Source organism: Emys orbicularis, chromosome 9, assembly GCF_028017835.1.
Source record: "Emys orbicularis isolate rEmyOrb1 chromosome 9, rEmyOrb1.hap1, whole genome shotgun sequence".
In the NCBI taxonomy this organism is placed as follows: domain Eukaryota; kingdom Metazoa; phylum Chordata; order Testudines; family Emydidae; genus Emys; species Emys orbicularis.
Window position 1 is genome coordinate 62,528,297 of NC_088691.1, and position 144,179 is coordinate 62,672,475.

At 44.8% G+C, this 144,179-nt stretch overlaps 1 protein-coding gene and 1 pseudogene across 1 annotated transcript; one reads left to right on the forward strand and one right to left on the reverse strand.

Moving 5' to 3' along the window:
* The first annotated feature begins 1,850 nt into the window (after nucleotides 1–1,850).
* Nucleotides 1,851–102,663, forward strand: ST6GAL1 (ST6 beta-galactoside alpha-2,6-sialyltransferase 1). The gene is made up of 10 exons (XM_065410348.1): nucleotides 1,851–1,973; nucleotides 39,871–39,932; nucleotides 48,816–48,886; nucleotides 68,945–69,091; nucleotides 72,247–72,931; nucleotides 76,176–76,273; nucleotides 83,544–83,594; nucleotides 88,235–88,336; nucleotides 92,024–92,198; nucleotides 102,422–102,663. Exons 5-10 carry the CDS (start codon nucleotides 72,289–72,291, stop codon nucleotides 102,661–102,663), a joined length of 1,311 nt encoding a protein of 436 aa, XP_065266420.1. The 5' UTR covers nucleotides 1,851–1,973; nucleotides 39,871–39,932; nucleotides 48,816–48,886; nucleotides 68,945–69,091; nucleotides 72,247–72,288.
* Nucleotides 17,885–20,830, reverse strand: LOC135884109 (zinc finger MYM-type protein 6-like; annotated as a pseudogene).
* Nucleotides 102,664–144,179: the final 41,516 nt, after the last annotated feature.

Consider the following 144,179-nt stretch of genomic DNA (forward strand, 5'->3'; position numbering starts at 1 on the left):
CAATCCAGTTCATAGCAGGAGTACACTCCCTGCTCCGCAAGCAGGGAACAGAACAGTGGGTTTTCTGTTCCCTTTCTGTATCTATAGTTGATACAAAAGTCTGAGGGACAATATGAAGAGGGGGCAAAAGTATGAATTTTAAAAAATACACACGGAATTGCACTGAGAGACTATCTTGCCCCCCAACTGAGAACGGCGATTCATAAAAAGTAGTGCAAGTCTGCTATTTGTTTCAGTACTTTGTACTAAAAGTACTAATTTCAGTACTTTGCATATGATCAGAGGTGAAAGTAGAAATAGTGACTTACAGGTAGGGGGCTGGGTTGGGGCCGGCTCTGGCCCCAGGAAGGGGCGGGGCCTCGGGCAGAAGGGGCGGGGATTAGGGGGGAGCCCCAGGCCCTTTAAATTGCCGCCTGCGGAAGCCAGCCGCCCCGGTATGGTGCACCGGCTCTTGCTGGTACCCCGTAAAGGGGCGTACCGGCTTACTTTCACTTCTGCATATGATATAGCTTCTTTCAAGCAAGGCTTGGAAGGTACATTTGTAACAAAAGCATTATCAATCCTCCAATGTCGCCCCCTCCCCCTTGCACCTCGTGTAGTCATTACATTTCTGCAGAGTAAAATGCTGCCATTGTGACACCCACCTGGAGTAAAAGACTGCAAGGGCCAGGGCAGTGGAGAATCCGGAACAGCCAACCTGACCAGTCCAGGTGGAGGAGGAGGGGAATGAGGAGGCAGCGTAGATGGAGGGGTTTAAAAAAAATCTGGACAGGGTGGGGGGTAATAGGAACCTATATAAGAAAAAGACCCCAAAATCGGGACTGTCCCTATAAAATTGGGACATCTGGTCACCCTAGGTTTATGTTAGAGCTGAAAGGGAAGTTGAGGGAGATCTGTTTCATTCAAGGCTCCTCAGTACACGCTGAGCTCTTATTATCAGCTTTTAGTCTCCATCGTCGTCTTTCACGACCCTGGGCTTTCGGACACACACAAAGCCTCGCCTTGTTATTGGCACACAGGAGTATTGGCAGCCCCCCTCACCATTGTTTCCGCTATGCCGGGGGAGCGGATCCGCACCACGCTGCTGGCCTTGTCTTCCCAGCCCATAGGCACTGGCTGGGCAGTGTGGCGGGGAGAGCCCAGGGGCAGGGGATGGGGGAGGAGACGGAGCCCCACCGCACAGCACTGAGGAGGTAGGGCAGGTCTCAGGCTGCAACTGGGCGGTGGAATTCCGGCGGGGAAGGAGGTGTTGGGCTCCTGTGAGGGGGAGGGGGGGGTCGCCGGCGGGCGGGCTCCCTTCCTCCGCCCGTGCCCGGCTCACTAGGCGCGCTCTGTGCAGCGGCTCAGACAAAGGCTGCAGAGCCCCGCGGCCCGTCCCTCCGCGCGTGCATTGGCCGGAGAGGGTGAGGGGAATTCGGCCGGGGCTCCGCGGCCGGCTGGACGCTGGCTCCCCGGGGTCGTTTGGGAAAAACAGCTCTCTCTGATTTCTGCGGCAGGCCCACGGGGGGCGGGGAGGGAAACACGTGGGGGCTCTGCCGCCGCCAGCCCCCTGCTAGGGACCGTTGTGCCCCTCCCCGCGGGGAGGGGGAGCCGGGATTGCGGGGGCCGCAAGGAGGGGAGAGGCCGGGGAGCCGGGCCACCCCGGCTCGTGGGGAGGGGGCAGCGGTGGGGCACCTCTCCCCGCAGCAGATAGGCTCAGCGCCGGGCCCCCATCCCCGGGACTCGCGGGGCCGCTGTACAGCACCCTGTCCTCCGAGTTTTGCATAACATCCTCCTCCCCCCGGGACCGGGCTGTCGCTTGGGGATGATCTTACGGTATCTTCTCTCCCGGCCCCCCCACCCCTCGCTGGCGAGCAACCGGCGAGGACTGTGGCTTGTGAATAGCTGCGAAGTGGCCGGGCGGTAACAAAGGGACCCGGAGACCAGCGGCTGAGCTGCCCGGGCCGTGCTGAGCGCAGCAGCTGCAACCCCAAGTGAGTAGCACCAGCAACTTCTGGGTCTGCTGCAAGGCACCGGGCAGGCGTGTGATTGGCACAGCCGAGGGAACCCGACCTGGACTCGGGTATTGGGGCTGGGAAGAGAGTGGGCACTTCTCTGCGCACAATGGCATGAGTCTGATCCTGGGCTGTTTCCTCTCTGCAGAGGTGGAGGGAGGGCACTGAAATTGCTAGGGGATTTTTTTTTTTTTTAAGCAAAAATTTAATTGCACTTCAAGTTCAACTCTGGACACTGCATTGCCCCCCCTCCCAAAAAGCTCATGCAATTCCCTAGAGAGAAATCCTAGTTGTTATCAAGTACTTTTAAAATAAAATGTTGCTATAATTAAATTAAATAAATCCTTTCTGTCAGGAGTTTGGCTGCAACATAGTCTAAAAAAGAAATGATTAATCACCTGTTGCTTCTCCAAAAGACCAACAGTTATTTTTGGTGTAGATTTTCGTGGCAGAAGTCTGTGCTTTTTTAAAATAATGTAATTCTTTTATTTTTTAAAGATGAAGAATTAAAAGAAAACAAAAGAAACAGAAGATACCCTTTGTTGTATAGTTGCAAGTTTCCACTTGGAAACTAAAAAAGGGCTAACTGTAGATAATCTTCAGGAGTTGAGATAAACATTTCAACTTGCACATCCAAAGAAAGTGGTTTCTTATGAATTTTTGCTGTGAAAGTCTGATCTTTCTGGATATGTATGTTGTTTGATTTTTGAATCTTTAAACTTTGCTCAAAACACTTCCTAAATAAAGGGGTTTGGTATTAATCTATGGGTCCTTCCTTGTATGCTAACTCCTGTTCCTGTTGTAAAAACTCTCATGAAATTTGATGTGCTAAATAAGTTGGCAAATGTTGACCATCAGTTCAATATGTAGAAAGCGCAACCCACTGAGATAATGTAACAATCAATACTGCATTTCTATAAGCTCCATGTAGTTTCCCCCCTTTGAAATATAAATGTTAGTTCTCTCTATATCTATATATATAGAAACACTTTAATGGTTTATGTACCGCTGTTAGTACTCGAGTAATTTCCTTTCAAAAATATGCTGTGTGTGTTACTTTAAAGAAAACCAATAGAGATTCTAATTTTCATATTGCATGCATTGCTAGCAGGTCTCCGCAACGAAGCTTGTACGTAAAGATTTGGATTTTGTTTGCAGATTTCACATTAGTAGAATGCTATGTACAAATACTTCACTGCACAAGTATACTCCAGATATTTTGTTTTCAAACTGACAGATTGAACATTTGATGTTGCCAGACAGCAGGTGGACTGCATTTTTAAATTTGTTGAATTTGAGGGTTTAAATATGCTACTGCTTGTAGATTTTTGATAGTATTCACCTCTGGGCCAAATTCTGCCATCGTTGGTTAAGCAAAAGTCCCATGGGCTTTCTGCTCAAGTGAGGAGCACAAACTTTGGCCCTGGTTTAAATTGCTGCCATAACATTAATGAAAAGAAGGGTTGGGTTAAACTATACTCTATGATGTGAGGGTGACAATGCTGTTTTGATGGGAAAAATCACCAGAAGAACTTGTTGTTCTTAGTGGCTGTACTAGACAGAGGTGGTAGTCTGATCTTGAAGTGTTTTCTCTCAGTTTCAGAAAAGAATATTTTCAATTAATTTTATATACAGGTCTGTCGCGTCTTACGTGCATTTAACATGCGCGATTTCAACTTTACACGGTCGGCAAAAACAAAAAAAAAAACAACAAAAAAGAGAAAAATAACAATTTTAATACTATACCTGTAGTGCGGGCGATTCCGCCCGCCATTGAACTCAATGGAATTTTGGCTATATGCGGTTTTTGCTTTATGCGCTAACGGCGGAACGGAACCCCGCGTAAGACGAGACAGACCTGTATTAAATCCCCCCCACCCCTTTGTAAAAGCATAAGCATGAAGGGGCAGAATGTCAGCTTGTAAATGGAGCTATGCTTATGTATTCCTGTGGCTTTGCTACCTCTCTTTTTCCCTCCCCCTCTATCATCTTTATATGCCCATTTGTAATGTTCCTCACTTCGCATCACTACCACAACCTCTAACACTACCTTTTTTCTTTTTCTTTTTGTATTATTTTTGGGAGAGCAACAGAAGGGGAGGATTGGGGGCCTCTGGCAGTGCCATATGTTGAATGGAGCCCAAACTGGTAATTGCCACAACCTGCCAAAACATCTTTGCACGCAGGTCTCATCCACTGGTGTCAGTACTACTCTGGGAATAGGGTTTTAGTTAGGTGCTGCAGAACCAGTAGAGGAGGGATTAACCTGTGTGGCTCTTTATTGTGGCATTTAGCAAAGGAATAGATAATCTAGGATTTTTTCCATCCTCCAGAATTATAGTAGTATGAAAGAAGGTCAGATGAGGGGCGTAGAAGTTTCCTGGAAGTGTGTTTGGGTCTTTGTTCTCTTCCACACCTTCCTAGGAGCGTAATTTGTTTTCAGATGAAGCCACTCATTTGAGTTAATTATGTATTTGATTATTTAATTCCTAGCATAGTTCAATTTGCAGTAGCCTGTAGATACTTCATTGTTTAATTTTTTTATATTTTTATTTTAAAAATCAGACTAGAGTTAGGAAAAACATCAGTTTACCTATTTAACATTTTTTATCTTCTCCATTCTTTGTCACTTTTTTGGGGAGGGCCAAATCCAGTTCACATTACTCGCATACCTATTTTAAGGGAAGTCACAATAGAATACAAATTGAGAAAATGAAAGATGAATTACTGGAATTAGTGGTTTCATTAGAGGAAGTGTTTTTGATAATATCACATAACTGTTTACTGTAAACTGATATAATCACTGCTAGCATTAAAAACAAAACATCTGATAGGGACAAGTGTCAGAAAAATCCCATAGCTGCTGAACATAATGGAAGAAAGATTCTTTCTGAGCTCTGGGTGAAAAAGAGGATTTCAAAAGGTCTTATTGTTAAATGTTGTGAAAAGCCTTCCTGCCTGTTGAAATAAGATTTTCTAGCATAAGGTGCAAGCCCTCCATTTTATAAGTATCCTTTCATAAACTGTGTATTTTCATAATTTAAGACACATTTAAGCAGCAGCTTAAATCTTTGCTTGTTTAAATAATTCAGCACCATGTCATCTTGTCCAAAAATAGCAGTGGAGTTTCACCGGCATTACTCAAGGGTGGAAGATGCAGATTACAGAAAATGAGTTTGGATAGCTGAAAAATAGATAAAAGAACAGGAGTACTTGTGGCATCTTAGAGACTAACAAATTTATGTGAGCATAAGCTTTCATGGGCTACACACCACTTCATCGGATGCATGTAGTGGAAAATGCAGTACTGTATACAATACCTACTGTATTTTCCACTACGTGCATCCGATGAAGTGGGCTGTAGCTTATGCTCAAATAAATTTGTTAGTCTCTAAGGTGCCACAAGTACTCCTGTTCTTTTTGCGGATACAGACTAATACGGCTGCTACTCTGAAACCTGAAAAATAGATGCAACTTCTAGTGCACATACTCCTTTTCTGTCCTTCCACATTTGTTACACTCATGGCTAAAAGAGGGTTAAATAAGGTGAGTTACTCACTCTCTTATCTGTGCTGTAATGCGCACATCACAAGCTAGTTTACAAAAAGATTGCACCCAACTTTCCCATTTTGCTGGATCTGCACTAAATATTTGGGAGTATTATGTTCTACACCTGCTATACTCTCTAGTTTCCCCTCAAACATTTCCCTTTTGCTTAGCACAGTAGAAGTGGAGGTTAGTCAGAGGAGGCACGCACCACCTCTCTGGAGTGTAAACCCCAAATTATACCATCTTGCACTGCAAGTTTAAGTTTATTAACTACAAAAGATAGATTTTAAGTGATTATAAGAGATAGCAAATGCATCAAAGCAGATTACCTAGCAAATAAACAAAACACGCAAACTAAGCTTAATATTCTACATAGATCGGATATGAATAGCAAATTCTCACTCTAAATGTTGATGCAAGCAGGCTGCAGGCTCTTAAGGGGTAGGTTGCACTAACTTACTGCTTGGAATCCCCGGGTGTTTCATTCAAAGGCTAAAAAAATCCCTTTAACCTCGGTCCAGCACTTCCCCCCAGTTCAGTCTTTGTTCCTCAGTTGTTTCCAGGAGTCTCTTTGGGTGGGGCATCAGTGAAGAACCCTGATGATGTCACTCCCCTGCCTTATATACCTTTTGCATATGATGGGAACCCTTTGTATTAGCTGAGAAGCAGTATCGTTATTGGACTGCCTTGATACCACTTTTACCATGTTTAAATTCCCCCCCCAAATCATGTATGTTACACATTTTTAAAGGATTTACCATCAGCACCAAATTCTTCGTCATAACCTTATGATGAGTAAGGCTAAGATTTTGTCACATATATTTTTAGTAAAAATCATGGACCTGTCATGGGCAATAAAGAACAATTCATGGAAGCCCGTGACCTATCTGTGACTTTTACTAAAAATATGCATGACAAAATGAGGAGCTGCAGGCTCCCCACACTACCAGGGGGGCCTGGCTCGAAGCTGCAGTGTCCCTCCCGCTGCCCCTGGTGGGGGTCCATGCTCCGGGGCACCCTGGCCGGCAGCGGTGGCTCCAGGGTTCCCACGGTGGCTGGGGGGTCATGGGGGCCCTGCTGCTTGTGGTAGCCGGGAGCTCGGGGTCTCCCCACTGTCTGGGAGATCCAGGGCACCCCTGCCCACTGCTGCCTGGGAGGTCCGAGCCACGCCAGCTTCCCGCCCTGGCTGGGAGCTACGGGGCACCCTTGCTGCCCTCTGCGGCTGGGAGTTCAGCCCCCGTAGTTCCCAGCTGCCAGGAGTGGCGGGGGACCCTACAGCTCCCAGGCCCTGAGGGCTCAAGTCACGGGGGTCTCTGGAAGTCACGGATTCCGTGACCTCCATGACAAAATCGTAGCCCCAATTATGAGACTTATCTTATGAGTCTTTCTTCCCCTATAGTGTTTTGTCCAGTATCCCCTTTAGTAAAGGTTCTCAGTTTATCTATGACTTTGGGACTTTGAAGAGGTAAGAATGTAAGAGGATCTAGCACAGGCCTGCACAACATGCGGCCGGGGGCCGCATGCGGCCCGCGTGGGCTCATTGTGCGGCCCGCGGGGGTTGAGTAGATAGGCTCACTGTGCGGCCCGCGGGGGGGGGGGGGGGGGGTGAGTAGACAAGCGGCGGGTGAGGGAGGGGGGCTGAGTAGGTGAGCGAGCGGGCAGTGGCAGGGAATGAGTAGGCGAGCCGGGCGGGTGGAGGGCTGAGGAGGCGAGTGGGCGGGCAGTGGCGGGGGGGCAGGTGAGCCGGCGAGCCGGAGGGGTGGGGGGCTGAGGAGGCAAGCGAGCAGGCAGTGGCGGGAGGTGAGTAGGCGAGCCGGGGGAAGGGGGCTGAGGAGGCGAGTGGTGAGTCGGTGGCTGACCTGTTCTACTGATCTGGTCTGGCTCCCATCCCCTCTCCCAGGGCCGGCTCCAGGCACCAGCAAAACAAGCAGGTGCTTGGGGCGGCACATTTCTAGGGGCGGCATTCTGGCACTGGCCATCATAGGTGCCGACTCCGGGGCATGGGGAAAAAATGCCCTTGCTGCCCCAGCTCGCCTCCGCTCCGCCTCCGCCTGCTCCCCTGAGCGCGCCGCCACCGCTCCGCTTCTCCTCCCTCCCTCCCAGGCTTGCCGTGTGCAAAACAGCTGTTTCGCGCAGCAAGGCTGGGAGGGAGGAGAAGCCAAGCGGCGGGGCGCTCAGGGGAGGCGGTGGAGGTGAGCTGGAGCGGGGAGTGGTTCCTCTACCCGCCCGTTACTTCCTGCACCCCCCCACCTTAGCTCACCTCCGCTCCGCCTGCTCCCCTGAACGCGCCGCCGCTCCGCTTCTCCCCCCTCCCTCCCAGGCTTGCCACGTGCAAAACCGCTATTTCGCGCAGCAAGGCTGGGAGGGAGGAGAAGCTGAGCGGCGGGCGCTCTGGGGAGGCGGTGGTGGTGGAGCGGAGGTGAGCTGGAGCGGGGAGCGGTTCCTCTAACCCCCCCATTACTTCCTGCGCCCCCCCACCCTAGCTCACCTCTGCTCCACCTGCTCCCCTGAACATGCCGCTGGTCCACTTCTCCCCCCTCCCTCGCCTGAGAGGGAGAGGGGAGAAGCAGAGCGGCAGCACGCCCTGGGGAGCAGGCGGAGCGGAGGTGAGCTAGGGCGGGAGGTCACGGGGGGCCCGCAGGAAGCAATGGGGGGGGGAGAAATGCGGCACGCCGGGGGAGCAGGCGGTGCTGGGGATTTGGGGAAGGGATTCGGAAGGGGTGGAGTTGGGGTGGGGCCGGGGGCAGAGGGGCACGAAAAAGAAAGGGGAGGCGGCCAAAAATTTTTTTGCTTGGGGCGGCAAAAATCCTAGAGCTGGCCCTGCCCTCTCCAAGGGTTGCAGCTGTCTGGAGGTGCCTGCCTTCCACGCCTTCCTCATTCACACCTCATTCATTCAACAGGGCAATCGATTACAAAGTGTGGGGAAGATCTTATTCTACTTCTAGCAAAAAGACATTTTTCTTTTACCTTAATTATACTACCTTAGGGGCCGCTATAACATATTACCGAAGTTCAATACTGCTGTTTCAGTGGGGCGGCGCTGGGGAAGGAGGGTTTGTTTCCGCGGGGCAGATGGCGCGGGGAGGGGGGTTCGGTGGCGCTGGGGGGGTTGTTTCCGTGGGGCGGGTGGTGCTGGGGGGGTGTTGTGTTTCGGGGGGGCTGGGTGGGACTGGGGGGGGGTTGGCGGTGCTTGGGGGGTTTTGGCCCTCAGCTGTTTTCTTTGGAGTAATATGGCCCTCGCCGCTTTACGAGTTGTGCAGGCCTGATCTAGCATGTTACAGGCTGGCCCCTGTGGAGTTGCATTCCATCTCCAGGGTTATGCCCATGCAAAAAATCCCTCCCTCCCTACATGGTTTCTTTCTCATTCTCACTCCAAACATTGGGACTTTCCCCACCCCCTTCTTCTAGAGGGCTGTGATCTTTTAGCAGTTTTTCCTGAGCAGCTTGATGGATCTTTATACTCCTGAGGGCATTCTGTGCCAAAAATGTAAGAATTCTGCGCACAATATTTTAAAATTATGCATAATTCTGCAGATTTATTTGTCAATAAATAAATGCAGAGGCTCCAGCATGGCAGCAGGAAGCACAGGCCACTCGCTACACGAAGGTGGGAGATCACCTTGCAGGCTCCCACCCTTTGCACCTGACCCTGACACAATACAAGGGCTGGGCCTGCCCCAGAAACACCCTGGGGCCCTGCCCCTCTGCACCAGGAGCCCCAGGTGTCGGGCAGGCAGGTTCAACCAGGCAGGATCCAAGTGTGGGGGGATCCAGGTGTGGGGTGAGAGGATTCTGTGTGGGACAATATGTGTGCAGGCAGCTCAGTGGGTGTCTAAGTGTGGGGGGGATCTGGATGCGCAGAGGCTCATTGTGGGGGTTCCAGGTGCAGGGGCAATGGGACTCTGCAGGGGCTTCCAGGAGAAAGTGGTTGGGGCTCAGCGGAGGGTCTGGTGTGGGGTTTCAGCGGGGGTGGGGGGCTGGATGCTGGGGGAGTGGGGCTTGGAGGGGTGGGGGCCTGGGTGCAGCTAGTTGGGTGTCAGTGGCATGGGGGGGCTGGATGTGGGGGCTCAGGGCGGTGGAACTCCTCAGGGTGGGGGTTTGAGTGCAGGGAGCTCAGTGGGGGGTGATCTTGGTGCAGGGGTGGGGGTCTGGAGGCAGGGGCTCTGGATGCAGGGGGGTTGAGATTCAGTGGGGTGGGCTTTGGGTATGGAGGGCTAGGGGGTTCTGGGCGTACGGGGCGAGGTTTGGCAGGGGTGTCTAGGTATGGGAGGTTCGGATGCACAGGGGTTGGGCGGATGAGGGAGCAGCTCCCCATACAGTGACCCCTACCCCCACAGCTGAGGCACGATGGAGGCAGGAAGCAGGGAAGGATGCTGAGCTTCCTGCAGCTGGGGGAGGTTTCTGGGGGTGGGTCTGATGCAGCCCCAGCCACTCCTTGTAGGGGAAGAGGAAGTCCCATCCTCTCCTGCCTCCAGCATAGCCAGTACTAGCAGCTGATCCCGGCTCAGGGTAGAAGCCACTGGCTGGGGTGTCCCCAGCCCTGCGGTGATTTACCTCTCCGCCGGCTGCTCAGGGTGCCTGAAATGATGTACCTCACAGCTAGGGAGTGGTGTGTGACTGGTCTTGCAGCTTCCCTTTGCTTTCCTGTCAGAAAGTCATTTTTCTGCAGGGAAGCAAAGAAATCTTCGGGGTACATGAATTCTGTGCACGCACAGTGGTGCATAATTCTCTCAGGAGTAATCTTACCCACCTGGGAAATGGCTTCCTCCTCCCCTTTCTCCGGTGGGTCATTAGCATTTTCACTGACACTCAAGTCTTTAAGACAGGATAAGAATCCTACTAAAGAGACAGAGTTAGTTTTCACAAGTACATCAGGAATAGCAAAAGTGGGACCTGGATTGGGATACCCTCTGCCACCCCTCTGTCTGTCCCCAAGAGGTCAGTTGTATGACTGCTCCCCTCGGGAGGTCAGTTACACAGTTCCCTCTTAAAACCTGAGACACAGGTCGGGTGCCTGGGAGCACAGATGCTGGAACAACTGTTCTGTCCTGGGCAAACCCTCCCATGTAATCAGTGAGGAGATATTCCCATAATTCCCCAAATTTCTTCTCAACTTCCCCCTATGAACCCCCCTCTAAGACACACACCTCTGTGCTCTCTAGAGTGGGATGTATCCTCTGATCAGCTGTGAAGGGCTCACAGCTAACAGCCAGAACAGTCCTTTCACTGGCAGCCACTACAGAACCCTCAGCCACCTCAGTGATCTCGAGGATTCCATTACCCTCCTCCGGGTTTCCCTCTAGGACACATCTTCCTATGCCCTCTAGAGTGAGGTCTGTCTCTTGCTCAACTGCAACCTGCTAGCAGCCTGCAACCTGGACAGTTTTTTCACTGACTGGCAATACGCTCCCCGCCCCCCGGGACGAAATGCTGCCTTTAGCTATCAGGCAGGAGGAACTGGTCTCAACCACACTCACCCCTGGTAGCAGACTGTTTCCCATTGCTGCAGAGGAATTAAAGAGGCACTCTCCCGTCCCCCCCGCAGTTTCTGAGACTTCACCCTTTTCCTCTGGGGTTTCAGTATGGTATTCCTCCTTGCTGCTGGCAGACCCCTTTACAGCCCGAGCTACATTGAAAAGGTCGTTCCCCAGTAATAATAGTGACTGGTACAGCTGCCATAGTCAATTCAGCTTCCAAGTCCTCAGTTTCCATGTGCACTTTAGCCAAAGGCACAAGGATTTTGTGACCTTCTACTAACAAAAGCTGTGCCATCTTCCTTGGCAGTAAGTCTTTTTCCTGAACAAGTTTTCGCTTGACTTACAGAAATTTCTGCACCTGTATCCCTCCAACCAAGGAGTTCTTTGCCATTAATTTTGACAGCCTTTATGTGCTTCCTGCCTGGCTGTGCAGAGGCTACCTTTACAAACCCTGTATGATAAGTGGCAATTGCCTGAGGTGCCTCTGTGCTCTGGGTAGCAGCATTTCCATGAGCTGCTTGCTGCCTGTTTCCCCCCAGCACAGGGCATTTATTCCTCCGGAGCTCAGTGGAATTACAGTGATAGCACCTGCTGGGCTCTTCTGTTTTTACAGAGATTTGGGACGAGGACTAGAAGAATGGACGTGGGGAGGTAAACGCCCAGACTCCCATCCACCCTCCTTCTTCCCAGGGGCAAAACGGGAACCCTGCTTCCCACCAAACTTAAACCCCTCCGTCTGTGATTTATTTCTAATAGATGCTTGGGTTTGTTCAAATTCATCAGCTAGAATAGCAAGTTCTTCAACAGTTTTCACTTTTTTCCCCATAAACACTGTTTTACATCATCACTACATATACTCAGGAAATATTCCTGAGCAACAAGATCACACATTCCTTCAAAGCTTGTAATACCTTTTCCCCTTACCCACTTACCATCAAATCTCTCATATCGTTTACATATACTACATTACTCGTCCCAGCACCCCTCTTAACCCATCTAAATTTTACTCTATATGTTTCAGCTGTAATCTGAAACTGTTTTAAAACCATTTCCTTGAATTTACCATAATCTGAAGCATCTCTAATTGGCATCTTATTGAATATATACAGAGCTCTCCCAGACAACTTTGCAATCAAAATGGTCATGTTTTGGTCTTCAGGAATTTCATGGAGTACACACAACCTCTCAAAGGTGATGAAATATTCAGCAATTCATAGATTCTAGGACTGGGAGGGACCTCAAGAGGTCATCGAGTCCAGTCCCCTGCCCTCATGGCAGGACCAAATACTGTCTAGACCATCCCGGATAGACATTTATCTAACCTACTCTTAAATATCTCCAGAGATGGAGATTCCACAACCTCCCTAGGCAATCTATTCCAGTGTTTAACCACCCTGACAGTTAGAAACTTTTTCCTAATGTCCAACCTAAACCTCTCTTGCTGTAGTTTAAGCCTGTTGCTTCTTGTTCTATCCTTAGAGGCTAAGGTGAACAAGTTTTCTCCCTCCTCCTTATGACACCCTTTTAGATACCTGAAAACTGCTATCATGTCCCCTCTCAGTCTTCTCTTTTCCAAACTAAACAAAGCCAATTCTTTCAGCCTTCCTTCATAGGCCATGTTCTCAAGACCTTTAGTCATTCTTGTTGCTCTTCTCTGGACCCTCTCCAATTTCTGCACATCTTTCTTGAAATGTGGTGCCCAGAACTGGACACAATACTCCAGTTGAGGCCTAACCAGCACAGAGTAGAGCGGAAGAATGACTTCTCGTGTCTTGCTCACAACACACCTGTTAATGCATCCCAGAATCATGTTTGCTTTTTTTGCAACAGCATCACGCTGTTGACTCATGTTTAGCTTGTGGTCCACCCAGTTTTGCCAAAAAAGTCAGAACGGCTGGGACAGGGCTTACAAAAAGGACTGTCCTGGCCAAAATGGGATGTATGGTCACCCTACCTCTAAGGCTATGTTTACACTACAGCTTATGTCTGCAGAACTTATGTCGCTCAGGAGTATGAATAAACCAAGCTCCTGAGTGACATAAGTTACACTGACATAAGCGCTGGTGTGGACAGCGCTATGTCCCGCCGACATAACTTCTGCTGCTCGCAGAGGTGGTTTATTATGCCCATGGGAGAGCTCTCCCATTGGCATAGAGCTTCTTTATCAGATACGCTGAGCGCTGTATGTGTAGACATGCCTTAAATGTGGTGGGGGCTTAATTCTTTTAACTGCTACTGGGTCCCAATGGATTGGGATTCATCTGTTCTAGTCCAGGAAGAAATAAAACACCATACTTACAGTGGTACAGCAGTTCTTAATACAGTAGCCTTTTGCAGAAACTATAGTATTTCCAAGGTCTTAAATAACAGAGGTAAGGAATTCTTAAAGACATGGGGTCATTTTGTATCCTCCCAAGGAAATATTTGGGAGAAAGGCCCATGAAATTCTTGGGAGGTGAACTTCCTTTCCCCTCAGAAGCGGGAGGGTTTATGGGACTGTGGAGTGGGTTTTTATCTCCTTACCCTGCAGACTTTGGGAATAAACAGAAAAGGGAAGCTCCAGTCTTGGAGGAGCAGCCCTCTGCTATTCTCCTGGGTTCTCCCCCTCACTGGCAACACAGCTACTTGGCTCATCAGAAGCTGCTGCTTTGCGGGAGACACATGTGCTGAGCCTAAGTTAAATAACCTATTTCCTTTTATTTATGTAGCTCTCCCAAAGGAACATATCCTTGGCCTGTGGAGGCCAGCATGTTGCAGAGAATGGCAGTTTGCTGGCATCAGCCGCTCATAGCCCTGAAAATCTGGGGTGGACTAACCAAGAAGAGCTCCAACAAAGAGGCTTCTTGGGGGGTCCCAGAGGGAGGGACAGTGTCACAGAAATGGTGCTCCCCCATTTTGTGTCTCCCAAGCTAGATCTGTCCACTCTGACTCTTCTCCCCTTATGGAAGTGGAGGAGATAACCAGAGCCATATTTTTGTGTATCTTCACGGTACCTCCTTTTTAATAGACAAAATACCCCCAATCTTACTGAGGAAAGAATTCAGTTTCAGGCAGTGGACACAAGGGATTGAGGCTTTTATTTACAGGCCTTTATGACACATTGCTCCCACTGGGTACCTCTCTGGCTAAATAGGAAAGTGAGTTTAAAATTGTTCCTTTGACTAAGAAGAGCCATCCTCTCTTTGGACATGTACCAAATTCCCTGTAATGTCTGTTAGGAACTCTCAGACATCACCTAACATTTTCTTGAGTTGGCCTTATGTTCCTATAAGACAGAAAGTCCTGTGCAACCAAAGTTTGCGACAAGGCTGTGGCAACAAGGACGCTTTGTATAATAATGAGGTTACTGTTTCTTTGGAAACTTGTTTTAACTTGGTTAAGTCAAACCTTGGAACAGTGCATAGATTTAAACCTGGCCTTGTTTACTGAGACTTGAAGTTGTATCCGGACAAATGATAGAAATGCCTGAATTTTAGCAAAGTGCTTGTAGCTGTTACTGACTAAATCACATGATGTAATTTGGAAATGTGTGTGAGGAAAGTAGGGTTCCCAATGTGAGACAGAGATGAATTACGTCTAATCATTGACAAAGTGCAGACTTATGAGATCTGGTATTACTTAATCTCCATCCACATATAAGTTTTCATCACCAAGTGTGTATTTAAAAGTTGTGTCACTTGACTGGCATCATTTAGCTCCAATGCCAATAGTAAAGGGTATGTGATTGTTTTTGAACTTGCCTTTTACGTAAATTCAAATGTGCCAGTTTAAAAACTAGAATGTGAAAGGGATGCTGTGAAGATTGGTAGGTCCAAAATTTTCATAGACTTCAAGGCCAAAAGGGATCATTGATCAAATAGTCTGATCTCCTGCATAACACAGACTGTAGAATTCCCCAGTGATTCATGTGCATAGCCCATCAAATTTCAGGTGAACTAGAATGTCTTTTAGAAGGACATTGATTTAAAGACTCTAAGAAGTAATCGAGAGTCCACTACTTCCTATGATAATCTGTTCCAGTGGTTTATTGCCCTCACTGTTAAAAATACACATCTTATTTAGTTTGAAACTTGTTGACTTCAACTTCTAGTCTTTGGCTCTTGTAACATCTTTGTCTGCTAGATTAAAAAGCATCACATCTTCTACCCCTGTAGGTAATTATAGACTGTGATCAAGGCATCTATTAACTTTCTCTTTAGCACCTTTGGCTTTCATTGTAAGATGTGATTTCCAGACCTCAAGCCATTCTCATCGCCCTTCTCTGAACCTACTCCTCTCAATATTTCACTTTAGAAACTCTGTGATTCTGTGTCTCTTTAAACCAGTTATTTAAAGCTGTTTTTCTTAACACGAAACACTACACATTTCAACACTCAATAACAAACCATCAGTGTAAACAGCACCATCTTCCAGTGCCATGCAGAGGACAGCAGCTGGATGGAGAGAAGCAGGCCAAAGCTCAAGAGAGGCAAGATAGAGGGGATACTGATAGGAAGCACATTGAGGAACTCTCCTCTGTTGAGGGCATCTGCCCATTGGTTATAATGTTGCTGCAGGTTACTTTTGGATTTTTCAATGCTATTCAATATGCAGGTATCCATGGCTTTAAAAAATGCCCACTAATCCTGTGACTGGCTAGAAGACTGTTGCCCCATCCTATCAGTTATGGCCATGATGATCTTTCTGTCTGTGACTGCCAGGCTTAATTACTGCAATTCAGAATACCTGGGAATAAAACCACACCCCTTCTAACGACTCCCACTAGCACAAAATGCAGCAATCCATCTACTCGGCAACTCGGTTGCTGTGAATACACCACCACAGTGCTCCACTCTTTGTGCTGACTCCCCGTTGAAAACTGAGTGCCGTTCAAGGTCCCTTGCCTGATTTTTGTTGGATTGAGCACCCCATTGGGTTGGGTCAGCTGAGACATACAGGAATACATGTGAGCACTGGAGATAGTCAGAACTTCAGTGGGAGCTGGAATTCTTGTAGGAATTCACTCCTACAAGAAATAAAAATGCCACTGACTTCAGTGGAACTAATGCAATCCCAGTTTCTTCAGGTAGCTTTTCCTTGTTGGCCCGTCTGTGAATCTCATGTGCACAAGCTTGCATGTGAATGCACACTCACCCACCTGGGTGTGTGTGTGTGTGTGTGTGTATATCTATATCTATATAATACTGAAAAAAGTCCACTACCTATCCAAATTTTCCCCTACAGCTGGCAAAGCAAGAGTTTATTTTTGTATTTGTTTTTCTTAGCTACTTAGGCAGGGCTTTAGGATACCATGGCAAAGAAAGCCATATAAATACATAGATAGCTATACAGACAGCTGTCTCCACCTGTTTATAGCAGCAATAAATTTGTAGACACTCTCCTAATGTTACTAACCCCACAAGGTGTTAACTTCAGAGATGAGTTGGGACCATTTAAAAGCTAACTGTATGAGGATCTAAATATCTTAATACCATCTCCTTATGCTTTTATTGTCCTTCTTCCTCAGGATAGGCTGTTAGCCTAATTCAGAGCAGAATGGACTTTGTCATGCTGCCCCAGTGAAAGGAGATTAGGTGGTTTCTGCCCCTTCGTTCTTAGATTTTTTCCTTTTAATTTCTCACTCTCCTGTAGAAAGTGCAATGGAGAATGGGCTGTTTGCTACTAGGTACTATACTTATCACCTGGGAAAGTGGCTTCTGTGCAGGGGTGAAAGTAACATAGAAGACTTACCTGTACGGTTGCCCGGCACCTCGGGCGGAAGGGACGGGGCGGGACTGGGGGGGGGGGTCAGCCTCCCTGAGTCAGCCCATCCACGCTGCCTGGCCTGTGCTATCCAGAGCTCCGGCGGCGATTTAAAAGGGCTCGGGGCTCCAGCCGCTGCTGCAGTAGGGGCGTCGGCGTCTGGGAGCCCCGGGCCCTTTTAAATAACTGGCCCTCAGGGCAGCTGCCCCTTTTGCCCCCCCGTCGGCGGCCCTGCCGGTAGGGTCACCTGTGTGTGTGTGTGTGTGTGTAAAGGGACAGCGATGTTAAAGCGCTTAATGTCGGCTGCATATGGGCCGGTACCGGCAGCCACTTCTTACTGGTACACTGTACCGGCCCGTACCGGCCAACTTTCACCCCTGCTTCTGTGGATTCATGGCAAGGGCTGCATCTTACCCTGGGGAGCTCAGCAGATACTTGAATAATGCACAGTCTGTTTTAGATCATGGGAGAGGAAGGCTGATTATCAAGTGGAATTCTCTGTCTGCTCTAGTTAGGCAGAATCCCCTGGTTTTTTGTCTGAGCTCCTTGTGCTTACTTACAAGAACAGTGACTTTATTTTCAGGGGTTCTCACAGCAAATTTGTTGGTTGCCGCTCTGACAGTTTTTCCTGAAATACTTAATTAACTTTAGGGAAAACAAATAAATATGCACATTTACACATGCAAATCATGGTAATTTATTTATGTGGTTGTTTGTTTTTTTGCAGACTCAATAATAAAAATAATTTACAGTTGTCTCTATTCTTTACTGCCTCTAAACACAATAGAAACACAAATAAGGTGCTTTGTACATTCTTGTCTTTTTTGTTGTTTCTTTTGCTTTTTTGGTAAAAGGTGGATATCTGTACAACAATTCTGAACTAAATTTAAAAATGCTTCTACATAATAAAAGTCTAAATAATAATGAAAAAACATATCTGCAAATGTGTCCAAAATTTCTTTCTCGTTCACAGATAAAAAAAAATCAATCCAATCCAGTAATAAAAATGATAATACAGAAGTAACTAAAAACATATTCCATATATTATATTGTACTTTACTAATACAGTGTGATAATGAAATTAAAGTTCTGGGTTTTAACACATCCATTGTGTGGATCAGACTACTTGCAAAAGTTCAGGAGCTCTTTGAATGGAAAGTCTGCAGGATCTTGAGTCTCCTGTGAAACTAGAAGAGAAGCTTCCAGGTTAGCATCAGTGAGGCAATTTTGTATTTGTTCTTCAGAAAATGCAGTGCACACAGAACAGTAGTAGAAAAGAGGGACAAGAAAAGAAAAGCAACTTTAGCTAGGGGCTTGTAGATGTCCTCAAACAGATACACATTACTACAGAACTCCTGTACTACAATACCGGGCTGATTGAAATATATTTTCATTCTTGCATCACTGCCCATTTACAGAATGAGGTATTTGAGACTGCTCAAATCTGAAGAGTCAAAGGAAGCTAATCTGTTTTGTAAGGCAGTTAGTTTGTTTGCAGCCAAAAAGCCTCAACCAGAATTGCTGAATGGATCGGTCACGAAGGAGTACTGACTGAAAAAGTTTCCCTCACTTAAATGATTTTCAAGATCCTTCAAGAGGATACTCAAGTATTCAGTTACAGTGAAATAGACCTTTCGCTGCACATTCTCATCCTGACAGCTGAGAAACTGACTAAGCTCCTAAAAAACTGAAAAGTCTCTTTCCTCATGTAGGGGCTGGACGATGTCAATGATTGTCTTCCTGAATGTATTAATTACTTCAATGCTGTCAGATATAGTTAGCTGAGGTTTCTGAAGCTCCAGGTTTACGGAAGCAAGCGTGGGTAAACACTCTTTCAAAAAAAGCAAACAGCCATGTGCTTCTGGATCTTGTTGCTTTTGGGACAGTTCCGGCAAAACTGTGTTCAGAACCTCAACGAGCTCTTCTCGGAGCTCAAACAGCCTCTGTTCACTGTTGTTAAAACTAAGCCAGCGGACCAGGTTGTAATTCAGCACCGTATGTGTCTCGCAGCCCGTTTCACACAAAGTTGCAGATCTCCCTTCATTGACATCGCTGGCGTTGAGAGCAGTGATGCACTTTTTCACTATGGAATCAACCTCATCCATGCTTTTCATTGAAGCTTCGTGATGGGCAAAACAGTGAAACAAAAAAAGCTTCAGAGTGCAGCTTTCTTGGAAGCAGTTCAGCACCCACCTTGTGCACTTACATAGCCGCTATCCTGTCCACTGTCAAGCTGCACAGATTGTCAAAGCTAACGCGGCGGCATTCCGTTCTTGCCTGAACCCATTGAAAAATGTGTTTGCCAGTTGGCCTATCACTGAGGCTCACCTGACATAAAATACCTTCAGAAGAACAATGGTGATCACAGTCCAAAAAGTGAACACATATGATGACCTTGGGATTCCTCATGACATCAAGGCTCTCATCCAAACACAGGCTGTAGAAAGGGCTCACTGTGACTTTTTCAGCTGTTTTGTTTTGTAGAAAATTTGCCAGATCTCGTGTGCTCCTCTGTAACATGTCATTGCTCAGTGGTATATCTCTGAAAAGTGTATTTTCTGGTTGTACAGCCAGAACAGTTTTCTTCATGAATGCTCCCTTGCCGAATGGTTTTCTTGCTTTCCCCAAAAGTAGTGCAACTTTAAAAGTAGCCACCCATATCTGATCCATTTTATTTAAAAAACAAAACAAAACTCTGAGCTGTCACTGTTGTTTTTCAAGCTTGGTTTTTGCATTGTTTAACAGCTTGTGCCTCTGAAACTCACTGTGGTAATTCTGTTCAACTTCCCCTGCATGAATGCTATAGTGACATTGCATTGCAGACATTTTAATTTGATGCATTTCTTTCGTACAAACAGCGCACACTGCAACTTGCTCAGAAACGGAATCAGATGGCTTCAGAAACACAAAACTGCATTTCCCACTGGTCCTGAAATGTTCGTTTTTCTTCCTTCTGTGTTCTCTTTTTCTTAGCAGCAGGTGGCTCTGTGGGGACCGTCTCTGTATCACATTCAGGGTCATTTCCTGTAACTGATTTTTAAAAAAACTTTCCGATATCCATTGGCATTTTTAACTCTTCCACCTTCTGTCACGAACACTCTCAACCTACCCAAACACCACACAGCGATCTTCCTAACAGTGACGTTGGCCAATAGCCGTTTACAGAGCTACGGTAGCGCGAGATGTAAACATAGTGATTAGCCAGTGAATATGCTTTGTGACTTGAAAAAAACCCCATGCCTTTGTAGTTCAGCTCTGTCTGTACTGAACTGTAATATTTAGAAGGGAATCAGTGCGCATTATGATTTATTTTGTTTACAAAGCGACATTAATAGGTGACAGCTCAGTGATTGTTGCAGCACTTTGGAGGCTGTCATAAAAATCTGCTGGTGACCGGAAGCAGCCACAGTGCATTTAAGAAACACTGATATAGGTTACTGAGCAAGACCAACACAGCATGCCTCAAACCCTTCATCACAGCTTTCTCTCTGCTGCAGTTTGGAAAGCTGTGAACTGTTACAAGTGCTGCAGCTGTTAGTCTACAGTTTCGAGAAGACAGCACTGCTTTGATCTACACTCCTCTTTATTCTGAAGTTTAGCATTGCAACAAAAAAGGCTAGGACCGTAGCTTTTCAAAAAGCTCAGATTCTGCAGAAGCTTATAGGATTGGCTTCCCCACTCACTAGGGAAATGTTCGAGAGTAGGCAACTAGTTTTCTTTCAAGTCCTGCTGGATACATCTTTCAGTGCCCGTCAATATATTTTTTTGTGCCTGTAAAGTGCCATGCAAACCTATGGGACTATATCAGTGTATTGTTTTCAGACAGCAGATGAGTCCGTTCTTGTTTTTTATTATTATTAACAGTGCTTTCAGACACCTTCAGGATCCATCTGAAGGCTCTGCTCCACATACATGATAAAGGGACACCTTCCACCTCTTGTTTAAAGGTCAGATTTAAAAAAAAAGATGTTTGTGCTCACAGACAGGTCTGCAAATTTGCACAGTTACCACAGTTGCATCCATGACTTGTACATTTGTGTGTGCAAATAGGTACTTGGATACCTGCATGCTGGATATATGTGTGCAGTTGTGGTAGGTAGTTGCCCTTGCAAATGTAGGTGTGCAAACATATGCATTTTTGTCTGCAGATCTCAGACATTAAATATAATTTGGCTCTGGAAGCTCTAGGAAGCCCATTCTCAAAAGAAACAATTGAGTTTGCTGATTCATTTTCTTCATATAATTCAGTGACTTGTGGTTTGATTCTTTGTAGCGTCTAAATGGCTTGTTTTCTTTAATCAGGTTTGCCATCACCTCTCCAATATTTGCCTCTTGCATGGTAAGCTGCTGTAGAGGCCTGGATGTCTCCCAAGTTTATAACTCTGTCAGCAAGTTTATCAAGTTTTGAATTTAATTCTCTGCTGCAATTTATTCTTTTCTGTTTCATTAGTAAAGTCTGCCCAGAAACCAGTGAGGGTTCCAGGCAAGATGGTACCTTGTTTACTCATATTGCCCACTGGCTTTTCAAACATTCCTTTAGCTTTTTATCTAATAGAAATTGGCAGTGCAGGGTGGCACCACTGCTCCCCCACAGAGGCAGCGGGGGAAAAGGAGACGTAACCTCTCTCCTTCTCTCCTCCACAGGCAATGAGAACTTGTCTCGGTACAGTGGAAATATGCAAATACAGAAATAGATTGCTCTATGTTGTGCTCTGCCAATATTATGCTGGCAACATTTATTTCTTTTGGGAACCTGCAGCTGCCAAATAGTTAGTAACTAAAATATGCCTGTAAGCTACTGCGACAACCACAGGACACAAATCTAACTATAGAGCTGATGTTACCTCTGCAGTGTTTTTAAAAACCATCCTCTCCATCACCCCCATAGAGATAACTGTTCTTGTTATTTGAATGCAGTTATCCCGGTGAAAGTGTACTCTGGATCATGGGTATAAGAAGACATCGTAGGTGCTGATTCAGTGCTAGATTGTGGCTGGCATTGTGCTGGTGAACAAGAGGTCAGACGGCCTTGTCCACCTGCATAGGTGCCAACCAGAGTCATTCTTTGCGCTTCTTGAGCACCGGGGGGCTGATCCAATGGAAGGACTTCTCATTGACTTCAATGGGCTTTGGAGCAGACCCAGGGAAAGTGAGTCCGTAACAGTAGTGGTGCTGGACTTCTCAGAGTGGGTAGGGGTGAGCACCCCCTTCTGCATCAACCAGTGGTGTCAGGCCAGTGCTGTGTGAGGTACACTCAGTTATAGGGTGGTGTGGGTGCTGCTCTGTCATGCTCCCTTTTACCAAGGTACCCAGAGTTATTCTGAAGCCTTCCCATAACCCCCCACAGTATAGCCCTTAAGTATGCAGTGCCAAGAATACCTAGACAATGGGAAACTCTGCTTTTCTTTTATAATTTGACTTTTACCATTTTTTCTCCTTAGGAACAGAGAGAGGGAGTCTGATCTACAGATTTCATAACTGGGTGGATGCTTTGGTGACATCAGTCTTGTCTGTAATCTTTTGTCACTTAACAGAAAGGGTCTCCAGTCAGGAGGGAACAAGTGAATCTATATTCCACCATACTCTGCCCCACACAATGGGGCATTGAAGAGGGGAGGGAGGGTAAACAGTTTATTGGCTGAGGTACTGAGTTTGAGGTGAGCACTAGGTCTATATATATAATCTTTAGTTGGCAGTTTTCCTAGTATTAACCCAAGTTAACACTTATGTTGTAAATCCTTCATCGGTAGGGCTGAAATTCCCTCCCCCCAAATTAGTGAAGGAGCTATTATTTCTCAACTATACTCTAATACGTTACAGAAGAATAAAAGTAGCAGGCAGCCATGAATAAAATTTTAATACGCAGTACTGTATTTTAATGTTTGCCTTTTGTAACTATTACAGTATATTACTATACACTGAATGGAATGCAGAGGTAATTCTCGGAAGTCTGATTGGACAGCGTACAAGACATAAATTCTCTAGAAATGCACTGCACATTTCAGATTTGCTTTACATCTCTGAGTTTTGGAATGTATTATCCAGAAGGAGTAAATGTTTAGCCCCTTACTGATTGGGTTTTCGTTCTGAACGTAGAGCTGTCCTGTTTTGTGCTTTCTGTTGTCCAGTACAGTGGATGAAGGTTTTATGGTTGTTCCTTTTTATGGTTTTACAGAAGTGATCAGTCTCGTGTTATCCAACTTGGGACCTTATCCTCTTTCAGGAGGAAGTAAGTGTAGTTCCATATAATTTTAATGAAAACAGAAGTTGTTTTGTTCCTGACATGGGTAGTTGATGGGTTAATGCTTGACTCTCTTTTTATACCCAGTGGTGCAAGTAGAAATCATTTCTTGCCAGTACTGTACTCATGGGAGGGCCACAAGAGGGGCATGTGACCTCCCCACGTGACCCTCCATGTGACCCTGCCCCCAGCCCGGGGCCCCCATGCTCTCCCCATCCCCTCTGACACCCCCCTTTGTATAGACAAACATCAACATGCTTAACTACTCTCTTTCCCCCCACATATGTAGTATTCAGTCTGTTTATATGGAATATGGGAGTTGGGTGAGGAGCCATTTCAGCATATGTATGACTTATTAAAAGACAAATTTTAAGTAGCACTGTATTCTAAACTGCTTTATGGTATTGTACCCAAACATTGCATTTCAATGGGGGTTTCAACTTCCTTTATAGGAACAGACTCCTGAAACTCTTACCAGTCCACAAAAGTGGTCCATAGTCATGCAAATAGTCCCATGGTCTTCAATGGGATTGATCAAATGATTAAGGGTTTATAGGATTAGGTTCCAAGTTTGTAAATTGTTCTGGATGAAACTGACAATGCCTGAGCTATCAGCTCAGAAGGAGCTTCATTCGAATAAAGGTGGGCAGATGTGTGATAAGTCTTAGCTCTGTTGCTAAGATGAGGAACATATTTTCAGCAAAGTTCTTGGCAGATTCCTGAGGCGGCTGGTTTAAGGCTGTCAGTGTCTGGCATTATAATCTTCACTTATAGTTCTCTCACCCACAAAGCATGGGGCATTTGTTTTCTTTGTTTTGATGCTCCAGTTCCAGTTAACAAAATGCATGTTAGACTAGTTTGGCTGCAAAGAAGAATTCTATGTTTACACTGGAGACAACACCTGATTCCCGTCAGGCTGCAGAACTGGGCTGATATCAGAATCCAAACATCCTCTGGTCAGTGCAAGCAGAGGCATTCCTCTAATGATCTGGACTTGATGTGATGCAGTATGGATATCATGGATAATTCAGACCAATAGGGAGAAACAGAATCAAAAACACTGTTTAAACATTTTCCATCCCCCTCCCTCCCCTCTTGAGGACTCCTGACCAACATAACAGCACAATATATATGCTAACAAACTTAAAAACAAAGCCATTTAAAGTATGAATGCCCTCCCTAGCCACGTTCTGCTCTTTTAAGGAGCAGAGCGCAGCCCCCTCCCCCCTCCCCTGTAGCGGGGAGCTAGCCCCAAGTCTTTCCAGTATCCCATACCTGCTAAAAATCTCTTGCCGGTACTGCGTATTGGTGGGTACCCCCTACTTGCACTCCTGTTTATATGTGATCCTGCAATCAAAAAATGTGGACCTATTCCTGGTGCTTGCAAGGACTCTTATTGCAATCAATGGGACTGTGTGTGTTCGGGGTTTGCCGCAGGGATAGGATTGGCAGGATCAGGGGCCTATTTTGTATTTGTTAGCCTGAAACTTTTTTTTTCCCCAGTAGAGACTCAGGATGACATAGACATCAAGGGGTTCTGCAGGTCAGAACTGAGGTGCATTGCCAGAAGCTGAGCTGTCTGGAGAAACTTATATAATGCCTACACTGTGCCTGGCTCCTTATGATGTTAGTTTTCCCAGCAGGATATCTGGTTGGTGTTTGATGGGTCTTGCATACTTATATTGGATTCATTTTGGGGGGTACTGCTTTAAACCTTGAAATCCATGCCTGGTTTAATAGTGCAGGATTGTTCGAAATGTTCGGCAACCTTTGCATCTTTTTTTAATTTTAAAGAACCAATTCTTCATCCCTGATCATTAACCTTTAATATATCTGAGGAAGTGTTAATGAAGAGCAGCCTGAATACCACAAACCACATATTATTATTGGTTGGCTCTCGTGCAAGACTTCCTAACTGAATGGCAAAACTAGTGGTCAAGGTACTGGACTGGGATGGGACTTGGGAGATCTGGTATTCTTTTCTGACTGTGCCACAGACTTGCTATGTGACCTTGGCAAGTTGCTTAAAGAGACAGTCAACTTGAACAGTCACTTTTGAGACTCTGATTTAATATAAAAATAACCTAACATTCTCCAGAATGACTTCTCACTAACTTATAGCTTATTGGCAGAATTTTCCCTTGAAATTTCTTTTTCAGTTGGCACAATGCAGTATTATCTCTCTTCTTGGCACCCTCACTACTGTGGGGAAAAAGAAAGGTGTTTCACATTATGTTATATATATATATTTTTCCCAAGTTGCTTGGATGGAGGAGGAGAGAAAGAAGCCAAATCTATTTTACTAGAGCCAAGCAAATTATTTACAGAGAATAATTTGAATGAACTTAACCTCCTCATTTTTGCCTGTGGAATGTGCGTAAGGCAGGGGCAGTAGTGAGAGATGAGGGAATGGCAACTCAGAGGAGGAGAAAGAGCTGTGTTTGAAGAACACCATTTTAAGAGTGATGCATGGGTGAGTGGGGGCTGACTATATAGACTGCTCAGAACAATATGTCACTGCAGATGAGCTGATTACTGTGAGAACCTTCACTTTGGAATTTCCTGACTCTTAGGGTTTAAATTCCTAAACTTCATGCTGTTGATGCTTGGTTTTTGTTTTGCTTTTTCGTCCCTTTCCCCTCCCCCCAGAGAATAAATAGCTTGGACTCTGGCAGGCTCAGTAGTGCATCTATTGCTCAGGTAGCCTGAAAGATGTAGATTGATATTTCGCTTCCAGTAATGAAATGAAAAGTGTTTTACTTATGAACCTCAGCAATATGCTCCATACAGCCAAATATCAATTGAGTCAGTTTATATGAATTTATGCTTTATCATGGACTTCATTCACAGGAGCCAGGATCTCAAAAATCAGGGTGAGTCTTAGTGGAAGGTCAGTCATTTTAGGATGCTTCTAATCTTTCCAACCCTAGACAGGATCAGAAAGGGAAATACTGAAATACTGTGACTTGCTGTCACTCTGGTCTTTCTGTCACTGGGAAAAAGCTTGTCCTAGTGAAACGTACAGGCCAGTTTTTAGTTCAGAGTCCTTGAGTATCCGGTGCTTTTGAGGGTCACATTTCTATAATTTACATTGAGTCCAGTTGTTAGCACACTAGCCTGGGACTTGGGAGACCTGGGTGCAATTCTTACCTCACCACAGACTTCCTGTGTGACTGTGCTTAGCCTCTCTGTGCCTCAGCTCTCCATCTGTACAATGGGGATAATAGCACTGACCTCCCTCACAGGGTGTTGTGAGAATAAATACATTAAAGATGGTGAGTTGCTCCGATAACGATGGTAATGGGGGTCCGACGTGCATCTTAGATAGATAATTAGAGAAAGTATCATATGCTTGATACTTAGAAATCATGAAATTTGTTCAGATAGAAAATAAATGGCAAGCTTCACTATTTCTTTTCCTTCACAGTATCTTGGATTTTATATTTTATGATGACAGTGAGTAACGATAACTTTTATCAAAGGCCCTGACTGGTCCTGCAAAGACTCGTGTGTAATTAGCTTTACACCTGGGAGTATCCCATTGTCTTTAATGGGACTTACCCATATGCATAAAGGTAAGCATGTGCATAATTCTTTGTAGGATGCCCTAAGCTGGTAGTTCTGGCCAAACTCTGTTGTCAGATATGAAATGGGCAGCTTCTGTTAAAGTTAGTACAAGTCATGGATGTGATTCTGAGAGCAGAAGTTGGCATAAGGGTAAAAGTGCAACTGCATGCAGAACATCTTTGATTACTCTTGGAGAACCTGCCCCCACAATCCCTTCAGTGAATTAAATTGACTGGATTTCAGTAACCACAGGCTTTTTAATCTAACCTTGTTTGTGCATCTTTCATTGCAATTGTCCTCAGCATCTGGTTGCATAACTAAGATAAAAGTCCTTCAGTTTGTGCATACAGGCGTACTGGGGCAGTTGTTTGACTGCCCTCAATTTAAGAATACCCCACTGACTACAAAGCATTGAAATAGTATGCATCACAATCTTGAAGCTATCTTCAAGAGTTGCTTAGATCATCCACCTTAGGGGCATCCTGCATTGGCTTGGTACTCTGGCTACATCTTCAACCCCTACAGCCTTTTTTCTTGGCCCAATGGCAGTATGTCCCCTTGTTCAAAGAATATCCCTCCATTTGTACTGTCCTTCTTAGCTTTATGGGCCCACTTGCCCCACATGTCTCCCTATTGATCCCACACTCTCAGGCTCCTCTCAGCTCAAGTAGTGGTCCTTTCCCATCCAGAGGCTAAGCATCAAACTTGGAGAATACTGGGCTCTGTGCACTTCGGACCCCCATTCCTACATGTTTGTATTAATGTGATACAACAATATATAAACAGACTGAAGGGAGTTGTACTCCTCTCCTCCTCTCTGAACTTCGGAGTCTGAGCTGAAGCCTGTCTTGTATCCCTGCAGTGGTTGATCGTCAGGGGAAGTGCATGGCCATCATCAACAATCCCCAGAGAATGGAATCTCAACCCCTGTATTTTCCAGCAAATGTAGACTGGGATGGGGTCCCTAGCAGTAGCCCAATTCACCTCCTTTGCATCCGCACTAGGTTCTTGGAGCCCAAAGCACTAGACACAGACACCTTTGCATGGCTTGGAACTGGGCTACCTACCCTTCCCTAATACATAGAATGCTAAAAAGTCAGAGTTGATATTGCTAGATCCCTGTCACCCAGTACTCTGATGCGCTTATTATTTGGAAGCGATGAGTCTAATACTGGGTTTCCCCTTTTGAACTCTTCCATTTGGCTGTACTGGCCCAGGGACCAATTCTAGTCTCCTGCAACGTACTGTTTAGGTAAGCAACGTAAAGACTGACTGGGGCTGCTTCACAGGAGGTTTTTCTGATGTGAAATTCTTCCAACCTTTGTTCATTGGGGTACTGTAGCGCTGGGGTGGTTGTCCCTCCCCCTCTGTGTCGGAGAGAAGCCACGCTGCCTTGCTTTGCTGTCGGGGCCTCTGACTTATAGCAGGGGAATTAGCATAGGCGTTAGCGTCCTGACCGGTCTAATGGGCTGGGCAGCCAACCGTCAAGGGCCCTGGGACTTTTCAAGCAGGGGCTGCACCCACCTTAGTCTATGGCCTCAGGACCCTTGTGGCAGGGGTCTGGGCCAACACAGACATAAGTAGCTTCAAGCCCTTCAGCCCAGGGCAGAGCACCCCCAGCAGTCAATTGGCTCCGGCCTCTGGAGACAGAGGCAGCGCAAACCCTGTAGTCAGTTAGCCCCAGACTCTTGCTTCAGAGACTGGGCACACCCAGTATTCAATGAGCTCTGTGCTCTTGTTGCAGAGCCGGCGCACACCCAGCAGTCAATTAGTCCTGGGCTCTTGTAGCAGAGCCAGAGAAAACCCAGGAGGTAATGAGCTCTGGTCTCTAGTGGCAGAGATAGAACGAACCCCAGGGGCAGGCGTCCTAGCTCCAGCGGACAACCGACAAGCACAGGCACTGGGCCTGATGAGGGGAGGCTTCCACCCCAGGGATGGAGTGGCAGGTGGGGTCTGGGCCCACCCTACTCCACCAGACCCTGACCCAGGGCCCTAACAGTGACAGAGTAGTCCGCCACTGGTCAGCGGGATCCCAACCGCAACATGCTGGCCGTGCTTCAGGCAAAGCTGCAGCCAGACTAAGGTCAGCTGCCCCTCTGGGTAGGTGGCCTGTGGCAGTCCCAGCAGGTCTGTGGCAGAAGCAGGCTCCCCAGCAGGCAGGGCGTCACTGGGTTCAGCAGCAGGGAGCGAGCAGTGTCTGTCTGCCTCCTTCGGTGTCGCCGTTCCAACTGAGTGGGAGGCTCCGCCCTTTATACTTCCTGTCCTGGTGACATCCTTCTGGCGGGAGGAGGGAGGCAGGCCTAGCTCCACCCACTTGGGCATGGAGGGTGGTTCCTCCCCCTCTGGCTCAGAGGGAGGCCACACTGCCTCACTACAGGTACCAAAAGAAACATCTTCACCCATGCTGGTTCCCTTCACGATGGCTTTCACTTCCCCCTTGCATTGTCAATGTCATTAGTCATTTAGTCATTGCCCTCAGAGCTAATTTTAATCTGCTGTTTATGGGTCTGTTGCTGGCAGAGATATCAGATCATAGGTTTGTGTCAGGAGACTCTCCCACTTCTTACTGCAGTGATACCAGTCTAGTTCAGTTGTTCCTCAGTGGAATCTCTTTTGATATTGCTGGGCTTGTGGGCCCTGCATATGCGCCACTGGAAGGAACCCCTCTTAAACTCATGAGTTGGCCTCTTTGGTCACGATAACTTTTGCTATATAGGTGGGTGAGCGGAATTTTCTTGTCATTACCCCTGTGTGGTCAGTTTTTTCCTGAGGAGATGGCCTTTTGCCTGTCACCTGACTTATTCCTTCAGTGAACATCACGGGCCTGATTCTAATTTTCCTAACACAGTTGTAACTCCATTGACTTCAATGTAGGCCTGCTTGAATTACACATCATGTAAAATAATCGCTGCTACCTCCTTTGTTGTTTCAGCTCCACTAGTGGTAAAGTGGTAGTGACAGTGGGAAACTTTAGCAAACACAGCCTAGTATATTTACAGCTAAGGTGTGTATTTTATGGGCTTATGACCAAGATGATGGTAAGCAACCAGCTCCAGCTTCATAACCACTTGTCCAGGGCTCTTTACATGTCATGGGCAGCGAGGACTGAAGCCTCCACATCTCAAGTGTGCAGGCCCAGTCATCTCCCAGGACTTGCATATGGGACCATCAGCTAGATCTGTTTTGCCTCCTTTGGTTGTAAAGTCCTACAGGCTACATGCTAAGGTAAGATCTCCCTTTGATACATCCTTTGTCAATTTTCAAATGTTTTTGTTCATACGATGGAAGAGGGATGTATGACAAGGGAAAATTACTCACCAGTAATTCCTTTTGTCATCTCTCTCTCATTCTTTCCTGACATCACACATTCTGCTCTCTTTCCATCTGCCTTCTTCTCTCCTGTATTTTCTCTATCCTCCTTTCTTCCTATCACTCTGCATGTTTTCTAACTGCCAGGAAGGCAGTGGGCTGGGGTCTTATATACAGTGCTTGACTGGCAGATATTCTGCCTGCTTGATGCAAGTAGGTGGAGCCATGATACTTGAACGTCTCTGTTCAGAGGATGGGGAGACAGAGGGTACAAAGCAAGGAATTAGCAGTAAGTAAGGTTGTCTTGCTTGTCACAGCAGATTGAACACTTGTCTGTAGTGCACTGTGGAGCATGCTGGTTGCATTTTAATCTAATTTTAAGTCTCTTTTCCACTTGAAGGGGAGCAGGGAACCCTTCAGTTTCTCCTAAGCTTGTTAGGTTTGTTAGTCTTATCTGCATACACTGCCATCCAGCACTGTTGCATATGCTGTTCTCCATAAGGGTAGAATGCTATAGGGCTCGCTGCTGTTTCACTAAAAACTAGTGCTCTTGAAGAATGTGTCCTTTTAGTCCTTTCATATTCATAGAATGGCATTTGGATTTCTAAGGTTTTTACATCATATTCCGCTGAAATGGTTTAATTTCCGCAAAATTACATATCTTGGATGTTGATAGAATCTTTTGTGCAAGGATAAGCTACATGAGAGAGATTGCACTGGAATGAATTATAGCAGTCTGAAACATTTCTTGTTCTGTCCTAGCAGTTGTCGTAATGAAGGGGGGAGAGTTTCCTTGATGCTCTTGGCATTTGTACCTTTATTATTTGCTACAGTGCCCGGTGTCCACAGACCCCTTTCCCTGCAGTCTTTTTTTGAGACAGTCAGAAGTAATGAAGATGTACATCTGAACCGTGTGGAGGATTTAAAAAAAATACATAAAATGTGAACACAATCCATGGAGTTTGCTTGCTTAAAGACAGGTCCAGTCTACCCTACATATACCACAATATCAGGAGATCTGATTATAACAAGGTTCCATTTTGTAGCACAGGCAGCACCTTAACAACGTTAACTGTATTAGTGTCTGGTTAAAACAGAGAATTTAAACGCCTGCGTGCACACACAAAAGGAAATGCAAAGGTTAATCTTCTCCTAGTAATGGTATCCAGTCCACATTACATAGCTGGGTGTTATTAGTTGAGCTGTTTAAATTTATACTTCAAGTATTCACAAATGCTTCCTCTGATAAAAGAACATAAAGGTTGCAAAATCAAATACTCGAAAGTTAATAAATCCCAGAATTCAGATTGCCTGCGCAGCCTTAGTTTTGGTCCCCTTGTGCATACGCACTATAACATTCTTTAATTACATGATCACTTGCTATTTCTTTTCACAAAACCCCTCCCTCATTCAGGGCACATAATGGATGGTGCTCTCTTAAGGAGAAGCTCTTAAATAATTTTTTATCCTCACTGTTCAATGTGTGGCCGTAGGCCTTATTTACCGCTCTCTATTCAAACCTTGCTGTGAAGACGGAAATATTAATTTCTTCCAGGGCTTTCCTATGGCACTCATCATTATACTATCTGACAGCTTCACAAACACTGGTGAATTTATTTTCCCAAAACCCCTGTAAGTTTAGGGGGTGGGGTGGTATCCCTTTTTATGGATGGGAGCGAAGGCACAGAGAAATGAAGGTAAAAAATATCCACTAATTTTGGGTGCCCAGTTTGAGGTGCCTAGGACCTAATTTTTCAGGGTACTTTGCATTATACAGCAGTTTATATGTTCAAAGCCCAGCTTCCATTGTCTTCAGTTGCAGCTGTGAGTGCTCGGCACTTCTGCAGATCACATCCCAGGGTCTGAAGTCGGGCATGTAGAAAATGAGGAACACAGTTAAAAATTTGTTTTAAGTAGCTTGCCTGGCATCACATAGGAATTCTACGGCGAGGCAGGGGTAGAATCCAGTTTCCCAAGGCAGCATTCAACTGCCTTAAACATGAGACCATCCTTCCCCTTTCTGCAATCCCTTGCCTCATTCATGACACATTTTCCAACTTCTGCAAAAAATGAAGCAGGGGTTCTACAGACAACTGTTGTCTTCACTACACAGCTTTGATTCATCCCCAGTGTGGGCCCATCCAGCGTGCTGAATGTGGCAGGGGTCCTGTGGAAAAAAATGTATATGCCCATGTAATTATAGTTTGTATGATAAGCATACAAAAGGGGGCCATTGTAAGGTTGCGCAGATAAACTTAATTAATTGTGCTAGGCACTGTACAAACAGAGAACTAAAAGTCGGTCCCTGCCCCAGAGAGTTTACAATCTAAGGCCTGGTCTACACTAGGAGTTTATATCGAATTTAGCGCCGTTACATCGAATTAACCCTGCACCCGTCCACACCACGAAGCTATTTAGTTCGACATAGAGCTCTTTTAAATTCGACTTCTGTACTCCTCGAAAACGAGAGGAATAGCGCTAAATTCGAAATGGCAATATCGAATTAGGCTAGGTGTGGATGGAAATCGACGGTAATAGCTCCGGGAGCTATCCCACAGTGCACCACTCTGTTGACGCTCTGGACAGCAGTTCGAGCTCGGATGCTCTGACCAGCCACACAGGAAAAGCCCCGGGAAAATTTGAATTCCTTTTCCTGTCTGGGCAGTTTGAATCTCATTTCCTGTTTGGACAGCGTGGAGAGCTCAGCAGCACTGGCAACGATGCAGAGCTCTCCAGCAGAGATGGCCGTGCAATCCCAGAATAGAAAGAGGGCCCCAGCATGGACTGATCGGGAAGTCTTGGATCTCATCGCTGTGTGGGGCGATGAGTCCGTGCTTTCAGAGCTGCGCTCCAAAAGAAGGAATGCAAAGATCTACGAGAAGATCTCGAAAGCCATGGCAGAGAGAGGATACAGCCGGGATGCAACGCAGTGCCACGTGAAAATCAAGGAGCTGAGACAAGGCTACCAAAAAACCAAAGAGGCAAACCGACGCTCCGGATCCCAGCCCCACACATCACGTTTCTACGAGGCACTGCATTCCATCCTAGGTGCGGCCGCCACCACTACCCCACCAGTGACCGTGGACTCCGAGGATGGGATATTGTCCACGGCCGGTTCCTCGTCGGAAATGTTAGCGGACGGGGAAGATGAGGAAGGAGATGAGGAGGACGAGGCAGTCGGCAGCGCTTGCACCGCTGATTTCCCCGACAGCCAGGAGCTCTTCATCACCCTTACCGAGATCCCCTACCAACCGTCCACAGCCCTTACCCCGGACACCGAATCAGGGGAAGGATCAAGCAGTGAGTGCTTTAAACATCTAAACATTTAATTTTAACATAACTGGAATATTTATATTGTTAAGAATGGGCTTTTCATTCACTCATTTAAACATAGAAACTTTTATTTATAACAAAACAGGAATATTAACTATATTAGCAATTTGGTGTTCATGATTTAGTTGGCTTAGTCAACTATTTAGTCCTAACTATGTATAAAAAATCAAATAATGTCCGGATATTCATGATTAGGCCACCACAGGACGCTCCACTCTGTAGTCCCTTATGCTGCACTTAAAGGAAAAGACGGTCAATGTGCCCGGGAATGGACAGAGAGTCCTCCTGGGATAGCTCGGCATAGCTCTCCTGGAGGTACCGCTCAAGCATGCGCATCAGGTTCCGCGGCAGGGCGATCTTGTTCGGTCCACCGTGGTAACACACGTTCCCACGCCATGAGTCCATTAGGTAGTCCGGGATCATGGCACGGCACAGCATGGCGGCATACGGCCCTGGCCTCTGCATGGTCTCCCGAAGCATCCTTCCCCTCTCGGTCTCCGAGATCCTCATCAGAGTAATATCACACATGACGCCCTGCTTTAAATTAGGGAGGGGAATGTTAGTATTGGGACTGCTTTGCAGCCATGCGGTGGAGGCGGCAGAGGGGCAGCATATAGGGAGCTTTCCCGGGGACAGCCGCGAGGTGGTGGGACAGGGGCAGAGCTCATGCTTCCCTGATTGCTGCCAGCAGAGAGTGGCCTTGCATTCAGTGCGAAAGGAGCCCAGTGCTACTATTACATTTTTAAGCTGCCACAAGTCTACGGCTTACCATGTTTTCCTGCAACAGATGTAGAGGTGTCCTGCCACGGTTCTCTGATCGCAACTGCAAGACCCCAGGCACTGAAGGCGAGGGCCGAAAATTCGACCTTGTCCTGAGTGCGCATGTGAAAGGTCCAGTGCATGGTGTTGTTCACAGAGAAAGACTATGTTCTTTGTTAGCAACTTCATTTATCTGTCTCAGGAATTCACTCCCTTTTTCCCATTGCCACAGACACATCTGCGAATGTCTCCCAACCCAGCCTGGCATCACACTCCCAGAGGCTAGCGCAGATTAGGAGAAGGAAGAGGAAGACGCGTGAAGACATGTTTTATGAACTTATGGACTGCTCACGAGAGCAGGCAGCCCAGACGACACAGTGGAGGGAGAACTTGTCACAAATGCACAGAGCAGTCATGGAACGGGAGGAGAGGTGGTGCCAGGAGGACCAGCAGGCTACTCAAACCCTGCTTGGACTAATGAGGGAGCAAACGGAGACACTCCGGCGCCTAGTGGATGTTCTGCAAGACCGGAGGCAGGAGGACAGAGCCCTGCTGCTGTCTATCTCTAACCGCCCTCCCCCGCCACCAAGTCCCACACCCCCCTCACCAAAAGTCCAAAGAAGGAGGGGCGGCAAGGGCCGTTAAAACTTTCAGTCGGCCCCTGCACACTGCTGCAGCACTGGAAGGCTCTCGTTCCACAAAGTTTGAAAAGTCCTTTCCTACCCATCTCACACTAGCCCACGTCCAAGTTTCCTCCCCCCCCTTTTCATGTGCGGTTCATAATAAAACATCTGTTTCTGTCAAGTACTGTTTCCGAGAGTGTCTTTTAGAGGGGATTCTGGCTGAAGGGGGGGAAGGGGTTTGTTACTTGGACAGGACAGTCACCTGTAGCAGGCTACAGAGGCGGGGGCAGGTCCAGCATCAGGACACATACACAGTGCAGTCACCAGTTACCCTGGTCAGTCTGGGAGGCGGTTTTCATGTTCTGGGGTGCGAGGGGGTTGATCTGTGACTTTGTGGCGGGGGAGGGCAGTTAGAGATCTTATGCCGCGGTCCTTATCCTGGATCACAGAGCCACACAGCAGAGGGTCTGTTACCCTCCGCCCCCTGCCAGAAAGTCACTTGGCCGACACATACACGCAGTCCCGCCCAGGACTGCTGGCAGGCTGCGTTGAAACAACCAATCCAGCACTGCGGAGCCTGTCATTCCCGGAGTTTAGAAGCATCATTTGCATCAGAACACTAAACCCGCCCCCCGCCACAGTCTGCGTCCCCGGTTTAAAACATTCCCGCGAAAACAGTAAGAAAGAGAACTTTGTTCATTAACAAAACGGAACAGATTTTATTTGTTGGGAAGGTGGGGAAGGGGGTATGTAACTTGGAAGGATAGTCAACAGTAACTGGGTAAAGAAACGGGGGCAGGTTCAGCATCTGTGTCCACAAAGTAAACAGTCACTGGAGACCCTGCTCAGTCAGGAACCTGGCTTTCAAAGCCTCCCTGATGCACAGCGCGTCCCGCTGGGATCTTCTAATCGCCCGGCTGTCTGGCTGGGCGTAATCAGAAGCCAGGCTATTTGCCTCAACCTCCCACCCCGCCATAAAGGTCTCCCCCTTGCTCTCACACAAATTGTGGAGCACACAGCAAGCAGCTATCACAATGGGGATATTGGTCTCGCTGAGATCACAGCGAGTGAGTAGGCTTCTCCATCTCCCCTTGAGACGGCCAAAAGCACACTCCACCACCATTCTGCACTTGCTGAGCCGGTAGTTGAATAGTTCTTTCCCTGAGTCCAGTGCGCCAGTGTAGGGCTTCATGAGCCAGGGCATGAGCGGGTATGCAGGGTCCCCGAGGATGACTGTAGGCATCTCCACATCCCCAACAGTTACTTTGTGGTCCGGGAAGTAAAGACCTTCCTGCAGCCGTCTAAACAGACCAGAGTTCCTGAAAACCCGAGCGTCATGAACCTTGCCAGGCCATCCAACGTTGATATTAGTAAAACGTCCCCGATGGTCCACCAGTGCTTGCAGCACCATGGAAAAGTATCCCTTTCGGTTGATGTACTGGCTGGCCTGGTGGTCCGGTCCCAGGATAGGGATGTGAGTCCCATCTATAGCCCCACCGCAGTTTGGGAATCCCATCTCGGCAAAGCCATCTATGATGAGCTCCACGTTTCCCAGGGTCACTACCTTAGATAGCAGTAGCTTGACGATTGCCTTGGCTACTTGCATGACAGCAACCCCCACGGTAGACTTGCCCACACCAAAGTGGTTAGCGACGGACCGGTAGCTGTCTGGTGTTGCGAGCTTCCAGAGGGCTATGGCCACTCGCTTCTGGACAGTCAGGGCTGCCCGCATCCGGGTGTCCTTTCGCTTCAGGGCAGGGGACAGCAACTCACACAGTTCGAGGAAAGTCCCCTTCCGCATGCGAAAGTTGCGCAGCCACTGGGATTCATCCCAGACCTGCAGCACTATGCTGTCCCACCAGTCCGTGCTTGTTTCACGGGCCCAGAATCGCCGTTCAACAGTATCCACAAGACCCAGTGACAGCGAGATGTCCTGGGCGCTGGGTCTCATGTTCTCTGAGAGGTCGGAGCTAGTGTCCGACTTCATGCCGTCACGGTGGTGCCGTAGCCTCCTCTCATGATTTATCTGCAGCTGCCTCTGGTACAGGTGGATGAGAAGCTGCGAGGCGTTGAGAACTGCCACAACTGCAGCGATGGTCGCAGCGGGATCCATGCTCGCACTGCTGTGGCGTCCGCGCTGTCAGTAATCAGAAAAGCGCGCGAACTGATTTCCCGCCGGCGCTTTCAGGGAGGGAGGGAGGGAGGGCGGGAGTGACGGACGGATGACGACAGGCGCCCAAAAGCACCCTCGGCACATTTTTTTACCCAGAAGGCATTTGGGGCTCGACCCAGAATTCCAATGGGCAGCGGGGACTGTGGGAACTGTGGAATAGCTGCCCACAGTGCACCGCTTCCAATGTCGACGCTTGCCCCGTTAGTGTGGACTCACAAAGTCTCACAAAGTCGAATTACTGTCCTTAGTGTGGACACACACGTTCGACTTTGTAATATCGATTCCACATAGTCGAATTAACTAAAATCGAAGTACTCTCGTAGTGTAGACATACCCTAAGTGACTAATGTTATTCTTCAGTTTGCAAATTTATAAATCTCAGAGTGTCAAAAAAATTGTGGAAAAAAAACAAGTAGCACGGCTACCACTAAAAAAATTGTGCATTCGCTGCTGGTGTGAAGGATGGCTTGAAACTGTCTCCAGTTTTCTTAACAAGCAGGAGTTTATATCCAGAAGGCTCAGCTCAGAACAAGTTGTGCAAATAGGCACTCACTGCAGTTGGTTACAAATCAAGATGTGTGTGGAGGAAGTGGGGGAAGGGTCAGGAAACTCTTCCCACTAGCTGTTTATTGATCCAGGCCCCTCTCCTCTCTGCACAAGAGCCTGTGCTGGCTGCCTACAGCCCTGGGGCAGCAGGAATCTTTGCAGACCTGTGTGATGGTTCCCAGTGGCAGCTTCACCTTCCAAGCACTAGTGCTTGTGGGTGGGGCTGCAGGGGCTTGGCTGCTTGTCTTCCCACCTCAGCTGCGTGATGAGGGGTGGAAGGCTTTTCGGGCTGATGGGCCCTATTCATGGCTGATTGCTCTGGAGCCTGGTGGTAGGGAGAAGGGCTATTATACTGCCTTCCCTGCTGTCCCTTATGCTAGGAGACCCCACATCCTGAATGAGACTTTGAGGCAGGCCCAACCTCCCTCAGCTGTTGTTCCATGAGGACCCCACTGATACATATGGCTGTGTGTGTATGGAGTCTGGGACTCTGCCTCCTGGAGAATAGCCAAGGCTGGGTGGCTCTTTGGAGACACTGCCATACTCTGATTCCAGTCGGACTTTGGGGGCATTGAGCTATGGTAGAGCTTTAGTCAGGGTCCATCCGCATTAAGTGGGAGGATCAGGGTTTGGCCCATATAGTGTTTCTTCTCTGGAAAGCCTATCCTAACTAAAGGTTCATTCCTCACATCACCTCAGCTGAGTAATAAACACACCGTTGCTTAAACTATACTGCAAGTCAGGTGGGATTCGCTGGTATATCTGAAGGCAGAATTTATCCCACATGTATCACTAGAGCCCCAAGATATGGCAAAGTTTTGGCCAGGATGAAAGGACAAATTGTTCGCTGCTGGACCAGCAGATACAGAATTGCCACCCATAGAAAACAGGGTAACTTCTGCTGCTCTTAACAACACACAAGGATTTACCTGCTTTTTCAAGTTACATACTTTTAAACACAACACATAGGGCCTGATCCAAAGGCCACTGAAGTCTCTGGGAGTCTTTTTGTTGACTTCAGTGGGCTTTGGATCAAGCCCAAAGTGAAGTATTTCTTGAAAAAAAGGCAGAGGCGTACCACAGAACCTACTCCTTTCCCCTTTGTGTTGGCCAGTTTCCAGCTGTTGCTGCATTGAACCAGTTCTTCATGGACATTAAGGTTGTTTTTCAGGGACTGATTCTTCAGTACGAAGGAATGCTACGGTGGTGCAGTATAACTATGTTTTGTTGTGCAGTGATGTATTTAATACTCTAGCTGAGGGCTTGTCTACCCATAAACCACTCCAGCAGCACTGCTGTGGTGCTTCAGTGAAGACACTCCCTATGCCAACAGGAGAGGATCTCCTGTCCCTGTAGTTAATCCACCTCCCTGAGAGGTGGTAGCCAGGTTGACAGAAGAATTCTCCCATCACGGCTGTCTATACTAGGGGTTAGGTCGGTTTAACTGCATTGTTCAGGGGTATGGATTTTTCACACTCCTGAGTGACGTAATTATACTGACCTAATTTCCTAGAGTAGACTAAGCCTGAGAGAACCTCAGGGAAAAACCTGTGGTTAGCAGTTTTTCAAATAGATATTCAGATATCATGGTGATGGGTGTATGTGTAGGTGTGTGGTCTATAACCCCACAGTAAAATTACACACACTCTCTCCCAGGGTTTCTGTTTGGTTGCACTAAATACATGAGAATAAAACTCGAGCCCATCTCTTCATTTCCCAGCATCTTACTCGATACAGCCGTCTTTTGTAGGTGACAGGGGTAACTTAACTGTATCTGTCCAGATGGTATCAGTAATAAATCAATGGGAACACAGTGCATCCATCTGATAAATGAATGATACAAACAAGCGTGTTCTTATCTAAAGCTACTTTCAATTAGAGTTTAAGCAAATGCACACATAGGCAATAGGTTTAGGACATCACAGATATAGTTACCCACAGTCTAACATAAGAACGTCCAGACTGGGTCAGACCAAAGGTCCATCTAGCCCAATATCCTGCCTTCTGACAGTGGCCAATGCCAGGTGCCCCAGAAGGAATGAACAGAACAGGTAATCATCAAGTGATCCATCCCCTGTTGCCCATTCCCAGCTTCTTGCAAACAGAGGCTAGGGACACCATCCCTGCCCATCTTGGCTAATAGATCCATCAATGACCATCTTCCATGAAGATGGTTCATCTTCATGGAGGATAGGTCTCATGGTCTGAGATGGTTTTGAGTGATCACCAGCTGGGCTTCCAGGGGCCCTCTTTCCGTCCAGCTGATAGGGAGTTTAGGTGTCATCTCCTTGCCCGAGGAAAAGCTCCGAGGTATTTACTTTTACCATATCTTTTATAGCTAAGTCTATAACTCTATTTGGTTTTCAGCTGGCAGTGGCTGAACATACAAAATGGATCAGTGCTGTACTGTCAAGTTCTGGGGTACACACAGGAATGTCAAATTCTGGGGTAACCTACAAGGTGGCGGTGGTTTTTCCTGTCAGAGCAGATATTTGTGCTACACTAGAGAAAACGGGTAACATCTTGATCATTTTCTTTTCTTCCATTGTTTACTCAGCCATGGGGGCAAGTGAATTTCCACCTTCTTCAAACAGGAGGGGATTGGAATGAAAATTGCAAGTATTACCTCCCCTATTAGTTCTCTTATCAATAATCCCCCCCCAATAAATTAACAACTGTGGCCTGCACATGCACTATGTTTAAAGTAAACCATCTGCCCTCCTAAGCCAACAGGCATTAGAACTTGCTGCACTATTAACTAAATGGAAAAAATGGTGTCTGCCTATTGGTTGCCTATAATCTGCTAGGCCAGTGGTGATATCTTAAAATAAGCATTGGAACCACTTTAACATCCTCCTATGCCAGCCCAAACAAGTTTATCTTCTTCTACAGGCCAGGGGGAAAGGGAAGAAAACAATGGCAGTAAAAGGACTTCTTGTTTGATAACATTCACCTGTTTCCTGCCTCCAGGAGATGCAAAGAGCTGCACTAGCTGGTTAGGGGCTTTCAAGCTGACTGGAATAGTCCTAGTTAGACTTTAGGAAGTCTTCATTGTTTTTTTTTTTTTTGCCTCCTGATTTCAGATTTTAACTTCATAGGTAGTGACTTGCCTTTCTAGCTGGGGTTTGCCGTTATTTCTGGTGCTGCTGGATGCTTGCCCTGGAGAGAGATCTCTCAGGATGGCACACGGCTGTGTTCAAGGCTTGAAAAATTTTCTGGGCAATTGCTAACCAGAGACTGATAAAAAAAGATGTGGAGGAGGGCACCATGATGTTCTAGGCAGAGTGAGTGTTGGAATTCCTCCAGCATGCTATCCTGAATGGGCTTGAGCCCTCCAGGCAAGATTCTGAGCTGTACCTCTCTGGAGATAAACCTGGGTGTGGGGGGAAAAGGTGGTTTCATACCACCCATTGTGCCTCCTGTATACTGGCCTCAGCTGGCAGCCTATGCATTTATGCTTGCTTCTCATCCATGGGTGTTTCTGCAGCTCAGAATAGCCAGAATGCAAAGCACTCTGACCATGTCCCTCCCACTCCACCAGTCCCCCTCCTGGGCCCACCCCGGTATACCTGTGCTCAAGAGGTGGCAGAGGGCTGTTATGCCACGCCCATGCCATTTGTGGAACTTCCCAATAGTGAGGAAATTCTCAGCTGGGAGGATCTGGTTGTCTTCTAGCCTTTTTGTTTCAGCAGCACTAGAGAACTGGGGCCATGACCTTTTCCATTAGACTGGCTAGCGAGTGTCTGTTAAATTTTAATCCGCTTTGTCTCCCTCTTGCGACGGGGATGAGAAAAATAGTTAGCTCATTCCTCCAACCCCAGAGCATGTGTTGCTGGAGATGCCATCTAATAATCTCAGACTAAGGGCTTGTCTACACGGAGACTTAGTGTATGGCAAGCTGGAGTGTGAGTCTACAGTGCATAGCTTGCCGCACACTTACTGGCCATGTGGACCTTGCTACCGTGCACTAAAAGTTCTGTAATGCACTTTCAGCTACTGCTCTTTCAAAGAACACACCACAGAACTATAATTAGGTGGCCACAGGCTTCACATGGTCAGCTCGCGTGGGTAGATTTAACCCTGGCTTGCCACACACTAAGTCTCTGTGTAGACAAGCTTGAGGTACCGTAGTTAATGGTATTAGCGCTGGAGTGCTAGCTAAATACATTCTGACAGAAAGCTGGAAAAATTACTAGACTTTCAACGGGATACCATATTCTTCTTCACTTCCTGTCTTAAACCATTGCATAGTACTGAATAGTTGTGGCATTCCATCCCAGAGGAGATTACATGTTTGAAGCAGATGAAATAATTTCTTTCAGGATGAGATGAGCTATGTAAGTAGAGGATAGTAAATCTCTAAGAAGGACGCACACGTTGTTTTGTTCTAGGGTAATGCATTGTGCATTCATCCTTCACTCTTGGTAGCCCACGTATAAGCTTTCGCTTTCACAATCCTCTTTGAGAAGATATGTGGAATGTCAATGTTTCAACCAGAAGTGTGTCCTTTCTTCTTTCTGCCCTTCCCCTCCATTTATCTTTGTCCCTCTGTCTTTTTCTCTTATTTCATTCTATTTTCATTTTCTTTGTCTGTGTTCTCCCCCTTTCCTTCTCTCCTTCTCAAAGCAGAGTAAGGAGACCCACAGAATCAATTTACCCCTGGGACCAGCTGTAGAATAAAATGGACTGAGTTTGCAAGGATTCAGTCTGCAACTGGCTTCATCTGGAAAAGATTTCAGTGGTTCTTCCTCTCTGCTGGTGCTGCCAGTGGCCTTCAGGGCAGCAGGAGGATAGGCAGAGCCGTGAAATGCTGCTGTATTAGAACTACTCCACTGCTGAATGCTTTCTCTCAAGGGAAATGGCATGTTATTCTCTGGGATAGGTTGGCTAATGTCCCAGATGTGACACTGGTGCCTGATGAGGCCAAGGAAGAGATATATGCCTAAATAAGTTTGTTTTTTAAACAGGCTATAGTACAGGGGTTCTTAAACTGGGGGTTGGGACCCCTCAGGGGGTTGCGAGGTTATTACATGGGGGGTTACGAGCTGCCAGCCTTCACCCCAAGCCCCGCTTTGCCTCCAGCATTTATAATGGTGTTAAATATATAAAAAAGGGTTTTTTAATCTATAAGGGGGGTTGCACTCAGAGGCTTGCTATGTGAAAGGGGTCACCAGTACAAAAGTTTGAGAACCACTGCTATAGTATGTCTTTTGAGAGTAAATCTGGAGCCTTTCCTTATGGAGATGTGTATAGGGGTAAATGGGAAAATCTGGAAGGGACTGGGGAGAAAATGGCCGATCTGGTGATAATTCCCTTTAACACAATTCAAATTAATAGAGCATCATTTATTTTGAAAAGTCTCAGAAATCTGATCATAAGGGCAGAACTCAGCAGTCAAGTGAAACGATGCAACTCCACTTAAATCCAGTGGGTTTCCCCAGGCTTCTGCCAGTGGTGAATTTTCCTGGTGTCTCTACATGCTATAGAGAACCCTAGCCTCTCTTAGGGGTGGGCTCTGAACTCAAGGGAGTGCTGCAGAGATCCTTTCTGTCTTTTTGATGCACCCCTCTGGGACTTTGCAGCACTGTTTGAGACTAGCATAGGACAGCCTCAATGATGGACACATTGCTGTCTGCTGGGGAGGAGGAGCCACAGGGCTTGGTTCTCTGTTGCCACGTGCCTTGTGCATTCATTTGCACCAGTGCAGAGTGAGTGTAAAACACTATCATTCTGGTGTGGTGGCATTTTACACTGGCTTTACATGGGTATAAATGACTGAACGGGGCAACAGAGAATCAGGCCCGGCCGTTCCCTGCCCCCTGAGGAAGTGGTGTGGCCCTCATTGCTGGTTTAGCGCTGGGAGGATCCTTCACAGGAGCTTCCATGGCTTCCTCATTCATCTCCTGCGTGCATTTCAGGTTCCTAGCCTACACGTTCGTTTTCTTCCCTTGGGAATTTTCTCCCCCCTTTCTCTTCAGTCCAGTCAGAATCTGTTCCTGGGCAGTGCAGACGTCTCCTGACCGTGCTTGTCTATAATTCTTTGCCAGGGCTGCGCCTCAGACTGCACAGAGTTTAAGTGGATTTAAACACATTGTAGCTTTTTGTTATAGCTCATGTTTCTCAGGGTTTATTTTTAGCAATTTTTGAGCTTTGTGTAGATGTCCAAAAATCAGGGTGTTTTGGGGGTTCTCTTTGTATATACCAGGGGTGGCCAAACTTACTGACCATCTGAGCTAGGTATGACAATCTTCATAAATTCAAGAACCGGGGCACACCTGCCAGGGACTGGGGCTTCAGCGCTGCTCCTACTGAAGCTCTGAGCCCCGGCAGGTGCGTCCGAGACCCCTCCTCCATGCTGCAAGGCAGAGGTCTCAAGCTTCCCCCCATTTGGTAGGTGGAGAATGGACATGGGGGGGACTCCGCGAGCCACACTTAAACGCTAAAAGAGCCGCATGTGGCTTGCCACCCCTGGAATATACTGTAATGAATAATGTATATAATATACATTACTCATTACAACAGTATATGCTATGCTGTGTTATACTATACACTATACTTAGTTCGCTTTCCAGTCACATATGAAGGGAAGTTCAAGCAAGTGGTTGTGGTGGGAACCAGATGTGGAATGTCGTACGTGCTGTAAAATGTTGCTGAAACCTCTTCACCCATTTTCCAGCTTGTACCACCAGGCAAGTATCTGCCTCTTTGGTTTGGCTAATTAATTTATGTTGCATGCAGACTAAAAGGAATCTAATCTATATGCATGTGTTTCTTCACTCCTCCATCGTCCCCCACCCAGTTTAGATCACATAAAGGAGCACTGGGGGGGGGGGGCGGGCATAAAGTCTTCTGTGAATAGAGCCACAAGCAGGACATCTTCTTCATGTGCTCTTAATCCCTTGATGCTACTAGCTGGGATTTCCCAGCATGGCTTGTGAATGCATTAGAGCTCCAGCCCTGCCATCTCCCAGGAGTTAATAGCTTCAGCATTGCAGCACTGTAGCAGCATTCCAGTCTCAGGGCCATCCCTCTTGCATGAGCTCACTGGCTGTCTGAAGAATGGTTGTATTCTTCATTATTTTTTCTTAGTCTGAGTTCTTTGGAGGGGTGGGTTTCACCTGAGATCTTGGATTATTTTACCCAGGAGCATTGCGAAAAGCCTCCATAACATCTCTCCTTCTCTTCCCCCCTTTTTCTATTAACTTTTATTTTAAGTTGCTCTTTCCTACCTCCCACTCCCACTGGGAGTACTCTAAGCTGACAGGACACAGATGTGGTAAGAGGAGTCTTCCGCTGTTTGCAAACCCTGCCATCTTGTCTGTAATGGTCAAACCAAAAAAGCACCCTTGAGTCCCCACTTGGCAGCAGAAAGTACAGCTGTTGGACATTTGATCAGTCCAAAAATAATCGGTTAGATATTGGTCAAATAATGTCTAAAATGGCCAAATGTTTTAAAGCACTAATTAACTGTTTACTAATTTATTGTGACACCAGTAACAAAAAAGAGTAAGTATCAGAGGGGTACCTGTGTTAGTCTGTATCCACAAAAACAACGAGGAGTCCAGTGGCACCTTAAAGACTAACAGTTTTATTTGGGCATAAGCTTTCGTGGGTAAAAAATCTCACTTTTTCAGATGAATGGAGTGAAAATTACAGATACAGGTATAAATATATTTGCACATGAAGAGAACGGAGTTACCTTACAAATGGAGAACCAGTGTCGACAAGGCCAAAAGCTTATTCCCAAATAAAAAAGTAAGAATTTATGGTCTCCGGTAGGCTTAGCCTTAGGTAGGTAGTTATGCCTAATTACAAAAAACGAGTTACTTAACTGAGTTAATGCAAAACACAATGAAACAAAGTTTTAAACAATGAAAGAATAATAATTATTTTTTGAGCAATGTTATGTTACCCTTTAAATGTGCCTGTTTTTCAGGCCTGACCAGTTACAAAAGAAAAGAAAAATGAAATTAAACAGAAATAAAACAAAACTGTAAAATAAAAGATTTTTTTAAATGCACGTATGCTAGGTAATGAGCAGACCAACTCTTCATGTGGCTTAATGGCTGTGTTGTGGGAGGAGGGAGGAGGTTTAATGACTGTGAACCCTCCTCTTTCTCCCCAATTCTCTTCTGAGTTAATTTCTGTATGTTTGTCTAGTCAGTTTAGATAAGCTGTTCAGGGCATGGACTGTGCCTTTTAACTTTTTTTTAATGTTTTGTAAACTGCCATGTACGTTGATAGCCAGGTACACAAATTAAGATATATATGCATACATATAATGTTCTAGAAAATTCTAGCCAATCAAGATGTTCAGCTTTCAATTAGTTTACCTTTTTCCTAACAGGTGGCATTAGCATGTAATAATGTGAGTGATCAAAGCTTTTAAGTAGGCTTGCTTACAAATGGCATCATGATGCAATCAAACAGATAGGCCACCGCCTACATCAGAGCATTCTTGCTGGAATATTTGACAATATTTGACCATGGTCAGATAATAGGTGGTCAGTTGACATTATTGTACTGGTCAATTGATCGGCTTGCCCAGCCTACAGCTGTTAGATCTATGGATCAGACTCCATGTGGAATTTACATTGTAGAAATCTCAGTCTGGCATCACAGCCCCAATGTATTTCCTTTTCTGTGTTGTTTTTTGTTTTCTAGTATTCTAACTTAGTGAAAAGAAGGAGAAAATGAGTCAAAAATCTAAAATGTAGGCAGAAGAGCAGAGGAGGGAGCTTGATATGATGTGGAATTCACTAATATCAATTTGTATAATCTTGGTTTACATGTTCTGCATTCTCATTGTCCATAACTTACAGTGGCGAATAGAGAGAATACCAGGTTTTCCTGGGGCAAATTAAGTTTGGATGGACCTTGCTAATGAGGTAATACTCAGAGAGATGAGTTAAAGCCAACTTCTGTTACATAATGTTTTGAATAGAACTGGTTGGAAAAAACTGATTTGTAAAAACCAAAACTTTTTGAGGAAGTGTATTGGTTTTGACAAAAGTTTTGGGAAGGTTTCTCAGGTTTAGGATAAGAGAGCACAAGAGCTCCATTTTGTAATCCTGTATTACATTCCAAAGGCCCAAAGTATGTATGTGTATGTTTAAAAAGCAATTAAATGTTAAAGATCCAATTATTTTAAATCTCAGTTACTCTATATACAACATATACGGGAACATGGGTTCTGAAGTAGGGGTTGCGAGACCCATGAAATCCTTAAAAAAAAATATCAGCCACTGATGGCCTGGAATTGAATCTAATGGGCAGCTTTCTAAACCCACGCACATGACAATGCTGCTGAAAATAGTCTGAGAGCTTTTTGTGTAGCTGATTACAGGCTGTTCTTTCTTTCCTTTCTTCCTTCCAGAATACCCTTTGTAGGGTTGCATTTCTAATCTTATAAAATATGTCATGAGACTAAGCTTCCTCAGGCTGTTTAGTTATTAAAAGGACATGCACAGTTCATTCAACATGTTGCATGCTTTGAGTTCCTTACTTTAGGCCCTGATCCTGCAAACACTTATGTAAATGAGTGAAGTTCCTTATGGGTGGTTCTGCTGAGGCTACTCTTGTGAGTAATGTGCGTAAAATTACAAAGGCCCCAGTCCTGCAATGAGCGTCACATGGGCAGAACTCTGCACCTTCTTAGACCTTGCTGTAGGGTCCTGGCTTATGGTTCCAATTTTACAAAAGGTTACTCAAGAGCTTAACTTTCTGCACTTCAATTAAGTAGTTCCAATGAAGTCAGTGGAACAGCTTGCAGTGTATAAAGTTAAGTACCTGCATAAAACTTCTCAGGTTCAGGGCCTTATTTAGCATGTTATACCATAATGCACCACAGGGAGAAACAAAATAGAATTTTAAAGGTGACCTGCAAAGTAAAAGCAAATAAAAGAACATTTGGTTTTGTTCCCTTCTTGTTTCTTGCACGAAAAAGATCTGAAAGGTTCTTGTTGTGCTTTTACTTTAAAGAGGTTTTAATATTAAGGAATGTCAAGGTTTTCCCTGGTTTGCTGAGTTGTGTTCACAACAGTTTTAACCAGGGTAGAGAAGATCTGAATATCTAATATAAAAAACAAGCAAAGAAAAACACGTTAAACACCTTTCTGACCACCTTTATACATCACTAGCTAGAAACGACACATACTTTCCTCCTCTTTTAGATCGCCTTTAGTATTGCAAGATTAATCACTCAGAGGTGTTCACTGGGGGCAGAAAAGGGAAAAGTGGTACGTTACACAGTCAATTTGGAACCGAGTACGTTTAAAAATAACCAAGTGGAAAGTAGTGTCAGGTGCTGCATTAGCCCTGGAGTTGTTTTGCTATTTTTGTGGTTTTACAACTAGCTTTTAAAAAAAGGTTTTCTCTCCCTTGTTACTGTGTGAAATTCCCATGCAAACAGGAGAGAGAAGTGAGTAAGGGTCTGATACAAAGCCCATTGAAGTGAGTGGAAAGACACCTAGTGATTTCAGTGGGCTTTGGGTCAGGCCCTAAATGACTTCACAAGGGCAAAGTGAGACTGACTATATGCAGAATGCCACCAAACGCTCAAAGTAAACGGTCTGAAAATATAGAGAATAGGGAAGAACTCCTCAGGTGGTCTAACTTGGTGTAGTAGCTACATTGACTGAGGATCCTGGCCCATTGAGGGGCAGATTTTCATAAGTGCTTATCAACCATGATTGGGGCCAGACTTTCCAAAGAGCTGGGGCCCCAGTTCAGCAAAGTAAGCATGTGCCTGACTTTAAGTACAGGAGTTGTCAGTCCCATTGCCCTGTTTGTGTGCATAAAGTTAGCTAGGTGCTTCAGTACTTTGCTCAGTGAGGGCCCTGGCTCCTGTTTGGGCACCAAAACAAAGTGGCCAGACTTTCAAATACTCCCAGCATTCGTCCAGGAACTGCTGGGAGCTGAGCTCTTTTGAAAATCTGTCCCTCAGCCTCTGATTTACAGTTCAACTTGCTTTAACCTTGTCTAGCTACAAGTTCTAGAACAAAGTGTTTTTTTTTTTTTTGATGATTGTATCCCTTTAAGATAACAAGAGGAAATAAACATGTTTTCATGGTGTGCAAAGGTTGCTGGTAAATTCAGATAGTTCACTGTCAGAACAGTTTTTTTTTTTTTTTTTCACTCTCACATGGATTTTTACAGTACACTTTTGATCCCACTCACCTGTCAGGGTTAAGTAATGTAAAATTTAAGCTCTGTGCCAACTGCCCATTGAACATCTTCTCTTGCGCAATGATCTGAACAAGCTTGCTGCTGCTACGGGAATTGTGGTTTTTTGTTTTTGTTTTAGCAGTGTAATGTTAGAAGTCATACAGCTGTAGATGGGATTATGAGTCTCTACCCTGGATGACTGCATTCTCAAGTAGCCAAGCTTCCTTAGCTGAGGTTTTGATTGAAAGGTTCATTAGGGATTCCTTCCTACTCCAGGATCTCTGTCTGAACAAAATACTCTTTAAATTAATCACTTGCTGCTTTTCTTCCAGGTAGAGCAATGTTTCCTAGCATGAGGGCGGAGCCTCCTTTGGTGTATCAGACTAGTTGGTGGGAAGCATGAAAGTGTGAGTAAAAAAACTTAGGAACCACACTGTAAATGTTTTGTTGCACCCTCCCTTCCTATTCCCATTGTCGCTGCATGCTCAGGTGGATGGCAGTAGGAGTAGCCCCAAGCTTCGTTGCCTTGCTCCTGTGGCACTTGGTTCAGCCTTGTGTTGCACCGTTGGGAGCCTCCCTCCCCCGGAACACTAAAGCAGTGTAGACTTTTGGTGAGTGGGAGTATGGGGAGGGGGATCAGAATTAGCAGGGAGGACGTGGGGAGCAGGGGAGGGGAAGAGGAGAGACACGTAAAAGAGAAAAAAAAGGCAAAGAATTGCAGAGCAAAGAGTAAAGGAGGGGATGTGAGAAAAGATGGACAAAGTGAGAGAGAACCAACTGGGTCGAGATATGTTGTGGGAGGTCTTGGCGGGTGTCCATCTGCCAGTCTGTTGCTGGCACAGAGGTGCCAGAGGCAAAGCAACAGGGGTTCGTTGCCCAGCGTGCTTCGCGCCAATAAACACACCGGGGTGGAGAAACAATCAAAGGTTTATTTGAGATCTCAAAGTGGTGCAAGGAGACAGGCAAATCTCAAATCGAGCACACCAGAACAAAACAGTTTCTCTCTTCTTATACCTTACAACCAACCCCCCCCTTCTCTCCCCCTGCACCACCCCCCCCTACTCCCCTTTCTACCGAAGACATGTTCATACATTTAAGCCGTTAAGTCATTCTAGGGCTATAAATCTAGCTTGTTAGTAACATTCCTCTAAACAATCATTGGGCCCTATTTACTCTAGTTTACCACTCCTCCTCCAGCTAGAAACATGCAAACCTCATCATTATTGCTTAGGACCTGGTTATAAGCAAGGTCGTAATAGGTAACTGACTATTTACACATTCCAATTCCTGTCCTTGGCTTTTAAGGCCGCTTAAAGTTAAATATGGAAGAACAGAGTTTAAACATGGAAGAACTCTGGTTCATATATAGGCCTAATGACGCCATCAGTTCCCTCCTTTGAGAATACTCAACAAACTTTTGGCTGAGTTTTCTCATATTCTGTAGACAAGATATGATTGAGTGCCATGGAGCTGGGGTTCTCAATGAGAGGGTATGCTGGGATTTCTGGGGAACGGGGGGCACAAAGCTCACGGAGGAGCAATTTAAAACAAGCAATCAGGAGGAGGGTGACCAGGCACAGTACCACACCTGTGAGGAGGAGACGCACAAGGCTATTTCCCAGTCCTCCTAGGTTGGGCAACCAACTCCAAAGGGAATCGAAACCTGTGGGTTCCCTTTCCTGAGCCTTCCACTGCTCAAAAGCCTGTTCGGCTGACAGGACATGCTTGTTAATGTCCTGTGAGTTTTCCGGGACATAAGTACAACATTCACTCCCAATAAGGGCACACACTCCGCCCTGGGAGGCTAAAACATAATCTAAGGCCTGTCTGTTTTGCAGGGACAGCAACCGGAGCTGGTAAAGCTCTGAATTAAGGCTTTTCTCTATGGCCAAGGTCTCATTGGCATACTTGGTGAGAAACACAGAGAGCCTACGATAAAATTGAGCCAGTCGTCCCACCCCATAGGATGGGAGAAAGATCATACCCAATCTGTCTCCTTCTGAAATGGGCTCTGGGGTGGCATACAAAGATCTATGCTGCCTAGGGCGGCCAGGGGGCAGTTTAGGGAAAACACGAAGGGGAGGGGCAAGATATCCTAGGTAGCAGCTTCCATACCACCGATGCGGCAGCCACTTATAGGCAGAGGTACCGCAAAGATAAAAGGAGTGGCCATTCCCTACCAAGCCATTATAACCGCTACTCCACTTATTTGCTTGTCTGGCATTCAACGATCCGAGCCAGGTGGTAGAGTTGGATTTGCCTTCAACATAGACAGGGATGGAAGTGTCACTGTCAGGGGATAAATAATACTGACAGGTGCTATTCCCAGCAAACCAGGTGTGATTGCTGGACTTAAACTGTCGATAGCACACTAAACCAGGGGCCACTGGCCGCAACCTGATAGGGGAAGGGATATACGTTGAGTTGGCCTGCGGCTTCCAGGGGTCGTCCCTTAACGCATACTGGGACTCAATGGTACAGTTCTGTGACAAGGGGGTACCTGAGACATTTTTCCCCCTACTGAACCATCCCCAACAAATATCTGACCAATTCTGGGGAACTACCCTCCAGGGTAACCCTGCAGCATGGTGCGGGATTTGGGAGCATACCCAGCAGTTGGAGAGGTTAAACTCTTGGGCAAAGCAAACCTTCAGGGACTCATATGTATTTGTCTCTAAGTTAGTAGGGATTCCTTTCCATCCCGCATGCGCCTGGGGGGAAACGGGAGTTAACAAGAGGAGTGTCTCTATGGGAAAGAGCACCACTGTGGCAGACCCTAGACCTGAACCCATATTGGGCAGGTGACCCTAGGGCCTAACCATCACAATTCCCCAAATACCCACAAAATAACAATTACTAATAGCAAGCAGATTAAAAACAACAGGGACCAGGCCACCAGGTTAGGCCGGCCCTGTGAAAATAAACACAACCAACGCTCAGAGGTCTCGCGGGGAGTGCGCTGTGACTGTCCAAAGAGAGCACAGGGCATTCCCAGCAGACACTATTGTCGCCTGAATAACAGCTTAAGTCCCAGATTGTCGCTGGCAGTCTTCTCTGCAGGCTGGACGGTCCACCGTTCAGGAGCAGGCACTGCTTTCAGGCGAGAGTGATGAATCCAGTTCTTGTGTCCCTCAACCTTTGCCGCTGTATGGGTGACCAGCAGGACGGTGTGAGGTCCCTTCCACTTCTCTTGGAGAGGCTCGTCCTTCCAAGTCCGAACGAGTACGGAGTCACCTGGCTGCAAGGAGTGGATCGGGGCATCCAGCGGGAGAGGCTGCAAATCTTTGGTATACCTGTGGAGAGAACAAAGAACAGCAGACAGAGAGCACATGTACTGAGATAAGAAACCACACCCCATTTCCCACTCCCCTGCCAGAACCGGTGTACCATTCATAGGCCATGCCCTTCCAAACATAATCTCGAAGGGACTGAGCCCTAACCTGCCCTTTGGGAGAGCGCGAATGCGGAGCAAAACAAGGGGCAAAGCATCAGGCCACTTAAGGGAAGCCTCTTGGCAAACCTTTGAGAGGTGCCGCTTAAGAGTCTGATTTGTACGCTCCACTACCCCACTGGCCTGCGGTCGCCATGGCGTGTGAAGCTTCCAGGGGATCTGTAGGGCATCTGATATCTTCTGAACGACTTGGGATGTGAAGTGTGTTCCATTGCCAGATTCCATCCACTGGGGGAGCAATCTGAGCCTTACTCTGTGCTACTCGATATCCTCGGAGTCCAACAAAGTTCAGGAGGCTCACAGTGGCTTTAAGGCAAGAGGTTAGACTCACAGCAGCAATTAACAAGTCATCCACATATTGCAGGAGGAGGACTTTGTCCTCGTTGTCCCACTCCTCCAAGTCTCTAGCCAGGGCCTGGCTGAAAAGGGTGGGGGAATTTTTAAATCCCTGGGCCAGCACTGTCCAGCAGAGCTGCTTTCTAACCCTCCTTCTGTCCTCCCACTCAAAGGAGAAAATCTCCTGAGACTGGGGATCAACCGGAATCGTGAAGAAAGCATCCTTTAAATCCAGGACTGAAAAATGGGTGTACTGCCCCCCTATAGAGGCCAACAATGTATACGGATTGGGAACAAGGGGGTGTAGAGTCTTAACCCGCTCATTAACTGCCCTCAGGTCCTGGACCAGCCGGTATGTGCCATTGGGCTTTTGTACAGGCAAGATAGGAGTGTTCCAAGCTGAGTGGCATTCTCGAAGTACCCCGCACTTTAGGAACTGGTCTATAGTTTCCTGCAGTCCCTCTCTGGCTTCCCTTTTGATTGGATACTGCTTGATTCGCACTGGACCTTTTCCTGGCAAGAGCTGAACAATAATAGGAGTATGATGGGCTGCCTTTCCTGGGATCCCTGATGCCCATACCAGAGGAAAAACCCGCTTCTCCCACTGACTCCACTCTGGGGCTTGCATAGCTGAGGGCTCAATTGCAAGTGTCATTATCCAGGCATTCTCTGGGGGTAAGGTGAGGCTTATTTCATCTTGAGTGAAATGCAGGGTGGCACCTAAGCGACAAAGCAGATCCCGTCCCAATAGAGGCGTTGGACAATCGGGGAGGTAAACCAGTCTGTGAGATAGAGTTCTGTTCCCCAAAGCACATTCCGCTGGGGCATATACTGGGCACTTAGTTCCTTTCCCTGTTGCTCCCACCACAGTGAGGGAATCTGCCACAGGCAGCTGAAGGGGTTGGTTTACAGCAGTTCGTGCAGCTCCAGAGTCTATTAAAAAGTCTATGTCTGAATCTCCCACCCGCATTTTTACTTGGGGTTCCGGGGGCAGGATAGTCCGTCTCCCCTGACACCCCTATTCTTGATCCTCTGCTGCCATCATAGGGGTACCTTCCCTTTCAGGGCACTCATTTTTCCAATGTCCCTCCTTTCGGCACATGGCACACTGATTGCGACCCAGACGTCTTTCTTGTAAGCCAGGGCGCCCACGCCCACGTCCTCTCATTCCCCGGCCCCTTCCACCTTCCTGAAATCTTCCCCTGCCACCAGCCTGTACTGCTGCAACCATCATTTTCACTTGCCTCTTTTCCTTTTCTCCTTCCCTAAGGCTGTAAGCCCTGTTTGCAGTTTCCAGAATCTGTGCCATTGTCATGCCCATCAAATCCTCCTTTTTCTGCAGTTTCCTTTTAATATCAGGGGCAGCACGGCTGGTAAAGATACCCTTTATAATTGCCTCAGTAGCCTGATCATCTGGGTTTGCATTAGTAGTTTGCCTAATGGTATCCCGAATACGCTGCAGAAAAGCAACCGGACTCTCTTTTGGCTCCTGTACTAGCTCATACGGCTTAGCCCAATTGTTATGTCGGACAGCTGAGTGTCGGAGACCATGTAATAGGAGCTCCTTGTATACAGTGAGAAGGGTAAAATCCGCCGGCACATTGGGATTCCACCGGGGGTCTGCTGTAGGGACCTGAGCTGCAGCAACAGGGACGTTTGCTGCATCTGCCTCATGTCTATGCTGTGCCTCCTCCCGTGCCTTAGACACAACCTGATTTCGCTCCACCTCAGACAGCAGGGTCCGCATAAGGACATTACAGTCATCCCAATCAGGCTTATGACTAGCCAGACACCCTTCAAAAACTGAGATAAACTTGCTTGGATTCGTAGAGAATTCCCCTGCCTGTGTCTTAAAAGCTGCCAGATCCACCGAATTAAAAGGCACATGGGTGTAAACCTGCATTGTAGTGGCTAGGCGATTATCTGCTCCAGGACGGGCTATCCGAGTCTCAGTAATCAATGGATAGAATCCCACCGAGGGGGCAATCTCTGGGACCTGAGGCACCCTGTCTTTATATGGTGGGGGTGTTGGAGCCGAAGGGGACACCGACTCTGCCATTACAACCGGGGGAGGGTTCTGGGGACTAACAGTAGTTACTACCGAACCTGTCGGAGTCAAATTACACCTTTGCAAAAGATCTGACCTATTTCTTAACAACATAAACAACTGTACATACATATGTTCATTCCATTTACCCGTTCGCTGACAAAACAAAAGCAATTGAAGGATCGTATTATAATTAAGTGATCCCTCCGGTGGCCACCTTTCCTGGTCCTCTAGCTGATATTGAGGCCAGTCTACTGTACAGAATCTTTTCAGTTTACTTTTAATCAACGGATCTGATCCAAACACTTTCCAGTTCACCAGAATGCATTCTAAGGGTGTACACCTTGCCCTGCCTGCAGTACTCTGCCCCTGCCCCATATTAGGGAGACTCTGGGCGTCCCCAAGTCAAAACAGGTAGACACTGGGCGTCCCCAGGTCAAGACAGATAAAGTCCCCACTGGACTGTTCCTACCTTATCCACAGGACCGGTTCCCCACCGTCGCCCGCAGCTGCTTCTCCACTACTCAAGCGCGTTGCACCGTTGTGCCCTCCGGGGTCGAGCAAACCACGTCTCCGCCGAGGCCCCCGATGAAGTCACCGGTGAGCTCTGGGCGTCGGTCGTCGCCGTAGTCCGTCGGCCTCCAAGAGGGGTCCGGGCAAGGCTAAATTTCAGCCTCGAGCCCACCCAGGGACGCCAAGACTGTTGCTGGCACAGAGGTGCCCGAGGCAAAGCAACAGGGGTTCGTTGCCCGGCGTGCTTCGCGCCAATAAACACACCGGGGTGGAGAAACAATCAAAGGTTTATTTGAGATCTCAAAGTGGTGCAAGGAGACAGGCAAATCTCAAATCGAGCACACCAGAACAAAACAGTTTCTCTCTTCTTATACCTTACAACCAACCCCCCCCTTCTCTCCCCCTGCACCACCCCCCCCTACTCCCCTTTCTACCGAAGACATGTTCATACATTTAAGCCGTTAAGTCATTCTAGGGCTATAAATCTAGCTTGTTAGTAACATTCCTCTAAACAATCATTGGGCCCTATTTACTCTAGTTTACCACTCCTCCTCCAGCTAGAAACATGCAAACCTCATCATTATTGCTTAGGACCTGGTTATAAGCAAGGTCGTAATAGGTAACTGACTATTTACACATTCCAATTCCTGTCCTTGGCTTTTAAGGCTGCTTAAAGTTAAATATGGAAGAACAGAGTTTAAACATGGAAGAACTCTGGTTCATATATAGGCCTAATGACGCCATCAAGTCCATCCTGAGGATGGCCACTGAGCTGCAGCATTCACTTCTGTAGCAGAACCCTGTGGAAGGAGTGCACAGGAATCCGGTGAAATTGTGCCCAAGCAGGGAGAGTTTGTTGGCCTTCTGACCTCTCAGTATCGATAGCCACATGGCAGGTACACAGAGGCAGCTGAGTGGAGGGCTGGCCATCCTGTATTCTCCTCCAGCAGGAGCCATGTTGACTTTGGCAGAATCCTGGTGGGGTTTCCAGCAGCTATAGAGGAATCTCCACCAGCGGGAATAGGCCATGAAGCAATATTAACTTCTTATGGGATAGGTCCAACCGGGAACTATTCCAGAAAGCATCATATCCCTAACACGGTCCCCTCCTGCACCTCTTTCTAGTTCTGCTCATGTAAATCTAGGAAAGCATGTAGGCCATAATGATGGAGATGGGTTGCCCTGAAATGAGGGCTTTAATCTCCTCCCAATAATTGCAATTCACAGAAATAAACATTAAGAGATTATAGCAAAACTAGCTCCTCTAGCTAAGGCTATGAGATAGTTTTCATTCAACTCTCTTGCTTCCTCACTCAGAATTTACTGCAACTTTCAGCTTTGCAGCTGAAATTTTCCAGTTTAGCCTCTGCCAAAAGTTACCTTTAAAAAAGAGTTTGAGCAAAAACCGTTCAGCCATTCTTGAATGTGAGGAGATGAAAAAACCCACACTTTTCTATTGTGGAAACATTCTTACCTGGCCCTGTGAGCAAACTAGAAGGTAGCTGAACATTGGAACAAAACTCACAAAATGGCTTTGTTCCAGAGGAAATTGGGTTTGAGTGAGTTTTATGAGTTTTTGAAAATCATGTATTGAGGATGGGCAGTGGATTTATTTATTTATTAAAATTACTGTTACTGAAGGAGTTTCAAGAAGAAGATAATCTCTATTATTATAATTGTTTACTGTGTATGGTCCGTTCTCCAGTATAGTTAGTCAGTCAGTTTCACATTTTTAGCTTGTTAACTATGTTGAAAGAGGTAGAGAAAACAAACTCCCGGATAGGAAATACGTTTTCTAAAAACTACCCAGTTTGGACACACTCTTTAACTTTGACCCCATCCCCATGCAAATACTGTGTATTAAAAAATAATATTTTGGAGATCCGCTATCTTTTAATAAGGAACTGATACAAATGTTCTTGAACATATCAATAATGTTTAAAAACACAATTTCTGCTGCTTGCACTTCAGAAAGCTCAGCAGACTGCTCAATTTGCCAAAAAATGTAATTTTTTTAATCAGAAAAAAGTTTTAGTTTTGGGATGTTATCCCTGTGTTGTTTTAAATCGGGGTTCTCAACTTGAGGGTCTTGACCACTTTGTCCATATGTTGCTAAATGGGAGGGAAGCAGATCTGGTCAAAAATGTGTTTTTGTTTTGGTTTTTTTTGTTTTGTTTTTCCCAAGATAAAACTTCAATTTTTTTTTCTAGTGGAATTTTGAATACTGAAAAATTTAATATGAAAATGGAAATGCCATCTTGGTGCATCATGGGAGTTGCCAGTTGGGTGCTTTATGTTCCAGTTCTCCTCTGTGGGCTGGGGTTCCTGGTTGTACTACATCTCTGATCATGGCTTCCCTTCTTGGAGAGGGGAGGTGGTATAGCATGGAAGACCCTGGCCATGGTACATCATGAGAGATGTAGTCCATCAGGGGAGCCTGGCTTGGAGAGAAGAACTGGAACATAAAGCACCCAAACTACAACTCTTATGAGATACTATGATGGGGTTGACTAGGCTCAGAGGCTACCTGTTGGAGGCCTCAGGGTCCTGCCACACCCCGTCACAGAGAGGAGCAGAAGAGAGATTCTCCATGCTTCCATGGTTATATTGAGCAATAAAAACAAATCATTTCGGAAATACTCCCACAACAAACTAATATGTCAATTATATTTTGAACACAAACATTTTGAAATTCTGAAGAAAGTATCCCCCCAAAACATAAATTTATGGCAATAATCTAAGTAATCATTTACTAGCATAATAAGACGTGGTAGGCAGTCTATAAAAATGTTGCAAAAGTAAGTTTAATCACCAGTTCATCCATGTTTACACTTGGCACATGTTCATGTTTTTACCCAGAGTACAGGAGTTTCTTGAAAAAGTTCCCAAATAGGGTCTTTTTTATGACTTGTTTTCTCCAGTTCCCAGATGTTGAGATCAACACTAGAAGGCTGCTCTCTAAAGACTGTTGCTCCTGCTTCCTACAGTGTCCTCTTGCTTTGACACCAGTGTTGCTTCTTTTTGGTTGCACACCATGGGTGGCATATGAACCGCCAGCTGGGGGAAGCCAGCCCTCAGACCTTCCCCTTCTCCCCGGAGCGCTGCGAGGGCAGGTGGCACAACCCCAGCCCTGGAGCACTGGGAGGGTAGGCAGAAACCCCAGAGCATCAGGAGGGTGGGCGGCGCGCAGCTGCAGTCTCCCCAGACCCATATCAACGGGAGAATGGGTGGTGCGCGGCAGGCAGAGCGGGAAGCAGGAGGAAGGGTCTGGGGGCGGAGCATGGGCAGGACCATGCCTGGCTGTTTAGGGAGGCACAGCCTCCCCCAGCCTATGGTACCTGCTGCCCATGTTGCACCACTGCTCCTTCTCTCGTTACTTAACTCCCTATTCCTCACAAAAAAAACTCCAACGGTTCTGCTGTAACCCACATGCATTTTGCACTGCAGTATTTTATTTGTTTAGAGACTGAGAGGGAGGCTGTTGGGAAAGTGATGGATTTCTGTTTTTATCTCTATCTGTGTGCACATGGAAGAACACAGAGCAAGGCCATTTATTTGAAGTGCCCAGAACCATCCAGAAGCACGGGCTGGTAGTTATTGGGCAGATCAGTGTTTTTCCATGAGCCAAAGAGTTATTTTCCATGGTGGGTGAAGTCATAAATATTCATAATTTGAGAACTGAGCCAATCAGCGCTCAGGCAGAGAGATGCTATAAAATAGGAATGAGATCACCCAGGTGGGCTGAGCGGATGATCCTGATGAGATACACCCTATTCATTGACTAATGTTCCCATGTTATGGCTTTATTTAATATGGATCCATGCATATCTACTTCATTTGGTTTTTCAGTTACAGTCCTACATGTAATTCACCTTGTTGTTGCTCAGGAGTTTTTTGTACAGTAGCTCCCAACATTCACATATTATTCACTTCAATTTTTATTTTACCAGTTCGGGCAAATGGTGTATGGCCCATAGGAGGTACTGATTTGTCTACCCTACTGTGGTATATATTATGTTCAGACATACTGGGGTTTGGAAGACATCTCAATATTTTTCATATTATTGTACTTCATTTTTTCTCCCTTTTCCTGTTGAAAAGGATAAGATATAACTGATTATTAAATATGTTATCTTCTGTTCTCTTTTTTCTTCTCTTCAGTGACTGACTTCTTGTACACATAAGATGTAGAAGTGTATGTATGGTTAAGCTATTGATATTTTAGGCTGAAAATTGTTTAACACTAGCTGTAATGTGTTTTCAACAAGTCATTCTCATGACTATCTAGCACGTATCCATACCAACCCTTCTTTAATATAAAAACACCTTCACAATGATATTATTTGCTTGGTTCATTTTTTCCTGATCACTTAGTCTGGGTATGCTGAACATTAGGTGGTTTCTCATGATGTATCGATGTCAGAAGTGTGTTTGGTTTTTCAAATATATCCATTAGTAACGAGTGATGGATCATGTGGATTTCTTAGAAAAGCAGAGATTTTTTTATTTCCTTCATGGAAGGGGTCAAATTCTTCTTTCAGGTACATGGGCCTGATTCAAAATCATTGAAGTCACTAGCAAGGCTCCTATTCGTTTCAGTAACATTTGGATTAGACCCCAGCAAAATCCTAGGCCTATTGAAATCGGTGGTAGCGTTGCCATTTTAACTTCCATAGGACCAAGGTTTTATCCTATATACCAAACTCCTATTGACTTCATTAGGCGGTACATGTGTACAGGGTGGATAAAAATCAATGTTGTTGTTTTTTAATCAGAAAAAATGGATTTTTTTATTTAAATTGAATTTTTTTATGTAAATTGGATTTTTTTTTATAAAATACTTTTTGAGGGGAAAAAACCTATCTAAAGATAGTTTTAATTAAGATACATTATAGCTCAAAGATATCTCCTCATGTAATAGGGATTATAAATTCTAATTCTATAGCATGAGACATATATTCATGTAATGTTTAAGAAAAGTTTTGTAATGAGTTCCAATAGTTCATGGATTAGGTACCCAATCTTATGGGGTTCCCAGGGCTTCTATATAGATTATTTAGGTTAATCTTTCTATCTACCCAATGGCACTCAGTGCTCAGTCTAGAAGATACTATCAGAGATGCTTAGTTTTGTAGTTCTCAAACTGTGGATTTGTGTCTCCAGAGATGACATGCTTGTTAACAGCAAAAATGTTTTTAAATAAATAAATAATATATAGAGGTGAGAAATAACAGATCTCAACCCTATAGTCCCTCTGCAAATTTGTGTACAAAGAGTCAATCCCTTACCTCTCTCTAAAAGTGCAAAGTTTCAAAAAGTTCAATGAATAGGGTAGAATGGGAAGAAGAAGTCTGGAGATAAATGTGAGAAAGGAGGGACAGGCAATAGAAACAAAAGTGAAACTGTTTGAGCAGCATATTCCAGAAGTCTTGAGGTCTTTGAGTGTAACCTTCATTGATTTGAGATCTATCATACTGTTGCCGGCACAGGGTGCCCGAGGCAAAGCAACAGCGGGGTTCGTGGCCCGGTGTGCTTCGCGCCAATAAACACACCAGGTGGAGAAGCAAACAAAGTTTATTTGAGATCTCAAAGCGGTGCAAGGAGACTGGCACGTCTCAAATCAAGCACACTAACAGAAACAATTTTTTTTTCCTTTATACCTTTTGCAGTCAAGCCTCACCCCCCCCTTCCCCCGCTACCTCTCCCTTCCTCCCCCGCTACCCCTCCCTTCCCTGGTAACAGTTACTAAGCAAATAGCAAGTACATTTAAGCAGTTACGTCATTCTTGGCAGCTATAAGCCTAGCTTGTTAGTAACTTCTTTAAACCGTTATCTTGTCCTTTTCCCCTTCAGCCAGAAACATGCAGGCCTCATTATTACCGCTTGCTACCGGTAAGGGGGGTTACCACTGATAGCAGGCTGCTTACACATTCCACTTGCACCTGGCTTTTGAGGTTGATTAGAGTTTAAACATGGAAGGATAGAGTTTGGTTCACTTAGGCCTAGTGCAGGAAGGCTTCATTGACACTTAGTGGCCTTCCACCCTCCCAAGTTACCTAGGGTGATGCCTAGTGACGTCAACAATACCATTCTCTCACTAGAAGGGAAAACCAATAATGGCAGCAGGCCGTAACAGAGACCCAGTTTGGGAATAAGAACCATTCAAGAAATACATGTTTGCTGATGATGTTTTAAAGAAAGTCACACCAGTGAACTGGTGGAAGTCACTTAAGCACTTGGATTCAGAGACTGTTTAAGTGATAATTTCACATTTAACAGCAGTAGCTTCTTCTGCGGGTGTAGAAAGACTATTTTCTTCCTTTGGACTAATTCATTCCAACTGAGAAATTGTTTGGGACCTGAAAAAGTAGGAAAGCTTGTTTTTCTTTTCCGGATTATGAATAAACAGGAAAATGAAGGTGAAGACGACCAAGTTAGCTGCAGAAGCCAATATTTTAAGTTTCTCATGTTGACCTGGCTGTCGATTTAATTTTTTTTTTTTTTTAAATATTTCATTTAACTATTTTAGTTAAAAGCAATTTTAACAAAAACAAAGCTGATTTAAAAAAACTTGAATGTTTAACTAAATTCAAAAATTCATATAAAACATTATATGTTTGCTGTTGAAGAAAAAAATCCAGAATACATAATGTTGTTGTTTTAGCTAAATAAAACAACTTAAATGTCTGTCTAGTGATGTTCTCCTCCTAATACAGCATGGCAAGACAATCCTCCAAATATTAATGATTAACCTGTTGAATTGGAGATAGGTCACCTCAGTGACTTCATAAATATCTGCTTCAATTACCTTTGGTAAATGAAATAACCAAACAATCATTCATTTTCTGATATAGCTGTAAAACTAATCTGAAAAGTTTTCAAAATAAATCACTTTAAAAATGTATAGTGTGTACCTTCTAAAAATGAAACCTATATCTATCTCTGAGTTGTGAAGGATATGTATTAAGGTTATAACAACCAACGAGAATGCACTTTTATGTAGAATTCCATGATTAAATCGAGTCTTCCTGACTAGTGTTTTAAATCAATTTGATTTAAATCAAATCCACCCTGCATGTGTGCATGCATTGAAAGACATAATCTGGCTCAAGTTTTCTGAACAGATCCATACCTGGCATCAAAGTAGTGTTCATCAAGTCAAGTTTTGTGTAAATTTCTATTGTTCCATTTCATTATTTTAGCTGAAACAGAGGGAATTAGATTTTTCTCCCAGTTAGTATGAGCCAAGAATAACAACTCTTAAATCAACCCTGAAAGGTACCACGCGAATGATCTGTAAAAGTCTGGATACTGAAATATGGAAATGTTGTAGTGTGCAGATTAATGACAATTGGCATAAGATTTATTGATAACACCTCATAATTGGACAGGCGCTGAGGGGCGATAGAATATTATTTAATGTTTGTGTACTGCCTTCCATTACAAAGTGGCTTATAAACAAGGCAGAAAAAAATCTCTGGGAGTACAAGCAGCATGTGGAATTTGAGGTGGATTGAATTTGGGTTTGGCAAAGAGATGTTGGTATTAAAACAAAAGCAAAGCATAACTCCCCAAGTGGGTAGTTTGCCAGTGTGCTGAGGCTAACAAACACCAGTTTTGTGAAAAATGCCATGGGATCACTAATGATCACAGCCAGTTAGGACCTCTGTTTTATGCCTCATCTGTAAGACAGAAGTGTGAGTAGCACAGTGCCCCTCACAAAGTCTATGGGCATTGGTTCAGAGCTGATTGGGAGGAAAGAACATCCCCTATTGAATTACCAATGCCCATTCCTGCTGTATCTGAGAGTTTTTGTTTTGTTTTGTTGTACAAGTACTTAGTAGGCCTGAATCTGGTTAGTTTTTGAGATCTGATAAAATCACAGCCTGGGATGGTGTAACTGGCGTAAAGGTTATGGTCTACTATATCTATTCATCCTATTTGTACATATATATCATTTTCTACTTGAGGTTAAGACTATGGGCTGTATGCTTGCTTGGTTTCTAAGTAAACTTTGTGAGGCATTTGGTCAGCTTCTTTAGGAAGGAATTCTCCAGGTTAAGTACCTGATCAGGAAACACTTGGGGAACAATGCATCTTGGAATGCTCCAATCCACATGAGAAGTCTTCTTGGAGACATGCAAGATACCATGTGGACAATGGCGTCGGCCTGTAAAGACTGAGTCCTGCAGGGGCATGTGACTTGCCCAGGTGACTCCAGAACTCCATCTTGGAGCTGGACTTTGCATAGGAGGGAGGAGGGGGGTCTCCACCCACAAGAGTCTATTTAAACCCGTGGGAGACCCCTCCATTTTGTCTTCAGCTGGCTAAAGAAGGAACCTCTCCACACCCCCCCAGGATACTTGAAGGAGACTGAAACAAAGGACAGTAACTACAGGGGGTGTGAGTGATTGCTGGACCCAGGCTAAAAAGAGATTAGCCTGTAAAAGGGAGTGCTCTAGAACTGGTGAGGAAATTATCTGTATTTAGTTTGATTAGACATAGATTTGCGCATTTTATTTTATTTTGCTAGGTGACTTACTTTGTTATGTCTTTTACTACTTGGAACCACTTAAATCCTACTGTCTGTATTTAATAAAATCACTTTTTATTTAGTAATTTACTCAGAGTATGTATTAATACCTGGGGGAGCAAACAACTGTGCATATCTCTCTATCAGTGTTATAGAGGGCGAACAATTTATGAGTTTGCCCTGCATAACCTTTATGCAGGGTAAAACGGAGTTATCTGGGTTTAGACCCCATTGGGAGTTGGGCATCTGAGTGCTAGAGACAAGCACACTACTGTGAGCTGTTTTCAGGTAAACTTGCAGCTTTGGGACAAGTGATTCAGACCCTGGGTCTGTGTCTGGAGCCAGACGGGAGTGTCTGACTCAGCAAGACAGGGTGCTGGAGTCCTGAGCTGGCAGGGAAAACAGGAGCAGGGGTAGTCTTTGCACATCGGGTGGCAGCTCCCAAGGGGGTTTCTGTGATCCAACCCGTCACACTGCTCTCTAACAGGTTCAGATCTGAGAACTTGAAATAGGGGTACATGTTTTATATTGGGATCAACTGGATCTGCTGAGAATAGGATCTGTTCATGACTCTTTCAGAGGGACAGTTCCTATGCATTGGCAAATGTGTGCCCATGTTCCATTCTATCCTTATCAGATAGTTTAATCACAAAACCAAAGTTACCTCATCAGTTTTGCAAGAGTGACACAGGCATGGCTTATCTAGAGAGGGCCTGGGCATTTGCCAGCGCATCGCCTAGGCCCCTGTGAAGGAATTCTTACTTTTTAGAAGAGCAGGCATGAATTTAATGTGATTTATTTCTGGGGAGGGGGGCTAATTCTTCCTCCATCTTTGAATGTAATGGTTTGGTTCTCACCTACCCCTTCCTTTTTATTCACTCCTTATGTCTTCTGCTTCAGATTCCAACCTCCTTTTCCAATAAGCCTAGTTCACATCTTTTTGGTCTGCTAGCTTAGGCCTCCATAACACTAAGTATGCTCCTTATTCTTCCCTTAGGGCAGGTCTACGCCACAGCCTAAGTCAATATAACTTACATTGCTCAGGGGTGTGAAAAAGCCACACACACCCTCAAGCGATGCAAGTTTCCACACCGGCACTATGTCGGCAGGAGACACTCTCCCACTGACATAACTTCCGCTTCTCACTGAGGTAGAGTAACTATGCTGACAGGAGATCACTCTCCCATTGGCATAGCGTGTCTTCACCAGCCGATGTAGCACTGTAGTGTACAGTAACTCCTCACTTAAAGTCGTCCCAGTTAACGTTGTTTCGTTGTTACGTTACTGATCAGTTAGGGAACATGCTCATTTAAAGTTGTGCAATGCTCCCTTCTAACGTCGTTTGGCAGCCGCCTGCTTTGTCCACTGCTTGCAGGAAGAGCAGCCCGTTGCAGCTAGCTGGTGGGGGCTTGGAACCAGGGTGGACCGGCAGCCCCCCATTAGCTCTCCCTATCAGCTCCCTGCTCCCCTAAGTTCCCTGTGCAGCAGCTGCCCAGCAGGCTAGCAATTGCAGCTGTCCCTCCCGCCTCTGCCATCTGCTGCCCTCTCACCCCACTCAGTGGCGTAGGCTAACGTAGGTATTGCTCACCATTATAAATCAGTGGGATCTTTGATGAAGCTGTCCCTGTGCTGCATGAAGGAGTTTGGGGAGTGGGAGGAGGCAGGCTTGTGACTAATGTACTTACAGGTACAGAACGGTAGTTGAGTTCAGCAAGGTACTTATGCTTATGCCTGCCTATCTTTGAGCCCGTGAATAGGATTTCGCTCCTGGAATGCTCTAGGGAAGTCTGCAAAGTCTTTTGACTCAGGCTTTGTGCATAGGACCAAGATTTGGCACTAGAATACTTACATTTTTGTCATTGTTGGCTGACAAATTGGTGCACTATTGCTTTGTAGAAGTTGACTCTTGATAATCTCACTTGACAGGTGTCAGTAGATTTGAAGAAAACGGCATGTTGTATTATTGCTATAAATGCCTATTTGACTGTACTGCTATCTGACCTCTGCATTCCTGATATAAGAGGTATAATTATGATATTTGTAGGCTTTCTGAAGTTTCACTTATAGGAGCACATTTATGTTCATCCCTGTGGTGTAATATGGCCCTCGCCGCTTTATGAGTGAATGTGGCTGTCTATAACAAATATTTTATCTATAGCTATGTAAATAGAACATCGCCTATCTGCACTATCCTAATTTGCACCTTTCTTTTTTTTCATTTACACAGAAAAATGATTCTCTTCCTGCTTGCCAGAGCAGATTCAGTAGCAGGATGATCTAGGGAAATCTCATGTTGTTAATCTCATGTCATGTTTTACAAATATGCTACATCAGTACACCATGAAGTATTATTAATACTAACCCATGGTTGTGAAAATAAATGAACAAAGGACATTTTGTGATTCAGTAGTGTCCATTTTTAAACTGTTTGCTCACTTTCCTTTCCAGCTTATAAAATGGAGCAATGTATTATTTGTGCTACAGAAGCACCTAAAGGTCCCCCTCAAAGATTAGGACCCTATAATATAGTGCTAAGCACCTGGTTTCCCATCAATGTGAATTGGCAACCTCCTACTGGACAGATCGGGGGGAGTGTTAGACCTATAGTTGGGGAAGCACCAAAACACACACAGGCTTGATAGTTATGCTGCTTAGAGGGGAACAGGCTGTTGAATGAGTTCAAACAAGTTGTGAAGGTGCCTATAATTTTTTTGGTAGTGACTCTGCTTCTATATGACCTATTGGCTACTCTCCCCGATCTACCAGTCAAGAGAAAATGTGAGCTAAATGCCAAACTACTCTCGCATTTCCTGGCTGCAGTCCCATGTGAAATCACAGCTAAATGAAAAGGGAGGGAAGGATGTCACTAGGTTAAATAAATAGTTTGAAGAAATTTAGGAAACGTTAACCATGGAAAATGTAAATGATTTAAAGAATGCCCTAGCAATGAAAGGGTCAGTCCCACTTCCCACTTAAACGGTTAGACCCAAAAGATACAACCCTTTACGCTCTTAAAAACAAGACATAGGCAGATTTTATTCCCCCCAGTATATAAAAACACCTATAGGTGCCCATATATTAACCCAATGTAAAAGACTGCCCATTAATAAATAGCCACTGAACCTCTTTACCCTCCACCTGCCCAGAAGTCTGAGAGGTGGGGGAGGAAAGATAGGTTTTTCAGCACGCCTGCAAGGCTGATAGATCTGGGCTGTGGCAAGGAGGGATTTCCAAAGTCAAAATCTCCCTCACACAGAATGCTGCCAGTAGCTCCCTCTAGCTTATATCAAGGGGGGTCCAGCTCAAGCACCTCTGCTGAGCTCAACTACGGCAGTGTGACACACCAAGCCAAACTGTAAAGCAGCCTGGGAACACCTTGCACTACCAGCTTCATGGCAGACTTTGTATACAATACACTGTATTCTTGTCAATGCTCTGGCTTGCTTTATGCACAGTGACATGGTATTTTCAGAGCTCCATCTTTTGTGGACTGTGTTAATGCTGTGTCCCAGCTTATGCAAAAAGATGAATAGTAACTTAGTACTAATTTACAAAAATAATAGCCAGACTCTCAGCTTGTATAAACTGGCATAGGTCCACTGAAGTCAGCGGAGCTGTGCCAGTTCATATTAGGTTGAAGAGGGTAAAAGCTATGAGGAGATTCTCTGTGTATTAAATGGACACCATCAGCTTGACATTTAATCGGTTTAAAAAAAAATGTATATGTAACCCACACAACTTCTGGGTGTGGTGTTGTATCCCAACTAGTGACACCGAGACCACTTAGAGAGAGAAAGAAAATGAGTCTGCTCTACCGCTTTGCTAATATCCAGTTGGCTTTTAGCTCATGCAGTAGAGGCTCATGCACTAGGCTCTAGAGATCCCCGGTTCAGTCCTGCCCACCGTGGTCTGTCAGCATTACATATAGTTTTAGGTGGTACTCCTACCCAGGAGGCCCCCTGACAACTCATGAGGTTTCATAGCCACATTTTTCCTACTTGGTAAATGATTTTTGCTCCCTTCTTGATGAGCAGAAGGTCCACACAAACAATAGGGGATTTGATCCAGTGAGATTACCAATGTGAACAATTAAGTATATGCATAATTGATTGCAGAATTAGAGCCTAACAACAGTACAGGGAAAACCATGAAGCTGATTAGTCACAAGGCAGGGGTGCTGGAACAATTTTTATAATGGGGGTGCTGATGTTGGAAACAATGTATTTGCTGTTTGTTATTACTACTTCGAGCAAAGGGGTGCGGCACCCCTAGTTCCAGCAGGGATGCTATCCGCTACACCAAGTAAACAAACTGATGAAATTGATATTTTTTCCTCCAATCTCTTGTTGTAATTTTGTTACTTGAAACAATAACAGGTTTAAAAACAAACCCCAAAACCCGTGACTGAAGGGAATTTTTTAAGTTCACAACTTCCTTTAACTCTTTCAAGCAACTGATTTATAAAAAAAATAGTTTAACGTACAACTGTCAGTAAAGGCAAATACCATTATGTCCTACTGAAGCACGTCATAACAAACACTTGTGATTAAAATTTCATTAATGAAAGTGGGGATATATTTGAATTTTAACAACTGATTCTGTGGGTTGAATGCATGTGTGTTGCAAATCTGCCTATTTGCACTCTCTTTTAATGTTATCTGACTATTGACACTAAAAGAAGTTTTAATAATCTAGGCCCCTGTCCTGCAAACAATTACATGTGCATAGTTTTGCTGACTTCAGTGTTAACGTAAAGTTAAGCATGTGTGTAACTTTTTGCAGGGTCATAATGGTTTGTAAAGTCTCCCCCTCTCTTTCACTGTATCTCCTTTCATCACTTGCTTGGTAATGGTTTCCTTCCTCCACATCGTTTTTGAAAACAGGAAATAATCTATTTTAGGCTAGCGTTTGCATAGCACTCAGTGCCATGGGGACCTCATCTAATGGGGCCTCTGGATGATACTTGAATGCAAAATACTTTAGTGCTATTGTGAAAAGCAATACTAAGCCTGTCCAGCAGATAAAACTCTTCATGTGTGTTTGGTGGTGTGGCTTTTGTGCTGAAGGAATAAGACAAGAACCCCACTTTATTTTGCAGAACCTACAGTAAAATATTTGCAGAGCAAAAAGTGACTAGTCAGAAGACAGAGCGTCTAAGACTCAGGAGAAACTCGCAAAGACACTGTTTAACTAGATGATTCTAAAAATATTACATATTCACTTTAAATTTGCCAAAAACATACTGGGGGCACTGTAATATCCTTGCTAGCCAGGCTGCGGACGGAACATGCAAACTGCTAGGTGGCTCTAAATTTTGGTGTGAGACTCTCTAGGTTTTTTTTTTAAACTGAGAAAGATAGATGTTTTGCTTTGTCACAGGCAAAGTTTGAACAATTCCTGCTCATTTCAATAGACGTTTGAGCTCTCAGAAGGGTTTTACTTGATTAACATTTTTTTGCTGCTGGCGGTAGCCAGGTCTGGCTATCAGAATTCTCTCTGCAAGACTCCAACACATACCTAAGAAAATCCTTGTTGGTGCCCTATGCTATGTGGTATTTCTCTAATAAAGTTCTCTTTTTTTTGCAGGTGGCTTGTGACCTTTATTTGAAATCTGCTCATCAATCTGACGTGTTGGATTTGTAAGAGAACACAGCTTCTCACCATTGTTAGAAAACCTGCAGATACTTAAAAATGAGCAGTGGTTGCTCTAACTCAAGTATTAGCCAACAACAGGTAACGAATACATTAGCAGTTCAAATAATACAGAGGAGACTTTGTTTTGAAGTCTAATAATAGATTTAATTGTCTTTATTGGGATAACAATCCTTTAGTCAGTCAACATTTGGACAGTGCTTTGAGGATGTAAAGTGCTAGACAGTGGTTAAGTGTTAAGTTCACAGGGGCTTGCTCCTATGAGCAAGTTGGCAAAGTTCCTGTTGGTTTTAGTGGATCCCAGGATCAGCTCTATATGGACTTGAGTAGTCTTCACTCACATGAGTCCTGCTGACTTCAATGGGACTGCTCCTGTTGCTGGGGCTATGTCTACCCTAGAAATGCTACAGCAGCAGAGCTGCAGCACTGTAGTGTAGACACTTACTAGAGTAACAGAAGGGGTTCTTCTGTCACGGTAGTAAACTCCACCTCTCCAAGAGGCAGTAGCTAGGCCTGCAGAAGAATTCTTCCATTGACCTAGTGATGTCTACACCAGCGCTTAAGTCATCTTAATTACATTGCACGGGGTGTGAAAGCCCTGAAGGATGTAGTTAAGCCACCTAACTCTGAAAGGTAGACCAGTCCTAAGACAAACACAAGGAAAGGTTTGCATATTTGGGCCCTAGTTTTGCATATCTATTTTTCATGGCTCAGTCTGTACCATCACCTGCTTTTTAAGTGGCTCCATTCCTTTCTCTGAGAGTTCACGGATGATAGAAATAGAAAACAAAGGGAACTTTATATGGTCAGACATCATTGCTTATGAATGAATGGCTGGAACTTGAGGATACTGGGTTTGTTCAATCAGAAGTATAAGACTGGCTCCAAGAGGTCAAAATTTGATTGCCTGTATTTCAGGTGCTGAACCTATTCACACTAGCGTAGATGGAGCCTGTACCCTATACCCTGCTGGTGTGCACTAAAGGTTCCTTAGTGTGCTTTATTGTAGTACTGTTTCAAACAGCACTATGTTAAAGTGCACTAAGAAACATTAAGAAGAGAGTACTCATAATATATACTACTGTAATAAGTAATAACTCATTATGATGTATACTAAATTAATTACAGTAAACCCTGAACCCCACTTGTTTTTGGACATTTACATAGAACTCAAAAATTGCTAAAAATAAACCCTGAACAATGAAATTAATACATCCCAAAGAACAGAAGCCCTGCCTATGGCTCTGGGCCAGAAAAATTACTTCCAGCACCGATCCCAAGTAACAGGCACTGTGCATATGGTTGCTAGTTCCCCACCAACTCCTGTGCACTTCTGGAGTGGGAAACCATTCCCCTGTGTTCAACTGCAAGGTGGCCAGACTACTCTCCTCACCCTGGGAGTCAGATACAGACATGTAGGGTATGGGGAGCCAGTGCCCAGCTCCTCTGCAGAGCAGTTCCAATTCCTTGTTCTTGGCCCCATTACACCACTCGAGCATCTGCCCTCTCTTTGCTGCTCTCATATCCTGAGGGCAGGTCTACACTAAAAAGTTAAGTTGACCCGCCTACGTCGCTCAGGGGTGTGAAAAACCTACACCCCTGAGCGACGTAGTTAAGCCGACCTAACCCTAGTGTAGACAGCACTAGGTCGATGGACAAATTCTTCCATCAACCTAGCTACTGCCTCTTGGGGAGGTGGATGAACTAATGTGATAGGAGAAACCCTCCCGTTGCTGTAGTGAGTGGCTACACAGAAGTGCTACAGCGGCACAGCTAAGTATCGACATAGCTTGAGCAACACCTGAAGGCACTGGCATGTACAGAGCTGGCAACCATGCTCTGGTCACCTTCAGTGCCCACCTATGTCCAGGCACCATGCACTGCTGTAAATGCCACAGCTGCTTTTAGACTGCCAGCATATCTTCGTTTACACCTGTCCCATTGTGTTCCCTTGGCAGGGCCGGCTCCAGGCACCAGCTTAACAAGCAGGTGCTTAGGGCGGCCAAGGGAGAGGGGCGGCACCTGCGGCAATTCGGGGGCGGCAGGTCCCTCGCTCCCTCTAGGAGCGAAGTACCTGCCGCTGAACTGCCGCCGCCGATCCTGGCTTTTTTTTTTTTTTTTTCCTTTTCCTTCTCTTCCCATTGCCGCCGCCGATCGCGGCCGCGGCTTTTTTTTTTTATTTATTTTTTGCTTGGGGCAGCAGAAATGCTGGAGCTGGCCCTGTCCCTTGGGCTTTGAACAGAGGTTGAATATAGGGTGACCAGAGAGCAAATGTGAAAAATCGGGACGGGGATGGGGGGGTAATAGGAGCCTATATAAGAAAAAGACCCCAAAATCGGGACTGTCCCTATAAAATCGGGACATCTGGTCACCCTAGTTGAATAATGAATTGACCTGTGTTTTCCTGCTGTTGATTTTCTGCCTCTGCATCACAACACTCTAGCAACAGAATGTCTTTCCCCTAAACAACAAACTCTCCGTCTCCTCCATGCAGCTGCTGAAATTATTTTCTGCTGAAGGTGGGGTGTTCTGCATTTGTTGGAGCACTGTGCTGTAGAAAGCTTCCTCACTTCCCCCAGATATTCTGTATTGTACCCTAAATTAATATCAAACCAAGAGCATTTTGAGAATAAAAAAATTAAAAAAAACAAAACACTAATGTAGACTCATTGGCTCCAGCCAGCTGTTTAATGACACTACATGTTGGGAGTGCAGTCAGTCACTTACAGATTTGCAGAAGTTTCCTATGAGTTCACTAAGGTTTCAGTGTAGCTAGCTTGAAACTCACATGATGTTTATAAAATTTGCATTTTCCACAGTGTTCTTTAAACAAACATTGTTATTGAAATGGTAGTTTCTGACCACAGGCAAGAACCAGGGACAGATTCAGGCAGGGAGCCTTGACCTGGTGATGTTGTTTCAGACATTAAATATCTATTTAAAAAATAGTAAAGTGGGGATTTTCACCCAAGCTGGCATGAAAGTTCTGCACCCATACACTCTTTGGAGAAGGAAAAATATAGAATTGGGGATGAGGGAGGTCTCCCATATAACTCAAATAAGGAGCATGGGCCTGGGTTGATATTGAATTTAGGACCTCATCCAAGCCCAGTAAAGTCTTTCCATTGATGCTAGTGGCTTTAGATCAGGCCTTTAGATGGATTGAGAAGTCTGGAAAAAATTTCTAGTTCCCCCACTGCTTCTTTTGATTAGTTGTTTCTTGCCCTGTTTTTCAGGCCCAACATCGTTAATCACCTCATTCTGATGCACCATACATTATGGTTCACATCAATCTATTGAAAAAAATGTGTGGACTCTTATTTCTTGTGGTTCTGACTATTTGCTTGTGGGGGGAAACAAGAAAAGGCTACTATGTTCCCTTCAAAACAGAAAGCAAAAGTCTTCAGATTCCCAGAGCTCTGGGAAAAGGAGACGTACTTACATCCCGACTTCTTTCAAGCAAAGCTGTCAATGAGAAGGGCCAGTTATCTGTTGCTTTGCTGGTCAAACTGGATAAAGTAAATGGCAGCATCTCTCCAACCCCTCCAGGAAACAATGCAATGGCAAAGTCCAAGAAATCATTGCTCTCTGTGAATGTCTGGAATGAGGACAGTTCATCAAAGAATCTCATACCCAGGCTGCGAAAGGTCAAAAACAATTACCTGTCCATGAACAAGTACAATGTGACTTACAAAGGGCAAAGGAATACTGCCAAACTCAGTCCAGAGAAACTGCTGTGCCAGCTCCGGGACAGAGTGAATGTGACAATGATCCATGGGTCAGACGGTCCGTTCAATACCTCTGAATGGCAGATGTATCTACCAAGAAAAAACCTCAGCCAAGAAGTTGGCCACTTCCGTCAATGCGCTGTCGTGTCCTCAGCAGGATCTCTGAAGTCCTCGCATCTGGGACCAGAGATAGGTTGGTATTACTCTGTTAGGATAAAACAATATCATCTGGCTTTTGAACTCTGTGAGGCTGAAACAATCCACCATCGCACTTGATTTACCCATAAGACTTTCTCCATTTCAAATTAATCTGAGAATTCACAAAGACACTTGCACCAACTTGAAATATTCAATTAAGATTCTTATTGATTACAGGTGTGTGTGGTGGAGAGCAGAGAGAATGAGCAGGTACCCTTAGTACACATTTCAAATGTGTACATTAATCTTTAACACTTGAAAACACAATTGGTTTAATTGAACTAAGTGTGGGCCAGGATCCAGCTCAAGATCCATGCTGATTTCTGCACCCATACAATATGATGGAGACCCCCAGTGATAGAATTCCCACGGCAAGGGAAGGGTTGCAGCAGTACAAAGCAGCTGCAGTCTCCACTCTGGGGACCTCTAGGGAGCCGGAGTCCTCTAAAGAGAGAGGGTAGGGCAGGCTGGGAACAGGAGATGGCCATGGCAGCTGCAGGAAGCACTATAGTGATACCGATATAACTCCCCGGGTGAACACTCAGATTCCCATTTGAGTGCCTTTGTTTGGTTTAACTTGTGTCACTTTGGAAGGAGTTTAAACTAAACTGGTGGGGGGAATAAAGCCACTCTTAAATGGGAATGGGTGTCCATATAGGGTAGTTACACTGGTATCACTATCAGTTTAACTATACTGATTCCATTATACCAGTATAACTGATAAAACTTTCCCATGTAGACAAGCACTTTGGCTCTGGAGAAGGAGGAGAGGAGGAGGCAGTGTTTCCTAGTGGGTAGATCACTGGCCTATCAGTCAGGAGACCTGATTTCTATTCCTGACTCGAATATTGGCCTGCCGGGTGACTTTGGGCATGTCACTTTGCCGCTCTGTGCCTCAGTTTCCCATCTGTAAACTAGGAGTAATAGTACAGTTTTCCTTTTTAAAGTGCTTTTAGATCTACTGATGAAAAAAATCTATAGAAGAGTTTAGGTGGTATTATTATTCATTATTTAACGCATCCGTTCTCTGTAACAGCAGAACCTCTGGCCTAGCCCAGCCTTGCTGTAGTTGGGGCTCTTAAGCGCTACTGCAATCCAAATAGATAATATTAGTAATCATAGAATATTAGGGTTGGAAGAGACCTCAGGAGGTCACCTAGTCCAATCCACTGCTCAAAGCAGGACCAATTCCCAACTAAATCATCCCAGCCAGGGCTTTGTCAAGCTGGGCCTTAAAAACCTCTAAGGATGGAGATTCTATCACCTCCCTAGGTAACCCATTCCAGTGCTTCACCACCCTCCTAGTGAAATAGTGTTTCCTAATATCCAACCTAGACCTCCCCCACTGCAACTTGAGACCATTGCTTCTTGTTCTGTCATATGCCACCATTAAGAACAGCCAAGCTCCATCCTCTTTGGAACCCCCCCCTCAGGTAGTTAAAGGCTGCTGTCAAATCCCCTGTAGAGGAGCGGACTCACCCCTGCGGCACCTCCTGCTGGTCGGCTCGGGAATTAGCTCATTTCAGCATTGGAGCGCCACCTGCAGGCTGGTGGTCCGCCTGTTCTCCGGCCCCTGTGTCCCTCCCGGACACTGGTGCCCTTTTATCTGGGGTGCTGCCCCCTGGCAGTACACCCCTCAGTACTAGGGTCTCCCCTCCCCAGGGAACCCCCACCCACTATCCCTACCTTGCCTCAGAATAAGGCCACTGCCAGTCACCAACTAACCCCCACTTCCTGGGGCAGACTGCAGTATAGGCCACTCATCACAGGCAAGGTTGGGTTTGGACCTGCTGTCTTGGCCTACTCCTGGGCTGCCCTCAGCAACCCCCAGTACCCCTTGGCCTCCTACTAGGCCACAGCCTGGGTCTTTCCAGGCTGGAGCTCCCCAGCTCATCCCCAGCCCTACTCCACTCAGGTACTCTGCCTCTGGCTCACTATAGCCAGGCCCTTCTCCCTCTGAAGGTACAGAGAAACTGCTTGGCCACTGACTCACAGCCTTTTTATATAGGGCCAGCTGAGGCCTGATTGGGGTGTGGCCCAGCTGCAGCTGCTTCCCAATCAGCCCAGTTTAGCAGCTCCCAGCCACAACCTTCCCCCAGGGCTGTTTTAAGCCCTTCAGGGCAGGAGTGGGGTAACCACCCCGCTACATCCCCCCTGACTTTTCTCTTCTGCAGACTAATCCCAGTTCCCTCAGCCTCTCCTCATAAATCATGTGCCCCAGCCCCCTAATCATTTTTGTTGCCCTCCGCTGGACTCTCTCCAATTTGTCCTCATCCCTTCTGTAGTGGGGGGACTAAAACTGGATGCAATGCTCCAGGTCTGGCCTCACCAGTGCTAAATAGAGGGGAATAATCACTTCCCTCGATCTGCTGGCAATGCTCCTACTAATACAGCCCAATATGCCATTGGCCTTCTTGGTAACGAGGGCACGCTGCTGACTCATATCCAGCTTCTCGTCCACTGTAATCCCCAGGTCCTTTTCTGCAGAACTGCTGCCTAGCCAATAATAGGGAGGCGAGAATATGAAGGAAAACACAGAAACGAAACTCAGGAAAAGCTATGTAGTCATCTGTTCTAGGAAAGAAAAGAGAGTGAAGCCATGAAGGGAAAGTATAACACTACTAAGAGTATAGTAAGTTACATTTGGCAAAGTACCTATAAACATTACACAGCTGTTGTATTCCTTTAAAGTGCAGGAGACATCATGTTGAGCAGTGAGGTAGCATAGTTATTTTTCACACTAGCCTCTAGGCTCAGTCCACAGGCTATTGAGCATCAGGTTTTTCAGGCCCTGAGAAATAAAGGACATTCCTCTTCATTATTTCCCAGTCACTGATTTGTAACAAATCACAAGGAGAATTATTTACCCAAGCATGTTTTGGGGACCTGTATTGAGCAGGTTTCTTGGATGTCACTTGTGTTCTCTGCATGTGTGCTGAGTTTTTACAATAAAATACATACAGCTGAAAATGGTTAGTTTCATTTAAACCAAATTAGAAGACAGAGAAAACAGCACACATAGTAATCATTTAAATGCCAGCATGAAAAGAATCAACCTTTTTAATACTTCTGATGAATCCAGCTCTGTATCTCTAACAAACAGCTATTATAAGGAAAATTCTGCATTGATTATATACCTGACATATTTTTAACATACCCGAGTTAGATGGTTTTCCCCCACTCACACATAATAGCCATCGGTTAACTTTTAATAACTGTTCCCTCTTTACTGCTTTCAGACACCCACGATGCAGTTTTGAGATTTAATGGGGCTCCTACCATAGGGTTTCAGAATGATGTAGGGGAAAAGACAACAGTCCGCCTTGTTAATTCCCAGGTAAGTCTGCCTGGCATGTGTGTTACACAACAGAGAGTGAAAATGTATTAAGTACGTGACTGAGGGCCCAATTCAGCTCTCTTATTGTGCAGTCTCTCCTTCACTGCAAGGATTGAGGTAGGAATAACACCAACAGCAGAGTGATTAATGGTGAGTGGCAGCTTTTCTTACAGTATTTATGGAAGAATAGAGCCACATCTCTGGCTATGAACATGAAATCTCTACCTCACACTCTTCGGACCTTTATGTAGCAGCATCTCGAGGTGTCATTTCTAGAGCAGGGGTGGGCAAACTTTTTGGCCCGAGGGCCACATATGGGTATGGAAATTGTATGACGGGCCATGAATGCTTACGAAATTGGGGGCTGGGGTGCGGGAGGGGGTGAGGGCTCTGGGATGGGGCCAGAAATGAGGAGTTCAGTGTGCGGGAGGCTGGACTGAGGCAGGGAGTTGGGGTGCGGGGGGGGGGGGGTGAGGGCTCCGGCTGAGGATGAGGGGTTTGGGGTGCAGGAGGTTGCTCCGGGCTGGGACAGTAGGGTTCGGAGGGCGGGAGGGGGATCAGGGCTGGGGCAGGGGTTGAGGTGCAGGAGGGGGTCAGGGGTGCAGGCTCATGGCAGCGCATACCTCAAACAGCTCCCAGAAGCAGCAGCATGTCCCCTCTCTGGCTCCTATGCAGAGGTGCGGCCAGGCGGCCTCCCCCCAATAGGTTTTTAGTAGTTGTGCTGTATCATTTCATGCTGTATTTCAAATACAGCTTTTATTTATGGTGTATTCACCTGTACAAAACACCCGTCACAGGATATATCCTGCTCATTATCTCATCAGAGACAGCTCTGCACATCCGCATTGTGACACAGATGTGACCTCAGATCCCTGCCTCACGCTCCTTTGAGAACTAAGCCACTGAGACTTTCAGCTTTCTACATCTTACTTCTCAGGCCTTTCTCCTGCAGCCCTTCTTCCCACTTGGCCTATTGAGCTCTTGTCAGATGGGTGGAACCTCTCAGGCTGGAGAATGCAAAGCAGGGCTGTAGCATTATGTGTTTTGAAGCATTTGCCCTTTCTAAACTTTCCAAGCCCAGAAAATCCTGCAAAAAAGCTAAAAACTCCAAAAAGTTCAAGACAGACGTTTCTTCCTTTAAGTGTGTCCATGTCTCCTCTCCTCTGCCTCAGTTGGATGACAGGCAGATTTCATAAGAAACTGACCGCATTAGTTGACAAAGTTATGCAAGCCCTTGATAAACAGGAGGAAAAGGTCACTCTGTCGAGGATTCCCTTCAAATTAAGAAGTCAGGGGATTATGGTTTTCCTATTATAGAAGCCGTGGGGGGGGGAAATGAGAGTGAATCATTCCACCCTAAAAAGAAAAGGTCTGTTGGCAGAGTTTCCCATAGAAGTCCCCTCCGTCCCAAGGATGGATGTGTTTGTTTATATGCTGACTTTTTAAAAAATCATTGTCTTTGCTGAGGATGCTGTGGACCATGTGGACAGCACATCGATCAGAGTTATATAAACAATTGTGAATGCCCTGTATAGGAGATTGTCAAAGCCTTGGCCTGTCCCAGGGGATGTAAGTAAGATGGGTATGAGCTCCCCAGCATCTTAACGGGAGACTTCTTCAGCCATTGTGGAGATGAGTGATGAACAAGGAGTGAGGTACCCGGTGTTTCGCACATCATTTTGTACATAAAGAACCAGAAAGGATTTAATCTGAGGTGTTTCCCGACACATTTGTTCCAAGGTTATGTGGCCTAATGCAAAGCATGTCAAAGTCAATGAGAGTCTTTCCATTGAGTTCAATGATTGTTCGATTGGGCTCTTAGTTTTAAGAACAGAGGAGTATTGCAGCAGACCATCAATGAAGGATCAGAGCCCCAAAGTGCTAAGCTCTGTATGAACATGACAAAAAGGCTATTCCTGTTAAGAGGTCACAACCGAAGAGAGGACTCGTCTATACATGGAGTTATTCCAGAATAGCTACTCAGGAACAGCTATTCCTGAAGAACTTGGCGTTTAGATAATTTACTCAGAATAAGGCTACATCTACACTACAGGGGGGGGTCGATTTAAGAGACGCAAATTCAGCTACGCGAATAGCGTAGCTGAATTCGACGTATTGCAGCCGACTTACCCCGCTGTGAGGACGGCGGCAAAATCGACCTCCGCGGCTTCCCGTCGACGGCTCTTACTCCCACCTTCGCTGGTGGAGTAAGAGCGTCGATTCGGGGATCGATTGTCGCGTCCTGACGGGACGCGATAAATCGATCCCCGAGAGGTCGATTTCTACCCGCCGATTCAGGCGGGTAGTGTAGACCAGGCCTAAGAGTCTCTCTTTCCAGATTAGCTTAATCCACTTTGGCTAGAATAAGTGTGTTCACAAATTGAGTTATTCTGAACTAGCTGTTGTGCTTTACATTCACACCCTATCTCATTCTGGAATAACTTTCATGTGTAGACAAGCGCTAAGAGACACAAGAGACAACCTGTAATTTTGGTATACATGTCATGAAATACATGAAGGGATAGACTTGCATCACTAAGATTTAAAAACTGTTTTGGGGGTTTTTTTAGCCCTAGCAGATAACTAGAGGTAATATTTTCTTTACTTTTAGATTTAATCGATGGATTCAACTTAATTCGCCTCGCATTTAAGACTTCAAAATTAAAAGTGAAACACTGCCCAACAGGGAATGACCGATGAGTTGGGGCCAGGAGCCAGAAATTAACCTGTAGGGGTTGATGGTCACTATTGGATACAAGGGCAACTGAAAAAATTGGAAAAACAAGGCCAGTTTAAAATTGGGACTGGAATATAGTCAATCACTTTCTTCCCTTGTAGGGCATGTCTACACTGCACTTTTAACACCCACAGCTGGCCTGTGTCAGCTGACTCGCCCTTGCAGGGCTTGGATTATAGGGCTGTTTAATGTGGTGTAGATGTTCAGGCTCAAGACCGAGTCCGAATGCCTACACCAAAGTTAAGCAGCCCCATAGCCCAAGCCCTGCAAGCTCGAGTCAGCTGACACGGACCAGCCGCGGGTGTTTAATTGCAGGGTAGACATACCCTCTGAGCGGTGTAGGTAAAGTGACCCAGCATGTCATCACCACCTCTACTATTAATAACTCTGAGCATGAGTCTGTCCAAAATCACTGAGAATTTCCAGCCTGCTGAATTCCTTATCTTTCGTATTTCTTGAGGGGAGAGCAAGCAGCCTGTCACTGAATGTACTATGACAGGTTTCAGAGTAGCATCCGTGTTAGTCTGTATCCGCAAAAAGAACAGGAGTGTGGCACCTTAGAGACTAACAAATTTATTTGAGCATTAATACATTTGTTAGTCTCTAAAGTGCCACAAGTACTCCTGTTCTTTTTTTGAATGTACTATGTGATCAATTTTTATCTTCCGCACCCAATGGCACATTAAACTCACTAAAAGAATAAAATTTGCTACTGGGTAAGAGATTCTAGCTCTGAGTAAGAGATTCTAGCTCTGCGAATAAATTTGCATTGTAAAAGCAGGATCCCGAAGAAGGGAAATAAGCATTCAAAGCAACTAAAATATTATCTGGGGAAATGATACTATAAGATTGAAAATAAAGATTACCTGGAAGTAATACATTAACTAGAGCATTTAATTTGATTGCAATAAAACAGGCCAGTTCACTGACTGGTCTGCCCTTCTTGAGAACTTTCAAAACAAAATTCTTAGCCTGGGAGATGAAAAGATTCATCTTTGGTAAGCCAGGTTTCTTGTAAAAGAATAAATCAAATTGTGCTAAATAATTCTTAAATTCCAAATCATGGGCTTTACTTCTGAGGCTATTGATGTCCTATGATACTGTTTTAATAAAAACTGCATAATGGATCTGGAAAGCATCCTTTAGTCAAGTCAGTTCCTTATTAATTCTCTCAATTAGTAAGTTATCAGAACAAATCATGCAATTAGGTTTATGTTTATGTTTAGATCTTCTGATTCTTTCCTCTTCAGTCCTTTGATTACCTGTTAACTCCCTGAGTATTAAAATCTAGGGCCAACCCAGCTGGATGTACCTGTACCACAGGGTAAAGGCCAACAGAATTTTTGGGTCCTTACTAGGGCTGTCAAGCAATTAAAAAAATTAACACCAGGGGAGGATTTTATCCCTGTGGGATGATTTAAGAAGAATATTGATTGGTGGGCCCCTGTTTTGGCTAAACTTTTTTCCAATATAAATAATACAGGGATTTTTCCCTCAGGGTGGGCTACCAATATTATTATTCCACTCTATAAACAAGAGAATAGGAAAGACCCAGGGAATTATCACCCAATCCTCTTATTGAATGCTGTCTTAAAATTTATACTAGATATCTTTTGGGGAGACTAGAGGATTTGGCAGAAAACAGAAAATAATTTGCTGGTTTTCAGAATGGCTGCTCCACTACAGATTATGGTTTTATTCTTTCTTATTTGATCTACAAATGTTTGTATCTCTGAAGGGGGGGAAACTGTATTCAGCCTTTGCTGATCTAAATGGGCGTTTGATTCTGTTGATAGACAGCTTCTGTGGAACAAATTGGAGATAGATCCCCCGTTACTTTATTCTGTTAAGAGCTCTTCCTAGGCAAAAAGAGGCCAAGATTAGGATAGGCCTGGATAGGCAACTAACTGATTCCATCCCGATAACAAAGGGGGATTGACAGGGCTGTCAGCTTTTTTAACTTTTATATTACTGATGTTATTTTGACATTAAAAGGGGATCAGTATTTTCCCCATGAAATCATGGATTACCCTTTGTCTATTTTATTATATGCAGATGATATTCTATTGTCACAAACTTCAGTGGGACTGAAGCATTCATTAAATGTGTTTGGTTTATACTATCAACGGGAGAGCCTTTTGATAAATTATTCCAAAACTAAAGTAATTGTTTTTAGTCGAAGACGGAGGTTGCATAAATGGAGGATTGATGGGCAATATATTGAACAAGTTAATTCTTTCCCCTGTCTCGGTGTTTGGTTCTCACAAAATGGGTTCTGGGATAAACATGTTCAGGTGACCAAAGAGAAGGCCTCAAATTCAATGCAAGCTGTGTTATGTTTCACCTGGATTCATGGGAGCAATTTAATTGCACCAGCCCTAAGAGTGTTTGAGACTAAGGTATGCACTCAGATTTTGTATGGTGCGGAAACATGGGGGTGGAATGATCAAATGGGAGTGGAAGTGTTTCAAAACTAATTCTTTAGGATGATTTTTGATGTCCCAAATGGAACTGCAGCTGCTCTTCTTTTCCAAAGTTCAATACTAATATTAACTTTTGAAAAAAGAACAAGGAGTACTTGTGGCATCATAGAGACTAACAAATTTATTTGGGCATAAGCTTTCATGGGCTAAAACCCACTTCATCAGATGCATGCAGTGGAAAATACAGTAGGAAGATATATTCAGAGAACATGAAAAAATGGGGGTTGCCATACCAACTCTAACGAGACTAATCAATTAAGGTGGGCTATAATCAGCAGGAGAAAAAAAAATGTTTATAGTGATAATCAGGATGGCCCATTTCAAACAGTTGACAAGAAGGTGTGAGTAACAGTAGGGGGAAAATTTGCATGAGGAAATCGTTTTTAGTTTGTGTAATGACCCATCCACTCCCAATCTTTATTCAAGCCTAATTTAATGGTGTCCAGTTTGCAAATTAATGGCTGAACTTTGTGTCACCCACAACTATTTCACATGTGGGGACAATGTATACCTTCAAGTCAGCGGCACTGCTATGGGTACCCGCATGGCCCCACAGTATGCTAACATTTTTATGGCAGACTTAGAACAACGCTTCCTCAGCTCTCGTCCCCTAACGCCCCTACTCTACTTATGCTACATTGATGACATCTTCATCATCTGGACCCATGGAAAAGAAGCCCTTGAGGAATTCCACCATGATTTCAACAATTTCCATCCCGCCATCAACCTCAGTCTGGACCAGTCCACACAAGAGATCCACTTCCTGGACACTATAGTGCTAATAAGTGATGGTCACATAAACACCACCCTATACCGGAAACCTACTGACCGCTATACTTACCTACATGCCTCCAGCTTTCATACAGACCACATCACACGATCCATTGTCTACAGCCAAGCTCTAAGATACAGCCGCATTTGCTCCAATCCCTCAGATCAGACAGAGACAAACACCTACAAGATCTCTATCAAGCGTTCTTAAAACTACAATACCCACCCGGTGAAGTGAAGAAACAGATTGACAGAGCCAGAAGAGTACTCAGAAGTTACCTACTACGGGACAGGCCCAACAAAGAAAGTAACAGAATGCCACTAGCCATCACCTTCAACCCTCAACTAAAACCTCTCCAGCGCATCATCAAGGATCTACAACCTATTCTAAAGGACGATCACTCACTCTCACAGATCTTGGGAGACAGGCCAGTCCTCGCCTACAGACAGTCCCCCAACCTGAAGCAAATACTCACCAGCAACCAAGCACCACACAACAAAAACACTAACCCAGGAATCTATCCTTGCAACAAAGTCCATTGCCAACTCTGTCCACATATCTATTCAAGGGACACCGTCATAGGTCCTAATCACATCAGCCACACCATCAGGGGCTCATTCATCTGCAACCGGACAGTCTCTACGCAAAAGAATAAATGGACACAAATCAGACGTCAAGAATTATAACATTCAAAAACCAGTTGGAGAACACTTCAACCTCCCTGGACACTCAATTACAGACCTAAAAGTCGCAATTCTTCAACAACAAAACTTCAAAAACAGAGTCCAACACGAAACTGCAGAACTGGAATTAATTTGCAAACTGGACACCATTAAATTAGGCTTGAATAAAGACTAGGAGTGGATGAGTCATTACACAAACTAAAAACGATTTCCCCATGCTATTTTCCCCCTACTATTACTCACACCTTCTTGTCAACTGTTTGAAATGGGCCATCCTGATTATCACTACAAAAGTTTTTTTTCTTCTGCTGATAATAGCCCACCTTAATTGATTAGTCTCGTTAGAGTTGGTATGGCAACCCCCATTTTTTCATGTTCTCTGTATATATCTTCCTACTGTATTTTCCACTGCATGCATCTGATGAAGTGGGTTTTAGCCCATGAAAGCTTATGCCCAAATACATTTGTTAGTCTCTAAGGTGCCACAAATACTCCTTGTTCTTTTTGCTGATACAGAGTAACGCAGCTATCACTCTGAAACATATTAACTTTTGGCTTTTTTCATTCGTTGTATGTACCCACAATGTTTGCCAAGGCTGTGCTTAGAGGAACAGCTCAGTTGGGCTTTGTCATGTACATTTCCTTGGTCAGAGTATATTCAAAATTCTTTGCATTCTCTAGGCTTCCCAGAATTCAAAATGATTAGATTTGTTTAAGTATGTGAAATCCCTAATCAAGTTGAGATTAGAGGATATTAATAAGCAACTAAACAAGGCTCTTGTTTCCATTACAACTATGTCATCTTGATTCCCCCTTATTAAAAAGACTCATGGATATCTAGAGAGTTTGTCCAATAACAAGTTAAGGAGGGCCTTAACAGCTCTCAGTTTTCAGTCTATGCAGACAGCTTAAATCAGAAGGCTGATATACTGGCACTGAGAAACGTAACCACCTCTGTCCATGCAGCTCTGGGCAGGCAGAAGGCCTACCCTATTATTTATTATACTGTAATTTGTATTGCCACTTGAGGTCAGAATGGCTTTCCGTGCTTTTTTTGTCCTGGGTGCCTTTTTCTACAACCTCTCAGATAACAGAATATTTATTAGGGACTAACAATGTATCTGTGATCCGAGTGGTTGCCCTATTTGCATGGCCAGCAGCTAAAATCAGGAAAAGACAAATGGCATGGTGATTATATATGTTTTAATTGATTTATGTTCTTTTAAATTTTTATTTATATGTATTGTAATATTTTAAAATCCTGGATTTACTTTTAAGTTTTATTGTAATATGTTTTGGTTTTGGTGCATTGGCTTACGGCTAAGTTGCTATTAATAAATTTGACTTGACAACAGACAACAAGTAATTATTATGGGCAGACAAGGGGAGTACAATTAAACAGTGAGAGAGTTGTGAAATAATCAATGGTCACAGCACCCCAGCTATCCATCCAGTAAGTGTTTTGAAGCCATCACTACTTAGCTGGGTTAATCAGGAAGAGCTTGTTACAATCTAGTGAAAGGGGCACAGGTTGAAACCACCCAGATAGGACAAAAAACAGAGCTTCATACTCCAGAACAGGCCAGTTCAGTACCTGCTCACCTCTTCATTCTGTCTCCTCGCTCTATGGGATTGAAGTTCAGTCATCTGCTCTCAGAGAATGAGGGCTTGTCTACACTGGCAATTTACAGTGCTGCAACTTTCTCGCTCAGGGGTGTGAAAAAACACCCCTGAGCGCAGCAAGTTTCAGCGCTGTAAAGCGCCAGTGTAGACAGTGTACCAGCACTGGGAGCTATGCTCTCAGTGCTGTGAGCCACACCCCTCATGGAGGTGGGTTTTTTAGAGCGCTGAGAGAGCTCTCTCACAGCTCTCAAGTTGAGATTAGAGGATATTAATAAGCAACTAAACAAGGCTCTTGTTTCCATTACAACTATGTCATCTTGATTCCCCCTTATTAAAAAGACTCATGGATATCTAGAGAGTTTGTCCAATAACAAGTTAAGGAGGGCCTTAACAGCTCTCAGTTTTAGCATTGCCAGTGTAGACTAGCCCTGAGTCTTCCAGGTTGCTGCTTTGGAATAAGGGTTGACTTTTTTCAAAGAAGTACAGAGGGTTTAGCTACATGTATTCTATTAAAATTCATGGGTAAATCCCCTGTACTGCCTTGGAATTTGCAACCAAATTCTCTAATCCATGTTTGTTCCTCTTCCTTTACATGAATTTTTGTTGCTCATAAATCTTATCTATCTTCCTCATCAGAATTCTCCTCTCCCATGATTTGTGTTATCTTGCTGCCTGCTGCGTCCCAGTGGTCTCTGCTTCCTGACTAGTGGATACAACATAAATTAAGAATTGGACTTTGTCCCTTTGTAAACTGATCTTCCCATAACAGACATGTTCGGCAATTTATGTCCTTACGCGTCTGTGTGTAATTGTGTTACTGGGTCAATAGTATGTTCTCCACTTTGGAAGCTATCTCCTGGGGCCACATATCCAGTGCCAGCCTAGCTATGATATGCAAACGGTGCCAGTGAAAACATTTGTCCTGCTTCTGCGACTATATAATTATGCAGCTGTAGTTATTCCAATACAACTCCCCGTGTGGATCCATGTGTTCTGGGATAATAAGTGTTAAATGGAAGGGAAGATGGATGATGGAGAAGTAGAGAGGAAGACAATGACACAACAAAGTACGAGGTAGGAGGCTGGGGTAGGTAAAGGGATACCATTCTTCGGGTACACGTCAGCAAATGTGGTCTAAAAGGCTATAATCAAATGAGTTAATTAATCCAAAAGAGATTACATAGATGATAAATGTACTAGCAAGTTATATGGTGAATTAGCAAGGCAATCAGGAAACAATGAAATCAGCTAAATAAGAACAGAACAAATAGGCAATAATCAATGCCTCGGCAGTTAATTAGGAGCAAAACAGCTGGGCAAGACAAGTAAGTGTGGTAGCAATTAAATGACAGTTGGTTGAGTGGAAAGAATCAATTGATTAAGCAGAACAGATAGGCACTAAAGGCAATAAGTGGTGAGATCAGTTAGCTCCGTTGATTAAATGTGGAACCTAGAACTGATAGTCAACAAATTAACGTCATGCAGAGCAAACAATAGCAGGGTGTGAATGGAGTTGCAGGAAGTTAATCAGATTGGTTGCAGAAGTAGGGGGCAGTGACAACTGCAGAAGACGTTTGGTGCCTATGTCTTTGCATCCAGTTGTTCTTGGTACCTGCCCTGCTTAAAAATGGGAGCAGGAAAGATGGCAACAACCCTACAGTTCTGATCTTGAAAAGGTCCTCTCACATTTGCTACATCTCTGTGCGTTCATGCTGCTGGATGAGTCTAGAGAGAGGCCTGTGACTGCAGGATTCATACTCTTTCATTCTCGCCCCTTCCTTTCTGAACAACTCTGCTTCCCCTCTCTGAGCCCGGGTCTACACTCCAAAATTACTTTGGTATAACTACATGTCTCAGGGGTGTGAATAATCCACACCCCTGACCAACGTAGTTATATCGACTTATGCGCCGGTGTAGACAGCGCTATGTTGGTGGGAGAGCTTTTCCCGCTGACATAGTCACTGCCTTTCAGGGAGGTGGAGTTATTAAGCCAATGGGAGAACTCTCTTCCATCGGCTTAGACCCTTAGACACTTCATGACCCTGCGTCAAGGACCATGAGTCTTGCACCTCCTACCTACGCCTACCGACACTTGGAATCTTTCCTGAAATGCTCTTCTCGGCCCACCTTCTCTTCTGCCCAGGATGGTGCTAAAAAGGATCCATTTTGTTTTGTAAAATATCTGGCAAGAATCCCCTCTCCCTCGGTTCTGCTGTGTCCCTCCTCCCCTTCCTGCCTTCACCGCACTCTGACACCACGGTCACTGCTACTCTCTGCCACTCTTCCTCGCCCTCTCCCTGCAATCCCGTCCTCTCCAAATGCTTTTAGCTCCCACAACCCTGGGAGTTAAAAACTTAAATCCTGTCATTTGCACCTGCAAAGGATTGTGTGCACCAAGCTGCACTTTCAAACTTGACAGCCACATTTTTAAAAGTGACTAAAATGTATTAAATGGTATAGGCTGAGGAAGCTATGCAGTACACATGGCAGGACTCTGGGCCTCAAACCTAATTTTCTCTCTCTCTTTTTAAATTAAGAACATACACCAGCAAACTCTTTTTCAGTTATAGAATAATAAGCATCTGGAATGGCCAGGCAGACATGGTTGTGATGTACTGGTAATGGGGACAGCCAGAATAGCGATGGGATGCTAGCAATGGCTGGGGGGGGAAATAGCATATTTAAAAAGATGAATCAACTCATTCTAAAATAGCTCCCGTTTGGCTTGGATTTCTGAGGGGCTGTCTGGCATAGTCAGGGTTTTCTGACTGCCCTCTTCCTAACCAGATGTTAACAAGCAGCGTCTGTTTGAATTGTGCTTATGAATAAAAGGACAAGCCCCTCATTCAACTCTGTTTCTCCTGTAAACAGAGCTCCAAAGTGGACTTCCCCAAGTTCAACTCTCACCTGCCCTGTGGCAGTTGTTGGATCACTAAAAGGATAAAGCTGCCCCTGGCTGATTTTTGTCACTGTAACTTAGCACCAGTGGCTGTTTGGGGAAATTGACACTTGGAACATTATTCTGAGTGTAACTCTGTGGGTTTGTATTTAGCGTGACTGTGAAGTGTGGATTGTTAAAACTTGGCCCATGTATGCCTTTTTTTTTTTTTAGTGAAATGTGATCTGAGCAGCCTGTTACCCTATCCATATGTTTTTCCTTTTTGGCACTGTGTCTATAATTGCAACAGAGTTGGAGAAATGCATGTAGAATTAGATGTCTCAGTTACCACTACTACTCTTCTCCCGACTAATTTGAGTGACTGTAATTATAGTGGCTGAAGTCCACATGCATTCCAAGCCGCTATGTGTTGCCCATATCCTCTCCTTTCTGAGTAAAGTCAGGTAGAAAGGGAGATTTGATATGCATAGGTATGCAACCACTGCTCCTTTGACACTCCACTACATCCTGACCTGCTGGAGGCAGGAGTAGCAGCAGAATTAAAAGGCCAGGGCATGGTTGCTAGCTCACACGAGGAAATACTTTTCTATAGCATGTATAATCCAAGGATAATGGAGCACTTTCTGAACTTCAACCAATCCTACCACCTTGTCCTTAGTAGTCGATGGGGATAGTCATGCTTAGTAATACTTTACTGCCTGACCTTCCACAGATTGATACATATTCTGCTGTGTTAGAAATCATCTTTCCTTTTCTCATTCAAGCTTGTAACTGTCGAAGAGCAGAAGTTCCTTACAGATACATTGTACAATACTGGAATCTTAATTGTCTGGGATCCAGCACCTTATCATGCCGAAATTAATGAGGTAAGTGAAGAACAGTGTAGTAAATGAGATTTACAGGGTAGCTGTGACCTCATTTCTTGCCATACATGCCTGCATGTTGAGGGTCATTCCTTTTAAAGTTGTTGTTTATTCCTCTGGCGTGCTGGATGTAGCAATGTATGTGTTCGCAAGTGCCTTTTTCCATCCCTGTATGCGATCAGCTCCTGTGATTTTTGTCACAGCAGTCAGGGAAACTGTGAATTTGAGTAAAGTTCATGAAATGCCCCCATGTGATGCTGCAATCCTGTGTGCTAGGTTGCAATGCCCAGAGTGGGGAGCCGGGCCCAGCCCCACAGGTCAGGAGCAGCAGGTGCATGGAGAGTGCAGAGTGGGCTCGCTGTCCATTTCTCTCCTCTCCGCCCCTGCCTCCGAGATCCCTGGCTTGCCCCCTTTCCATGACAAAACATTTCCATGACAAAACCATAGCCCTACTGATAGGAAATGTGTGTCTTTTCCAGACAAGGGTGAAGGGCCCTGAGTTGTCTATCTTTTATTGCCACAGTAAGTTTCCCATTGGCTGATCTCACATCAGGGTGACCACTACTGTATATAACATTCTCAAACTTGCTGTAGAGTGATAGTCTCCATTGTCTCAAGAATCCAAAAGTTAGGCTGGACAGTCTGACCACAGTGGCCATTTTGGTTTTGAAAGCACCAGTCTGTCATAAGGTATATTTTCATGGCTTATAATTGATAAGAAAGCTCTATTAAAAGGGCAGCAAATTCCTTTACTCATGTCAGCTGGATTTCTGTAGGTATTGGATTCATAAACTGGAGTTACTTGTGTAGTGACTGCAGAGTAGCTGCACAATAGCTCCATTAGTAGTCATCATAACTCCCTCTCTTAGTAATTGGGTAGATCACCCATGCTGGCAGTATATTCAGAACTTTATTGCAGAACGGCATCCTGTGGTGCCCCCCTCATCCAATCAGAAGTCAGAAGCTTTGAACCATCTCCTCCCTTTAAATTATAAGAAAATAAAATCAAGGGATGTTCTTCTCTTTTTGCGACGTGTTTATTGATTGTGCAGTCTGTATAGTCGGAAATAGGAGAGTTTGTTCCATTTTTAAAATAATTAAAAATACCTCTCAGCATTTGCACTGAAGAAGAATTTCAATATCTGAGATACTGCAGCATCCTTTGATTTGGCCTCATTGTTCTCCCTTTTCTGTCATGTCTCCTCATTCCTGATTTGTACTGGGGTATCTCAGTTGAAGTCAATAGTTATATCATTGTACAAAACAATAACTTACCTTGACAGTTTCAATAATAAGTAAATATTCTGTCAATATGCTAATTTATGGAGCTTCAGCATAATATTCCAGGGCCAGAAAACACAGGACAATCACTCAAGCGGCGCAATAACAAAGCTAAGGATTATACTACATCAAACAATCTCAGCAAGCAAAGCATGCAAAATGATAAACAGCAACAGCTTCAAAAGCCAGTCCAGTGTAATTAGCAGACAGAAGACATGTAACTCTGAAACAACTGTCCCCCCTCTACAGGAGCAGGACCTAAAACCCTGGACTGTGTGATTGAAAGTTATCTTCCAGAAAGAGAGGCACATTGCACCAGTGCTAGCCTAGGAGGCCCAGGTTCAATTCCTTGCTCTGCCACAGACTTTCTGTGTCACCTGGAACACGTCACTTAGGTCCTGATCGTAAATCCCATTTTTAGGCTCCACTACCATTCGCAAAACTCCTGCCAAATCCTGTAGGCACCTAAACTTGACACCTACGTTTTCAGCCTAAAAGTTCCCTCCAGAATAAGTTTCTACCTCCAAGCATGCCCACTGCCATCTGACTCTAGGTGTCTGGACACCTATCCCCAACCTAAGCCCCAGAGCAATCCACAAACCAGGAGGAGATAGGCATTTGCTCACCTATCTCATGTGCGGAGCCCGATGCGGGAAGTGTGCTCAGAGGTAACCTACCAGATTGGTTCCCATTCACAATCGTTTTTAACTTTTAGAAAGCCAAGGATTATAAAAACACTCCCATGCATTCTTCACTTTGAATGGGTACAGATACGACTAGACAAGAAGTCCCTGCAGTGTTCCAAAACCCCACTTCGCAGCATTGTGCTACTGCATCAGAATCTAAGTGAAGTCATTTGGAAATTAGCTATAAACAAGTGTTTATAAACTAGTTTATTGTTAAAGCTGAGAGCAATGTAGAAGGGAAACAAACCTCAAACAGTGAAAAGTTAATTCAATTTTTAAAATTCGTGCAGCTTCAGTAACCCATGGTGCTATTTGTAACACACACAGAGTTATATCTCTAAAGGGTTGCTGATCCTTTGGAGTGCACGTCTGCTACAGTCCTCAGCTCTGCTGTCTCTCCTTAGTCTTTAGGTCACACCCTGACTTCCTAGATCAGAGACATTGCTTATAAAATGTCATCTGAATGTCCAAGCCTTTGTCTAGTCCTACGCCCCCAACAAAGCAAGGGTATATATTTAGCATGCTTAAGAGCCTCTACTGAGCTAGGCTGGTACTTATTGCCTAGTAAAACCTCTCTTCTAGATGGTCCGAGAGTTTAATGAAACATAAGCCCTCCTTCAGTATTTTTACTGAAGGTAGTGAGAGGAAAGCTTATAAATTTGAAAGCTCACAAATACACACAATTACAGTTCACTGCACATACTGTACATTATCATCTTCTAATGCAATGTTGTGACAAAGATGCTTGTGTACCAGCCTTGGAATATGACCTTTTGTTCTCTGAGATTAATATAACAATTAAGAATGGTATAAAAATGACTCACTGCACGTAAGATTGTCCTTTCAATGTCTTTCTAGGCCACATGAACAGTCCTGCCAGCTGGGTATTCTAGAAGGAGAGACGATACAGGGTAGTATCTCCTAAAATGTTGGGGAATGGAAAGGAGAAGAAATTGGAACTTTTACAGATTTTATTGCTAGTGGGCTGCTCGCTTTCATGTAGCAAAATCTTCTCCCTGAATCTCCCAATTTAAATATCAGGAAGACATTAAAGACGTGATCCAAAAGTCCATTGAAGTCCTTGGAGTTCTTTCCACTGACTTCAGTGAATTTTGGATCAGACCCTAAATGCAAATAAAAATGGAGTAGTTGGTAAGACACTTTTGTGAACTGGATCACTGACACACCCACCACTGACATGTGGAAGATCTTAATGCATTAGAGATGAGAAACTTAGAAGGATTAGAACTCCATAACAGTCTACTAAAAGATGAGATGATTCCCCGTGAGTCTTCAGTATGAGGGTGTCTTATAATAGAGACTGCAAGAAGGCGGGGCGGGGGGGGAGGATATGCCATTTCTCTGCATTGCTTTATGAATTGCAATACAGCCTGGTGTGATATGCATGTCAAATTATATTCCACTTGTAAAGAAATTTCTTTCACAGCATCTTTAAAGTTACATAGTGGATATTGTTGTAGACTTTTGTGTTCTGTTGTGGGTGCCATGGGCTCACCTGTCTCTTGCATGATAGCTCTTCCATCAGCACCTTGCCCTCTGAAATAGAATGCAGGTGGAATTTCGAAGGGCAACCTGTTACATGAAAGATAAGTTACTGCATCCCACAGCAGTGCAGAACAATAATAGATTCCTTAGGTGTTTTGTGAGAGATCTTGTCCTTGAGGGGAGGGGGAAAGGATCTGACTTGTTAATTCTGTTTTAGTGGTACAGAAAACCAGATTACAGTTTCTTTGCAAACTACAAGGTGTATCGTACTAGACATCCGGAACAGCCCTTTTATATCCTGAACCCAAAAATGCAGTGGCAGCTCTGGGATATTCTGCAGGAGAACTCGCTGGAGGAAATTCAGCCCAATCCACCTTCTTCTGGAATGCTTGGTAATGTACCTGCCCAGTAAATATTTGGCTTTATTAGTTTTGAATGGGGCTCTTAGGTTTATTGAAGAGCTGATAATGGTCGTGCTTTCTGTTTATCAGATTCAAAGCAGCCCTTTGGAGATTCCTAACAATGTTCAACTTCTGTAAAATGCAACGTTTCCCATCTCAAAACAGCAGCTTAATTATGTTAGAAAACAGCATTTCTCAGCAGCAGCTCTCAAACTGTTCTGTGTAGCACTGACTCCAGAAATAGCTATACTCAGATTAAACACAGATTCAGGCTGGAACGCTAGGTGCAACAATGTAAATTGTCAATAAAAGGTGCAATCACCTTTTACTGGTGACCAGCATTTCTAGCCAATAGGAAAAGAGCAACTCATATCTGGTCTGATATGAAGCACAGTGATGTCTTTCAGGGCTTTCACTGCTATTCCTTTTCATTGCTTTTTTATTTTAACAAGCGAATAAATTTATCAGCTCACTATTGCAGTCAACAAATAGTTTTATTTTCAAATTGATGAGCCATTACCTATTATGGGATAAGCACAGTTCAAAAAGAAAGATCTGATAAGGGGAAAAAGTTGTCAGAACTCAGTAATAACTGTAAAAATGGTAAATAATTCCCCCTCAGCCAGCCTTATCCCTCATTCTAAAGCCCTTTTGTTTCATCACCTTGTGCTGATCTCAAAACATTAGTGAAGAGGCCCATTTCCCTCCCAGACAGAAATTCTATTGTGGCCAGGTTTTCTCCTTTTCACAACCTTATTTAATCAGCAACAAAATGAAAAGGAACCGACCGCTAAGGAGCGATTTATAAGAAAATCACTTACAGTGGAGTTGTTGTCTTGTTTGCTTTGTAGGTGACAAAATTGTTCTGCTTTGGTTACCATCCTACTGCTTGCAAGAGGGCACTCACACTGTAAGATATTCCCTCCCCCCTCCCCCCCATGGTTGTGCAGAACTAGACCTTAACAAAGTTAGGTTAGCTGATTATATTTCTGCCAATCAGACTTCTTGCTTCTTTCTACAAACTCATATTTCTGCCTTCCAAGCTATTAAATCATTGCTGGCTCATGTTCAGCACTAATGTGTAATGGGGGAAACAGCTGATTTTAGAAGGAAAACACAATGCAAATGATTATTGATTAGAGCAAAGGATTGAGAAGGCAGGACTCCTACACAGCTCAGTTTCTTGACCTTTTTATGCCTCAGTTTCCCCATTTGTAAAATGAGTATAATCTGTCTCCCAGTGATGAGAGAGAGAGAGAGAGAGAGAGAGAGAGAGACACACACAAGCTTTTGAGCTTACACAGAGCTCTTCTTCAGGTGATCTCTACAGAAGAGCTCTGTGTAGCTTGAAAACTTGTCTCTTTCACCAATTGAAGTTGGTTCAATAAAAGATATTCTTCCCATGTGTGGAATAGACCTAGGGACCAACATACCCGCTATGGCCCTGCTGGCCAAGCCCTATGCGCAGTGACCCTCATAACCATTCTGGCTGTGATCTGACCTGCTAAGGCCACGCCAGGGGTACGCATGCATGCCAAGTGCCTGAGTCTGGAGTTTCTTCAAAGCAGTGTCCGTTGACCCACACATACACAGTAACACTCCTCATGCGCCTGACTGAGGGTATAAGAGGCAGTGCGGCTCAACACCTCTCCAGTTTCTTCTTACTGCCCCATGGTCTGAGTCAGAATCATGTCCTCTGCTATTGCACAGCCTGTAAAATGTATTTGTAAATAGTTTATATCTTAGCTTAGGAACTCTAGTTAGTATAGAATAGAATACTCCCCCTCTCCAGTCAGGGGAAATCGTCCTCGGTCCCTGGACTGTGCCCAGGGTCCCGGGTTTCAAGAAGCAAGGAAAAAGAAGGAGCTGCTGGTTCTGACAGTATTCATCATAGGTACCATCTCATCTATCCAAAGACTGGCTGCATCAGATGAACTGGGCCCTTCAGGAGTTTCTATGGGAACTGCTCAGACCCCGGGCTGTGTGGAGACCTTTGTAACATCAGAGGATGTCTTCTTCCCCTACCTGCAGTCTCCACTCCTTTTGGGCCCTGCCCTCCTGAGAGACATCCTTATCCTGGAGGGGGAATTGTTACCATTGTCTCAAGAGAAGTCCCATCTCTATCCATCGCACAGGAGTGCCCCGGTACTTATGGAATCAGAGGAGTTGGAGGAGATAGCTGCACCAGTATCTCTGCGAAGGCACAGGAGCCCTAACAGACAGCCGAGACACTATTATCTGTCAGGTTATGACCCTCCAAGGGACACCTAATATTGATTCCCCAGGGGGCCACCGTGAGCAATGGATCTTTCCTTATTGCAGGTGCCCGGACCCCTCCCAGGAGTCATACCACTCCTCCTCCTCTCATCAGCTGGTTCCATATGTGTATGAGGAGGAAGAACCAGAACCAGTTCCGATGGGGGCCTCATCATCCTCTCCAGACACCACTGTCACTCCTTCATTGCCCTCTCCACTGGATGACCACCAGCAATACCAGGAGTTGTTGCACAGGGTTGCTAATGATCTACAAATTCCTCTAGAGGAGGTCCAGGACCCTCAGAATCAACTGCTGGACATTTTACAACCACAGAGACTGACCAGGGTGGCCCTTCCAAACTAATCAGGCCATTTTAGAACCTGCCAGAGAGGTTTAGCACACACAGCATCTTGTGCCCCTATGCCAAAAAGAAGATGTTATTTTGTGCTGGCCAAGGATGCTGACTTCTTGTTTTCTCATCCTGCCCGTAACTTGTTGGTGGTACAGGTGACTACAGAGAGAGCTCAGCCACGCTACCAAAAATCTACTTTGGCCCATAAAGGCTCAAAGAGAGTGGACCTCCTGGGTAGGAAGGTTTTCTCCTCTGCAGTCCTCCAGTTTTGTATAGTTGATTACCAAGCTTTATTAGCAAAAGTACAATTTTAACACCTACACCAGGCCTACAGAATGTAAAGACAAACTCCCCATGGAAGAATGAGCCCAGTTCCAGTCCTTTCTGGATGAGGGGAGGCTGGTAGCAAAGGTGGCTCTCTAGGCTGTGGTAGATGCCACAGATACAGCATCCAGATCTTTGGCCCCAGGACTGGTCATGCAAAAGGGACTCGTAGCTCCAGTCATCAGGCTTCCCTAGAGAGGTCCAAAATGCTATCCAAGATCTTTGACAAGTCCAGCCTTTTTAATGAAAAGACAGATGAGTCTCTACGCTCTCTAAAGGACTTGAGAACCACCCTGTGATTTACACACCAGCCCCCAGGAGGAAATGCCAGGAATAGCCCTTTTGACCACGACTATCCCCTTTGCATACCCCATACTACCAGCATCCACCTGAATCTTTCTCATAAGTGACAAAGGATTCAGAGGTCTCATTTCTCAGCTCCCTTCACTGCTGCACCCTCCATGTATTCTCAACCACAGGCCAAATGCCATTTTTGATGTGCATGTCAACACTTGCACATAGGATACTCCATAGAGTTTTCTTTCCCTCCTCACAAAACACGTGCCTGACCCCCCTTCAGGGACCCCTCTCATCAATCCTTGTTACACCAGGGGGTGATAGAGAGGTCCCAAGGGAGTACCAAGAGAGAGGGTTCTACTCCCCATATTTTCTAACCCTCAGAAAAGACATGGACCTCATCATGGACCTTTGGCAATGCAACATCTTTATCCAAAAGCTGAAATTCAGGATGATTACACTGGCATCTATAAACCTCTTTTCAGGAGTGAGTGTGGTTTGCGGCTCTCAGCATAAAGGAAGCATGGTTCCACATGGACATTCACCCATCACACAGGAGATTTCTGCATTTCATGGTTGACCAAGAGCGCTACCAGTTCTGTGTCCTTCTCTGTGGGCTCGCAGCAGCTCCAAATGTGTTCACAAAAGTTTTCACCATGGTAGCAGCCCACATGAGACATCAGGGATATATGGTATTTCCATACCTGGATGATTGGTTTTTGGTAGGCCAATATTGGCAAGAAGTTATATCAGCAACAGAGTTTCCTTTGTGCCTTCTTGCCACTGTAGGTGTTTGCATAAACGAAGATAAGTTCTTTTTGTCACCCACCAGGACAGTACATTTTATAGGAGCATGGCTGGATTCAATCTCTATGACAGCTTTCCTGCCTGCAGACAGATTCTACGTGATGAGTAACCTGATATCTTGCATCACCTGCAAACCTCAAACTATGATTATTCCTTTGCTTATTCCTCCTTTCCCAAGGAGATACAGAACACTGTTGAAGATATCCCCATCGATGGGGACAAGCTCTTCGCCTTTACGACCAGTGAGGTCCTCCATTTCATGAAGGACTCATCCGCCACACTCCGATCTCTAGGCATCGAAACACCTGTCACAAAAAAAGAGACAATATAGGTATCAGCAATATCAACAACCATGCTACCATACCTTTGTGCAACATCAACCTTTAAGACAATATACGCAGCAACAACAATGCCATAGACCCAGAACCCAACAACGTTGCCCTCCGCAAACAATGGCGACCCACCCTCCTAACTCAAATAACAAATTTGAAGTCTTGCTCGAGGGTATAGAAAGCCTCGCACCCTCTCCAGAGCCAACTCCAACCATCCATTTCTTTGGATACTGTCTACATCCGTTCCTTGCCAATTGGGAAGCCATCACTATGGACATATGGATCCTGGAAATTATCAGATCGGGTTATGCCATCCCCTTCCTCTCTTACCTCCCACACACCCTCCCGCCCTGTCCCTCTTCAGGGACACCTCTCACGAACATTTACTCTGTCAGGAGGTACAACACCTCAAGCAACTAGGAGCGATAGAGGAAGTACTGCCTCAACACAGAGGGAAAGGGTTTTACTCCAACTACTTCTTGATAGAAAAGAAAAATGGCAGATGGCACCCTATCCTCGATCTTTGACGTTTAAACAAGTTCATCAAGAAACAGAAATTCTGGATGGTTACTCTTCCAATGATAATTCCGACGCTGGAGCAGGGAGATTAGTTTTCAACCCTCGACCTCCAAGATGCATATTTCCATTTCACTATCCACCTTGCCCATCGACATTTCCTCAGATTTGCCGTGGGAGTGCAACACTATCAATACAGAGTCCTTCCATTTGGCCTCTCCACTGCAACACGTGTCTTCTCAAAGGTGCTAGCAGTTGTAATAGCACATCTCAGAAAAAAAAGGGTCCTCATTTTTCCTTACCTGGACGATTGTCTCCTCAAATCCCCCATTCACTTGGAAGCAATCCGCACAACTTTTACAACCCTCCACTGCTTCCGCACCCTAAGTCTGCAAATAAACAAAAACAAATCTACCTTACAACCTACCCAACAAATCGACTTCATCGGCGCCCACATCGATTCCACCAGTGGTCTTGCCTCTCTTCCCCAGGACAGATTCCACACAATGGGCACCCTTATTACCCAGATACTTGCCAGCCCACAGACTACAGTCCGAGATTCCCGGCAGCTCTTAGGACACAGGGCCACTTGCACATTTGTGGTCACAAATGCTCACCTGTACATGCGATGCCTTCAGGGTTGTCTAGCCACGGTATACAAACCGAATACGCACAGGCTAAACAAATTACTAACTATGCCCCCGAAAGTCAAGGACTAATGATGCCCCCGAAAGTCAAAGTCACTTCTGTGGTGGACCTCTCCCATCAACCTCTGTACTGGGGTTCCCTTCCGACAAGATCCCCCTTCAATGACCATCACTAAAGATGCATCCCTCACAGGATGGGGAGCGCACATGGGCCACCTCACCACTCAGGGCCTCCGGTCCTCTACAGAAACCAAGCTTCACATAAATTTGCTAGAGCTCAGGGCCGAATGCAATGCCTGCCTCCATTTCCTTCCCATTATCCAAAACCGCCGAATTCGGATCATGACCGACAACATCGCGTGCATGTTTTATGTCAACAGACAGGGGGGAGCCCGGTCCCACTCCCTCTGCACAGAGGCGGTAAAACTATGGAACTGGTGCCTTCAACACAATATCCATATCTCCACCTCATACCTGCCAGGTTCTCAGAACACCACCGCAGACGAGCTCAGTCGATCCTTCCCCATACAGCATGAATGGGAACTCAATGACACCATTCTATACAACATTTTCCAGAAGTGGGGTTATCCCCAACTGGATCTATTTGCCACAGCAATAAACAAAAAATGCCCAACATTCTGCTCCAGAGCAGGCCCGGGGAAACACTCCTGAGGAGACGCCTTCATGCTCCGATGGAACGAAACTCTCATGTATGTGTTCCCACCAATACCTTTCTTGAACAGAGTTATACAGAAGATAAGAACAGACAGATCCAACATCATTCTAATAGCCCCAGCATGGTCCAGACAACCGTGGTATCCCTTTCTCACGCGGATGTCAGTCAAGCCACCGATTCCCCTTCCCCCGCTCAGCAACCTCCTATCAAAACGCCAGGGACAGCTATTTCACCCTGACGTACAGTGTCTCCACCTGAGGGCCTGGCTAATCAATGGTTCTCTAATGAGGAGTTAACCTGTTCGGACCAAGTGCACACAGTCTTACTACACAGCAGAACACATACCATGCGCACTACTTACCTGCATAAATGGAAACGGTTCACATCTTGTTGCACTGACAAACAGACCTCTCCAGTTTCCGCCTCACTCCCAATGATACTAGATTACCTGCTACACCTTAAAACATCTGGTCTCTCCACGAGCTCACTCAAGGTCCACTGCATTTCACCATAAGATTGACAATGCTACAGTCTTTGCCCATCCAATCACCAAAAAATTCCTGAATGGTATCCAGACGTTATATCCAGACGTAAAACCGCCCCCTACACCCTGGGACCTACACCTAGTCCTCAAAACCCTGATGGACAAACCCTGTGAGCCAGTGGCTACCTGCTGCCTTCTCCACCTATCCATGAAGACCACCTTCCTGATAGCAATCACATCTGCCAGATGAATAGGAGAAATGGGAGCGCTTATGGCGGACTCTCCGTATACCACGTTCTTCCACAATAAGGTCACACTCTGCACACATCCAAAGTTGCTACCTAAGATACACTCTTCCTTTCACCTCAGTGAGCCTATACACCTACCAACGTTTTCCCCAAAACCTCACAGTAATGCTTTTGAAGCAGCAATGCACACTCTTGATGTATGCAGGGTACTGTCCTTTTACCTGGATAGAACAAAACCATTTAGAAAAAACCCCAAACTTTTTGTCTCTGCTACTCAGCGATCACAGGGAAAGGCTATTTCTACACAGAGACTCTCCAAATGGATTTCTGACTGCATACGTCTCTTGTTACCAAATGAGGCAAATACACCCTCCTACATCAATTAGGACACGCTCCACTAGAGCTGTCTCCACCTCCACTGCCTTGCTCCGTAATGTCCCGCTTTCTGACATATGCAAGGCAGCTACCTGGGCATCAAACCTTACCTTCGCCAATCACTGTGCTCTCATTCACACTGCAGCATCCGACATCAAGATGGGTAGAGCTGTCTTGTCAACAGCCTTCTTACCTGATCCGAAGTCCCAACCATCCTAAGGGATGCTGCTTTTCAGTTACCTGGAGTGGAGCACCCACAGGGACCTCTCTCGAACAAGAAGAGGAGGTTACTCACCAGGTGCAGTAACTGACATTCTTCGAGATGAGTGTCCCTGTGGGTGCTCCATTACCCGCCCTCCTCCCCTCTACTTCGGAATCTGGAACGCACTCCATTGTAGAGAAGGAACTGAGGAGCCCAGGCCATGCACATGCTATTCAAACACTGACAGCTTGTGAGGCAGGCACAGCACATGCATGGCCCGTAGAGGTACTGCTGTCGAAATCTCCGATCAAAGACGCTGGGACGCACCTTGACCTGGAGTGGAGCACCCACAGGGACACTCATCTCAAAGAACGTCAGTTACTGCACAGGGTGAGTAACCTCCTCTTCTTCCCAAAACCCCACGCTTCTTCTGAGAAAAGAGACCTCACTCCCTTAACATCAGGCTCGTCCTGGCATTCTACCTGCAGAGAACCAAACCCATTAGAAAATCTCAGAGATTCTTTGTTCTTGTGGCAGAAAGGTCACAGGGACAAGCTATATCATTACAGAAGATTTCTAAGTGGGTTTCGGGATGCATCTCAGAACACTACAAAACATCGAAGCTCCCCCATCCTGGGCATATCACAGCTCACTTCACGTGGACACAAGCTGCCTCCCCGACATCCTTATTGGATGTTCCACTACAGGACATCTACAGGGCGTTCATACTTTGACATTAAACTATTCTCTAACTCAAGCAGCAATGGTGAATGCAGCTGTAGGAATGGCAGTACTACAAACCTCTCTGCTGCCAGTTTCCTCACATCATCTTCCGGTCTGAATGCTGTTAGACAGTCACCCAGATATGGAATACACATAGGGACCAGCACTCGAAGAAGAAATGAGGATTACTTGCTGTAATTGGAAGTTCTTTGAGATGTGTGGTCCCTATCTGTATTTCACTACCCGCCTTCCATCTTCTCTGCTTTGGATCTCGTTGGATTGCAGTAAGAAGAGGAACTGGAATGGCGTTGATCCACACTGCCTCTTATACTCTCGGTCGGGAGCATGAGGAGAGTTACTGTGCATGTGCCGGGTCAATGGAGACTGCTTTGAAGAATTTCTGGACTCAGGCACATGGCGTGCATGTGTACCCATGTGTGGAATACAGATAGGGACCACACATCTCAAAGAACCTTCAGTTGCAGTAAGTAACCTCTACTTACCTCTCCCACCTTGTTTCTCTAATATCCTGTGACCAACACAGCTACAACTGCATTGTATATCCCAGTGATGATATGAAGCTTAAATTGTTCAGTGTGCTCTGGGAACCTTTGGAAGGCCCCATGTAACTGGAAATAGTTACTTATGGTAAATTCTGATCAAAAAAAATTTTTTTTTTAAACGGGGAATACAATTTGACAAAGTAGTCACAAAATTAAAAAGAATTTGTTGTGTAGCATTAGTAGATTCCCTAGTCGTCCTTCCAGATGTCACAAATCTATTCAGATCTGAAACTCAGCATAATTCAGTGGGATGCTAGAAAATAAATATTGATCCAGATTCCCTGGTATGCCCTGGGTGCTTTGCAATGCTTTAGCAATGTAAAGCAGCCTGTAAACCTGGATTAATTGTTACCTCTCTAACAGTTGCTTTGCACAGAATGTACCACGGAATCTGGCTGATTATCATTATTAATTGCATTCTAGAATTGCTTGTATACTTCACGTAAGACACATGAGGGCAACACTGCTCCATCTAGGGAAATTGCTTTGAGCTTGAACAGTAGCATACTGTGCAGCGGTGTTGAACTGCAAAACAAGCCCTCTCTAGACTTGTGATTTTAATGGCTGTGCATTCATTAGCTGAGGTGTTGCACTCCTCCCCCACAACACAAAACCCTACCCTAGACTTGAGACTGGCAAGTTTGGCCAAGTTAAATAGGAGGGAGGACCGAAGCCTGACTCTGCCGCAGTCCCACTGCCCCAGGTGAGGGGGCCAAAGCCCCAGCCTCGCTGCCCCGGGCGGGGGACCTGTAACCTGAGCCCCGCCACCGATGGCCAAAGCTGAAGCCCTCAGGCTTTGGCTTCAGCCATGGGTGGTTGCGCTCTGGCTTTGGCTTCAGCCCTGGGCCCCAGCAAGTCTAAACCAGCCCTACTGACCCTATTAAAACAGGGTTGTGACCCTCTTTGGGGTCCCGACCCACAGTTTGAGAACCGCTGATATAGTGCATGCTTGGCTACTCAGCAAGTTTTCACACAGCTATCAAGAAGTAGTAGCATTTTTTAATGCTGATCTTATAACTCATGGCATATTGCTGTCACACAGTATCTTCATGAGGCTTTAATGGGGCAGATTGTGCTGTGTCTAGCAGGATGCAGATGCCAGTCACAGCATCTGTGATTTTGGAAGTGTAACCAATTTGTATGTGAATGAGCGAGTGGCTCAACAATTGTGCAGACTTCAAGGAGCTTCAGAAAATAGCCTCCTCCAGTCATAGCCTTTTCTCCCTCTCCATGTGGTCTGAACATTATGAAGAACACTTCTTGCAGGGAAACCCCACCGCCTCCCATCTTTGGAGACAGAAGGGGATATTTCGCTTAAACCTCCTGCCTCACATTTAAGCAAGAAGATGATTTGTTTCGTAACCTGTTTGCCCCCAGGTTGACTAACTGGTTCTTGCTCTCCCCCTGCCAGGCATTGTGATCATGATGACCCTCTGTGATGAAGTGGATGTTTATGAATTCCTCCCTTCCAAACGACAGACAGATATCTGCCACTATTACCAGAGATACCACGACCGCGCCTGCACCATGGGTGCTTACCACCCACTGCTGTTTGAGAAAAACTTGGTGAAGCACATTAACCAAGGCCAAAATGAGTTAATTTACACCCATGGGAAAGTGACTTTGCCCGGTTTCAGAAACATGCACTGTTAGCAACTCAACTTCTACTGTGCATAGATACTTCTGTTGATTTTCAAGGCACTTTTAGAAGGATACTGTTGAGATTGTTAGGCCTAAACATTGATGTGCCCTGACAGTTCTTCCATAATGCACACCTTACACCCCTTAGGATTCCTGTGATGCAACTTCTCCGATCTGTACCATAGCAGAAAGCATTACACATCCTCCACCACAATTATCCAGTATCTACTGTGTGAACTTCCAGTCAGATTAGTGGGTCTGAGGGGCTGAGTACCTTCAGCTGCAATTGGCCACCTGAGTTGTTTTCTATGCAGTGTAAACCAACATATTGCTGGTGTCACTCCACTGAACTCAGTGGCATTATGCCAGCAGAAAATCTGGCCCATTTTATAAAAGAATGGCTAAAAATAATCCCATAGTTCTGGAATCTTTAAAGACAGGCCTACCATTATGGACCCACTGTGAAGGCTGCCTGTTAAGATAGGCAGTAATTCAACATGTTAAAATCTATTACTTTAATTATAGTCCTAACGACCTCGAGAAACAGTCCTTTATAGTCTGGAATTGTGATGGTGATTCTGCCAAATCAAGGAGGAATTGTTCAGTGTCGATTTATTTTGAAATTTTTACCTATGTAAAAATTATGATGTTCAGTGAATTGCTAAATTGAATTTAAATGTCTGGTGACCACTCAGTCCAGTTTGTTCAATGTAACATCCTGTTAGGGAAACAGGATATTTTAATTCCAAATCATTTTGGGGAAGACTTTTGAAAGGCATAAATGGCAGTTTGCAACTGGTAATGGGGGTTGGTGCCTAGTTGCCATTTGGGCCCTGTGAAAGTCTCCCCATTAGTAATTTAGGACAATAATGCTACATAGTCACAGGCAACTAAATAAGCCATGGGGCTACTAGCCAGCCGCAGACCAGATCTCCCCTTCTAGGTTTCATCAGCTATCCAAGTTGACCTCTGTTAGCTATTCCTGATATTCAGATAGTGTCTCTCTCTCTCACACACATACACCCTTTCCAAGTGCACAGAGAATGAGCACATTACACTATCTCTTGAAATAGCAGCTGGGAAGGGGGAGCTGCACTCTGCTCTTCAAGCCAGTGCAAAAGGGAGGTGGGCAGAGCTTTTTGACTCCTTCCTGCCCCCTTGATGTGATTTTTGTCCCCAGAGTTCATGGAAGGAGTAGTCTTTTTGATTTCCCCCAATCATAGTTTTTCTTTGGTCTGGGCAGAGGGTCACCTCGGTTTGTCTCCTTTCCCTCTGTTCACCTATTCCAGATCCACTATCCCTTTTCTCATGGTTCAGTTTCATAGGATCTTCGCTTCCAAGCTGAAGCCACTGGGTCACACTCTTCTGTTGTGTACACTGGTGTAACCCTACTCAGGTCCATGGCATTGTGCCAGTGTAACCATGGCTGGAACACCTGATAGGAAGTACAAATGCTCAACAATTAATATGCTGTTTCATGATCCTACCTATATATATGACAAAGTTGATATTATTTAACTTTCCGTCGGTAATGTCATGTATCTGGTTTTGAGTGATATGGGTTTTAATGGTTTTAGGTGTAAGAAGTAGATGCTACTTTTGCTGTCCAAAATATGCATCACTGTGGTAGGAAAACAGTTGCACAGCAACAGACTTTGTTCCCATTGTGAAGAACCCATTGGGTTAAATTCTGCCTTCTGTTAAACTTGTATGTCCCACTGGATTCATGGGAGAGCTTGGCCACCATTGATCTGGATCTATAGAGGAACGCTTTCATCCCATGTGAAGACCAGTTGACTTTAGTAGGGATCTGTGCAGATCCAGTTGCGAGATCAGGGCTTAGCCGAATAAAGTCCTAGTGAGAAAATTCGCATCATGGTGCTTGTAAAATGAAAATTCCTATTGCTTTTAATAAAACCTTGTGAAGACATTAGCTCAGATTCTGATCTCCGCAAACCAGTGTAAATCTAGAGAGGCTACAGTGGATTTACACCAATGTATACGAGATCAGAATCTGGTCCAACATTTAAATAATGCTTTTTTTAATTTCTGTACGGTTCTGCAAAGGCTGTGTCTGGGTAGTAGTGAGTTCCAATCTGTAACTCATTAACAATTTCCATTGTTGTGCAGAATGAAACCATCAAGCTATTTTCATTAATTATGTAGCAGTATTTTAAATTTTAAGTGGAAGTACCAAACTCATCATTTTAAAAAAATTTCTGAACACTGATCTTTTAAAATAGTTTGAAATAATACTGAAGGATCCAAAGAAGATGTACAATTTGTAATAAAGTTTGTCTTTTTTTTAAAGAGGTGCTATCTGTATCATTCTTAAATTAAACTAACATGAGGATATTAAATGTTGTTTAATTTCTCTCCCCTCCTTTTCCTCCCTTCCATTTATGGGCTTGCAAAAGCTTGAGAGAAAGAATAATTCAGGAGAGACATAGCAAACATCCCCTCACCACTCTACTGTATTACTCACTTATAGAAATCAAAGGATTTATTGGGGTGCTGCAAATAATGTGACAGTTCAGCCTGCCAAGTTGCATCTTCAATGAACAGGAGAAGGAATTTGAATCACGGTTATTACACAATATTTGCCAACAACTCCAGGTCAACAAGGATTTTTTGGGACACTACATAAAAACTTCAGCACACACAGGACTCAATTTTCTCTTAGCGCCATCTCCACTCCAGCCAAGATGACAACATAATATCAAAACAAGACAACACCACTAAGGTAAAAGACACAGCACTACCTGTTGGTGGAGGTGCTGTCTGCATTGATCATTACACTGTCTTTGCACTCCATTCTTATACTGGACCTTGTATGGAAGGGAGTACCTGTAACATGGTGGCTTTTTAAAAAATAAATATGGGCAAATGTTTACCAATTCCATGGCCGCTGAAGTCCTTATTTCAGAATCTGGTTGAATTAATCTTTCAGATCAGATAACTCCATTCCACTCCCATCTTTCTTGCTGACATCCCTATCTGTCTATTAGAAAGTCTGCTGGAACTCTGAGAGGTGCACAAGTAGTGTCCACAAAACTACACTCCATTACTAGATGCAGCTCACCTTCTTACATGTGTCTGGCTGGCTCTGTGGATGTTGGGTGAGCAAGGTAGAGCCCCAGCCCACCTTCTTCCTTGCTGATTTTGAGTGGGAGCAGGGAGGCAGCTCCCTGAGCACAGACTGAAATTCTGTCTGGTATTTATACAGGCCAAACAAATGGGGAAAGCTCCTTACACCTCCTTCTCCCCAGGTTTGAGCAGAACCACAGGCCAGTTCCTGGGGATTCCCATCCCATCCTCTGTGTTGCTTGTGGGGCAGTAGAACATCTAGTAGGGACCAGATGCAATCTAGCCTACACATGCTATTTCAGAGCCCAATTCTGCCTTTGTTACTTACGTTTAAGGGTACGTCACTCTGCAAGCAGCCCCATTGAAGTCGGTGGGACTAGCTGTGTGCTAAAATACTCCTCCACGAATGAAGGAGGCAGAATTAGACCCTTATTTGTCATATATAACCATTTGAAACAGGGTGTGCTGTCCCTGTAAACTCAGGCCTGGAGCCAGGCCAGCCCAGCATAGCAAGGGAATTCTGGGAGATGTGATTCCCAGTTCTTATGGGAATTGTAGATGAAAAGCAAGGCCTGCTGGGAAAGGGGAAGCCAGATATAAGAAGCAAACTTTTCCCCAGTAAGGGGGAGAACATGATAGAAGCTAGATGTGTTGTGGGCTTCTAGAGAGAAAGCAACATCCTGACAGGAATAGGACCTGTCTTGGTTCTTGGGGAAGTGGCTGCTGGTGAATGTCTCCAGTGAGGTAGCAAGTGGGTTCTGGATGGGACCTTCCTAATGCAGCCTGGGAGGGGACCGTCTGGTAAGCAAGGTAGTACTCAGCATGACGGAGGCAGAATTAGGGCCTTCGTCTATGACAATCCATACAGTGCCCTTAGTTCCTGCAAACTGGCCTTCATCCCACAAAATCAATCATTTTGCCATTGTTGTGGAAAATTGACCACATGGTTGATTTTGGATCAGACAGCCTGAGTCTCCTTTATTGATCAATCAAACATGCATGCATGGGGGAGTCAGCCAAGGCAGCCGAACCCCTCCCCTCCCCCCCCCCCCGACAGATGAAATACGGGAGCTTATATAGGATAAAACCACAATTAGTAATACATACTTTCTTATCAACATTATTGCCATATTTGGAATACAATATCCATAAAAGGGAATATAGCATAGCAAGCTTTCCTGTTATTCTCAGTTTGCCCTTTGCAGTTACATGCTTCCCCTAAAACTAACAGTGGGCAGTTATGAATCACCAGCCTTGTGATTATAGATAGTTCCTCTTCTGTACTTTTTCTTCACCCTACCTTCAAAAAGCCCCTTTTCTCCAAAAACCCCCTTCTTCCAGTTAACTTGACTAATGTTCAGGCCCAAGCCAAAATATAGGCCTACTTGATCCAACCAAAGTTTAGGCCTAGAAATCTTTCTACAACAATCCCCCCTTTGATGCCTATTTGGCATCACCTTGGCCTAACCTTTTATATTCATGAGCCCACTAATCTTTTTCTCTTCCTTTTCCCTTTTTTATTCCAACTTTTATTATACATTTTGTTAACAATTATTAATGCCACCTGCTCCCTAGTGGGAGGCCTAGGTATTTTCACTGATGAACTAGGCAAGCAATTACAAAAACAACAACCCAATTTGCACACTAAATATGTAGCAACAACACACAATAATGCAACAATAATCCCCAAAAATACTTGCTTTAAACAAAGAGACCATGAAGAAAATATATTAGTAAGCCAAGACCAGGGATCATTCCAGGATTCTGGTTGTTTAGCCTTTTTTACTGCTTCCTTTATGGCTGCAGCATTCCACTTTATAATTTGGGAGGCATTATTGATGTATGCACAGCATGTTTTTTTAATTAGTGCACACACACACACCCCTTTGCGGCTAGCAAAAAATCCAATGCCATTTGGTTTTGAAGGGACACTTTACGAACTTGACTTAATTCGCCGCTTAGGGAGCGGAGGGCACTGGCAGTTGTGTTGCCTAAGGTTTCCAAAGCCTCTGATAGGGCTTTGAGTTTATCAAAGGCCACACTGACCCCATATTGCGAGAAGGCTATGCCCCAAAAGTGTTTGCTGTTGGAGATGCTACGGTAGTTTTTTACTCAGTGTCCCAGGAGGGTTTTGTGAATAGACCCACCAGAGCCGACCAACCCTAGGCTGCAGGTGCCAGTCCAATTAAAGGGCAAGATTTTATAAGCCTTTTTTCCGCAAAGCCAGTACACACGCTTTTGGTAGATGGCAGGGTATAGGGCACCTTCTCCTTTGGATTTACAGGTGCCCTTCCAGATATTAGATTCATTATTAGAGCATTTTTGCACACCAGATTGGCCCATAGGGTGGAGGCTGGGGGGTCATTCAATAGAAGGGAGGTGTTAGTGCTACAAAGGGAAGAATTTGGCCTAAGAATCCACCCGTTGTCAAATAACTGTAAGGTCGAGCCATTTAATTGGATTGAGTAAGAATAACAATTAAGGTTTTTACACCAGGTTTTGGTGGATGGGGAACCAATTAACTTGAAGGTTCTATTTTTTTTGTAATTTAATATATATTGGCAATTTCGGGTGGCTCCCACTGGAGTGGTTCCCAATGTTTGATTGACCCTAACACACAAAGTAGATGTTCCTTTTGGGGTGGTTTTTATATACCAGGCAAAGGTGGGGGGTATGCCTTTAGCAGTTGTCTGAGCCAGGTATGTTTTTTTTTTCCAGAGTCCAAGAATTATTGTTAGGGATGCCAAAAAGAGGGCACCCATGCCCTGCATGTTTCGGACCGTGGGCACAAATCCAGCAGTCCGACAGATGGCTGGTATTCGCGATAGTTTGCAAATAGTCAAAAAACGTGTTACCCTGGTACCCTATATGGGATTCAGTTTTACCGATGTCCAGGGACCGAGCTTTTTTTTTTTCCCGGAAAGGTAGGGGTTTTGCACCATACCGGGGGTGGGAGGACAGTGGGGTTTTTTGAAGGGGTCTGGCAAAGTCCAAAAGTTCAATGGTAAATGATTTTGTGGTCAAAGGGGAAGGACTCCCTGGGGGAGTGGCGCTGGTTCCAGAGGCCCAAAAAAACATCAGGGTGTCATGAAAGTTTAATATTAGTAGCAGAAGCATGGTTACACACATGAACCAAATGGAGGGCATAAGCCATTTTTGCACCATGGCCGACTTCTTTATTCTTGCGGATGGGTCAGTCATGGCTGACTGTCATGGGTCAGTCAGGGAGCCAGTGGGCGCTAGGCTTTTTACTGGACTTTTGAAAAGGTGTTATTATGGCCTTGTTTCCCCTCTATTAGTAGGCCAAAGCCTTAGCTGACTATAAAGGCGGATTACGAAATGACGTTGGCTGGAGGGCTCACGGCCTTTTGCTTCTGAGGTTATATCTGGGTTTCTTGTCGGGGCCCAGGGAAAGATTACAGTCACTGTAAGCTGCCCATAATCATGGACTACCCCGAATGCATAGCGGGAATCTGTATAAATGGTAACAGATTTTCCCGCTGCCAGAGTACAGGCTCGGGTAAGGGTGACTAGCTCAGCGACCTGGGCTGAGCGGGCTTCCAGAAGGGAATAGGCCTCAACAGGCTTATGTTGAGAGCAAACAGCATAACCAGCAACAAGCAAACCCACAGAATTCCTAAGGCAAGACCTATCAACATAAAACAATAGGTCAGAATTATGGAGTGGGGTATCCTTTAAATCAATTCGGGGGTGGAGAGCTCTGCTGTTACAATAAGGCAGTCATGAGGTTCCCCATCGGACGCAATGGGAAGGAGTGAGGCAGGGTTAAGGACAGAACAACGAGTAAGAGTTACATTAGAAGCATTAATAAGTAGCATTTCATATTTTGTGAGCCTAGAGTTAGAAAAGTGTTGGGTACTCCCTTTTAAAAGCAGGGCTGTTACTGCATGCGGAACAGCAACACACAAAGGGGATCCCAGGACAAGAGTAGCAGAAGTTTCTACTAGGGCATCAGTTGCAGCCACCGCCCTGAGGCAAGGAGGAAGTCCAGTTGCCACTGGGTCCAGAGGGGAACTATAATAGGCAACGGGCCTTTGGGCAGTGCCATGCATTTGAGTAAGGACCCCTTGGGCTATTCCTTCCCTCTCATGACAGTAAAGAGTAAAAGGTTTCTGATAGTCTGGAAGACCCAAGGCAGGGGTCCTCGTAAGCGCCTCCTTAATGTCATTGAAGGCTTCCTCAGTCTCAGGGGTCCATTGTAGGGGTTCTGGGACTCTATCAAGGGTCATCTCATGCAGAGGTTTAACAATGGCTGCATATCCGAGGATCCATTGTCTACATTCCCGGCCATTCCCAAGAAGCCTCTCATCTGCTTCTAGGTGATTGGCTTAGGCACTCGGAGAATGGCCTGCACTCGTGCGGGGGACAGGTGTCTCTCTCCTGCTGAGATGTCATGTCCCAAATAATGGGTAGGCAGAGCTGCAATTTTGACTTAGAAGCCTTGTGGCCCTTTTGGGCTAGTGTCCGCAAAAGCACAAGGGAGTCGGTCTGGGAGGCTTCTAGTGATGGAGACGCTAAAAGCAAATCATCCACATACTGGACCAGAGTGGACTTCATTGGGAACACAATATCATCTAAGTCCCTTTTGAGGGCTTGAGAGAATAAAGCAGGTGATTCGGTGTAACCCTGGGGCAGCCTGGTCCAAGTATATTGGAGCCCTTGATAGGTAAAAGCAAACAAATATTGACTATCTTCATGAATGGGTATAGAAAAGAAAGCTGAACAAAGATCCACAACAGTAAAATACGTGGCAGAGGAGGGAATAGAGAAGATAATGGTAGCAGGATTAGGGACAACGGGAAAAATGGGGAGAATGGCTACATTGACCGCCCGGAGATCCTGGACGCCGGTTTCCTGACCGGTAGGATGGGGGTGTTACATTCACTGGTTGTCGGTATCACAACCCCTTGTTGAATCAAGGAGTCAATTACTGGCCGAATTCCTTCTTCGGCTTGCTTTGAAAGAGGATACTGCTGAATCCTGGGAAGAGACTTTGCTGGGTTTAGATGGATCTTAACAGGTTGGACAGTTCCAATGCACCCGACCTGGTTAGCGTGGTCTGACCACAATGAGGGGGGAACTTTAGCCAGCAATTCCTGTTGCAACAAGGAAGGGCTGGGGTCCAGTCCTCCGTTTGGAGTGTCTTCCTGTAAAACCGCCAGGACCTCATTGCGGCACGGGTCAGGAACATCCAAATATACCCCATCTGGGGAGCAATATATGGTACAATTTAATTTACACAGCAAATCCTTTCCCAAGAGATTAACAGGTGAACAGGGACTGAGGAGGAAGGCATGACGGTCTGATAGAGGACCAATGGAAATAGACGGGGGTGAAGAAACAGGACAGGGAAAGGGAATGTTGCCAACCCGCACTGCATTTACAATTTCAGGAGACAAAGGTAGTGAAGGGAAGTCACTGGCGCGGAGAGTGGATCGTGAAGCGCCAATGTCCACTAAGAAGGGGGTGGGCATACCATTTATAACACAAGTTACATATGGTCCAGATTGGTCCAAGGATACAAGGGAAGCAATGATGTTACCGGTCTCCTGGCTATCCTAACAGTTTTGGGGAAACGGGGCTTGCAGTGGAGCAGCAGGGTAAACAGGTTGATTAAAACGATTGGGGCATGCGTTTTTCCAGTGTCCTCCTTGTTTACAATAGTGGCATGCTGTACTACTTAAGTTTTGGAAAGGAGGTCGGGTGGGACCTTGGTTGAATTTTCCTCCTCTTCCCCGCCGCTTGTTACCATTATAGGTTTCTTTCATATTGTGAATCTGGAGGGCCATTAACTTGGTCTCGGTATCATCCTTTTTTTTCTCTAGTTGGCGGTAATAATGTTGAGCTACCGTCAAAATCTCGGTCAGGGACTTTCCCTCCCAGTCTACCGTATTTACTTTCAGATGGTCTCCTAGTTTTGGAAGAAGTCCTTGAACAAAGGCAGCTACCATTGCTTGCTCAGCATCCCTTTCTGCATGTTTTATACCAGAATGCCTTTCAAACACTTCTTTGATACGCTGCATATAATCAGCAGGATTTTCCCCTTTATTTTGTCTACAGCCATTCATTTTAGTCCAGTCCGCTTTGGGTGGGCATACAGTGAGGACTGCATTTACCAAATTAGTACGATGTGTATTTAAATTGGTTGGACTGAGATTCATGCCAACATCAGGATCTGGAGGCCAACCAGCCTCGTGAAAAAGACGGTCTAGTGTTTCTCTGGGTAGTAATGCCATTGCTCTCAGGAGTTGATTTATGTCGGCCCAGGTGGGATTATAACACTGGATAACCATCTTTAGTTGCTCCTGAAATTTAACGGGGTCTTCTCTTATTTTGGGAATTTTATCGACCAGGTTATATAAATCCAAAGGAGCCCATGGTGCATGTACAATTACCGTAGTTCCTTCGCCTCCGCGGCCTACCCCAGGGAGTTGGTGAAGGGGAAGTTGAAGACTTTCCTCCGGGGTCTTTTTTAAAGTTTCCTGTACCCTCTTAAGGGCCCCTTGATATCTAGTGTGTTTTGCTGGTGGTGAATTCTTATATTTGGGGGACTTAACGAGTTCCTTCATAATTTCAAAATGATCAGACAAACGTCGGAACGGATCATCTTTCAAGTCTGAATCTGAACATTCATCTAATTCTGCTATTAACCCCTCCGCCCGTCTAGTCCAATCATAAATGGGGTCTGACCGGACCTCCGAGGAACCCCGAGTCAAGGAAGAAGATGGCGAGGGTGTGGATGTTGACCCTTGGAGTGGCGAGGTCTGGGTTGAGGCTGTCACAGCCGGAGCTGTGGGAGAGGCCTGGGGTCCGGACTCCTGGACGACCTGAGGCTCAGCTGAGTATACCGGGAGCTGTGCCCCAAGGTGGTCAATCTCCCCTACGGCTCTCTCGGCGGGTGGCGGAGGGGGGGGCCATTGTCGGCTTTCTACAAAAAAATCTATGAGATCCGTGGATGGGGCAGAAGGGGAAGCCCTACGGGGTAATTGAGACATAGCAGGATAGAGGGGGGCCTCCTGGCCTGCAGGACCGTGGCCTATTGCCAATTTTTCTTTTGTCTCTTTTAATTGGGTTTTAAGCTTTTCTTGGGAGTCCCTAAGACTCCTCACCTGCGATTCATGGCGCCGTTTTTCGGTTTCCCCGTACCAATCGAAATAGGCATCAAACTGACCTTGACCTACTTTATTATTCACGAGCGCACCTCTGAGGTGCACAATCCTATCAAGGTCGAAGCTCCCCTCTAGGGGAAACTGTCTTTCTGGGTCATCCCTGGTATACCAATTCCATTTATCTAGGAACTTACAAGTAAAGGGACTATAATTGGTATACCTATAGAACGCGGGTGTGCCTTTTGGAGGGATGATAATTCCCTTTGACCCACCGGCCCCCGTAACTCACAGACAATATATACACAAACAGACACAGACAGACAAGAACAAACTGAACCAGAACCACGTGTGCCCTATTGGCAAGACAGTGATCCCACACCGCCCCCCTTGTTTACAGCCTTCCTGGTGAGACGAAGATCACTTTCGATCCCTCGGCCCTCCAGTATCCTGACTTTCCTGACAGGATGGCGCTCCCTTTGAGCCCACCCCGCCCCCCCAGGACCCGACACGTTCACACAGGTCTTTCACACAGGAAAGGTTTGTTTAGGAGCATCCATGACTGCCTACATCCCCATCTAGCAGAGAGCGCCGGATAGTCTCAAAGAGGACGGCGGCCCTTGCTCTGCTGTGGGAATTCTGGCCTAGTCAGTGGCTCTTCAGGCCACCCTTTTTACTGGCGGAGGAGGGAAAACAGAGGGGAAGAGGGTGAAGAAACCAGACCGTTCACAGACGGTAAGGGATGGGGACACACACTCCTAGACCTGGATAGGCCCTTCGCCGGTCATGCCATGCAGAAGGTCCTTATCCTGGTCAGGGTCCTTATGACCTTACTGAAGGGGCCGCAGGGCTTGCGTTTGAGATATCCCTGGTCACAAGCCCCTCAGGGCTTTGCAGGGGTCTCGGGGTGTCTTCCTGCAACCCTCACACACACCGGTCTAGCGACCTTCACTTTCACACTGGCACACAAAAATGGAGGTCTATCCGCGACCTACCTAGCCACTCAGTGGCTCTTCCCGGGGAACCAGAACCAGAATCAGACAAAATAAACAGGACAAGACAAAACAGAAGGGCGTCAGGCATGTCTATCAGCAAAAGGTTCAGATCCAGCGTGCAACTCACTCAAACCTGAGCCTACGGGCAGATCCTCCACCAAAACCCACTCCAGAGATTTCAAAAGGTCTCTTACCTTTCAGATGGGCCCTGGGTTTGGTGGGAGATTGCCCGCGGTCCTCCGGTCTGGGAGAGTCTTCTGTGGATCCCGGACGAGCCCCCAAATTGTTGTGGAAAATTGACCACACGGTTGATTTTGGATCAGACAGCCTGAGGCTCCTTTATTGATCAATCAAACATGCATGCATGGGGGAGTCAGCCAAGGCAGCCGAACCCCCCGCCCCCCGCGACAGATGAAATACGGGAGCTTATATAGGATAAAACCACAATTAGTAACACATACTTTCTTATCAACATTATTGCCATATTTGGAATACAATATCCGTAAAAGGGAATATAGCATAGCAAGTGTGACAAAGTTCCTCCTCTACCTTGGTGGGTCCTGCGCTTATTGGCGGATTTGCTCGCTTCACAGATTCACCCTGTGGGTCAGGAAACAGTCCAGAGACCTTCCTCTCTGGTAGAAGCTATAGTCTAGGTCAATTCCTCCTGTGTTTGATCAGGAGTTGGGAGGTATGGGGGGAACCCGGGCCTGCCCTCTACTCCGGGTTCCAGCCCAGGGCCCTGTGGACTGCAGCTGTTTAGAGTGCCTCCTGGTACAGTTGCACGACACCTACAACTCCCTGGGCTACTTCCCCATGGCCTCCTCCCAACACCTTCTTTGTCCTCACCACCGGACCTTCCTCCTGATGTCTGATAACGCTTGTACTTCTCAGTCCTCCAGCAGTATGCCTACTCACTCTCAGCTTCTTGCACACCTCTTGCTCCCAGTTCCTCTCACACACTTCCTCTCCTCTGGCTCCCTGGCTCCCCCTGGCTTGACTGGAGTGAGCCCTTTTATAGCATCAGAGGGGCCTTAATTAGAGTCAGGTGCTTAATTGCCTCACCTGACTCTTAGCAGGTTAATTGGAGTCAGGTGGTCTATTAGCCTGGAGCAGCCCCTGCTCTGGTCACTCAGGGAACAGAAAACTACTTATCCAGTGGCCAGTATATCTCCCTTCTGCTACTCTGCTGTTCCCAACTGGTCTGGGTCTATCACACAAGCTTTCCTGTTATTCTCAGTTTGCCCTTTGCAGTTACATGCTTCCCCTAAAACTAACAGTGGGCAGCTATGAATCACCAGCCTTGTGATTATAGATAGTTCCTCTTCTGTACTTTTCCTTCACCCTGCCTTCAAAAAACCCCTTTCTCCAAAAACCCCCTTCTTCCAGGTAACTTGACTAATATTCAGGCCCAAGCCAAAATATAGGCCTACCTGATCCTACCAAAGTTTAGGCCTAGAAATCTTTCTACAACACCACTGATTGGGGATTGGACTGGCTTTGAGCAGGGGGTTGGACTAGATGACCTCCTGAGGTCCCTTCCAACCCTGATATTCTATGATTCAATGAAAGCAGGAGCCAGCCCCATAAGGCCACCTCACCTGAGTGAAGGTTTGCAGAATCAGACCTATAAGCAGCTGCACCTGAATTTTGGAAATACAGACTTTGCGTGAATTAAACAAAGTGGTTGAGTAGCACAGTGTTAGGACCCCTCACAATCAGCTCCGGGTACCTACATTAAATCTAGTATAAATTACAAGTGTCTTTTAAGTTTGGTATCAGTAAGAGCCAAATCTGCCTTACTGACCAGTTCTTTGCAGGATCCATAAACCTTCGTTGCTCAGCAATTATCATCGTCTCAGTCAAAACCAGAATGTAAAAAACTCATCCCTTGGTGAAACAAGAAGAGAGCAGTGTCAAAGGTAATAGCTATCTGAATCATCAAGTACTATGAAAGAGACTTCACAATCTTCAGGAGGAAACCCAGAAAAGCTTTAGTGGAGATGGAAGCCAAGCAGTTTTTTCCACATGCTCCACCACTGTACCTCTGTCCAAGTACACCTCTACCCCGATATAACACGACCTGATATAACATGAATTTGGATATAATGCGGTAAAGCAGTGCTCCGGGGGGGGTGGGACTGTGCACTCCGGTGGATCAAAGCAAGTTCGATATCACGCGGTTTCACCTATAACACGGGAAGATTTTGGCTCCTGAGGACAGCGTTATATTGAGGTAGAGGTGTAGAAGCCTGGGAGGAGCTGCCCAGTAAGTAGATCTAATCTGCTTTTATCTAGTCCACTTCTGAGTCTTTCTACCGAAAAGCGTCTCAGATACCAGCTCCTTTATTTCCTCTGCCTCTCCCTGAAGATGCAACTGTTCCATGGCCGTAGCAGATATTACATTTCATGGATTACTTGCAAGTGAAAACTTTCCTTGTGAAATTCTTCCACTGCACTGTTCAGCACCTAAATGACACTTAGCTGCCATATCAGATGCTCCACCTAATACTACAGACTTTAATAAAGCAATGCTTGCACATGACAAGCACTTCAGCCAGCCAGCAAATAGTGTTATTAGATACTATTACACTGGTCTACAATTTTTGAGAAGTCGTCTGCTTCAGAGATAAAATGTACTATTTATTATGTATTTTGATGTGCTGAATTCAAATATGACAATTAAAACAACTGCTTGGCTACTGTTTCTAAGATATTTAAGTTTTTACATTTTATGTCTATGTATATTGTGTAGATAGTAGAGTTTTAATCATAAATTGTAAACCTAGGTCTTTTCATGTGTTTATGGTTGCTTTACATGATAATATTTCACCTGTCCTGTTTCTGTAACACTTTAAAAATCAGCAAAAGGGTTATATAAATAAAATGTATTATGAAACAAAAGGCAAAAAACTATTATGTACATAGTTTAGTCCTATTCAGTGTCTATTCGGCACTTCTTGGCTTGTCTCTTGTATTCATTAAATGGAGCGTCTCTTGTCACTGTCCAGCAATAGTCTGCAAGCATTGATGGGCTCCATTTGCCCTGATAGCGTTTCTCCATTGTTGCAATGTCCTGGTGAAATCGCTCGCCGTGCTCGTCGCTCACTGCTCCGCAGTTCGGTGGAAAAAAATCTAGATGAGAGTGCAAAAAATGTATCTTTAGTGACATGTTGCAGCCAAGACTTTTGTATGCCTTGAGGAGGTTTTCCACCAACAACCTGTAGTTGTCTGCCTTGTTGTTTCCGAGAAAATGTATTGCCACTAACTGGAAGGCTTTCTATGCCGTCTTTTCCTTGCCACGCAGTGCATGGTCAAATGCATCATCTCGAAGAAGTTCACGAATCTGAGGACCAACAAAGACACCTTCCTTTATCTTAGCTTCACTTAACCTTGGACATTTTCCACGGAGGTACTTGAAAGCTGCTTGTGTTTTGTCAATGGCCTTGACAAAGTTCTTCATCAGACCCAGCTTGATCTGTAAGGGTGGTAACAAAATCTTCCTTGATTCAACAAGCGGTGGATGCTGAACACTTTTCCTCCCAGGCTCCAATAACTGTCAGGGTGTTCAATCTATCTTGATGTAGTGGGAATCTCTTGCACGACTATCCCATTCGCAGAGAAAACAGCAGTACTTTGTGTATCCAGTCTGCAGACCAAGCAAGAGAGCAACAACCTTCAAATCGCCACAAAGCTGACACTGATGTTGGTCATAGTTTATGCACCTCAAAAGTTGTTTCATGTTGTCATAGGTTTCCTTCATATGGACTGCATGACCAACTGGAATTGATGGCAAAACATTGCCATTATGCAGTAAAACAGCTTTAAGACTCGTCTTCGATGAATCAATGAACAGTCTCCACTCATCTGGATCGTGAACGATGTTGAGGGCTGCCATCACACCATCAATGTTGTTGCAGGCTACAAGATCACCTTCCATGAAGAAGAATGGGACAAGATCCTTTTGACGGTCACGGAACATGGAAACCCTAACATCACCTGCCAGGAGATTCCACTGCTGTAGTCTGGAGCCCAACAGCTCTGCCTTACTCTTGGGTAGTTCCAAATCCCTGACAAGGTCATTCAGTTCACCTTGTGTTATGAGGTGTGGTTCAGAGGAGGAGGATGGGAGAAAATGTGGGTCCTGTGACATTGATGGTTCAGGACCAGAAGTTTCATCCTCTTCCTCTTCCTCGTCTGACTCAAGTGAGAATGATTCTGGTGCATCAGGAACCGGCAGTCCTTCTCCGTGGGGTACTGGGCGTATAGCTGATGGAATGTTTGGATAATGCACAGTCCACTTTTTCTTCTTTGACACACCTTTCCAAACTGGAGGCACCATGCAGAAGTAACAATTGCTGGTATGATCTGTTGGCTCTCTCCAAATCATTGGCACTGCAAAAGGCATAGATTTCCTTTTCCTGTTCAACCACTGGCCAAGATTTGTTGCACAAGTGTTGCAGCATATGTGTGGGGCCCACCTCTTGTCCTGAGCTCCAATTTTGCAGCCAAAATAAAGGTGGTAGGCTTTCTTAACCATAGTGGTTATACTGCGCTTTTGTGATGCAAAAGTCACTTCACCACAAACATAGCAGAAGTTATCTGCACTCTTCACACAAGTACGAGGCATCTCTGCTCACTTTGGCTAAACAGAAATGTGTCCCTTTGCAAAATCAAACACTGACAAATAAGAGAGCACGACACTGTATGATTTCTAGAACTGATATAGGGCAATTTGTTCAGCAGAGTGATGTAAGCTTCATTATGATTGCATCATCCATGACTTCTAGGAATAACATGATGCAATTCACACCATGTATGACGCAATACCCGCTTCAGATTGCATCATTCATTGTTTTGCCTAAAAAGCAAGTACTGTCCAAACCCAGTCATAGATTTATTCATAGATCCAGTCAAAGATGTATTTTAGTCATTTCTGGTTTAAATTGAGATCCCTTCCCTTTATAACTCACTTATCCTCCGCCATTCCCAAGTCAAGGGTCGTATATACTGACCCAATAGCATATCTTGAAAACTAGAGGCAATCAACAATTTTAAGCATCATTTTCGTTCTCAGTGACCCAGAATTAGTAAAGTTTGACTACATTTATTTCAGAAGCATTTTGGCTGTAGAGCAGTGTGATTTCTGTGGGCGCACAATCCCCTGGAGAGCAGCTGGATGGATATATAATTGCATTATGTGAATTAGTCTCTACTAGCAATTTTGAGAGCCTATCTCTCTATGCATTAAAAAAATAGTTGAAATGACCTATAATTCTAAAATTAGAAAGAGCCTGCAATTGGAGAGAGATTAACCCTTCATAAGACTGAATTCGTTAAAATAATTGATGCATCCATTAAAGTTGTGAGATCACTATTTCCTGCACAAGCTAGTGCTGCCAATCCAGTGTTCATGCCAGAGAGAACCCCCGTATGTTGTAAGTAAGCAAAAATACAAACTCTATTACAAAAAAAAAAATCTTGTTCTACATGTGTAGATGTCCTGAGTGTGGGGTGACTTTTCATTAGGATGTCATACAAATGTTTGTTTAGATGCATTGAACCCTTAAACTAAAACAGTACTTACTACAGAGGTCAGCGAAGATGTAGTGAGTGCTACAGTTGCCTAGATAGGGTGGATAGTGTGGTAAAGAAACTACAGTTGCATTTCCTTCATGAACCATAAGTGATTTAGAAAGAACTGGTATTGGGAGAAAAAAAGCAGCATTAGCATGCTACTGAGCAGAGTAACATTGAATTTCCTTACTGTGGACCATTAATTTTCAGGACCGATCACCACCCACTAATTACAATGTTCACTCTGAAAGTTCAGCAAGGAATTGGTCGCTGGTTAACAAAGTTAACTGATTTGAGTTTACAGACAGTATGTATGGGTCTAAAAACACCTCACTGGCCTTAGTGAGAATTGCAGCCTGTGAGCTCAGTGAACTGCAGTCGATGAGGTGCCTGAACTTTCAGTATATAGACTATTATAATAATCCACTCTGAAAGCTTTTTCCATTCAGCTGAAAGCCATATTGGTTTGTTTCTGAGCTGTGGTTAGGACAGGACTTTTGATCACCAGCTGTGGCCCAGCTATAGTCAAAGGACCTGTGTCAATTTACAGAGAATTTGATGTTTCTCACAGATCCTTGCATACAGAACGGCACCTAACACAGGAAGTGCTAGGTGATGCCTTGGAATGTCATTAGATCTGTGAGATCACTGATCTTTTTAATTTCATCCACACGAAAGTATGAAGCTCTTTTAAAATACTGAGGTAATGTTTCATGTTATATTAATGCTGCAGGTTTTAGGCTAACTATTATGTACTTGTATTCTCTGTCATTACATGATTTCATTCTTCCAGAACTTGGAAACCTGACGGATTCATTCCCACTTGAAATCAGCAATGTGTGACCTCAAGTTTGAAGTCGGGCCCTATGATTGATAAATGATATCCCAACACAGATTTCCCAACACAGATATTTCACTGGCCTTGGCCTAAAAGTGGGAGTATGTTTGTTTCAGAATACAAACAGTGATAATTTAAAGAGGCTTGTGATGCTGCTCACTGCAGAAAGACATAGCAAGCTATTTGAGTAGCAAATAATGGGAAGCCCTACATGTTTAATCAGAGTTATCTGTAGTACAAAAACAAACTCTCTAGCCAGTAGGGGTCATTTCCCCTGCCATATGCCTTGGACCTGATTCTCCCCTGCTCTGCACCTTGTAAAGTCATTTACACCTGTGTGAAGTGGGTATAACACTATCATCTGATTTGGAAGCCTTGTCAGCTACTTTACACTGGCATGAGTGATTACACAAGGTGCAGAGCAAAAGAATTAGGCCTCTGTGGAGTCATTTATACCTGTGCGGAGGTTGTAAAATGCTAAAATTATTCTGATTTGGAGAGTCAGGCACAGTAAGTCTTGATTTACTATCTCTTCACTGTATAGAAACCCATCTGTTTTGAAATTAGTGATACAATTTTGCAACTAACCATCAAGCGCTACAGAAGTGTTCATCATTTCTGCTATTGTCTCTTTTCTTTGCACTCCTTGTCACATTACACCCTACAGCACTGCTGAACAGCATTTGAAGCACTCCTGGTTGGATCTTTGTGTCATTTTAAGATGCCCTCCAAGAACTCTAGGCCAGAACCTCACCAGGTATAAATCTGTATGTTTTCATTGAAGTGAAGGTTTCAGTGGTGTGCTATGCTGTCTTAGTCCCCCTGAGGATCTGGTCCTCCACCCTGACTACAGCACTCAACTTGAAAAAGAAAAAAACCCAACATCTCAGAAGTACTGTGCATTATCCTGCAAGTAACTTGGTAGATGTTTAGTATCTCCTAGTACAAGCCAAATTCTGCCCTTGGCTTATATTGCTTAAACAATAGTAACGTGCTACAACAAAAATATCAAGACAGACCTTGGCCCAGAAGGCTAGTGGTCTAAAAATCAGAACAGGGTTGAAAGTAAGAAAATTATTCTTTAAGAGCAGAATGTGCAAAAACACAGGGCCCATAGCCTCAGCTGATGTAAGCTGGGGTAGCTCTACTGATGCAGAAAATTCTGGTTAAGGATCTGGCCCATTTTAAATATCATCATCTGGAAAAAAAATGGATACTACTCATCTCCCTGGGAACTGCCAGCATCAAGCATTGCTCTGTATACTGTATAAAGAGCTATTTTTGTTACATCGTAGAGATGCCCAATGCCTTACAGAAAGCATGAAGATGAAACAAGATCCCTTTTCTGAGGAGCTTACAGATACATTAGATGAGCCAAGAGTTCAAGGGTCTGGGGACTAGATTTGCAAGGGAATAAATATAGGAAGATGTCCCAGACGAAGTGGGTTTTGAAGTCAAGGTGTTTGGCACAAGAGTGGAAAGCTGTTCCATGTGTAAGTGGTGGCAGGAAGAAGAGATGATGTTGAGAATGGACAATAGAGTAAAGCAGCTAACCTATTTCCAGGTGCAGGATTGAGAAGGTAGAGGACATGAAGGTACAGAAATGTATTATACAATGTTATTGTTCCTGTGGTAACCTGATCAGTACAGCATTTCAAGTTTAAGTGTTTAAGATCTACCATCTTTTTGATCCTCTGCCCCTTTATGATAGTGTCATACATTAGCAATAAGGTAGGATGCAGGAACAGAAAAACAGGCTCTGGCTCAGATAAAAAGTTCCGTCTAGTTCAGATAAATAGTATCAAGCAAATAACTTGGTATTTGCTGCTTTCTGACCCTGTGGGGGTTATTATAGATGTTGTTAAATCTGATTGTGATGTTGGCAGACCAGGTGCCAGCTCATGCTAAGGCCCCAGGCCTCACTGAACCCTGACTAATGCATAGCTGGAAACCAATCTGGCTCATCTGTGTATTTGGTGTTAAGATAAATATTAGAGTTGTAAGGATGTGTTTGGTGTGTAGACCTTATGAATCGCTTGTAGGATGCTGCAGTTATTAGTCTTGCTTATCTGTACCTCGTGTTACAAGGTAATAGCAAATGTTTGCATTGTAAACATCCATAAATGTGTAACTCCTCAAACAGGAGAGAAGCCTTCTCTAATGCAAATGCTGGCTTCCTACAGAAGAGGTTCAGTCCTGCCCAACATTAAGGTCTTTGAAACCAAATGAGCCATAATACATCAAAGAACAAAGACTTTATTAATTGCATTCCTCATCCCATCAGCTTGGACTCTGAAGAGAAGGGGATAAAAATCTCTGACCAGGAGAAACTTGGTTCTTTTTGCTGCTTGGACTCTAAAGGGGCAAGAATCACTGAGCATAAGCAAAAGACCCCCAGCTGCTTAGCTTGGGTTAGCCCTAAAGGACATATAAAGTTTCTTTATTATAAAAGTTTCTATTATCTTTTGGAACCTAAGTCTGCAAATCATCTGCCTGTGTATGTTACCTGCTTTCACCTTGTAAATAACTCTCATTTCTTTTTTCTAGTTAATAAATCTTTATTTACTTTACTACAGGATTGGCTACAGGCAGTGTCTTTGGTTGACATCTGGAGTACAATTGACCTGCGGTAAGTGACTGGTCCTTTGGGACTGGGAGTAACCTGAATATTTTTGTGATCTTTGGTGTAAAGCATCCATCTAGCACAAAGTCAAGCTTGCCTGGGTGGCAAGACAAATTGAGTACCCAAGGGGGGTTGTCTGTGACTCCTTGTTAACACTGTTATAGTGCTTGAGGATTTCACACTTGTTACTTGGTTGGTGAAATCTAATTATAGAACATACAACCAATTTGGGGTTTGTGCCCTGCTCTTTGACAGTCTGCCCTGAGGTTGACACTTGTGCTCTTGACCCACTCCAGACAGCATGCCACTGATTAGAAGGGAGGGTTCTTCTGACAGACCATTAATAATTTTTCAGAGACTTTAAAAGACATAAGAATGTAAGAACCATACTGGGTCAGACCAGTGGTCCATCTTGCTCGGTATCCTGTCTCTGACAGTGACCAGTGCCAGCTGCTTCAGAGGTTCTGAACAGAACAGGGCAATATCAAGTGATCCATCCACTGTCGTCCACTCCCAACTTCTGGCAATTGGAGGTTTAGGGACAATTGGGGTATGGGGTTGCATCCCTGACCATCTTGGCTAATAGCTATTGATGGACCTATGCTCCATGAACTTATCTCATTCTTTTTTGAACCCAGTTATACTTTTGGCGTTCACAACAGCCCCTGGCAAGGAGTTCTACAGTTTGACTGTGCATTGTGTGAAGAAATACTTCATTTTGTTTGTTTTAAACCTGCTGCCTATTAATTTAATCAAGTGACTCCTAGTTCTTGTATTATATGAAAAGGTAAATAACACTTCACTATTCACTTTTTCCACACCATTCATGATTTTATAGACCAGGGGTCGGCAACCTACGGCACGCATGCCAAACACGGCACGCGAGCCGATTTTGAGTGGCACACAGCTTCCTGCTGCGGTCCCAGCCCCCAGCCCCACTCAGTCCCCCCGCCCACCGCTCTCCCCTGCGGGGGCAAGAGGCAGAAGCTTGGTTCTGCAGCAGCCAAGCTTCCCCCCTCCCCCGCTTCTTCCCCCAGCCTGGTGCTTTCCGGCCCCTCCTCCTCTCCGTCCCTGCGCCAATCAGCTGATGGCCCTAGCGAGGGGGCGCGGGAAGAGCGGCAGCGTGCACACAGCTCTGTAGAGCAGGCAGAGAGAGGTAGGGACGGAGCCTGGGGGAAGGGGGTGGAACAGGGCATATCCCTTCCAGCCCCCTGCCATGAGCCGCTCAGGGCAGGGGGCTGGGAGCACCCCCACGAGCCGAGCAGCCCAGCCTTCTGCCCTGCACCCCCACACACCCCAGCCCTCTGCCCTGAACCTGGATGGTGGGTCAGGGACAGTGATTTGCCCTTGAAAGCAGTGAACCAAGGTCTTGAGGAACATAAGGAAAGCTTTTGTTAAATCTAAGGAAGTAATTGTTGGGTGCAGCAATAAATAATTATCCATTAAAGCGAATGGGCATGTTCACTTCCATGAGTATTTATTTATTTATTACTGAGTTCAGTGGAACCTAACATCAAGGGACACTTGTAGCACTTCATTGTTCAATGCAATTCATTTACAGTATTCCTTCAGCTTATTTTACTTCAGGTACTCATTGAGGAGAGAGTAAGTGATGGGCTAAGATGGTATGAACAGTCCAGTCCATTCTACAGACACATAACATGTTAGCTTCAGACCCCAGAGCTGACAGCAGGTCTGCATTTGGCCTGCAGCGTAACTCAAGTCTCAGTTCTCAGCAGAACCAGACTTGTGCTTAGTGCACCAGAGGAGTGACGGGGTGAAAGTGGCTTTCCTCCTCCTGGGCCGATCAGGGGCCTAAAGGCTGCACTAACTTACACCAGCCCTACAGAGACCACTGTGCCAGCTGACAGTCAGTGCCTGGCACCTGTCTGTGGAGGTTGGGAATAGGTGGTGGGGTGTGTGACGGGGGTGCTCTGTAAATTAGATGTTTAGCTAGGAAAGTAGTTGGACAAACTGCCAGTCTGTGCTGCTCAAGAATACATAGCTCACTGTATGGAGATCTTAACAGAAGATCTAAGTATTCCCATAAGGGCAACTTTCTACTACCTCAGCAGACAGGGGGAGAGGATCTGCTCCACTGGGCCAAATTCTGCCCTATTTATGATGGTGTAAAATCAGAGAGTAATTCCCCTGGAGGTACACTGAGTTATTCCCGGTTTCCATTGGTTGTAATGAAGGCAAAGCTTGGCCTGATGTGTGGCATCCACTTGTACCAAGTCTGAATTTGGCTCAGTTTAGAGGAACACCACTTACACGTGATGATGAGGATTTTATACCATGTGGGTAGCCTCATGTATTTTGTAATGTGCAGTAAATCAGCAATTTTCCAGAGGCTGGCCATGGAACTGTAATCCCATCACAATTCATTATCCACCCTCCATTGCGAGCAGATGGTTTCTGCAGATCTGATTTTGATATTTCTATACTTTACAGAATAAGTAGATTACACAATGTTAATCTTACCAGCTAAGCAATAAAAGCAGCTTGGGAAAAGATCATATTGAAATTTGTAAAAATTGAATGGGTGCTATAACTGGAACATATAAAGCTTCACTGTCACCAAGCAAATGTCATTCTCTGGTGCTCCCTATCTTTGTGGAATCATAGCAATGTAGGACTTGAAGGGACCTTGAGAGGTCATCTAGTCCAGTCCCCTGCACTCATAGCAGCACTAAGTATTATCTGACAGGTGTTTGCCTAACCTGCTCTTAAAAATCTCCAATGATGGAGATTCCACAACCTCCCTAGGTAATTTGTTCCAATGCTTAACCACCCTGACAGTTAGGAAGTGTTTCCTAATGTCCAACCTAAACCTCCCTTGCAACAATTTAAGCCCCTTACAATTTAAGGCACTTACTTCTTGTCTTGTCCTATGTGAATAAGGAGAACAATTTATCATCCTCCTCTTTATAACAACCTTTTACGTAATTGAAGACTATTCTATTCGCCAGACAAAACAAACCCAATTTTTTCAATCTTCCCACATATCATGTTTTCTAGACCTTTAAACATTTTTGTTGCTCTCCTCTGGACTTTTTCCAATTTGTCCACATCTTTCCCAAAGTGTGGCACCCAGAACCGGACACAATACTCCAGTTGAGGCCTTATCAGTGCTGAGCAGAGCAGAAGAATTACTTCTCATGTCTTGCTTACAACACTCCTGCTAATACATCCCAGAATGATGTTTGCTTTTATAGCAGCAGCATTGCACTGTTGACTCAATTTTAGTTTGTGATCCACTATAACCCCCAGATCCTTTTCTGCTGTACTCCTTCCTAGGCAGTCATTTCCCATTTTGTATGTGTGCAGTGTATTATTCCTTCCTAAGTGGAGTACTTTGCATTAGTCCTTATTGAATTTCATCCTATTTATTTCAGACCATTTTTCCAGTTTGTCAAGATCATTTTTAATTCTAATCTGTTCTCCAAAGTGCTTGCAACCCACCCAGCTCGGTGTCACCTGCAAACTTTATAAGTATACTCTATGCATTATCCAAATAATTTTTGAAGATATTGAATAGAACCAGACACAGCACAGATCCCTGCGGGACCCCACTTGACTGTGAACCCATGATACCTACTCTTTGAGAACGGTTTTTCAACCAGTTGTGCACCCACCTTATAGTAGTTTCATCTAGGCTATATTTCCCTACCTTGCTTGTGAGAAGGACATGTGAGATAGTATCAAAAGCCTTATATATACTACTAAAGTCCAGATATATCACACCTACTGCTTCCCACCCATCCACAAGGCTTTATACCCTGTCAAAGAAGGATATGAGATTAATTTAACATGATTTTTTCTTGTTTAGCAGCATTTTTAAATCCCCAACAGTCTGTGGTTTTAATAATGAGCCAGTGGTCAGAAAATGGTTGCATAGAAGGAAAATAATAACTAATGTATAAGTTCAGCCTCTAAAATCAGGGCTGCTTCAGTCAGTTTCACTGTGATACATTTTATGGAATCACAATATTGAAACACAGCCAGTAATGGCTGAAAGTAAATGAGTTTAACTTCATGTATCTGTGATTCCTCATGACAGCACTGCTAAGTCATTTAGCAGCACCACAATCCAATATTCCAACAGGCGCTGGATGGATACAATATTTTAAAAGTTTGGACATATATGCCTTTGTGATTCTGACAATGAGCCTAAATGAGCAGCTGTAATTAATTGATGGTAAAATTGATTAAAGGTGACAACTAACTGCTTATGGCCCCACTGCTAAAACTGGCTTAGTGCAGTCACAGCCCTACTGACTTCAAAATGGGTACTAGGGCCTGCCTCCATGGAGCCCTTCACTGGGTCAGGGCCTATATTCTTTGGGACTTATTATTTGTGTTACAGCAGCAGCTAGGGACCCTAAACAGGGTAGGTGCTGTACAAACAGAGCAAGACAGCCCCTGCCCCAAATAGACAAGGCAGACAAAGAGGAGAGGAAAGAGTGGCAGAGGAAGGGATATGACTTGCACAAGGTCACAGCAGGTCAATGGCAGAACCCAGATCTCCTGGCTCCCAACCTGGTGCCCTATCCACTAACCTGTACTGCCCCCCCCAAGCTTCCACTGATGTAAATCTGTGTCACTCCATGGACTTTAATGGAACTATGTCAGCATGCACCAGCGGGGGGTCAGCCCCTGCAGGCATTTAATGTCTAAATTCTTTCAGGTGAATTGATCATAGCTGGAAAATCAGATGCCAACTTGAGGCCCTTCTGACATTTCAGACTCGACGGTACATTTAAAAAAATTCAGTGGCAATCAGAGTTATTGATTGCATCAGTCATCCAACGTTACATGGTTTAACAAATGCTATGTGACTTATCTAGATTGATTCTGCACGGCTGAGTAAGGGGTAGTATACAAAAATTAAATTACATTGCAGAGAATAAAAAAGCCATCTTCAGGACTGGAAAGCTAGTCTAGGGGCCAGATTCTGACATATAATATTAATTTGCACTGGTGTGAACAGTCTTGTCAACTCCAAGTGTTCAAAAATCACAAGTCAGGACTCAGTTATGACAGACTTATATCATGCCTAAAAAATAGTTGAGTTCTATTTGCCTTTTCGTTTGAGATCTTAGGGTGCAATTAGGTCACGTTCTCAAGTTTTTCGCTGCAACAAGGGATAGACGTTTACCTTGTTTTAAAATCAGAGATGAAATTCCCATGTAATCCCAAGATCCCAGGAACTGGATGTTAAGTATAACAACAAATATCATGAGTCATGATAAAAGCATGTGTTGCCAGTATCTGGGCCTGTCTCTCTTTTAATAAAAGTAAGCAAGCAGGGGTCATTTAATGTTAACCTGCAGGCATGTTCCGGTGAGCTCGCGTAAACCTGCTTTACTCAACTAACATCCTTTTCAAATTAAAATTTGTTCCACATTTATTTGCTAACATTGCTCATAGGAAATCCTCTCAACATCAACAGAGGATACAAGTCTCTTAAAACAAATAGAAAAGCCCCCATGAACACAGCAACCCTTAAACAAATCTACCGTTGAAGTCAATGAGAGTTTTACTCAATTAACTATAGAATTAGACCCACATTCTCTTGTCAACCAAGTAATAATGGAAAATGCAGTCAGCAGCAGAGACTAACTAGGGAATGGAATACTCTGTCAGCGTTAAAAGGGCTAGAGTACAAAGTGTTCCAGAAAAAAAGCCTGCAGCCCTCATATCGAAGGGCAAAAATATTTGACCCTGCATTGTGCAACCTGCCATTGATTGTTATAGCTGGCATTACTACCAAAAGATGAAGATCCAATGGAAAATAGAGAGTGCCTAAAAGGTAAAATGACTGTTTTAAAGCCCTTGTATTGAAGTGAGTATACCTAGAGTAGCAAAGATTCCTGACACATCTAGTAGCACTTAAATTTTACAAAAATAGAGCCTAATCCTGCAAACACTTAAACATGAATAATTATATGCAAGTATGCAGACCCTTTTGCTTGATGAGATACTGCAATGTAATTGATATCTACATCTAGCACTTGGGAATACACTGAAAGAAATGAGTAATTTCTACAAAATAATTTTTGTTTCCAGTCTAAACTAGATCTTCATTAATGACATTAATTTCAGAAGTTCGTATACCATTGGGGCCTTCTCTGGTTTTCATTAGCCTATGATGCACAACTCTGCACAAGGGAAAAAAGAACCTGCAAAAATTTGAGCAGCAGTGTTTTCAGCAGGAATAATAAAGTAAATTCTCACAGGATCCAAGGATTTTCTGTTTCAGCAAAAAGCAACAGAGTCCTGTGGCACCTTATAGACTAACAGACGTATTGGAACATAAGCTTTCGTGGGTGAATGCCCACTTCGTCAGACGTATTCACCCACGAAAGCTTATGTTCCAATACGTCTGTTAGTCTATAAGGTGCCATAGGACTCTTTGTTGCTTTTTACAGATCCAGACTAACACGGCTACCCCTCTGATACCTGTTTCAGCAGTTTCCCCATTTGTATATATCTTGAGTTTAGTTTGAGTTTTATACAGTAACATAGCATATGTACTAAGTTGAGTATTCTGTATTACACTTTCAATATGTGTTAGTTTGATTTATATTTTATCTTTACTGGAGTCCAAAATAAAAATTAAATCACGAAATTGTTGTACTATATACTATATAGGCTGATCCTCAGCTGATGTAAATCAATGTAGTTCCATTGGAGCTTTGCCAAATTACACCTGCCGAAGATCTGTTCCTTTATATTTATTGCAATATATTGAATCAAGGCACATGAATTCTCCCATTTTTTCCGATGTTATGGGATTCTCCAGCTCTCTTTCTGATCCAATTTGTGTGGTTCTAATTTTTTTATCCAGTACAATAATTGCATTATAAGCAGGAGAAACAAATTTAGTCCCAGATTTAGCAAATACTTGGGCATGTGCTTACTTTAAAAAAAATGAATGGGACTATTCATGCTTAACATAAAGCATGCATGTGTGTGTGTGTGTGTGCATGCAAAATCAGGGTCTTACTTGCTAGGTGTATTTCACAAAGTATTCCCTCCAATTAGTGATGGGTGGTATATTCAGATCTCTTTGAACGGACATGACTCAATGCATATTTGTGAGAGAGACGGACAAACAGATCTTTATTTACATATAGGATTTAATAGCTGAATTTTAAGAGTTCATCTATAAAATAACCACCCGCCTTTAAATTTTTTTAAAGTCTGAATTACAGTAAGAAAGTAGCATCACAATATTCCCAAAGGGGTTTCTGGAGGCCTTCTAGCATGTCCATTGTATTTCCAACTTTTTCATGTTTATTAGAAAATGCCTCAGCATGGCTTATTATGGGACTCTTTAAATCTAGATATCCAATTAATTTTCATTCTTCCAGGGCTTTAATCCTACTGGGTCTTGTAGGTTCTGAATTAGGCTCCATGTATAGCAGACCCTGCTGGCTCTGCAATAGCTACAAAGTCTAGTATCTTAATATCTCACTCTGGTCATTATTTGCTATTTGACTACATAGAAAAATACATGTTGATTTTTAACAGAATCCAGAAATACCTGGAATAACTTGAAACAGAAATAGGAAATATGACACTAAATACATATTTAATATATTGGGCCCAATTCATTTCTTACTCCAGAAATATTCTCAGCCATCAGTGGTGTTAGTCTAGTGTAAGACTAGAGTAACAGTATTGAATCAGACTCAGTGTTTGTAATCACAAAAGGATAAAGGTAAATTGTGCAACTAAGTTACAAATTTTGTCCAGCAAAGGTACATAATTCACTCGAACTCCATTTTAGGAAAAATATTCACATCTTAGAGGTGACCATTTTAATTTGTATTCACTTCTGTGGTGTTGTCATCCCAATTACACTTTGTTTCTTCCAATTTTGTTTTATACCCCAATGACCTTTTTACGTTTTCTGAAATAGCAACAGGTAGGGTAGAGTAGGACCTGCTCAAATTAGGATGTCATCTGTATGCAGTGACATTTTGTGTTACAATTACATTAATTAATATTCCTGGTGCTGGATGTTATCTATTAGTTGGGCAAAGAGTTCTAAGATCACAAGTAATTCAAGAAAGAAGTAGGTAAATGGTCCGTTAAGCCTGGTCCCTCTTCCTAACTGTAAACAGAGTGATACATTCCTTTTGGTTCCAATTTAGCTCTAGGTTTGATATAATAATTTAATCTATTGCTGTTGAAAGCAAAACTCAGCTCTCTCAAAGGCCTTCTTGGCATCATCTTGTTTGATGTTTCCAAAGCTTCAGTTATTTATTTAATGTTATCTAATAAATTATCCTTGCTACACAGCCTGTCTGATCCACATGTACAAATTTAAGCCAAAGCAAAAATCTTTCACGGTGGAGGTTAAATTTTGTGAAGATTTTTTTTGAGGGGTGGGGGAGAGGCAGTGCACTAAAAGGCCATTTTCCAAACAGTTTCCCCACAAAGCTTAATGTTTTTTATTATTGATCAATAACAAGTTTTGGTAAATGAAAAAATTCAATCACTTTTTTGATAATGTTTCAATAAAAAAAAGTTAATCACAAACTTTGAATTGTTTCACAAAAATAGGTTTTCCCCTTTTGAGGAGCTCTAGTCCTCTCCTTTGAGATGAAATAAATGCAAGAAAAGACCCCCCCCCAAAAAAGAACCCAACCAAAAAACCAGTCTTCCATGAGCTAGCCCCTCAGTCCTCATTTGCACAGCATCAATAATCTCACCACACAGTACATGGGATTTTATTTGTTCCCTCATAACAGGGGTCAAGCCAACCTTCAAACCTTGACTGCTGGGCTGGCCGAGCATCCCCTCCAAGAGGCATAACTGACAGGCAGGGAAGCCAGTGTTCTCCCAAGGTCATCTCCCAATCTAGCCTCCAATATTTTCCCCGGGGGTTACTTCATACACTACTTGGCTTGCCTACTGCTTCAGTCTTTGCTCCAGCCCTTCCACAGGCTGCTTCTGCTGAGGGTAAATAAATAAAAGAAAAAATATATATACCAGACTGAGGTAGGCATCTTGATTAATCAATATAGCCCTCAGGTAGGATTGCAATAGCCGTTCTCCCTAACCACTTAGTCCTGGGAGCTGCTCAGCTCTGCTGCTTTCCTTCAGCTGGGGCATAGAAGAACAGCTCACTTCCTGCTTTCCACAGACCAAGCCCAATAGGCTTGCTCTTTAGGCTTAAATACCTGCCTTAATGAACCCAGATGGAAACTTTTCCCTTGATTAGCACACAAAGCAGGATCTGTGGAATAGGGCAGGCCCTTTGCTTGGTTCTTTTTGTGGGAAATTAATCCCGCCTTTTACTAATCCTGTAGGGGGGGGAGGTACAGTCATTCCATAAAAGTAATCTATCTCTCTATCTCTCTATCTCATGAAGGGCCGTCCCTAGCGGAGTGCGGGGCCTGGGATGGAAGTGATGAATCCATCACTTCCGAGACCGACCTGTCACTTCCGGGACTGACTGTGCTTAGCGCCGGCCAATCACACCAGCGGCCCACAGGGCCCCCCAAACCGTGGGGCCCGGAGCAGTGGACCCAATTCACCATACCCAAGGGACAGCTCTGATCTCATGTATCCGCCTAAAAGTGCTTTCAGGTAAGTTAAGGCAACTCTATTAACATTCATTTTTCAGTTTAATGTTCTTGTTATTTTTCTGAATACTTTCTTTTGTGTCTGCTTTATTTAATCCTATTTGGTCCATAAACAATTTTTTATTCTATCCTCCATTGTCATTTTTCCACAATGAAATTATTTTATTACAAAGTAAATGTTCTTTAGCTAACATTTTTGTTAGCAATGTTGTGGAAAAAGTCACCCACGCATCATTTTGATCAGAGACTCAAGCCTGAGGCCCGTTTATTGAATACATACCAACGTGTTGGGGGTAGCAGTCAGGAACCGCTCCCCCGATTGGAGTGCAACAAGCCTTTTTAAAGCTGAAAACCGCAAACATATTACACATTACACGTCATTTATCAGAATAGGAGAGTTAGGGTCTTTCCGCCCTTCCCGGTACTCCTTTTGCAATCTTCCCAGAATAGGGTGAAAATTGAGTGGAGGGCTTCTTGGGTGGTTTCCGATACTGGCATTAGTTTGCACCACTTGGGTTGCCTATTACTTAAATGTTCCAGGCAGGGTACAATTACACAATGGGGTTTTATGCAATTGGGGCATAGATACATAACAAAGATAAGGAATAGCATGATTAATCAATTTTGCTAATTATATGATGCTTATTGCTTCACACCGGCGGTTATTATATTTCGCCAGCCATAAACACACACGCTATTATTGCAGCCGCTGGGACTTTCCATTCTTTTCCTCTCCGGCCCCCGCTCCTCTGGTCATAACCCTTGACTGTTCCTGGCAGAGAACATGACACTTAATCTGGTTCAGGCTTGCGGCCTGTAAGGCGAGTCCATGTTGGTTTCATGGCCAGTGCAAATGGGGTTGGCTAGGCCCATTTTCCCACAGCAAGGAAATCATAGGTTATTATTCCTCATAACAGCATTTTCTACAGGTCTCAGATGTTTTTGCCTGTGCACATCTGTTTTAGTGCTGCAAGCTTTTTTCTGGAATGTATTTTGCATACCTTTCAAATGCTTGACCAGATAATGGATTGCTTCAGTCAGTGTTATTTGTATTTGTACTGGTCATGGTATAAAATATAATTAATAGAAAAGTCAGTTGGGAATTTTTGCCCACCCTTTCTCATAATATAAGAACAATGGGACATTCATGCCATTGAAAGGCAGTGAATTTAAAATTTATAAAAGGTAATATCTGTGCCCACTTCCTTCCTTCCTTCCCACACACAGTATGTCCAATCTTATGCTGGGCATTGTCTGGTAGATGTGCATGGTTTTCTGCAGACGAATTCAGGACCAGGTCCATAACCCAAAGAGTTGACAGTTTAAAGCCTCAGTCCTGCAACTGGGTTGCCATGAAGACCCATCTGGCATAAAGAGTGTAAGTGGGGAAAAAAGGGTCCATGCTAGCAGATCTCATTGCAAGATCAGAACCTAAATTCAGTAATAAGTTTTAGCCTGAGTCTCAATAAGCATGTCCCTGCTGTTCTCTGCTTCAACAAGGGTTAATTTAATAAACACATATTTACAATCCTTAAGACAATATGTACCAGCTAGAACTACCCTCAAAGCACGGAAAGGCCTAGCCTTAACTACCTGGGATGTAGTCTCTCTCCAGTCTCCTTTTAAAGTGAACATGAATGTGTGAGATGCTGCAGGAAAGAACTGGGACTGAGGGGAGAAGCTGACTTTGTAGCCCAGAGCTTTTGATTGCTCCTGTTCTACTGCTAAAACTCCACCGTTTACATGTGTCATTAAGCTGCTTGTGTGCTGTGCTGACAATGTACCATTGTTTGTTTTAAATGTGGTGTCCATGGCGGTGAGGACACTGTTTAGTCACCTGTGATGTGTGTGAAAGGATGCTGCTAATACTGTTTGTTCCCCAGACCTGTAGGATCTCTTTGCCTATCCTTTTCTTTTTAAACCCATTTCTACTCCCCCTCTCAACTTTGTGCACTGTGGCCACTAAGCCTTCCCCTTGCCCAGAGCCCTGCTTCCTGGCCACTATGCAGCTGCTCCATGCCACTTGCTTCAACATATGTAGATTATTAAAGGGGCCACACAGGCCCAGCTAAGAACTGACAAAGAGTTGTCAGCTGGGCTGAAGATCTCTTCCCGATGCAGAAATCCATGGGTGGGGAAAAGTCTTGCCAAGCCTCTAATCCAAATGAGAACACCTTATTCTGTCCCTCTGATCCCTCATCTCTCCCCACAGAAGCACCATGGAGGTTTCAATAGCTTTCATGAGGGATACATATGGCTGTGTCACAGCTCAGGGAAACTGCACCTGTATTTCCTCTCAATGGTCCAGCATAGCCCCCACCCTGGTCAGGCTTTTGGCTCCCCTGGCCCTTTGCCTCTCTTAGATGGAGACACATGTTTTTCTCCCTTCTGACTGGGGTATCTCCAGGCTGAACAGTTCCCCGCCTTTGTTGTGTTATTCCCAGCAAAAGACAGGTTGCCTCAGCAGACCTGCTTGCTTTCTCTTCAGAGACTAGTAACGATGTAACTGCCCATAGTTAAGCTACCACACAGTTCTTTCTGTACAACCTTATTTATTCTTAGGGGAAAAGTGTTACAGAGAAAACACATTAAAACAATAGAAGAACTTACACATATACTAATAAGTTTACCAGAGATCACCCCAACTCTGACAGGGGTTCTGGCAGATGATTAGTCCTTAAAACCCCACAAAGGAGTCTCTCCTATGGACACAAGTTCAAAACAGCCTCAGTTCAGGCTGTTACTAATACACTCATTAAGAGTTTAGTCTACCCTTTATATGGTGTAGGAGTCTTTGATTTGGAGTTTCCAGGGTCAGGTAATCAATACAATGTTTTTTTCTCCCAGGGCGCAGCTTCAAAAAGTGTTCCAAGGACCTTGGGAGCCCTCTTCACACATATTGTCCCAAACAGTTCTTTGAAGTTCCTAACATTTCTCCCAGGTTTACATTAGTCAGTTGCCTAGAAAAGTTACATACAATCCTACAATGACTGAAACAATTGCATTTGTCATACAATGGACTCCAAAGATATTAAACTTACTCAATTGAGTTAAACCTTATTGAATTAAGGTTTATGCAGGAAATTGCCCTCTGTCAATACACACAGGCTCTGTATTTGCATGAACTCCCTGTCCCCTGCAGATGATTTTCCATTCCTTCCATGCTGATGTGAGCATCCTGAGATGTAATCAAGCTGATGTAGCATCCCCTAGGAGAGATTAAAGGTCCTACATGCCCTTTACTCCCTCAGAACACAGGGTCAATATTTGGTGCTCTATTTTATTCCACCTGATATTTATCATATACTTTGGTTTTGATGTAACCCAAATTGAGTCACAGGAAAAAAGGAGAGACTGGGAGCTGAAGGACCAGAATGGGGAGAGAGGAATCTGCACTGTTGTTCTGGTGGAGGAAGTAGGGAATTGAGAAATATACATTGTCCACATGGTATTTTTTCTGCACACTCACTTAGTGGTTCTGCCCATAGAAATAAAAAATAGATGGAACATTGCTGACCTTTTGTACAAATATTGCCCAGCATTGTTAGGAGCCTTTGAGTAGAGTCTGCAATTCTCCAGTACATTCATCATTGAAATATGAGTCAAGCAACGTTGAAATAGAAATGTCCCTCTCAAAAATAGAGAAAGTTGTGGGAGCTAAAAAGATAGAGTCTTAAGAATATGCAAAGGACCATTTATTCATGATCATCTAATAGTTTTTCCATATTAGGAATATATTAGACCAGTGGACATGTGCTTTTTATTTGATGAGTGTATCTTACACAGATTGATTTGCTCATAAAACAATGGAATCAGAGTTTTAAAAAATCACTCTATTGTTTACCTCTAAGTTTCCCTACTCTATCAGTAGTTGCTCCATTATGTGAGCTTTAACAGGTCTCTGGTCTGGATGAGTCTCTGGTCTGGATGGAAACCTTTTGAAATCCCTACAGTTTGGCCAGATGGCTTTGATAGCCACTGGCCCCTGAGAATAGTGTGGTTGCAACCAGATTTTGGCTGCTGTTTCTGGAGCTGGTAGCCGGTGTGATTAGCTTCAAGAGAAGGCTTCCTGAGCTCAGACCAGCAAGTTTCAGGTTGGGTGACAGAATTTCCTGTCTGAGGAATACCTTGATGATTGTGGTCAATTGTGGGGTGAGCCTTCGCTAGTCTAGAGTTCCATTTCCCTGCTTGTAGCATGGACGTCCCTTGATGCCTTCAAAACTTCTGTTTATGAAATTGGATCAAACTTCAGTGATCATTTCTGCTTTCCTGATGCTTTCTAGTCTGATTTGGGTGCCTTGGGACTGGGGAGACAGCTATGAATTTGATCAGTGCCCAATCTCTTACCCCATTCCTGATTTAGGGGAAAACCACGTGAGAGCAGAGGAAAAAGCATCTCAGCGGAGGGGACCTGGCTAGGGAACAATCTTCCAGAGGAGATCAGGCAAATCCAGAGTCTGATCATCTTTTTCAAAGAGCTTCTCTACCATAAATCATGCTCACAACATAAAAACTTCCTTCTAGTACCAGCCCCTTAACAATGCCCCCTCAAACAACTAAACTAATAAAAAAAGACCTGCTTCCCCAGGATTTTGACCCCAAAAGAGGACAAATGTCAGAAACCACATGAAGTCCACTAGGAATTTCAGTATAGCTATTGATTTTTATGTGAAGGTGTCAAGGCTGTATCCCCACTTTGAACTTTAGGGTACAAATGTAGGGGCCTGCATGAGGACTTCTAAGCTTAACTACCAGCTTAGTTCTGGTCCGCTGCCACCATTCCCTACCCTGGGAAGCTTTTAGAAACCTCTCACCAATTCCCTGGTGAATACAGATCCAAACTCCTTGGATCTTAAACAAGGAGAAATTGACCCTTCCCCCCTCCTTCCTTTCACCAACTCCTGGTGAATACAGATCCAAACCCCCTTGGATCTTAAAAACAAGGAGAAATTGACCCTTCCCCCCTCCTTCCTTTCACCAACTCCTGGTGAATACAGATCCAAACCCCCTTGGATCTTAAAACAAGGAGAAATCAATCAGGTTCTTAAAAAGAAGGCTTTTAATTAAAGAAAAAGGTAAAAATCATCTCTGTAAAATCAGTATGGAAAATAACTTTACAGGGTAATCAAACTTAAAGAGCTCAGAGGACCCCCCTCTGTCTTAGGTTCAAAGTACAGCAAACAAAGATAAACACTCTAGTAAAAGGTACATTTACAAGTTGAGAAAACAAAGTAAATCTAAGACGCCTTGCCTGGCTTTTACTTACAATTTTGAAATAAGAGAGACTTGTTTAGAAAGATGGGGAGAACCTGGATTGATGTCTGGTCCCTCTCAGTCCCAAGAGCGAACAACCCCTTAAAACAAAGAGCACACACAAAAGCCTTTCCCCCCCCCCCAAGATTTGAAAGTATCTTGTCCCCTTATTGGTCCTTTGGGTCAGGTGTCAGCCAGGTTACCCGAGCTTCTTAACCCTTTACAGGTAAAAGGATTTTGGAGTCTCTGGCCAGGAGGGATTTTAGTACTGTACACAGGAGAGCTGTTACCCTTCCCTTTATAGTTATGACAGAAGGTGATTGGATATTGCAGTGATGGGTGGCAGCAGGAAACCCTAAGGCTATGTCTACACTGCAGCAGGAGATGTACCCGTGTTAGCTTTAATCAAGCTAGCCTGCTAAATATAGCAGTGAGGATGTGACAGTGCAGGCTAGCAATGCAAGTAAGTACCAGAGGGGAGGGAGGTGGGGGAACAGGGGGGCTTGAACAGCTTATGCTAAAGCCCATGCAGCCCTGTCCTTACTGCTATTTTAGCATGCTAACTAGATTAAATTTAACTACGTGAGCTGAAAATTACACCCCTGGTTGCAGTGTGGACATAGCCTAAGAAGGACAGCCAAGGCCTAGTCTACACTATGAGGTTAGGTTGAATTTAGCTGGGTTACATCGATTTTATAATGAATGCATCTACACAACCAACCCTGTTCTGCCAACCTAAAGGGCTCTTAAAATCGACTGCTGTACTCCTCCCCGACGAGGGGAGTAGCACTAAAATTGACCTTTCTGGGTCGAATTTGGGGTAGTGCAGACACAGTGCTGTGCAATTCGATGGTATTGGCCTCTGGGAGCTATCCCAGAGTGCTCCAATGTGACTGCTCTGGACAGCACTTTCAACTCTGATGCACTAGCCAGGTACACAGGAAAAGCAACGGGAACTTTTGAATTTCATTTCCTGTTTGGTCAGCGTGGCGACGATGCAGTCCCAGAATCGCAAACGAGCTCCAGCATGGAATGAACAGGAGTCACTGGATCTGATTTCTGTATGGGGAGAAGAATCTGTGCAGGCAGAACTCCAATCCAGCAGAAGAAAGGCTGATATATATGCCAAAATCACATAGGGCATGGTGGAGAGAGGCTACACCAGGGATGCACAGCAGTGCCGCGTGAAAATTAAGGTGCTCAGGCAAGCCTACCCAAAGACAAAGGAGGCAAACGGTCGCTCTGGGTCAGAGCCCCAGACATGCCGCTTCTATGTTCAGCTGCATGCCATTCTAGGGGGGAAACCTACCAGTACCCCAACACACTCCATGGACATCTGCAAGGTGGCAGCCTCATGCAACATGGATGAGGATTTTGTGGATAAGGAAGAGGAGGATAAGGAGGAGAATGCGCAGCAGGCAAGTGGAGAATCCATTCTCCCCAGCAGCCAGAATCTTTTCCTCACATTACCCTCCCAGCGCCTATTGTTTCCAGACCCTGAAGGCGGAGAAGGCACGTCTGGTGAGTGCACATTTGTAACGACACTACAGGGGTTAAAAGCAATTGTGTTTATTGTTTGATTTGCCCTGAACAATTGGGATGCATTCGCAGCCAGTGCAGCTAATAGAAAAGTCTGTTTACGTGTTTGGGGATGGAGCAGGAATCCTCCAGGGACATCTCCATGAAGCTCTCCTGGAGGTACTCTGAAAGCCTTTGCAGAAGTTTTCTGGAGAGGGCTGCCTTATATTGTCCTCCACGGTAGGACACTTTACCACGCCAAGCCAGTAGCAAGTGGTCTGGAATCATTGCAGAACAAAGCAGGGCAGCGAATGGTCCTGGGTTTTGGTTGCATTCATGCAATATTTGGTCTTTATCTTTCTGTGTCAGCCTCAGGAGAGTGATATCATTCATGTTCACCTGGTTGAAATAGGGGAAATTTTGTAAGGGAACAGTAATCCCCTCTGTTTGGTGATCCCCGACACATTAGACTCCAGGCATGCTGGGCTGTTTGTGCTTTGCTAAAAGGGATCATCCTGGAGAATAGCCACACTGGGCAGGAGGAGCAGGGTCGACGAGAGGGGGGGAAGCCGGTACAAATTACTGGGGCCCAGCGGTCTGGAAGGGGGCCCGGCTTCCCCCCCTTCTTGTCGCCTTACCGGGGCCCGGCAGTCCAGAAGGGGGCCCGGGGCCTGGCTTCCCCAGCTTCCCCCCTCTCTCATCGGCCCTGTTTAGCAGGTCCGCCCTTGCTGGGGGGCCCGAAAAAAATTTTTCACCGGGGCCTGAACCCACTTTCGGCGGCCCTGGGGAGGAGTATGCTGCACATCCACCATAAACCGCAGCCCCTCCTTTTAAACGGCAACCAAAGCCCCTCCTTTTAAACAGCAAACACAACCAGTGTTGGTTGCTATGGAAAAGGAGGGCGCTGCAGTTTGAAACCATTCCCACACCCAGCCTTGGTGTGCTCTTCTAATTGCCCTGGTGTCTGGCTGTTCAAAATTAGCCGCCAGATGATCTGTCTCAACCTCCCACCTGCCATAAACATCTCCCCCTTACTCTCACAGATATTATGGAGCACACAGCAAGCAGCAATAACAATGGGAATATTGCTTTCGCTGAGGTCTAACCTACTCAGCAAACTATGCCAGCGCCCTTTTAAATGTCCAAAGGCACATTCTACCACCATTCTGCACTTGCTCAGCCTATAGTTGATCTGCTCCTTACTGCTGTCCAGGCTGCCTGTGTACGGCTTCATGAACCATGGGAGCAAGGCTTAGGCTGGGTTCCCAAGGATAACTATTGGCATTTCAATATCCCCAACAGTAATTTTCCGATCTGGGAAGAAAATCCCTTCTTGCAGCTTTCCGAACAGCTCAGAGTTCCAAAAGATGCGAGCGTCATGCACCTTTCCCAACCATCCCATGTTGATGTCGGTGAAATGGCCCTTGTGATCCACCAGTGCTTGCAACACCATTGAGAAGTACCCCTTGTGGTTTATGTACTCTTTGGCAAGGTGGTCCAGTGCCAAGATAGGGATATGCATTCCGTCTATTGCCCCACCACAGTTAGGGAACCCCATTGTAGCAAAGCCATCCACTATGCCCTGCACATTTCCAAGAGTCACTACCCTTCTTAGCAGAAGAGTATTGATTGCCCAGGCTACTTGGTCACAGCAGACCCCCCGGTAGATTTGCCCACTCCAAATTGATTCCCAACTGACCAGTAGCAGTCAGGTGTTGCAAGCTTCCACAGGGCTATCACCACTCACTTCTCAACTGTCAGGGCAGGTCTCATCTTGATATTCCTTAGCTTCAGGCAGGGGAAAGCAACTCACAAAGTTCCATGAAAGTGGCCTTACACCTGCGAAAGTTTCACAGCCACTGGGAATCATCCCATACCTGCAACACTATGCGGTCCCACCAGTCTGTGCTTGTTTGCCAGGCCCAGAATCGGCGTTCCACTATATCAACATGCCCCAGTACCGCCATGATGTTCCAATTGCAACATCCCGTGCTTTCAGGGACGTCTGTGTCCATGTCCTCCTCACAATCTTCCTCGTGCTGGCAGGTCCTAGCTAGTCTCTGCACATACTGCAGGATAATGTGAGAGGTGTTTGCAATGCTCACAAAAGCAGTGTGCAGATGAGTGGGCTCCATGCTTGCCGTGCTATGGTGTCTGCATGGATAACCCAGGAAAAAAGGCGTGAAATGATTGTTTGCCATTGCTTTCAAGGAGGGAGGGAGGGGAACCTGAGGACATGTACCCCAAACCACACGCAACAATGTTTTTGCCCCATCAGGCATTGGGAGCTTAACCCAGAATTCCAATGGACAGCGGTGACTGTGGGATAGCTAGTGCACCACTCCGTGAGTTGATGCTAGCCACGGTATTGAGGACACACTCCGATGACCTAATGTGCTTAGTGGGGACATTCACGACCGACTGTATAAAATCGGTTGCTAAAGATCAACTTCTATAAAATTGACCTAATTTCGTAGTGTAGACGTGCCCTAAGCAAGAGAATCTCTCACGGTAGGAGGGAGTCAGATCTGCCACTAAGGGGAAACATTCTCCCTTAATTAGCTGTTCTGTTATTAACATGGTAGAATGAACCCGCATGGTAGCTTTGGACAGCCTTCCATTCATTACAATTAAGGAAAGACTTGTCTGCTGAGTATAGTGTGTGACCCAAATATTGCATGGCTTGTACTTTATGCATGAGTCCTAAGACATGTCTATCAGACATAGATGATAAAGTATATCCCAGCTACAAAGGATTGATAACATATCTGTAAATACTGATTTTCAAATATATTTTTTCCATATTTGGATTAGCCATACTAAGCAAATAGGATTTTTTTGACAGTCATATTTGTATTAACTCTGCCAGAATAAGTGGATTGACTTTATACTGTAGCTAACATGGAATTATTTCTCTATTTTTTTTTTCAATAGTGCACTGTGGACTTCATGCACCTACACAGAGAGAACAGGGTCTGATATATTGGCTAGTCAAGATGTTTATAAAATCCAGTGAGGTTTTCTAGTCCTCAGGGAGCCCTGTCAAAGAGTACTTCTGCCCTGTGGCACCCCATACTGGACAACATAGCTTGGTAGTGGCCCTGCCTCCATTTTCTCCTTAAATAAAGTCCACACAGGCTTTTTTTGTCCAGTAATGTCCTTTCTCCCAGGGTCTAATTTATTGGCATAAAAAACAAAACAATGCTTAGTCCTGGGCCTTCTCTTCTCCCTGCTGAGTCTGCTGTCCCTGGCTCTCAGCCTTCTTCAGCCCTCTGGCTCTGGCTTTCTGGACCAAACCTTTCCCCCGTCAAAGGGTCTTCCAAGAGACATATAACTCCCACTTACCCCAGCTCTTCTAAAACAGTGATCCTCAAACTTTTGTACTGGTGACCCCTTTCACATAACAAGCCTCTGAGTGCGACCCCCCTTATAAATTAAATTTTTTTTTAAATATATTTAAAATCATTATATATGCTGGAGGCAAAGCGGGGTTGGGGTGGAGGCTGACAGCTCACATAATAATCTCATGACCCCCTGAGGGGTCCCGCTTCCCAGTTTGAGAACCCCTGTTCTAAAATTTCTGCTGCAGCTTCCTTTGGCTGTCTCTTCCTCAGGATCCCTGCTCTCTCTGCAGCTTCCTGCTGCTCTCATAAGGGAGTCACCAGATCCCTACTCAGAGAGGCAAGTCACCCTGTTACAAATCATCATATTTTAATACACCTTGAGACTATCTCTTTTAGGTAATGGTGAGATGAAGGTGCCTTTAAGCAGGCAGTTCTGTATTATTCCTAGATTCCAGATAAATGAAAGTGAACTTTAATGGTATCAGAGGAATTTGGTTTTAGCAATCACAGCTTATTGTCACCACATAGCTATCACCATCATTATGGAATAACAAAAGCCAATTCTTATTGGGGCTGAGTTATTTACCCTAATTTGTACTGATCAGTGAGCATTTTAGGAACAGAGAAGAAGGAACAAATTTTGATTGTTTTCCTGTGATGTTTTTGAACATAGGAAAGGATTTCACACATTTCGAAGCGAGACCCTGCAGCAGGAATTCTTTCAGAACAAGTTAGAGCAGGATGAAGTTGCCTTTGAAATGCTGAGGCCCGCGAACTTTCTACTGAGTTATAAACAGGCTATTTATAGTTTGACAGATCTTATGACCTATCGGGACTATTGTGATTCTCTAGGCTGGCCTTCTGCATAAAACCATGCAAAAACATAAAAAACATAAAAGGTTGTTACAAGGAGGAGGGAGAAGAATTGTTCTTCTTAACCTCTGGGGATAGGACAAGAAGCAATGGGCTTAAATTGCAGCCAGGGTGGTTTAGGTTGGACATTAGGAAAAACTTCCTAACGGTCAGGGTGGTTAAGCACTGGAATAAATTGCCCAGGGGGGTTGTGGAATCTCCATCGTTGGAGATTTTTAAGAGCAGGTTAGACAAACACCTGTCAGGGATGATAATACTCACTCCTGCCATGAGTGCAGGGGACTGGACTAGATGACCTCTCGAGGTCCCTTCCAGTCCTATGATTCTATGGCACAGGCCATAGAATCTCATCCATTCTTCTCTATTTAACTACATTTAATACTGAAAAGTACAGCTAAATATTAAAAGCCAGATCCTGCAAAGACTTATGTATCTACTCAGCGTTACACACTATGAGTGGTCCTATTGATTTCCATGGAACTACTGCTCCCACTGCATAAAGTTAAGCACATGTGTATGTCTTCACAGGACAGGGGCCTAAGACTGTGGTATAGGTTTCCAGGAAACTCCAGTACTCAGAGGACCCACTTTTTTCAAAACTTGGCTGTTGGGCCAATCTCTAGAGGCAAATCACACTTTCTGTCAGCACGCTCTAGAGAGTGAAAAGACGCACACATCACAAGGCCAGATC

Coding starts and splice junctions, on each gene's coding strand:
- ST6GAL1 (XM_065410348.1), top strand. CDS start 72,289: ATGGTTCACATCAATCTATTGAAAAAAATGTGTGGACTCTTATTTCTT. Junction 76,274..83,543: donor TCCGCCTTGTTAATTCCCAG/GTAAGTCTGCCT, acceptor ATGTTTGCCAAG/GCTGTGCTTAGAGGAACAGC. Junction 92,199..102,421: donor ACCTTCTTCTGGAATGCTTG/GTAATGTACCTG, acceptor TCCCCCTGCCAG/GCATTGTGATCATGATGACC.